The sequence below is a fragment of the Anomalospiza imberbis genome, chromosome 4 (genome assembly GCF_031753505.1).
Source record: "Anomalospiza imberbis isolate Cuckoo-Finch-1a 21T00152 chromosome 4, ASM3175350v1, whole genome shotgun sequence".
NCBI classification, from domain to species: Eukaryota; Metazoa; Chordata; class Aves; order Passeriformes; family Viduidae; genus Anomalospiza; species Anomalospiza imberbis.
In genome coordinates, this window is record NC_089684.1 from 57,522,400 (window position 1) to 57,647,375 (window position 124,976).

General features: G+C 39.5%; 2 protein-coding genes across 7 annotated transcripts; both read left to right on the forward strand.

Annotated features, from left to right (window-relative positions):
* Positions 1–9,709: 9,709 nt before the first annotated feature.
* C1QTNF7 (C1q and TNF related 7) lies at positions 9,710–59,846 on the forward strand. 3 transcript variants are annotated; one of them, XM_068188742.1, is made up of 4 exons: positions 9,710–10,164; positions 56,838–57,037; positions 57,891–58,136; positions 58,842–59,846. In XM_068188742.1, the coding sequence occupies exons 3-4, from the start codon at positions 57,899–57,901 to the stop codon at positions 59,471–59,473; spliced, it is 870 nt and encodes a 289-aa protein (XP_068044843.1). In that variant the 5' UTR covers positions 9,710–10,164; positions 56,838–57,037; positions 57,891–57,898; the 3' UTR covers positions 59,474–59,846. The 3 variants fall into 3 exon arrangements, with proteins under 3 accessions (XP_068044843.1, XP_068044842.1, XP_068044844.1); XM_068188741.1 differs by lacking the exon at positions 9,710–10,164 and adding an exon at positions 24,402–24,809; XM_068188743.1 differs by lacking the exon at positions 9,710–10,164 and adding an exon at positions 26,415–26,488.
* Positions 59,847–70,601: 10,755 nt separating this feature from the next.
* CC2D2A (coiled-coil and C2 domain containing 2A) lies at positions 70,602–123,709 on the forward strand. 4 transcript variants are annotated; one of them, XM_068188718.1, is made up of 35 exons: positions 70,602–70,719; positions 76,256–76,344; positions 76,842–76,943; positions 78,194–78,295; positions 79,118–79,285; positions 79,456–79,606; positions 80,785–80,921; positions 82,191–82,322; positions 84,060–84,269; positions 86,347–86,447; positions 89,205–89,345; positions 89,775–89,931; positions 92,018–92,247; positions 93,149–93,326; positions 94,525–94,681; positions 95,799–95,946; positions 97,940–98,078; positions 98,915–99,118; positions 102,463–102,555; positions 104,373–104,464; positions 106,213–106,380; positions 107,808–107,913; positions 109,278–109,387; positions 109,489–109,585; positions 110,839–110,937; positions 113,473–113,649; positions 114,431–114,451; positions 115,530–115,733; positions 116,200–116,289; positions 117,064–117,177; positions 118,615–118,749; positions 120,546–120,668; positions 121,308–121,366; positions 121,820–121,997; positions 122,943–123,709. In XM_068188718.1, exons 1-35 carry the CDS (start codon positions 70,677–70,679, stop codon positions 123,129–123,131), a joined length of 4,644 nt encoding a protein of 1,547 aa, XP_068044819.1. In that variant the 5' UTR covers positions 70,602–70,676; the 3' UTR covers positions 123,132–123,709. The 4 variants fall into 4 exon arrangements, with proteins under 4 accessions (XP_068044819.1, XP_068044823.1, XP_068044821.1 ...); XM_068188721.1 differs by lacking the exon at positions 70,602–70,719 and adding an exon at positions 72,337–72,486; XM_068188720.1 differs by lacking the exon at positions 114,431–114,451 and having other exon boundaries at positions 70,604–70,719.
* The last annotated feature ends 1,267 nt before the right edge of the window (positions 123,710–124,976 follow it).

Here is a 124,976-nt window from a genome sequence, read left to right on the forward strand (position 1 = left end):
GGATGCTGAGCCACAGAACCATGGGAGGTGGCTGTAAGATTGATGTATCTTCTGCTTGAGGAACTCCAATAAAAACCTAGAATGGAGCCTAGTAGATTCTAGTCTCTGTTTCTTTAATTCAATGAAATATATCCTTCAAACCTAAATCAAACCCCACTACCCAGGGAAGTTTGTGCACTCCCTGTCTCAGCAAGTGGTTGCAGTATCACTGCCTGCAGCCACATTCCTGAAAACTGGACCTGAACTGGACTTAAACATGAACTGCAGTACCTTGTACAACCCAGCATAGGCCACTATCACTTGGTCTGGGCTAGGCAGCCTGCAGAGAAGAGGGTGGTGATGCCAGGGGGTGGCAACATATTCAGCCACCCAGGTCTAACATGCTGCCTGACATGGGTTGCTTGTCCCTACAGCATCCTGCTGCAGGGAGTCACTCCATTCCTGCTCTGTCACAGCCCTTTTCATCACCTTTGATGCACTCTGAGTCCTCCAGTGACACTTTCAGCTTGTTAATTAGGCAGGTGAAAAATTTAACTTCATTCTAGGAGTGCCAGGTTAATGGACTCCCACCAGTGAGGTGTCCAGAAAGTGGGAGGACCAGCAGCAGGAGCACACAGCTGAGCAGGACAGGGTGCTGAGGGGCAGACACCCTGCTTTTGGCAGCAGGGAACTGCCAGATAAGGTCAGTCTGTCTTTTGGATTGTACCCAGTGATAGCTGGTTCCCCAATGCCTGTGTATTTGAAAACCATACGTGCGTGGCCCATCATAAGCTGATCCTCAGTCTCCTGTTGGTAAGAACACTCAGTTGCATAGAGGTAGCAATTAATCTCCACCATGGCAGCACACCCTGAGGATTTAAGATAGGCATTAAAACCTTCAGCTGTGCCTGTTGAAGTTGCTAACTTAAATTTCTGGTCTTTCTGGTACATCTCTGAATGCATGATAGACAGATTTTTCTGCTAACCAAAAAATAAATGTTCTAGCTTTTTAAGATAAATTGCTCATTCTGGTCACTGCTGCTATGCTACCTCAACAGCTTTAAGTAGTCAAGCTAATTGTGACAGCAGTGATTTGTTTGTTCTGAATCGGAAGTTTCATTACGGAAACTTGCTGGCTATATTTTGTTACCATTAGTGTCAGAGAACTTGATAGGTCAGGAAATGCATAGAGCCAGCAGTCTACTCACTTGGAAAGGTATCCGTAGACAATAAAGTTTTATGAACAGAAGTTTAATGGCATGGATCTTTCCAGTCTTTCCAAAGAGGCTAAACAGAAATTATTTTTAATGCTGAATCCTTTTAGTTAAGTATCTGCTGTTAGCACAGGCTGCATCCTTATCCACCGCTGTACAATGGGGCCATCTGTAATTAATGAACCTTCAACTTTCCTGCATTAGTTTTGTCTAAGCTTTGGAGGAAGATGTCAATTAAAAATTAAAAGAATCTTCTTTCCATTAAATTAAAGAGCATTAAAAAAAAAAAAATGCCACCCTCTGACAGCAGTTTAGCAGCCAGGAGGATCATCTATCAGCCAGAGAAGGAACAGCAGAAATTAATAGATATGCACATCCATATGTAGTGCTTGGTTTTCTTGAGCAATTGCCATTTTATCCTGGAGTAACCCTTGAATCATTTGCAGGAGGGTGTCAGATAATGTTTTCTTCAAACCCAAGCCAGCTGTATGTGCAGTCAGGGAGAGACATATGGTGCCTCGTGTGCAAGGCTGATATTTACTGGGTTCTGAAGATAGTTCTAAAGTCTGTCTCATGGTGTGAGCCCTGAGCTGCACTTGGCAGCTGCCATTTCTGCCTGGGAGACTCATGGATCAAGGGACCCATTGGATGGGTTGGAAGGCAGGACATTTTCTAAATTATGTAGAAAAGCTGTCCATTTTCAGGTAGGAGACTTTCAGTTTTGCCATTTGTAAAACCACTCTCAGCAGATAAAGTAAATGTAGATTTTTTTTTTTTAATGCTTTTGTCTTCCTGGTTACATACTTCACTAATTCAGTACAATTCCTGTCCTTCTTGGAGTTATGTACCCTTTTCTTATCCAATTTTTTTTTTCTGTAGTGACTAAGTGCTAGAATTTAATGAGTTTTGAGACTGGGTAACTGTGCTGGGACTCATCTAAATGCTGTATTTCTGTCTGGACAGGTCTGCCAACATTTCAGCATAAATTGTTTTGCATGTACACTTAAAAATTCACTTTTTTTGTGATTGAATTTCTGTTACAGTGAGTTTTCTCACATATGCTCAAGGCCAATAGAGTTTGAAACACTTTCATAAACCCCATTTTTGAGAGGTTTGAGAGGTTGGTGTTCTCTGCACTTCCTTTACTTTTGAAAGACTCTCTAGTTGTAAAATATTATTAGAATAGATGCATCCTTTCACATTAATGGACTTGGATCCTTTTTAAAATAGTATTTGTCATGGGGAGTTTTATATGCAGATGAGCATGAGAGAGTTCAAGTCTACATCTTTTACTGCTCAGGAGGGTGCCTGACCATCAGGCTATGCCCAAAGGACATTCTCTACCCATCCGTGTCATGCTGCAGTGGAGAAGTTGTGGGTCCAAGGGTCACTGAGTGAATGGAAGCTTTATTTTCTCTTTAGCCCTGTGTTCAGTGTCCTTGTTTGGAAAGGCATATCTTCATTCCCACATATGCTTTGGTACCCATTCCTAGCACTAGCAATGCTAGTGTTAAAATAAACATAGCACTGACCCCTGCATTTGTTTAGGAGTTTGGAGCTGGAAAGGTGGGAGATCTGAACAGGTACATGGCACAGGGGAGTGGACATACTCTGGAGAACCTTGCCTGACAGCTGTGATTAAATTCCTAACTCTGCATCAGCTTGTTTATATCTGTCTTTTTTCCCCTATTCATATTTCTGGGGAAAAAAATGATAGGTTAGAGACAAGGAAAATATGGAGTTTGGTTTTAGCTGTGTTAAATTAAATGAATTGGCAAGATAGTTAAAAAGAAAGTGTAGAGAACAACAGTAGAAGTTAGATCACTGTGAGAAACAGGAATATTAACTGCTTTGCACAGGGGTGATGGGATCACATAAGATTATTATTTTGCACAGGGGTGATGGGATCACATAAGATTATTATTTTCCCAAAAAAGATTTATCCAAATATTGTAATATCATCATAATTTGTCAGCAATTGTGAAGCCTAGGCACCTCAGCCAACTTTTCAAATTTTACATAATCGTCAATATCTATGGGAAATACAATGAAATATGCCCTGTTGTTAATTGATTCCTTTTGCACCACATTTTTCATACAGACTTGGCTGTTGGCCTTTCTTTGCTAAGTGAGGGTTTCAACAAGTGAAGAAGATGGATGGCCAAACCAATCAACTCCAGAATATGAAAAGGTCAAAGCACTCAGCGAGCACACTGCAGACTGCTTCCAGATAGCCCAAGCATAATGAGTTAGATAAGTTTCTCTCAGAACAAACACAATAAGGAAACTAGAAGTAGATCAAGGCAGTAATGTTTTCTTTATGACCACCATGCATAGCACTGTGGAGTACAAAATAGGATAAAATTCCTTTCCTGATCTATCCTATTGAAATAGAAGAGAACAAAAGTAAATAGTTTGCATTTGCAATAATGAATAGATTTGTGTCAACAGTCAAAATAAATTAAGACTGATGTGTGCAAGCAGAGAGATGTTGTTAACTTTTGTGTATGGTTACAAAGTTCCTTCTTTGTAAGGTTTTAAATGAGAGGCTTGTAGAAACATGACCTCTGTGTGTACCCTTAGCTCCTGGGCAATGGACACAGCTAATCAAAAGGAGCACGGGAGGGTTGCCAGGGTCTCTCTTTGTGGTCTCCAATGCCAACAGCTCTACATTGCAGTAACTGAATTGAAGCCTAAGACTTAGTGTTTTGGTGGGTAGTGCAGGGGGATTCCTGCCCACAGCATGCCAGTAGCAGCAGGGCTGTGGGAACTCCACTGGTGTCAGCAGAGCATTGATGAGAACCCCCATAATGGCAGAGGTGCCTGGCTGCTGGCAACCCAGGGCCAGCAGAACCTGCCCTCTCACCTGGACAAACTCAGTGCACCTGGGAAGGAAAAACTGTTCAGAATGATCAGAGGAAGTATTTGGTTGCCAAATCCTCCCAAATCAGTATGTGTGCTAATTTTTAATGGGTTTCTGTAACTTTCAGGCTTATCTTTAGCTGCTTCTCTGCTGCACTTGGCAGGAGAGAAATAAATACAAGCCATTACTGCTGCACTATCTTGAATACCAAGCATGTTTTCATTCCATCTAGCTAACATGAATAGAAGATAAACTGGCAGCTTATTCCCTCTTTATGTACCAAAATAAAGGAGAGTGATAAGTGGAGACCTCATGCAGAGGAAGCTGCAGTGCCTCTGGAGGGTACATCTGTACAATCACATATGAGATAAAGACAATAATACTATTCTGAAAGGGACATGAGTGACAGATGTGTATTTTATTTCTATTTTCATCATGAACAGCTTGTGGCAATTCAGGAGAAATTAAACCCTGGGTATTTAATGAAATATCTCTAATCTTGTGAAGGATCTTCACCTCAGCCCATGTGAGATCCTAACTCCCACTCAAGTAAGGTGGAGGTAGACCTTGTAACTTTCAGGAAGAACCTGTGCCCAGTGATATTATCCTGGCACTTTCTGAGAAGCACAGATGTCCAGCTTTGGGAGAAGAAATACTTTGATCTGCATTTAATACAAAAGTCATTCTCTCTGCTTTGGGAAAACAGACTAACAAACAGAAAATTAACTAGAAGATCTATACAAAGCATTACTCTTTGCAGATATTGTCAGCTTACAATAGCCCGCACTAATTTCAGGAACTTTTTAAATGTCACTGGCTTTCACTGATGGACTGAGTTGTCAAAACACCTTTGCAAGTCTGGGCTCTGGTATTTAAGACTCTTGCTGGAAAAGTTCGGTTGAAGGCAAAAGGAAGGGGAGGCAGGGTGGAAAAGCCCTCATCATGTGGAGGTGTAGGCATGTGAAGTGAAACTGCAACTACAATTTTAATTGCAAATGTGTAGTGGAGGAAATGGAGCTGTAATGTTCTGCCCCATTAAGACTCCAAGTCCTAACATTGGGGTGATCTGACTCACTGGAGGGTGAGAAATTTAATGTGCTGTACTGCTTGCCACAAACAACATTTGATTTCAAAACAGTAAGTATACCAGAGTTGTTCCAAGCTGTTCTAAGCAGATAAGATTTAAACCCAGCATGCTAGCTTTACATTGGTGACTAATGATTGAACAGAGGTGCAGAACAGAGGTATCTTTAGGTAGGTTATCTCACTGGGTAAATGAGATTTGGACTGTGTTTTCTAGCAAATTTAGTCTTAGAATAAGTTATATTTTTTTAAAAAATTACAATTCCTGTTGGAATTGCACTTTGCATCTCACATAGGTAAAAAATGCAGGTGTAGTTAGTCCATTAGTTCTTAGCTGCTCCCTGAGTTGCACAGCCCCAGCACCCACAGTCATCTGGACATCAGCTGGTCCCACGGATCTGTCCCCATCCTTCAGCCATTCACTGGATAGACATCTCCAGATGGATGCACCAGCTGGAAGTCATAGAATCATAGAATGCTCTGGCTTGGGAGGGACTTTAAAGGTCTTCTAATTCAAATCTCCCGCCATAGGCAGGGATGCCACCCACTAGATCAAGTTTCTCAGAGCCCCCTCCAGCCTGGTTTTGAACACCTCCAGGGATGGAGCATCCACAACTTCTCTGGGCAACCTGTGCCAGTGCCTCAACACCCTTCCAGTAAAGGATTTCTCCCTAATATCATATCTAAACCTCCTCTCTGTCAGTTTAAAGCCATTCTATCTTGTCTTATCATAACATATCTTGTAGAAAGTCCCTCCCCAGCTCTCTGGTAGGCCTCTTTAGGTACTGGAAGGTGCTATATGGCTTTCCTGGACTCTTCTCTTCTACAGGCTGAACAACCTCAACTTTCTCAGCCTGCCTTCAAAGTAGAGATGCTCCATCCCTCTGATCAGCTTTGTAGCCTCCTCTGGACTCACTTCAGCAGGTCCATCTCCTTTGTATGTCGTGGGCCCCAGAGCTGGATGCAGAGTTCCAGGTGGGGTTTCACAAGAGCAGAGCAGAGAGAAGGACAGAATCAGCTCCCTTGACCTGCCGGTCATGCTGATTTCTGGGCTGCAAAGGCACATTGCCAGGCCATACTGAGCTTCTCATCAATCCAAAAGCAGCGTCCCTTAAAATGGGTCAGGACTCATCATGAAAGGAGTACCTCTTAAAAGCAGCTCTCCCATCCCTTCCTCTTCCATGGAGGCCAGGAGCTAGTGACACAAAAAACTCAAACCAAACTGAAACAAACAACAACAACCAAAAATCCACCAATGCTCACCCATCAAATGAAGCAAAAACTTCCATGTTCTTTGACACCTTATTTCTATGTGATAATCAATTCTTTTTCTCGTTTGGTGTCACTGGACAATGACACATTTTTTGTTTACCTGGATGAAGCCAGTCTTCTTTATGAGGGGACAGCTAGGCTTCTGGGTTTTAGCAGCTTTGTGACCTCTTAGACTGCACTGTGCCATTTATACCAGCTCATTGTCTCAGCACTGGGGCAAGATGAATCCTAAGCCTTTACACCCACATCTTGGCAGTTGAGCTGAGCACTAAATGGATGTGAATGCATTCAGCCATAGCACAGGAAAATCCCAAATCCCAGCATCAAAGGGAGTTTGACTTCTCTTTTTAATGCCACAACATCATAATTCCTTTCTGCCAACAAAACAACTTCTTAGTGGTTCACAGATGAAGGATTTTGTTTGATTGTTGGTTCAGATACTTGTGTTGGAAACATCCTTTATACTTATTAAAGCCTGCTGCATCTTAAAATGTTTTGTTCAGAGAAGGGACTTAAAGATGTAACCAGGAAAAATTATCAGCTGCTTGCCACATGAGAGGATTAAGGACCACAATTTGTCAAGGGTGTGACAACTCTATTTCTTAGAGTACATGTAATCTCATGCAACTCTTATAAACATTCATGTGGTTTGTCTTCAATATGCAACAAAACTCCACACACACAGGACCATATGAAGACTTGCACCCACAGGTGAGCCAAGAGGCATGTTCTTTCCGATTGAAACTTCCCCAAGATGACTGATGCCTTTTTTCCTAACCCCTCTGTTGGCTGTTCCTTTGTACCTGTGAGGACATGAATGCCAAGTTACCATTCCTGGTTCAGCTGCTGCAGCAGGAAGCTCGATCCTACCTCAGCTGTGTCTTTAGACAAAGCCAAAAGCCAGAAAATCAGTGTTGTGGTGAAGTGATAAATGGGAAATAGTTGCCAAGAATTGTAACTTCAGAGGGATTAAAAATGAGCCTATCACAACCACCAGTGAACAACCCTATAAAATAAAATCTTTCTTCCAAAAAAACTGAACCTGTGTTTTCTGTTGAACATTTAATCCTCCAGGGCTTGCAGAGCACTTTGCAATTTCTCCTTCACTCTGGTCTGGAAAGTCAAATGAAATGGATTCAACTTCTCCCTTTCAAAACTTTTGCTATGTTGGAGCTCACGTTCCTCACAAAGCTTTAACTGCATTTTCCCTCTTAAGCCTTCTTCCCTGTAACCTAAGAGTGGAACTTCCAGCTGGTTCTTTAACTTGTTGTGGACCACAGAAAACTATTCAGGTAGTCTTGGTGGGCATAAAATGTTAACATCTTAAAAAAAAGATTTGATTTTTAATTTTTGCTGCTATAAAATTAGTGTGATTAATCTTATTTACTACTTCACCAATGGCTATTTAGCCTTAGTCACATTCCTATGAGGCAAGTAAATAAATGGCATTGAGGAAGATTCCCAGCCCAGATTTATGTATGAATCAGTGGCAAAGCCTAAGTTCATAATTCCCACCAGAATCCTCCACAGACTGTTACAAAACATTTTTTTTTCCAATGTGATGGGCAACATACCTTGCTTCCCCCAGAAAGACTCATCAGGAAGAGGAAGCACCATCTCATGCTTTCCTAAACAGAATCAGAAAGAGATCAACTGAGGGAATGAGGACAATAATCTGTGGGTAATTTTTACAACTTCTGGGTAATCTTTAAAACTCCTGTTTGATTCCCACAAGGATGCAGGGCCAAGTTTCCAGAGGTGCCAGTACCTAAAAAGACATACTTAATGCATGATCACTAAGTGAAAATTAAGATACAAAACAGAAATTTTGAAGTGACATGATAGGATGTTATTTCTACTTTCACAATTGCTCACCAGTAACTAAGTTCACCAGCAGATCCATAGAGCAAAATAAAAATATTCTGATAGAAATATTTTGGGGAAAAAGAGAGACTTGTAAAATCATATATTGAAGTTTTCACAGTACCATAAGATTTTGTAATAGAGTTTTCTATATCCTCGTTATTGCAATCTAGCACTGGAATGAAAATCCATTAGAAGAAAGGGGAAAAAAGGCTTGGTTTTCCTTAAACCCTTTATCCCAGAACTGTGTGGTATTCTATCTACATTTTTGAATGCACAGGACTCTTTTTTAATTGTCTATTCAAAATATCAAATACTTAATATTTCAGTTCCACGGAGATTAGCGCATTCAAACAAACAAGGTCTTTCTTAGATATGTCACATGTGGCATTCCAATGTTGACATGATTTTTCACAGAAGATTAATTTCCTCTTTTAGTGGCATAAAACACCTTTGAAATTTCAATCTAATGTTTCCATCTTCACTTTCATTAGTTTCACAGGAAAATATGGCTCACAAAACTAAAGTCACTAACTAAAAATCACATAAGCCTCAGGCCACCTTAGCATCAGCAGGTCAGTTGGATGCATCTCCAAAGGTCCTGGAAAATTTGGAACCCAGCTTAAGGCAGGCTTTTCAGGACCCTCATTTCCTAAGCAAAAGTTTGTTATAGTACCCATGGAGAAGCTCAGAGACTAAAATTTTCCAAATCACAATATTTTATCATGTGTTTATTTGTTTGCTTGCTTTTAGCTACTCTGCAGAGAAAACTCACATTTGCAAAAGGGGACCTTTCCCGTAAGTTCATAAATGCACACCATGTGTGTCAACCATAACTGGCTGAAACAAATTCCTTGCAAAGAGAAGGAATTTGACATGGGCATAGGCAACTTTCCTATATGAACAACACTTTACATGCTTCACTATCTTAATTTGAGCAAAGCAGAACAGAGCCATGCCCAGGAAATGGATGCCTTTGAAAACCATGCCTCTATTTTTCAAGTCTGTATTACTCAAGTGTCTGCCTCTGTTATTGACAGTGTCTCAGAAGGGAGGATCATTGCCAGGAGTGTATTTTGAAACTACCCAAAGCACCAAGTCTGAAACTCTTCAAACCCAAGTCATTTGTGGTTTTGCTCGGCTATGACCCTCAGCTTGGGTGTCCCAGCCACCCTGTGCTAGGGACAGCCTGCATTACACTGTAGAGGAGCCCCGGGAGAACCCCCTGGACCTCTGCCCAGAGCCTCAAAACCAAGGACTGGTGACTTGTGGCCAGTGTGGGGTCCAGGGTCCTTTGGGAGCTCTGAGCACTTTATGTATCTGAGGCTGTCACTTCCTGCATTTTGAGGCAGATGCTGCTCCTCCCAAATCCCATGCTGAGGGGACTATATGCCAAAAGCAGTTTGTTTTTTTCCTCTTTCTTGTGCTTTTACCAAGAAGGAGACAGCTTAGCCTATGATGCTTTCCAAAGATGATATAACATTACCTCAGGGAGGCTATGCCCCCAGTCCTGTTAGGACTCTGTCACATCACATCAGTCTGGAGCACAAGCTTGCTCCTTGCTCCATGGTATAAAAGAAGTTCCTTCCAGCAAGAGTTTTACAGCAAGCTCACAGTTGCTTTAAATTAGAAAAGTTGGCAGGTGGCCCAGGAAAGGAGCAGGAGCTTGTTCAGCTGAGACAAACAGTTAGAAAACTCTGTAAGAGCATCAAGCCTCCGATAGGATTTCACAAAGTACCTTTTTTTGTCATCCCAGCATTTAAATTTCTTTTTAAAGGATTTTGAATCACCAAAAATTACCTGCTGGCTTGAATCTACAACTCTTACACTACCCAAAGAGAGCACGTTGCTTTCCCTGAAAAATCAGATGTCATCTACTCAGCTGTGAAGGTAAGTTGTAATTGATTCTACTTTCCTGAACTGACTTCTCTGAAATGCATTTGGAGAAAGGAATGCAATAGAAAGATCTTTCAGAAAAATGCATATTTTATCTGAGATACATGTGATTCTGTTAGAAATAGGCTGTTGTGGTGTCTCAGTGAAATCTGCTGATGTATCTTCTCTTGTAAGAGATGAGTAATAAACTTGGACATTTATGTAAAAAACATCCTCATCAGAAAGTTAGCAGACAGATTGTTTAAAATATCAAGGATGTAATATTCTAGCCAAAAAAATTTTGTTTTAAATGTCTACCTTTCACAGCGTTTAGGGTGATTAAATTACCTAAAACATTTTAAAATTATGTCTCTCTATCTAGCATTAATCTTACATTCCACCAACCCAGACCAGAGATTATTTGGGGTTTTTTGCTCATGAATGATTCCATCATCATTCCAAATCTTCACTCTAACTGCAGTTACTATGGTTTCACAGAAATTTGTTTTGCAAAAAAAAAAAAAAAAAAAATCTAGAAATACCAAATAAACAGTTTTGCTTCAGACTTGCACTATTGCAAAGTTAAGCTCCTGCATTTACCTTATTAAACTCTTGAAAATATATCCATTTGTTATTTTGCTACTGTGTTTCTTCTGCTTGGTTGGGTTTTTTTTCAGGTCATTTTACTTTTTGTGTTTCCACTGCTACCAGCAGTGTGCTTTGTGCCTAAGACTAGGCTGGCAAGAGACTGTGTGTGGTTAAACACAAATGAAATGCTGAGTGTTAGTGATTAATCACAGCCTTGATCTGGGCAGGTGAGAGTATGAGTGGATTAGCAGTTTCAAGCTCCCTTTCTGGGTCTCTGGATATCATTACCCAAGCGAGGCTGAGGCAAGTGCTGCCTGCTACCCAAAACCTGATAGTCACAGTGGGGGCTAATTCCTCTATCCCACTCATTTTCAAGGAAATGATGAAGATTTTCAGGCTGAAGTTTTAGGAAAATATGGGTGTGAGCACAGCATTACCCACAGCCCTTGGAGCTGCACAAGCTATGGAAATTTAATAACAGGAACCTGCTTCAGAAATCACACAACTATTGTGTTCTATAGCACGTTGCATTTAAGAAGCAGAAAATCCCTTCCTGTAGTGCCTGTCCCCTGTTTTGCCTGACTTGGAACAACTTCAGCTGTGCTACTGGAGCAGATTCACCCTGATGAGAATGGAGAGCTGTCAGTGCCCCTAATGCTGTGTTTCCATGGATCGCACTGTAAGAAATGTATTTAAGAGCAGGGAAAACAGCAGAAAATCAAAACTGTAGTGGAGGAGCTGATATGCCTGCCCACTGTCATGGAAGAAATGCTAAAATCCTGTTGACTTTGAAGCCCCTGTGTTAAATTTGTGCCAAATGGGAAGCCCACCATCAGCATCTTTGCTGAACTCTGGAAAGGTGGAGCTAGGAACACCTCCATCAGGTGTCTCCTGGGAGAGAGTTACACGGATTGGAAAGTGTATTGACCCTCTCAGCGCTTGCCTATTCCTTGTCTTTCCTCCACAATACCCCACCAATCTGATGAGTAGGTGGGAGTAAAGGTGGTAAAAACTGCTCTGTGTTGCCTATTGATACTGGAGACAAGAGGGTTTCTGAAACTGAATATCTCAGCCAAAGGGACAGGGAAGGATGCAAAGAAGGTAGTACTTTGTTATTTCATCCCCTTCACCATCTCCACACTTCACTGTCACACTTATCCATGGTTCAGTCCCTGTGACAAGGTGAGGAGGTAAAAGGAAATCCACATTTCTTAGGGCTGGGTTTGAGTGCCTGCAGGAGAAGTTCTTCTGTCTCTTTCACTTAGCTAACTTATATCCTTAATTCTCTGTGATATGCCCATTCACAAGTCTATCCCATGCACTGGTAAGCCTGATTTTCAGAGTCCTCAAACAGATGCTGTATGAACATTACATATACTGTCATTGCATGATCAAATAACATCCCTGTTACCAAAGGATCACCTTGCAAATGATGAAACTAAAATTGAGATTCACCAGAAAAACTTAACTTCAAAGGAAAGCAAAAAAAGTGTTTCTGATTCAGAGACTTTGCTTGTCACAAATACTAGACAGGTCAAACTCCATTTTCACAGATGAAGTGGATTCTCTGTAGCGAAAAGGAGAGCAAAGTGATTATGTGATTGTCTTGGCAGAGAAATCTAGAGTCTTTTCAGGTTCATCTTCATGGTCCTACCTGGAAAACAAAGGCTGCAAATTAAATAACCACTGGGCAGATCTATATTTTAGTTACAGATATCAGGCTGCAACTGTCAGCAAAGGGTATTTATTTCTGCTCCCAGTCTCTCTAAAGTAAAAGGTGAACATCACCTCTCTGCATTTCTCTGTTGAGCTGAAGAAGGAATCTAGATTACTTTGATTTCCTAAAACTGAAATAAACAGTTTGTGTTCTTCATAAATAAGGATTCAGGTTTCATTTTTTGAAAAGCAGTGTGGAACTGTTCTTGGTTGTCTGCCCTCAAGACTCACCTGATGTTGGATAGAGATGGGAAAGCCCAAAGAAATGAAAGCAGAACAGCAAAGCACAAGATTCAAGTCTTCAAAGATAATTTACAGTTTCATTAAACCTTAGAGTGGGGATAGGGCCATATGACCAAAGAGTCTACACATTTCTGTCAGGTTTACGTGTTGGGAAGAACAGAACTGTTTAGTATAAAATTAATTCTTATCACAGAGGATAATGAGGACCACTTTTAAAGGGGAAGAATAGGCTATGAACAATGGGAAAAAACATCCTGGCAGTAAGAGGTATACAGTCATAAAATAATCCAGAGGGAAAGAAGGGAAAAGTCTCACTGGCTGGGATGTTTGACTTACTCTGGGCAAACCTAGTAGAAATCAGTGGGGAGTAATCATTCCTAGGCTGAGAGATGTGATAGTCCATATGTTGTGCTGGCTTAAATGTATTGGCTCATCTTCAGTCTATCTACTGTATTTGTCTTCCTCATCCATGTGAGTATCACGTCTCTCAGACCCAAATGGGACCAAATCTCAAAAATTTAATGGAGATAGTTGATTATGTTTGGACACCATCAGGCCACCCATCCTATTTTCAAATCACATTCTCCCCTTTTCTTTTGGAGAGACCCCAAACCCAAAATCAGACATCCTGCAAGAGACAGGAACATCTCCTTGGCAGGAGTCCAAGGTTAATGTTAAGGGTAGGGATAAGGAAGGTTTAAGGACAGGAACTGTTTGGTTAAGGGAATGGAGTTTTTGGATATATTATAGTTCATGCACTTTGTTTTATTTCTCTCTCTCTTTTTTTTTTTTTTTTTTTTGCTACATTCTTCAATAAAAATATTTCTCTTTCAGGAAAAGATGAGAGTGGAGAGAACATTAATAGCTGAGGTGGGACCTGAAATGTAGTTTAAAAAATGTGCAATAAAAACAGGGAGTGACTTGCTGTAAAACCAAGGAGAGTTGGACGGGCAGAGCTGAAGAGATGAGTGTCCAGCCTGCTCACCCCACCTCTTCCCATTGCTGTGATGGGCCTCGTGACTGGATTCAGGCCAGCGTAGGAGTCCCATCACTGCAGCACAGGGGAAAGTGATTTGTGAGCTGCTGAGAGAGAGACCTCCCTTAGGTTTTTTACCCCTTGGAAAAAAACAGAAAAATTTGGTTTTTTTCTGGATTTGTCCAGGAAAACTCTCCCTTTTCTTGGGACTCTCTTGGTACTGGAACATACATCTGCTATTCTCACTAGCAGTTACGACTCAAGACCAAAAGTCTTTTTCCTTTGGAGGAGTTTATAAAAACTTGATGTTATGCCAGCCTTGCTAGGCCTGCACTGATGCTCCTGCACAGCGCCAGTCTGCTGCCTTTCAATGCACCTGGGGATTCAACCTACTTCCCCAACACATCCCAGTCTGCTACTTCCAATCCTTTTTCACTATCTCTAAACAGTGGAAATGTAGAGAAGCATGTAGATTACTCCTTGCATCCATTCCCTATTCTGGTGGTATTTGTTTTACAGAGCAATTGGCTCCTTTGAGTCTCTGTAAGTTCCAGCTCTGCACAGACGTGCTCTGAAAGTTATCTTCCAGACACTGTCCAGTTTTGGCCCCTAAACCTGAGATCATAGCCCTGCCTTAGCAACCCACGCAGTCCCACACTTCTTTGCTTGTCTCCTCCTGTGAACTACCAACCTGGTAGCCTCCTTCTCACAGACCTTCCATTTTCCTGGTGTGTCTGTGTGTTTACCCAGGGTAAACCCCTTTACTGCTTCCTCCCAGGAGGTTCCTGAGGAGGACAGCCCTTCCTCCCAAAATTACCCTGGTTGATGGCCCCTCCTTGTAGCCTGCTCAAATGATCTGGGAAAGCACTCTCCAGCTTTAGGACAGCTGATTTCCTAGTGGAAAGACCAAGGCTGCTTTGACCTTTCCTGAGTTATTGTTTGTGCCAATCAGTGCAGATATTCCTGCTAGAAAGTGGTGATATGTATCTGCAGATGACCTCTGAGCACCAGCTTTGATATGGGGCAGCAAGAAACTATTCCAGGGAGAGGCAGCAATTTTGGGAGTGGGAAGAGGATGGCCTATGCTCCAGCAAAACAGCTTGCATAAAGCTGTGTGTCCTGGTGTCTGGATCACAGCTCCTGCTCCTCTCCTGGAAGAAGACAATTTTCATTTCTTTCCCTATCTTGGGTGAAGGGAAAGGAAAATAAAGAAAAAATGTTCCCTTTACTGACTCAACTTCATCATCATCATTAATTTCTCCATGTGTCTGAAAGTCCCAAATGGGAATGCAAAGATGAAGTAACATCAATAGTCAGACAGATGGAAACAGTTTAGGCAGGATGAGCAGGACCAGTAGTCCTGGCTAACTGTGAAATAGGTTATTGCCTCTCCCCTCCTTCCTGCACCCCCAGAGAGAGCGGGTACTCCCCATCCCGGGTTGGGCCCTGGGGTCTCAGAGGGGCTGTGCTGCATAGCCTCCACGGACCTTCATGGCTGTGCAGTGAATATTATTTGAGTCTCTAGAGAAGGGGCTGTATTTCCCTGTATTTTAAACTTTACAGATGGGTTACACAGCCTCATATTGGAGCAGGGGTTTGGAAGCTTCAGCTTTTTAAGGAGAATTGAGAATTTCCCCTGCAGAACTGCCTGGGATGGCTATCTCTATGCTGACAGGCCACACACCTCAGTCCTGATTCAAAATTTCTGTTCATGGAATTTCTCAGACAGAAATACATCCCTTTGCATTGTGTCACACCTGAACAGTGCCTCCTGCACTACCAGGAGGTGCCTAGATTGTAGGACCTGTTCTGTACAGCCGGTACAGAAGAGGTCTGCTCTGAACCTGCCTGGAATGCCTGCTTCTGACAGATATACAAAATTTTTTATCAAATGCAGATAATCCTTAAACTCACCAGGAGAAAATATCCAGGAAAAAATAAAAGGGCACCTTGAGAACAGGAGCTGTTAGAAACCACCGATTATCTTGTATTCTCCCTTTCTGCAGACATGCTCTGTCCTTGAGAGTCAGGGCTTCTGTTTGAGACTTTTGATTGCCAAAGGCTGGGAAAAAAACATCTGAATGGTGTGTGTAAAACATCTGTTTCTGCAGCCCAACAGGGCATGTATTAAATCCCTGTAGTGAGAGTCAGGTCACAACTGAGGTCAGATCAGTCCTCACAGCTCCTTTCGTGTGTGTTACTTAAGGATATGCACAGACTGGGCCTGCTGTAGGTGCAGCTCCAGGGATGCCCCAGGGCATATTTGGATTGCTGTATCTGGCAGGATTTAGCCCTAGATTTCCCCTCCTGCAGATAAGGGCATGCAGCCAGGAGGATTGTTTTCATACCTCCTGAACAAGTTAAACACCCATGTGAAGTACTTTGATGAGGTGTGTCTCTTGGCCATTTCCAGCCTGACTCAGCAATCAGGAAGTTGTATCACCTATGCAAGGATAGACCAGGGTTGTAAAACCTCTCTGTTCCCTTAGTTAGGACCATTTTCTTCATCAGAAGGGATGGCTGGGACACTCGCTGCCATCAATGCTTATGCTTGAGCAGCCTCTGCATTGACTCTGGCACGAGCTTTGGATTCCTTGTCATTAAGACTTGATGATACCATAGCAGAAACAATTTTGTTTGCATGGAAGAACTGCCAAGACACCCTTAAAAGGAAGGCTCTGCCAAGAGCACTCTCCTGGAGATGCTCACCACTTCTCCAGCCTTCCCAGGAACCATCCTGAGCAAGCCCAGGAGCAGGCATGTTCCTCCCCTGCTGCTGAGTCCCAGTGCAGAGGGGAGACAGCCTGATCCTTTCAGACCCATGGCCAGAGGTGGGCAGGACCGTGGCCTGGCACAGAATCCCCCCATCCATCAGAGCAGCCCAGCCAGCCATGTTCCTGTGCACGCCTCCATTCCAGGCTGTCAGCGGAAGCAGATGTTTCTAATTTATCACTAAAACCAAACAACTTAATCCACCAAATATGCAGCAGTGGGGGGTGAGGGGGGGAGCCTTTCACTTAAAGCTGATTTATAAATTGGATGATTAAGGTTAATTTGTCTATGAATGAGGCAAATCTGTGTCAAATATTGTTACTAATGCTTCCTCCCTCTAATTTTTTCAAGTCCTAAACATCCAAAACCTTTTCAACCTGAGGCAATGGGACACACTCCTGTTCTGCTGGCCAAAAGTGTCTGGCATTGTTTCCTTTCATCAACAACTCCAATATGTATCTATTTAGCCCTTCAGAACATTATTTGGGTGTAACAGATGCTGGAGCCCTCTGTGGTATGGGTGCCAGAGGCAGGCCTCAGCAGCACCCCTGGCATACACCTTCTTGCTTTTGGGAGTGTTATTTCCCCTTGGCTGCCTGGTAGTGATGGCTGGAGGGCAGCCTGGCACCAGGGAAGCCTGTGCTGTGAGCCCCTGGCAGTGGGGACTGTGCTCAGGGCTTGCACAGAAACTGCATCTTCACGATGGCTGATGGTAAAGGTCCTGAGTCCAAACCCATTTCAGATTAGACTGAGAAAATGATTGGGTTTGCCTATGTTTATCAACCCTGGAAGTCACGGCCAGCCTCAGATCATCCGTATTTCAGCACATGCACAGCTATTGATCCATCCAGCTACAAACAACACACACACCCTGCTCCTACAACCAATACACAAGTCCTGCTTCTGCTGACACCCACTTCAGACCACCAGCTCCTACTGCTCATAGCTTGTGTTGCTGTTCATGGAAAAGGGCTCTTCTCCAAGCAGCTGGCACTCAAGAACAGCATGTCTGCCATGCACAGCAGCAGTGAAGTAATTGCAATGCAGTAGCTTTAAAAAGACCTTAACAGCATAAGCCTTGTGTGCCTGTGAAAGGTGAGGGGGAAAGGCAACCCCAGCCAGCAGCAGGATTGTCAAAGCAGCTGGGCATCTACAAAACAGAAAATACCAGGTGCAGGAATGGGAGGGGGGCCTTGTGTGGGGCCTTGGCAGCCTACAGACCCCCACCCTGTGTTGCCAGGCTGGAAACACCAGGAGCACAAATTGGCGCACTAAACCTGGTTACATGGCAAAGGAACAGCTGTACTGATTTGTTCATCTCTAAAAATAAGGATTTAGTTCTGCCTGGTAGGCATTACAGTGCTCCTTATTCCTCATAAGCCAGTGCCCCTGCTGCAGAGAGAGACCCAATGGCACAGGCTGACCCCTGGATGTCACACACAAGAATAAGTCCCTTCAACCCAGGGGTGTGGGCACCTGTACTGCAGCCATGGCATAGCACACTGCTTTTGGACATTTGGACTTACAGGCTAGATTGCAGTAGCTGAGTGGGTTGTAAGAAAATACAAAATAGCCTCGTATGCAGCTCTCTGCTGGGGTCGTTGCAATGGTGATAGGGCTGTGGGATGCTGTTGCAATGACCAATGCCACTCTCCTTAGCAGTCTCTTCAGCTGTAAGCAGGATCTCCTGGGGCTGGAGCAGTCAGGAAATCCTTATCCGTTATTTCTATTAAGTGGTAGCATTAGACAATGTACCAGGATGTCACTGAATTCTCTTCAAGTCCAATTATCAGGTAGGCTAAAGGGAAGAGTGAAAAGGAGAATAGAAGAAAACCAGGAGGAAAGCAGCAGTAGCAGCAGCAGTGAGAGCAGGAGTCAGAGTCCTTAGTGCCCTGCTACAGCTACTGCATTCCCATCCCTCCTATACACAAAATGTTTAAAGCAAGCTGGAAAACAATGGGTTTGAGAAGAAAACTGAAGACACCTGGAACAACACTGATCTTGAAAAGAGCTGAAGCAATTCTAGTTTTTGTCTAACAAAAGAAATAACTCTCTTTTGTAATTCAATCCAGAACAGCCTGTAGCACTTTAAGAGTTTTAAGCTACATGCAATGGGAGCACCATAAACAATTTATTCTGGAATGGTGCAGTCTGCTTTTCAGTCATGAAGCCTTTTCCCAAATGAAGAGATGCCATTCAATTCAGTTTTACCAGTGATACAGCTCTTTACTTCTTGAGAACTGAGCTGTGCTTCGAATGGTGATATACACTGTAAGTGGCTTCTCCTTTACCTAGTTAAAGAGGTGCCTTCCCTCATTCTGTACCCATAAGGGATGGTCAGAGATACCCTCATGCTTGCAGGAAGGAAATTAATTGCAGCTCATTGCAAGAAAAGAACATTTTACTTTGATGTTTTTGATAGCTTGGTCTGAAATAGTCTCAACCTCACTCCAAACCTGATGAAATTGATGCATTTAAATGAGCAAAGTTGTTTCAAATTTCCAGGTATATGTTGTACATGATATTCTGGGGCCCTAATTTTTATTTCTGCTTGTTTTTTCCAAGGTTATAGAGAAGAAAGGGATATAGATTTAACTTATGGGAGACTTGATCTGTGCATAAAGGACCATTTTCTTAAACTGTCAGAAGATTAAGCATAATGTTTTGCAATCATGTTCAAGGTACATGAGCAGCAGATTTTTGATGGGAAAGTGACACAAGCTACTGATAGAAAGCCTGCTCTCTAATTCCTGGGGAGTTTATTTTGTCTTCCTACCTCTGATGAAGTAGCAGTACTTGAAATAGGTTTTACTTTTGGCTGAAGTAACATCCCACAATGAAAGAGAGTGAATGTCCTTGCCTTAAAACTTCTCCAGGATTCATCCATGTTGTCTGACCTCTGAGAGGAAAGGCAATTTAATAAAAAATCCTTTCTGACTCTCAGATGGAAGATCACATGAGTGCAGGCTCAGGACATTTATATCTGAGCATGAGAGTTTCTTTTGATGGGTTTTAATGTTATATGTTGTTGATGTTCCTAAATTATACAGCTCAGTGAAGCATTCAAAAACAAATGTTCAGCCCCCCTGGGGTATGTTCAAGGCCTAAGGATAAGCTTTGATGTGGATATAAAGCCCTGATGGCTGTCAGATCCTCAGTCATTTTCCAGTGGCACCAATGTCACCAGAAAGGGAATATATATGCTTTCACACAGTTTTGAGCCAGAGCTTCAACTTCTGCTGCTGCAAACTGAATATGCTGCCTTTGCAATCAGTGCAGCAGTATGGGTGTATATCAGCTCAAGAACTGGCTGTTCAGACAGAAGTTATATGGGCAAGATATTACACATTACAGGTTTAAAAAGGAGATTTGCCTTTTACATTTTAATGACATATTAAAATAAATTACAAACTAAACAGTCAGAATTCTTCCTTTTTTAATGTGCATATTGAAGCATCAACAGGAAATGGCAGATCCTGAGTCCTTGCCCATTTTTCCTTAGTCCCCACACTAGCTGAGACCACATGAATTAGTGTCATTAGCATCTTGCCTCAAGTGAGAAATTGCTGCAATCCTAGTTTGGCTGGCTTGGAAGGCCCGAGCAGGAATGCAGCAGAGTGTCTAGAATGAAGGCTGGCAATATGGGACATCCACATAAGGGTTGCAAAGGAGCTTAACTGGATCCCTCCAGGAAGCAGAACTAGTCTAGCATACATCTGTGGCCCATACTACATTTTTTTGGTTTTTCACAGAAGTGATACATCATTTCCCAGCTACATGCCATATTTATTTATTTATTTATCTATTTATTTAACCATCGTGGGACCATGTATAAAATTGCATTACTCACCAAAATCTAGATGTGAGATCAAAATATGTGTGCCATGCTTATGAGCCACACATTTAAATATAAGCATTCTTGTCTTTCAAGAAAATACTATCTTGCCTTTCAATTCTTCCCAAGCCCTCCTATGTATGAACTTAATTTCAAAATTAAAACTGATTGCAGGTGTCTTAAGTATATTTTTCTAGGCCTTCATTTTAAACAAGTTACAGCAATACTCACCTTCATACAGTTTTTGATCATTATGATATGAATTCTCACTGACAGCAATAAAGACCATGGGGATCTTTCCTCATTTCCAGAACCAGATTTTTTTAATTTTGATCCCATTTTAGACTGTCAGAAGGGCTGTTTTCTAAGGAGAATCATTCATTTGATGATCCCTAGTACAGCTGCCTACCACATGTACAGCAGCAGTGTTGGCATTTTTCATTTTCCCCCACTTTCAGCCTCAGCACTGGAACCCATTACATAGCTGGCATCTCATAAGTGCTGTGTTACTTTGCCCCTTGCTTCAAAAAATTGTCTGTAATAGCAAGGTGACTATTGATAACTAATAGCAGGAATGCACAGAGAGCTGACAGCATGTAGGATGGCAGCCCTGAGAAATGACCACTCAGTTTCTTACTCTGCACAGATTGTAATCTCTGGCAAATATCATCCTTGTGCCCTAGGTCCACATCTGTAAAATGGGGTACAGTGTTTTGGCTTCCATGCCAAATAAGTATAACCAAATAACTGGGTGATGAGCTTTGGCAAGAACCACAAGTTTGTGATTACCTAGGATAAAAGATGCAAAATCTCTCTGGATCATAATCACTGTGTCATCTTGCTCTTGGAAGTAATGGGGTCAGGTGTGCTGTATGGAATGGAAACCTCTGAATAATAGTGATCACTGAAGACATAGCTGCCAGCTGATTAGACCTGCTTTAAGCAGATGTTGGATGAGATGAACTCAAAACCTCCCTTCCACCCCAAATTACCCCTGTGACTCTGTTCTAATGCTGCTCCTCTGCAAATACATCCCCTTGGACCACTGGGACCAGAGTGCACACGGACATAGTAGCGCTGCAGGACACAGCCTGCCTCCATCAGGGACTGATCAAGCCATGGACTGAACCCATTCAGGGCAGCTTGATGCCTCCACCAAAAGCACTTTGGTACTTGTGGCCCCAGGCTCATCCTAGAAAGAGTGTAGGTGGCCTTAGGTAGAACTGAGCCTCCATGGAGCCAAGCAATGGCAGGTTCATCTCCAGATTAGCTACCTAAAGGTACTGAAAGTTCACCACATTGGGGAATATGTTCTCTAGTTCACATTCATCTGCCATTTCATCTTACAGCCCCACTGCATCAGTGTTTCAGTCCTTATTGCTCAGCCTTTACATGAAATAGCAAAATTAAGCCTTGTGGTTCCTATGGTCTCTCTATGTGGCATCTCTCATGAAGTAATAAAGCGTGGGCTTTGCAAAACCCCTGTACACTGACATTGGAAATAATAGCTACTGGGATATATATATATAAACATATATATATAAAGAGAGAGTTGTTTTTTTTTTTTTTTTTAAGCAGTGAGTAAAATTAGACAATTTCCAAGGTCTGATCAAAGCAGTTTAATAGATTGTGTTACATCACAGCTGGGGACCTACTTTCTCAGGGTCTCAGAAATAACCACAGTGTCATGCCAGCAGAGCAGCACTCCCAGCCTGCAGGCAGCACAGCCCAACCCATCTCTTGGGTGGAAAGATAAATGAGAAACATAGGACACTAATTTATATGTAAGGATCTACACTTCTCTGGGAAAAAAAGAAAAAAAAAAAAAAGAAAAAATATTCTTATGTTTTTGATGTGGTTGATCATGATACAGACTTCACCCTACAAGTCTTGTACTTTTCTATCTGCATTCCAGCTCATGGGATCCTGGGAAGGCTTCCGTGTTCACATTCACAATTTCAGCTGTAACTGCGACTCTTATGTTGGGAACTGTTTTCTTAACTCTGCATGGCCATCTGTGAATGCACGTACAATAATATCCAGTAAGGCAAATGACATTTGCAGTGACCAGCTGCCTCCAGTTGTGAGGCAACATTGCACAGGGCAACAGCAGAATGAAGCACCCAGAGGCTTGCAGTGCTTACACAGTTGTGGTGTGGCTGAATTGGGCTGGGGATAAATGACATCATCCATTCCTGGGGGCTGCAAGTGCACTGCCCAATGGCTTGTTGCTTCCTTAGTCAAAAGCCAAATCCCTGCGGCAGAAACCAGGTCATGCCTGGGAGCAATTATTAAATGGCGCTCAAATTAGTACTGTGGTTTTAGGTGTCCCTACTGAATTGAACTCAGTTCAGCCCTCAGAAGTTAGGTATATAATTTGCTTTTCTCAAAACACTTCACAGAGCAGCAGGTCATAGGTCCCAGGCAGTTTTTGAAGTTAAGCCTCTTGTAGTTATGGACAGAAAGCTGGACAGGATCCCGATACGCCCCACTCGCGGGACTGCTGCCTGCAACCTGGGCGTGTGCGAGCAGTATCTGTGCCAAGCCTTGCTCCTACACACCAGGTCACAGGGTCTCCAACATCATAAAACAAGAGTGAAAGTCAAAAATGCCAGCTATTTTCTAAAAATAGAAAAGATGAGCTGGGACAGAGGGAGAAGACGCGTCCTCGCCGATGGTTTAGCAGCGGGGGAAGAGGACCAGCATGGCGGCTGACAACAGGCTCACCCCAGCATGGCTGAGCAATAAAGCAATAAATTTCAAACATGTATTTAAATTAAAAAAAAAAAAACAGTAAATATTTTGAAATTCAAGATATATGGTTTGATAGCGCCTCATATTTTGAAACTGTTAGCGGAGAAAGGAAAAGTGAAAACAACAAGAAGAGCTGAAAGGAGCCAAAATTAATTTACTGTGAACTTATTGTTTCAGTTTTCAACAAAGGAAATGGATATAAATGAAAACTAAATTGAAACTGAGGTCTCTCTCATTCAACAAAATATATCACTGCTACTAGTCAGCTACAATGCAGAAAGACAATTTAATTAGTAATAAACAACTTCAAAGTTATACTTGTGTTTTAGTGTCATAATAAAACTGTAAAAAAGAAAAAGCAACAATTAAAGCTGAACCCAAATCTTCAGGTTCAAGAAAAACATTGATAAAACATATAAAATGTTCAGGGAATTTTTTCAAATCCATTGTTCACAAAAGAGAATAAAAAAGAGATCATTTGTTCCTTCTTCATTAAAAACTATTATTTCCTTAAGCTCAAAATGCTTGTTAGATAGAAGTTTTGAGGACTTTTTTGTTTGTTTCTTTTATCTTTACTTTTCATAAAGCCAGAAAAATTGAATTTACAATATTTTAAAGTTTGATTCTGGACTGTAAGCTTATTTCTCTTTTTTCCTCTTTTGCAACTGAATACAATGGAATGAATGAGGACTTTGATTTCCTTTCTTATCTTTGCTGCTCCTTTAATATGGCTTTTTTTCATCTTCTCCATAAAACCCCTGTCCTTAGCGCCTGAGAATTGTATGACTATGTTTAAACTATTGTCTTTCGTCTTGAAGATGTAATTTTAAAATGGAGCAGGGATTTTTTTTTCCTTAAACCTTACATTTACCTTTTTTTCAGCAATAATATCTTTGTACCTTTCTTCTTTGTCTTACTAGTTGTTCTACCAAGGACTTGTTGCAAAAGCAATGCTTGTTTTTATGAAATTTAATAAGTTTAAGTAGAGAAAAGGGAAGAAAGAGAGGAAAAATGTAGTAAACAGATCTTTCTTTTGAAGGAGAAAAAAAGTCTGAAAAACACTCATTTTGCTTTCAGGTAATTCATTGCATTTATGATATCCAAAATGCTAAACTTCAGTATGGGTTACATTTCCTGGCTGGGATACAGAGAGATTCTCAGAAAATCGAGGTTTGAAATAGAAATCCAGCAGCAACCTCATCTGGAACACAAGGAACCTCAGCCGAGGGGACAGAGCTTGAGAGTGCTGGCGCTTGGGACCCACGAACTCAAATAGAGAAGCCTGTCATCTTTGTTTTATTTTTAAAATATGTGAACAAATTAAAAGCCAGAAGCAAGCACTGTGTTTTGGTTTTGCTGTGCCTGTGCTAGCAGCACTGCTCCCGTGCCCTCCCGGCACAGAGCACACATGCCACAGCTCCTGCGCTCCCGCCGCTCGCTCTTATGTTACTGCTCAAGTATGCATTCAGAAAAGAGCCAGCAGATACAGGAGATTTATTCTAGTTGTTGAGGTCAAGGACTCCTTTTCTTTGGATTCAGCAGAGAGGGAACTCTTTCGTCGTAGCACCAGACAGGCTTTCTGCTTTGCAGTCTACTGTCAGTGTGCACCACAGATAAAGAAACATCTGAGAGCATTTTTAAAGGATTTATCAATCCAAAGCACTCGTGAGCTATGTGCTGTCTCCAGTGTCAGAGTTAGGAGGCTTTCAGCAAGGGACAATATTTGCACAAAGTGCAAGCCAGAGGCTCCAGCTGCTGCAAACTTTTGCAAGCCATGTAAGTAAAGGGCTTTATTTTGCTGAAACAAATTTTGTATATTCTCCTGCCTCATAAAAACACTGAGATAATATAAATTTTAGATGAATTTCCTAATACTAGTAATGTTGCTATCCTGCTGTATCTTTGAATAATGCATGTATGTCAGCACAATAATTAAATATCTTACCTTGTTTTGCTTCTGAGTCTTGTAAAGATCAGAATCTGTAGTGCCTCAGGCAGGCTCTGTTTGCTTTTCTGATAGCTTTTTCATTCTGTTTCTGAATAATTTCTGTTCTCTGTTTGTGATCAGCACAGAGACTTTTCTGATTTCTCTGATTTCTTTTATTTCAAGGACAATGAGAATCTGGCAGGGAAACGAAAAGGCTGTGAAAACAAAGAGCATAAAAGTAGTTTATAAAGTGTTGTCGGTGAACCCAAAAGTGGTGTGTAACCCTCATGTTGAACTTGTGGTCTTGTGAAATTTTATGTTCTTTATAATGAGGTTCAAGGAGTCACAGATTATGTGACTAAGAGGAATATTAAATAACAGAAGAAATATTTTGATTGCCTTATAAAATGTAACATTATGTTAATGCTTGTATTTAAATGTGCCACTTTCTCTGTGGTTATCTGAAGCTTATGGCAGGGGATGGATCACCTTTCTCTGAGCTTCACAATGTAACTTAAAGTCATTAAATATTTCCTTGGTTTCTATGTAGTTCATGTACTTTTGGCACCAATAGGCCTAGCAGAGAGCTGTTAAAACGCCAAATTTCTCTTCTTGTCTGTGAAGTCCTCCCTGCCATTTTGATTGCTGCCAAAATGTAGACATGGGGATAAATAAATGGAAGCTATGTGAGATTCACTGACTATGTACAGGTGGTAGTACCCTGAGACAGAAATTTCATGCACTCAGAATTCTTAGTGTCTTCCTGTTCAGAGAATCTCTAGCTCCCTTGCATTCCTTATCCAAAAAGCATCTGATCCCCATGACTTTGCATGTTCTATTTGGCTCACACTTTTCCCCAGTTCCCAATAACTTTTAACAGGCCCTTTTTCTCCAGGCCCACATGTCTGAGAGGAGCAAACCCTGCCCTCCAAACCTCACAGTGCAAACCCTTCCCTCCAACCCTTTAACCCTGTCACATACCCACAGGTACCCAACCCAACTTGATTTATTGCAGATATGCCACTGCAATCACCTCTTACATCAGGTGCTCAGAGGAACACGGATGCTGCCCTAAATAAATACCTCTACCACATCTCCCAGCCCTCCTCTTGCCCTTCATTTCCATGGCAGTGCAGGATCTGCATGGGGAGAGGGGTAATGTCCATTAAGGGAGATGCCCACAATTCTTTGAAGGCCATGGGAAGGCCCTCCTTTGCTGTCAGCCAGGCAGTCAGACCTGGGTGCCAAAACAGCAAGGAAATGAATAGACCTGCTGGGCTGGGAGATGCAGTTTGCTGCTTCCAGGAACCCTGGGAAGTCACCTCCCTGAGCAAGGACAGGGAAAGGCTCTGCAGAAAGAAGTTTTCAGGGTTATTAGGATCACAGCCTGAAGGTGCACTGGCAGGAGCAAGTCAGAGGTGAATGGGGCTGGCGTGAAAGTCAAACCTCCGATGATGGAAGAAGAAGATGTTGCTTTTCAAGAGTGTTTGGAGAATGAGGAAAAGTTTAATTTTCAGCACAGAGATGGGTAGAGCTGTTTTCTTTGCAATACAAACTCTCTTATACCTAGCTGGTGCAACCACACTCCAGGGAGAAAACAGCAGTTTATATTATAGTTTTTGAATTTATGTATATTCATGTGTTCTCTTAGCAAATGCATCTTTTGAGTTCTAAAGCTTTCTGAATCTTTCATATAGTCCTTTGCTTTGAAGCAACAGATGTCAGTGATAAGCAGATGGTTCTGACTTTGAATTTGAACATCTTTAAATACTTTGTGTATATTTTATGGCGAGGAATGCACTCTGTGTTACTACGCAGAACTGATGCACTAAATGAAAAGTATCCATGTCTGGATGCTTGATGTCGCTTCCTAGCTCACAAAACAATAAATGACATATTTTTCAGGATTATTTGTTATGAGATATTTTCATCTAATTATTCAGCTTGTGTTTTCAAACTTGAAACAAACTGAAATGCTCTGCTGATGTGAGCTCAAAGAGAACAAGCAACAAAAAGAGCCAAAGGAGCTGCCTCGGTTGTGAATTGCATTTTCAGTCTGATGTATCCTGTGAGCAGGCTGAAAGCTTCCTCTTGCTCAGCTTCCCAGAGGAAATAATGCAGTGCCTATGGAAACAACTGAACAAAATCTTTTGACCTTTCTTACTCTAAACTTTCATTTTCAGGAGATATAGCTATGAAATTTGATAAGTGGAGAATCTAAGAACATAAGATCTTAAATCAGGAATAAATTTGGGAACACAAATAGAAGGAAGAGATCTGAAATAAGAAAATAATTCATTTTCTTTCAAAGAAAAGAAATCATACAAACAGATTTCATCCAAATGGTTTGCTATTGGATTTTAATTTACTGTTCTAAAATGTTCTTTTATCTCTCTGCTTGATTTTCAGTCCTGAAGAGTTTGTTTTTTAAAGAAATCACCTAAAAAAATGTGTGACATGCAAACTGTTTAAACTTTACTTAATTGATCTTAAGAATGGATTATTGCACATATTGTCAAAGGCTTTATTAATTATATTGACATAAGAGATGTTATCAGTGCTTATACCTACTGCACCAGCCTGACTTGGATAAAGAGAAATGCCTCATTTCAGCCAAGCTTTGGAGCTTTTGCCTCCCTCTTTGAGAAGGAATGGGATTGTAGAAGGCTCCTGGTGCTGAGGGGGTGCTGGAAGATCTCAGTGGTGATGCAGGACATGCTCTTTCCCTCTCTTTTTTCCATCTTTCTCCAATTCTTCTTGAAACCTTTTCCTTTCTCCCTTCTTCAGGATACAGAATGTCCTAATGCCAGGCTCTTCCAGAATACAGGTTTTCCTCAAATCAGCCTCTCTACAGCTCCATGGCTGCTGTTCAGCCTTTGTGGTAGAGAAGGATGGGATGGAGAAGGGGCCTGATGGGGACAGAATGCCCCAGCACAGCTGGTGAACCCAAGTGTCCACATGTTTGAATTTCAGTGGCAGTACCCATCTCTGCAGGTACAAATGAAGTCACCCACATGTAATCAAAGCACGAAGGCTTTTTACCTTTGAAATCTGATGCCCAAAGCTAAGGGATGCTTTAATTACTGCCTTGTACTTAATTACTGCCTAATGCTATGCATTTCCTGGTGGTTTTTACACACAGACATTTTCTGGGACAGGTCATTACCCAAAACAACAGTAGACTGACAAATCCAGTAGCTTGACAAAAGAGAACATTTCCTCCAGTTCCACTTTGAAAGTTTTAAAATCTCTTTTCTATCCAATATTATAGAGGAAAAAGAAAAAGAAAAAGAAAAAGAAAAAGAAAAAGAAAAAGAAAAAGAAAAAGAAAAAGAAGAAAAAGAAAAAGAAAAAGAAAAAGAAAAAGAAAAAGAAAAAGAAAGAAAAGAAAAAGAAAAAGAAAAAGAAAAAGAAAAAGAAAAAGAAAAAGAAAAAGAAAAAGAAAAAGAAAAAGAAAAAGAAAAAGAAAAAGAAAAAGAAAAAGAAAAAGAAAAAGAAAAAGAAAATTACTGAGGTGTTCTATTTTAGTATATTATTTGAAAATATCAGGTTTTCAGGTTTAGGAATCTACATACAAATGAGAAGGAGTTGTGAAAGCTTCTGATTGATGGACTGTCTTTCTTTGTGACAATTCTAATTAATTTAGGATTGGAAATGTTCAAATACTTCAAAAACCAGAGGCAGTATTTTGCTACTTGACAGCAGCCTAACTCAGAGAGTGGCTCTCCCAAATAAACCCTTGCAATATGAAGAGGTTGCAATCTGATGTGTGATAGACTTAGACCTCTCTGGTGTCTATCTCAAGCCCTTTTTCTCTCTGTGAAGCCCTACCACCCCTTACTGTCTGGTACAACACTTCAGCACATATATATTTATTTTGCCAGCCACCTCTCAGACTTATAGACCTGAGGACTGAGGCATGACTCAATGCCTGTAGAACTGAGATCCTACTAAAAGTCTGTGAAAATGCAGTAAACTGAAGGTAGTTTTCCTGAATTCTGGAAATATGTGTCCATCCATGGCCACCCATAGATACACAGGTTTTTTGTAAAGGAAAGAAACAGCTTTTAATCCTTTCCATGGTGCTGTGTGCCTGCAGCTTTCCCATAGGTTCAGAGGTGAAAAAAAACAAACCTGCTAGAAAAGCTCTCAGTCTAGGTGTTGTAGCAGATAATCAGCAAAACTGACCATGGAAGACCATAAGTAGCAAAATTTCCCCAGATGATCAGCGTGGAGAGCTGAGAGGAGTTACCAGAACTGTGCTGCCTTGCAGTGGAAAAGCTCTTGGAAGGGAAGGAAGCAGTGCAGTGACATTCCAGTCTGCAGATGGAAAGCTGGAAGCTGCTTCCAAGTCTGGAAGCTGCTCTAAGCAAGCTGCTGCAATGGAGGGTTGCAATGGGAACATGGACTTTTTGCTGTGAATCTGCAGGAACAAATACCATCATCCTTTGTTGTCAACTAATGTTTGTTCATGCAATTTTTTTTGAGTGACTGCCCATTTCTGAACTTCAGGGAAGCAACTTATAAACTTGATATCTTAAATGTAGCTGGGGAAAAATAGTGAAGGAGAAAGGGGGAAGGGGTGGGAAATCTGCCAGAATTCATATTCCAGGGAGAATTGATACAGTTGTATTTATAAGGTTCCCTCTGTGGCTTTCGGGTTATTTCCTGAAATCTGCAATTACATTCTGTTTGGGTTTTTTTTGGTGACAATCAGGAGCCAGGTTCAGTTTCACATGGCTGCAGCAAGGGCACTGCCAGCATGCCCAGATCACTGCCTCAGTGCATGATGGAGTGCACGGTCATCAGCATGTCCTCTGAATCTCAGCTTGTCCTCTGAATCGCCTCCCTCAGAGGAAAAAGGGAATCCTGGAGGATTACAAAAATTCTTCAGGGTTCAAGAGAGCAACAAAATGAATTTCTGAGCATCCCAGGTGGGCAGAATAATCCTCGAATTTTTAAATCTACATATGTGGAGTCATCCTTCTTTTATTTATACCCACTTTTGAACATTAGTTAAATTCCTGTAACTTAAGTGGAAATGAGAAAAAAAAAAAAACAACTACAACTTTTGGGAATTTCTGCTTAAATGATAGTAGCTAGAAGATGAGAGACATAAATTAACTGAACACTTGTGGGGTTTGACAGGTGACTCAAATGCAGTATTTTTTAAGAATAGACATGAACTCAGCACCTGAGGAGAAAAGTCATCCTCACAATTATCTTCCTAGTTGAAAAAAATTACAGTTTCAGGTCAACAGCATGCAGAAATGCCTGGAAGGTGTTGCCAAAGGCCTTCCCAAGAGTGCATTTATGCTGTAAATATAATATTTTAAATTAGTCAGCAACAGCTATGTCATCTTGATTTGCATGCTAATAAGATGATGAAATGATGCTGTGGAGAGATGGATGTACATCTAGCTGGCAATATTTTTTTTTACTTTTCTGAAGTACTGAAATTTTAGAATTCTCAGGGGTATATTTCTCTGACTTTGCACTTAAATAAAGAAACACCCCGCTGTGGAAATATCTAAGATACCACCTCTTCAAATGTCAACATTTCTTTCTGAAAACAGCACATGCAGAAACTAAAACATGGATTTTTTTTCATAGACATGAGCTATGGCAAAAGTTTGCACATTATCAGCCTTCTTATTCAGAATACAGCTACCTTATGGTTGAGAACAAGCTATGTTTCAGGGCCTGCTGGACCCTGAAACAGAGCACTAGACCCTGTTCCAGAAAAATATCAGTTCAGGGAGAAATATGAAATGCCTTCTCATTGATAAATGCTGTTTCCAAGACAATCTCTCTTTGAGCTACAGGGCCATTTCCAAAATGTGGAAGGATTCTGGCTCCTTGCAGGCAAGGGAAGGATGTGAAAGTCCAGAGAGGCACCTCTGCACATGCGATGGTGATGACTGTGGTCTTCCTCCTTGTGGCAGATAAAGCAGCATATGGGCCTTTTGACATCTTTTCTCCTCAGTGAAGCCCGTCCTCACTTTCTTTTTTTTCTCACAAAAAGACTGAAATTAAACTTCTTCAGCATCTCATCAATGACAGAATTGTTCCGAGCAGGATTTTATAAATCATATCTTGCTACATTTATGGAAGTTATGACCCACACTTCTGGAGTCAAGGCTGTGGGCATATTTACTCATACTGATTTCACTGTAATGCTAGATGGTTGCCCCTTGCTGTAATGAGGTCTTAAATGTTTTCCTTGTTGCTCTCAGCTGGTATTTTCCAGGTCATGGGAGCACTTTCCGTGGACTAACAGTGTGTTACATATTATAGCAGTGTTATGTCTTTGAGGGCTCAGTTGTCATGCAGGTGCCTAATGTTGTTCTTGAAGATGATGCTCCAGTGCAGACAGGTTGTTTGGCTGATTTCTGTTTCAGATGGCTTTTACCATCTTTTCTTTATTGCTGCCAGGGTTTTCTCTTGCTTCCCTGGGGACTCCAGATGCATCTAATGAGTCAGTTCCAGCTTCGGAGCTGAAACAGGTCATGGAGAGCAGCCATATGTTGTTCAGATTCTTGCATGGAAGGGAATTTCCTTTTTCTCTTGCTGGACCAATTCATTCAATAAGAACTTGTTTTAGATCAAATTGTCATTGCTTTTAGTTAACTCAAACCTTTTCTAACTTTATCCTGATTCCAATTTTTTATTATATGCTAAAAGTTTTTATTATATGTTAAAAGAAAACTGGTGCCTCGAACAGTGTGACTTGCTCCCAGCTTAAGTGATAGGAAAAGAACTGTTTAAACACAAAAATCACAGGCTGTAGCTGGTGAAAAATGACAACATGTAGCTGGTACCTCTGACAACAGTCAGAGGCATGCTTCTCCCCAGTGTTGCATAAGTAGATATATAATGTATAATGTACTGCAACATCACAGCAGGTTTCCCAAATTGAAAACAAAGAGGAATAAAAGACTGCTGTACCTTGGCTCTTAAATCCCTGAATGTGTTGCCTGTGTTGATTAGTTACTTTGATTTGTGCTTCCCTGCACAGCTCATTTTTCCCTTTAATAAGAGTTTGGCTTCTAAATTGTCACTTGCACTTGCACCAAACAGTGCAATTAGGCTGGAGTGACGGAATATATTACATTGTTTGTTTTCCATTATGTTTATTCCAGATGGTTTTTGTCACTGACTCTTCTTCTGAGCCGGGCTGTTAATAAACATAGGATAAATCTAATGAACAAATTTGCCTGCTTGCTACAGATCTGTGGTGGTGGCTGAGATGGGGTTATACTGCTGAGTAATGGGTTCTCAGAAAAACTATAGAATTGTTAATTCTTGCTTACTTATGAGAGGCAAACTGTGTCCATGGTTAGTGAGGGGTTAAAGAAGATGCTTGTGTGGTTTATTCCTTTAAAAAATATACATTTAAAATTTAAACTGAGGTTATGATGAGTTCACGGTTGTGACGCTTTAATGCTTCTCTGAACAAAGGAAGTGTTTTATGGCACAGCTGCAGAATGAGTACCCATTTTTAAGCTTTTCATTGTCAGGAAGCTCCTCTGTGCCCTTGAGTCAGCTGTTTCAGTTTTTGTCTTGGTTCCTGAACAAATACTTCTTTCCTTCTTCAACCATCTTGCCTCATCAAATAGAAGTTGTTAAAAGTCCCTGACTAGGCTGGAGTTGTAAAATCGATTTTAGAAAAAGAACTGGAACATTTTGAAGAAAACATATGGGATAAAGAAGAAATGTGGATGTCTACAGGGCAGCAGGACTTGTCTTAATCTGTTCACTTGCCAAAATGGTGTTGACTGGAAAAAAATGAACGCTGTGACAGCAGGTCTTGGAAAAGTCATAAAACGTAAGGAGTTTTCCAGTAGTAGCCTCTTAGTTTTTTCATCAGAAAGGAGCATAAGAAAACCTATCATAAAATACAACATGGTCTGTCCTACCATCTTGCAAAAGTTTCAAAAGCTGCATGAGAAAAGGTGACTGTGGTTGCTCAGCAGTGGGATCTTGGTTAGAGTGAGTCTTGGTTAAAGAACAAATATTTTAGAAGATAAGTAAAAGCAGATTATAGTAAATAAGTTTTGTTTTTACAAACATTTTCCACTTTCTCTGAACTCTTCCAGGGAGCTTCTAAGCAGGAAGCTGCCAGTAGTGCTGCCTTTTGTCAGTACAATGGCTTCTCATGTGTCTGTCAGCTGCTTAGCTCTGCTCTGAGCAGCAAAAACAGTGTCTCTGTCTCTGAAGGTAGTGCAAGGCAATGCTTCCCCAAGTGAACAACCAAGTGATGAAGACTGGAAGAAGAAATTGTTCATCTGGGCTCACATGGACCCACTTGCAGCAGGCTAGGGGCCCAGTCAGTGCCATAAGCTGGGTGGCAGTGGGTCTCAGCCACAGTGGAGAAGGGAAAGTTTCTAGGAACAAGAATAGAGAAGGAAGGGGAAGGAGAAGTAAGAGGTATGGGAACAATAATTGAAGAAGGCTCCAAAGGAATGCTGAGTTAGAAAGGTTAGAAAGACATGTCTGTTTTGGTAACTGAAATATAAGGAAAATGAGGATACAGCCTGTACCCACAGCACTGGGTTCCTGGCCAGGCTGCAAGGTGTGAGAGTGTTAACTCTTCTGGAATTAATTCAGGACATTCCAGTGCTTTAATTCACACAGTAAAAATAAACCTTGTGCCAGGCTTGTTGTCTATGGGGCTTATGCTCTGCTTTTTGATTCAATCATTTAGGAATGCAAAGCTCTTCTACCAGGTCTGGGCTTTAACAGCATCTTTGCTTTGCCATTACCAGTTGCTGACAGTGGAGCAGATCCATGGTAATGAAATCCATGGCAAAAAGGTCCATGTCTGCCTGCAGCTTCTCAGTCATGCTGTTCCTGTAGGGTCTGACTCACATCTGGACTGTGCTTTCCCTCCTGTGTGGCTTACCCACCACACTCTTCCTGGGCACCACTGCGTGTCCCCTCGCACAGCGGGGCAATGGTGAGGCTACTCCATAGAAGGCTTAGTGTTTACTGTGACATAAGATAAATTAACCACTTGTATATCAGATTCCTGAGTGTTTCACTGGTGGGGAGAAGGAGAGTTTAGCTATCCCCAGGCTGCTGTCTTCGTATGCATTGTCACACTAAAACGCATCAAGGTGCAAGTTGGACAGCAGAACTTGGAGGCAGACATCTGGGGCTTGGCCAGAATAGGACTTGTTTTTTGTAATTCTGAACAATAGTTCCCGCTTCTGCCACTTCATTTACCCCAGTTCCTGGCCCTTGGAGGCCTCCAATGAGAGTTTCTTCTCATTTTACATCTTTTTCTTTCACTCCTTACTTTAGGGCTGACCATGATCAAATACTTTCATGTCACTTCCCACATCCCCAGGCATTCCTTTGGGAAGCAGATGTCTTCAGATTTCAGAGTTATGCTTCCTCTGCTCCCCAGACCCACCAGTTTAATTTTTCCTAGGATCCTTGAGGCTGGTAGTACTCTGTAATGCTCACACTGACAGGTGGTCTACTAAGAAGGTACACTTGGAAAAACACTGTGGTGTTATTTTTTGTCCTATTAAAAAGTGGAGAAGATGCAGTGGGCATGATGATTTTGTTGACTTATTTATGAGTGTAGAGGAGAATCAATGTAAAGGAGCATAAGAGAGAATCAAGGAACATGAACCAATTTCTATTTGGTTACTCCTTGAAAAACTGGAAATGACCATGATATAGTCTGATGATTTCCTCTGGATTTACACCAGTGCCAATGAGAATATAGTTGAGGCAACTGATTGTACATCACATCCCAGTGGACATGGACAATATACGCAGTGTGTTAAAACCTATCTGAATGCTGATTAAGAGTTCAATAACAATGGCATTTACTGAAAATTATTTTAAAATGCATTTTCTTGCTTCCCTACTTCTATACACTCTCTTTTGGTCTTCTGTGATTACTGCTGTATTCGTTTTATACCTTGGCCATAAAAATGGGAAGCAATTGCAAAGTCTTTAGTGAACTTTGTGAAGTATTCTACACTTCTCATTTTATTTGTCATAGTATTTTGCTGTCAGCTTAGACTTTCTAGTCTTGCCTTTTTAACTCCAGAATGCATTATTGTATTTGAAAACATTTCATGTAGAGTTTTGTAGGAAAAAAAAATTATAACACCCAAAAATTATGCCATGAACCAAATTCATTTTATCCATCTCCTTTATGAAAAGAATATTTTAGCCTGTTATAAGAAATGTTGATAATAATTATTGAATCTTTGCATTGACCTTGTTAACACCATCCAGGATGGTATTTAAAAACTGTTAAGGAAAACTGTTTCACTTAAAAATCAGTTGCATAGCAATTTTTGTAGCAAACTCAAATAGAAAAATGTTCTAGGTCTATTATTAGGCTCTATCCAATTCTACTCATGCCATTAAAGATGATTCATAAAATACTGCACATCTGATCCAAGTTGGGTTCTGTCCTTGTAGCTTACATAATCCTATAAACCACAGCAGTGCCCGTATCACTTGATTCCCATCACTACCCCCACTTAGTGATGCATTGCAAAATGTACACTGTACTTGAAGTTGATGACCCCTTCACCTTAAAAAAAAAAAAAACCAAAATGAAAAAGTGCCTGTGTTCTCATAGGACTAGAAAGCAGAATAGCATTACAGCATGAATCATCCATGAAGCTGGACATAACAGGAACTGCACCTTGCATTGAAGATTTCATGAGTCTTCTCCAATTTATTTTCATCTCTGTAATATGCTAACGTGTTAGCTTTACAGTGTAGCATGCTGCCAGATCATTGCAACAACTACACTCAATGCCAGATGCTAAAAAAGCTTCTTGAAATATTACTAAATAAGGTATTGTGAATGTTCTTCGTGGGAAAAATAAGTCAATTCCCTGAGCAGCAAGAATAAGGGCATCTCTCAAGTCTAATAGCCGTTTGTCAAGTGCTTGTGCTTCTTTATGGTGTTGTTCTTTCCTTTCATTTAATTTCTCTAACTTTCAATCCCATCTTGATAATTTTTTTAAACTAAAATAATCTATAATTTACTATTGCTTTATTACTGTTTGAGATGCATCTTGATCCATTTAGAGGAGTAGCAACATACCAAGATTTCAGTATATAAAAAAACCCCAGTATCTGAAGGCTAGTTATTTGGAAGAAAATGGGGCTAAGAGCTAGAAGTCAGTACTGTTGCCAGGTTTGTTACTGTATTTCCTATATTAAGGGGTTTTTTTAGGATAATAAAACACTTTCTGCAGGTTCCCATGATGGCTAACTGCCTCACACAGTCTCTGGCCAGAAGGAGAGCACTGTACTCACTTGGTGAACGGGAGCAAGACCTGGCTATGAGGGAGGGCAAGCCATGCATCCCAAAGGATTATGATTATAATGCTAACATTCAAGGTTAGAACTCAAAATACTTTTTTTCCACAGCAGGGCATTCAGCTCTGGGGATAATTAAATGGCAGCATAATTAAATGCCTGCATCAGCCTGACTCAGTCCACTCCCGAAGGGACTGTGCAATGGTCCTCGAGGCAGCACCAGCCTTTTCTTGCTCCTTGTCTCCCTCCTGCCACATCTCCTCTACCACAGCGGGCTCCTACAGAAGACCCAAGGGCCTTCTCAGCAGTCACCTGGTGTATGAACACTGCAGATGTGTCCGACCTTGGGCTGGCAGGTTTTACAGCACATGCTGGGTCTGCTGACCCCGCACATACGCAGTAAGCTCATCACTATAGGGGACAGGGGCTGCCATATGACCCCTGCTTTACAAAGGGGAATGAATCTCAGCCAGGGAGACCCAGGCACAGGAGCCCCACAGCAGGAGCAGAGCCAGGAAACAAGCTAATGAGATATCTCCTGATCTGCTGGTCCATGTGAAGGACTCCTGGATACTCCTGAGGCTGTGCAGTTCTTGCATCACCTGGGCACAGTATGGCTTCAGAGAGAAAACAGATAAACCCCTTCTATCTAAAACATCTTCTATCAACTGCATTAGCTCTCCCACTGAGATCTTGGTTGCCAAGATCCCTTTATTTACTCTTTAAAATCTTTAATGGAAATTGAAAAATCTCCAAGATCATCATCACTAAAATGTGCAGTTGGGACAAGAGGAAAAACTAAATTTATCAGTGGAAAAACAAAGACAATACTCTTGTGAGTGATTAGAAATCAGTTTGGCACTGCAGTTACAGCACTTCAGTGTCTTCTTTTTTATATATAAAAATAGTTTTTCTCAGCTTTCTTCAAGTCCAATCAGTAATCATTTGTTTTGTTGGGTTTGTACTGGTCTGACAGTTTTCATGTCTCTCTCATTCACAGCCTGATTTCTCAGTTTGCTAAAGGACAGCTGATAAAACTCAATTTCAGATAAACCAAAAATTACATTTATGCCATAAATACCCTCTGTGATTATGGGAAGACACGGTCAGTCTCTTTTCATTGGCAGTGAAATCAGTGCATGAAGTATGCTTGAATATAATTGTTCTTTGTTTTCTCAGGGACATCATGCCAAATTCTCTTTTTTCAGTACTGTCCTTATCTGAACCTTTAAACCCTTTCTTTGTAAATGATGAAAAGTAGTTCCCTGTATACCCTGTAAAATCCTTTGTCTCTCCTAGATCCATATCCACTACACTCAATAAAGAGAAAAGGAAATATGTTACCTCACGAGCACAACAGTCATACAACTGCTGTGGTGAGATTTTCCCAGTTGCTAATGATTTACAATGGAATCCTTATACTTTTCACTTAGCTCCTAATAGTGTTCAGAAATGTCTTAGTTTATGGTCTGGGCTATCAGAAGCCATTATGATCAGATTGCATATTTCAGTGGTAAAATCATCAAAGGTCTTGATCCTGAGGATGTACAAGAGATGTTACAGAATCACAGAATGGGTAAGGTCGGAAGGGAGGTCCTCCAGTCCAACCCCTCTGCTTAACCAGGACTCCCTAGAGCACATTATTCAGGATTGTGTGCAGACTACTTTGACCACAACCTCTCTGGGCAATCTGTTCTGACACTCGGTCACTTGCACAGTACAGAAATTCTTCCTCATATTCAGGTGGAACTTCCTGGCCATCAATTTCTGCTTGTTGCATCTTGCCCTATCGCTTGGCAGCACTGAGCAGAGCCTGGCTCCATCCTCCTGCCACCCTCCCTTCAGACATTGACAGACATTGATGAGGTCCCCTCCCAGTCATCTCTTCTCAAGGCTGAACAGGCCTGTCCTCAAAAGAGAGATGCTCCAATCCCTTAATCATCTTTGTTTCCTTCCTCTGGACCTGCTTCAGGAGCTGCATGTGTCTCTTGTACTGAGAAGTCTAGCACCAACTCCTTTCACAGAGCTGGTTACCTTTCACAGTGGCTGCAAAGCACTTTGAGTAACTAGCTTTAATTACAAATTAACAACTGCACCAAAGCTTCCTTCCCTCGGCTGGAGGCAAGCTGGACTGTGGGTGGGGGCCAGGTCGTGCGAGTCACCATCTCTCAGCATCAGGCTCTTTCTTTGACTCAAAGGGCTTTGGAGAGCAGCAGCGAGGCTGTTTTCACGCAATGTGAAATTTCTATTATGAGTTACACAAAACAAACACAACAACAACAAAAACAAAGTATTTCTCTCATTATTTTTTATATTTATCCATACTCTATCATCATATTATAACCATCACAGTCTCAACAATTGCAGGATGGACCAGGACATTTCTCCCTTGCAAGTAGCTTACAATAGTTGTGTTTTTCTTCTCTCTGTTTGTGCTTTATGAGTATTAATTAACTCCTCTGGTATCCCTGCAGGGCAGGAAATCATTGCCCTCCATATGGAAGTAGAGAAATTGAGAGGATTATGTGATTTGCCCAAAGCTAAAAAGAGAATTGTTATCAGCACCAGGACAAGAACTGATGATTTTTCTTAGTGCCTGGTCCTGTAATGCAATTAGCAGAGCAACCTCTCTTCCCCTCATCTTCTGCTGTGTTACTCTCCACCTGTGAATGGCACTGACTCCAGCAGTGCTTGATATTTGAAGTTGGATTTTGCTGTTAAGATTAATTTCCACTCGACAGGATGACTCCAACCAATACATTCTGGCATCTAAGAGAAACATTAAAATGTGGCTTTGAATTAAAGGGACATAAGAATCCCCTTTAACCGCAGCATGAGCCTGACGCTTAAGTAATTTTCCAGGAACAAGCTGATGTTACAGCAGCATTTTTTGTGCCATCTAGTGGCTGCAGAAAATCAGATGCCCGCCTCTGCCCCAGTGTGCCACCCAGCACCAGTGCCACAGCAAATCCTTCTCTGACAGCCCCTGCCCTGCTTAGGGCTGCTTGTGCCTCTTTTTCTTTTGCTACTCCTGTTGCTGCTGTTTCACTTGGATGGCTGTGAGCTGCTAAAACTCTGGAAAGCTGCAGTAAGAAGTGGTCTGAAAACAGAGATAAGTAAATGGATATTCTTAGGACTGCCCTCAGCTTAGATATATGCTGTGTTTCTGCGGAATAAGGAACACTTTCTTCACTGCTTGGAGAGTGGGAAGGAAACTGTGGGGACTGAGGAAGCAACCAATGTACACAGAATATTACTAATTTGTTTCCTGAGGAGAAGGACACAACAAGGTGCCTTGGAGAAGGGAGCTGGCTGCTCCACTGGGATGGACACCTTCAGGCAGGACAATCAACTCTCAGAGAGGACCTCAGGTATGGGACTTAGACCTGGGATTATTTTCAGCCATCTTTTTGATTAATTTCTCAAAAAACACAGATAGGGACTGATTTCTGCATGTAGCCATGATCTTTAAAAGCACAATCAAAAGAAATAATTCTCTAGCAAGGGCAGTGAAGAAGGACATTTATGCTTAACTCAAAAGTGCCTCTCAGCATTAAGGAAAGCCAGACAGCACCATAAGCAATATTAATATTTTTCCTACATTTTAATGGAAGATGCATTTTGTTAGGGATTTAAGTTGCTTTTAACCTAACACATTCTAAGTGAGAGTAGTCATGAGAAGAAATATGATAGTTCTTAATGCAGATAGAGTCTAAGATACAAAAAGCAATAAACAAAATGTGTTTATTTCTCACAGTTGACCTTTGTGTTACATAGAAGTCCAATACTATCTGCTGAGATAATTTTGGCCCAGTGAAGCTAAGCAGCTCACCAGACTTGGTCAACATTGTTTCATTCTTTGTCTGTACACACATTAACACATTTGGTAAAAATATAACAGCTTGATGAGAAAAGCTTCCGTGTTTGGATTGGACTGCCTTTGACAATCCTTCAGCATCCCCACAGCCCTAGCTCAAGCCAATGCCAAGACCTTGGTAAATGAGCAGTCCAAAGACATTGAGTCCCTGCCATTCTCCAAAACTCCTCACCCAGAGGCCAGTGGGACAGGTTCCTGCTCCCACCCCAGCATAGGAAAGCTGCAAATAGATGGCCTCCTCCAGATCCAGCTGTGCCAACCGCAGCCTGTCCCCTGTGTTCCCACATGTCCCCGGCTAGTTAGGGCTCCCCACTCCCTGACAGACACAACAAACCAGAGCAACAAGAGGTCTGTTATTCCCACTGGACTAATTTTGACTGAAAGAGGCCAGGAGATGCATTTGGAGCACTCAGCAGAGCTGACTGTGTGCCCAGGAGGCCAGCGTGGGCAGGCAGGTAGTGACCCTCTCCTGTCACCACCCCTAAGTGCATTTCTGCACCCTGTTGAAGCTGAAGAGGATCTGGGACGGCTGTGCCAGCAGAGCTGCGAGGGCAATAACCTCCAGCAGTGTGGCTTGTAATATTCATCTGGCACAGCTCTCTACAAACAGAACATCTGTCCACAGCCTAAAGAGATGTTTCAAAACTGATTTAATTAGACCAGCACAAGCACCCATCTGGATACTTTTAGTTCTTTGGCTCCCATTCACCTAGCAGGCATCAGCAATGGATAAAAATCGTTTTCACCTGCCCCAGTTGCAAAGTGGTCAAAAGGAAAGGATGATGTATCAGCCATGCCAGAATCCTAAACTTTTGACAAATACATCTGGTGAATCCTGATGAGGTGCCTTATGAAGTTGGCACCTGAGATCTCCTGCTCAATGTGGCCACATGTGCAGAAGGGGCAGTGGGGGAATGGGTGCCTGCAGCCACACCAAGCCCAGAGCTCAAACAGCTGATTCTGGTGTCTCCAAGGAGCTCAGGAATGGGTTACATTGCACTGTGCCTTGGTCAGTCATTTACCACAGGGAAGCCTTCCCTTACCCTGCTGGCTCTTACTTTCCCCTACACAACAGTACTGGATAGCAAAGAATGCTAATGATTTAATGCAGTGCCAGATGGGTTAAACAGCTTATGGAAGTGGCAAATCTATAAACTAAGGGAGCCCCAGCAGACAGACAGAATGGCAGCAACAAACAGAAGAGGGATAGTTACATTTTAAATTGTTACACAGGTTTTTGCAGAGAGAGACTGACCATATCCTTAGTTTATATAATTCCTTATTCCAGCTTGGGCCAAACAAAAATAAACTGACTGATTCTAGATTAATTAAAATGTCAACTAAGGATCTGGCATTCATCTAACAAATTATATGAAGATAAACAAATGCAAGTTTGAGCATAAATGTTAGAAAAATATATCATAGAGTTTAAATGAAGAAAAAAATCACCTATGAGAACTGAAAGCACCATTGCTTTTTCAGCACTATTTCAAGGCTGTAGATAACCCAGGTCTCTATTAGATTATTTTCTAAACTCCTAATAAAAGGCTACAGTTTATATTAGTTCTAATGAACCTCATGCTTGCTATCCAATTCCTTTTTAAGAAAAAACAATTGGAATTTTAACTAGCTACAGATGGTAGAGATAAAATTGGTCTTTACAAAATCTGTGTTTAAATTAGGATTTTCATGGAGAGGACTGATTATATTTGCTAATATTATCCAGTCTGTCTATTTGTAAACGGGAGTCAAAGGTTTACAAGCTTTAGCCTGTGATAAAAGTAAATCAGAATGAGGGAAGACCATGAGCAATGAAATCCCCTGTTACACTGAAGTTGTGTTATCCAACTGGATAAAGACCAGACAGGCCATAGCAAGAGGCAAGCAATGAGCTGAAGGGAACAGATGCCCTTCAAAAAATTCCTGTTGTTTTCATGGAGAGAATAGCATTGGTAACTCATCAAATGATCTTATCAGACTTCATGTGCCCTTGGCCTTCTCCTGGTATTTAGCCTAGACCAGGATGGTAAACAGGCATGTACACAGTCAGACAGAGAGACCTCAAGATTCCTGAGCTGTCTAGTGTTTCTGGGACATGGTGCCAGTTCATGGGCAAGAGGGATGCTGCACAAAGCCTCCATCTGACCTCTGCTTACTGTGATTTTAGCTGCCATTGCAGGTGAGAAGGCTGAGGAGCCTCAGCCATGATCTGCTGCTCCTTGGATGAGTCTGTCTACTTCCCACTCTTGGAACACAGATATTCCTGCAGGCAAGAGCACAAATTCCCCATTTGCTTACCCCAGGGAGACTTGCACAACCTCTTTCTACATTCACTTTTCCCTCTCAGATTCCAAAAGCAAGCTGAGCTACTGACCATTTGTGCTCAGGAAACAGCAGCAGCATTGTGTCTGTGCCACCCACTGCACACAGATCTTGGCTGCCCCAGCAGCTTCCAGCTCTTTGTGCTTTGGGGCCTGCAGCACACATCAACAAGGCAGAAACACGGAAGGTTTAAAAAATTGTAGAAAAAAGAAAGCCCACAGCTTAAAGATCAAACTCCAAACCAGAGCAACCTCTTTGGGTAATGGAACCCTTTTTTTTGCCAAATCCACTATATTTGCTAACAGTCAAGGGTGAGTCATTGCTGCCCCTCTCCACAGCCAAGGGTCTCTGGAGAGGAGGCTATTTTGGCTGTGATTTCTTCTGTACACGTGGTACCACCTGCACAGAAGCTCAGTTTCCAGGGCTTAAAAGAGAGAACTCATCTTCAGAAGCCCACAGCTGAAGGGAAGGCAGTGACAGTGCATGAGGCTTGGGGCCATGCCCTACATCCTGTGGCCTTCCAACAGGTTCTTCCTCGGTAACTGCTGGCCTACTGCATCCCTGCCAAGGTCTGAAGACAGACTCCAAACAGGGAGAAGTGACTATGACATCTGGGCTCACCACAACTTCAACATTCTCCACAACAAACACTCTACTTCAGCCAGATTTCTGGCAGGAAAAGCAAGTTCCATGTCTGAGATTTCCATTTAAGGACTTTTCCCAACCATCTTTTAACTCAGCCAGCTACAGCATCACTCAGAGGAAAGAAGCCTTCTGATTGCCACCTTCCTGCTACCACACCACTTTTTGGACAGGTGCCTTTTTGGGCACCAGGTCCCATATGGGCATGGAGGAACAGAAGTTCTGGAGGAACAGAAGTGCACCAAGGTGGCCCTGGCTGCTTCTGGGCTTCCTTCACATGCCGCTGTATCTGTCCTTTCCCTTCACCCTCAGCCTCGTGTCTGGCAATTAAAGCAAAAACCACAGGGGATCCACATCCCAATAGACAGGGAGCAAAGTGGGAAAGGGTCTTTTCCCCATATGCCTGTTGGGAGCAGGACAGATTTTGACCTCTGGGCTCCTGATAAGAGACCTCAGTAGTGTCAGGGGCCCAGCACAGAGAGGGGAGCTCTGTGCTGGTAGGCACAGGAGGAAGAGGGGAAGAAGGAGAGGAAAAGCCACCCTGACAGGCAATGGCAGTGTCACCACACCGTAACCCAGCCAGCACTGTGGCTGCGACCTGTAGCCACCAGTCACACTGCTGTGTACAGCTGGCTACTCACGAGGAGCAAAACAAGGGCCTGAACAATCTGACAGTCTGAGGTTAAAACAGATAAATAAACAAACGAGGTTTTGAACAATAATGAGACACATCTGTATTAAGAAATCTTGATTGTTTTGTTAAAAGGGTGCCAATTAAAGCAGTATTTTATAGAGTATTTTGAAGAGTCCTTTAAGCTGTTTGTAGCCAGCACATAGTTTATGCAGCTTTGATGAACTCAATGGGGTTTTTTTCTTCCTATAAGAGCCACTGATGTCACCTAGAAAAACATTATATATACGACTTTCCTTGGCTTTTAAGTCTAGCAGAATGACAATCACTACAGCAGAGGTCAGATAACACAATTCAGGCAGCTGCATTTCTTGCAGCCTTTTTGTTAGAGATTATAGGTTTATGCTGACTTAAGGACATAACATGGAAACTGTTCTTGTATGTCATTCAGAATCTTGCTTACTAATGTTAATACACCACAGGAAAACAGCTCTTAAAATTTGGTGGACCATATAACAACTAAAATTTTTAATTGTAAATTTATAGTACTCAAAAAAGAAACAGCTGTGGCCATCATAATGTTACTACATTTCTGAGAACGATAACATACTAATGAGCAGATTAATCACTGTCTCTTAAAGCAAGAAATAGAAGGAACTGAATGAAATTATTAGTTAAAACAATTTAATGGGGACAAAAAGGTTTAAGGGAAACAAATGCATTCTGTGCATAATTAATTTAACAAATTTACCCTTTATGAGAAATGTTGTGAAAAGACAGAGTTTAAGGTCCTTAGAAGGTTATCAATAAAGAGTCCAACAAGGCTGACAAGAAAGCTAGAACTCAGAAAGCATCTCAGTTTGGAAGCCCTCAGCTGGAGGGGAAGCAGGCAGATAACCTCGTGGCAAGCATCTCTGTGCTGCCCACATCCCTGGGAATGGTGCAAGAGCCTGCAGCAGGACACTGCCCGAGACAGAGGGTACAGGGCTAGAAGAGCTTCTGATCATATTTACCAGAGTCCTTCATAGGTAACATTCACCCCAAACCAGAGACATAATGAAATGACTGTTATGGTTGATTTCATAATTGCCCCAAGAGAACAAGTTGGGACACCAATTAATTTTATTGCAAAGGAACAGCAGTGGCTTATGAACTTCTGCAGAGACCCAGTTTCCTGCATTAACAAAATAAGCAGAATAGATAAAAAAAACATAAAAGAGCAGCTACGCCAAGAAAATTGTCTCCAAATGAAGTGTTTTGTTATTCTTTCCCATGAGCTGATAAATTTGAGACCTATATTTTTTAACTTTACAGTGTGTGTACAAATATATATATATATTTGAACAGACATACATTCAAACTTTTCCAAAGACAGAGGAAAAAGAGAAGACCCATAACAAACCACAGCATCTCACAGGTAGAAAAGGAGAATTCTAAGCAGGAAAGACATGACTTTTAAGCATAGGAGAGTTTTCAAATGCAATTACCTGTCCAAGACAGGGTAATTTAAGCAATAAACCAAATCACAAATATCAAACTAGAACTTTTTGTGGTGCCCATGAAGATAATTAAAACAAAGATAAAACCAACAAAACACTTATTGCATATCAGCTTACTGTATATCAGCTAGAAACAAATCTAAGTACATTGTAATTTAGGCCATCAGAGAATAGATCTGAATTAAAGAAATTAATTCCATCAGCCAAAGTCAAATAGAAAAAAAAATCTTTAATAATATATTTTACATAAAATGGATCCACCACGCTCCAGGGCATTGAAGAAAAGCTAAGTGAAAACAGGAGTCCTTTGGCTGGTAAATGTAAGGATATGTGTGTGCATACACACACATACACATACACTTGTTTTTCTGTGATGAAAATATGCCCCAGCTGAGGGAAAAGTGACTGCCTGATCTGAAAGACTTTAAATCGTAATAATTTTTTTCAGTTTTACATCTTGATTCAATGCCATAAAACTTAAAAAGAAAGAAAGGTCATTTTAACCAAGGCAAGTGAAAGCTTCTCCATGTTTTATGTATTTCAACTTTATTTGCAAGTCAATATGTTCTGAATCTCTGTAGGTTTCCATTAAAGTGTAAATTGCAAAACCCTTTACCCTGATGGAAATTTAAAGCTGATATGCTCTAAGCCCTACATGACTCCTCTTTTTAATATATATTTTATTTGTATTAACAATTATGTAAGGACATTTCTGGGGGACAGATCATTAGAAGTGATTCTGGCATACTGTTTGTCTCAAACATGCCAGAATTTCTTAAGAAATAAATTTAAATCAAGGTCACTGTTTAAAATGGAAAAAGGCTCATGGCAATCTGCTGCCGTGGAGTTGCAACTGCAAAATAACACTGAATTTATTGTCATCGTTGTAAACTATATCTGGAGATACTTGAGAGAAACTCGAGCAAAACTCCGGACACTACAATAACAGAGAATTTTATTCACTGATTATGGAATTGTGAAAAGGGTTCTCTACAATCACTTCTCTTTGTAAGAAATATATGTATTTTGGCATAACCCAGCACATACCACTGCCTGGGGCTGTGTTTGCACTGCAGCTGCACCCAAAGACTGTGTCACCCGTGGATATGACTGTGTTACCTGTATGTCCTGTCTGCTCCTTCCCCAGGGGAAGCCCTGGGATGCTGTCTCTGGACCAGCCAGCTCATATCCCCCGGGCACAGGGCATCACTCAGCCTGGGGTCACCCAAATGGAGCCTTCCTGTGCACACTAATGCTGCTGTGTGGGTCAGATGGCTCCAGCTGGGCTATTGCTAGTGGTATCTCAATGAAGGAAGGGAAGACCAGCTGGACTGGGGACATCCTAAGGTGACTCTAACATTCTGTGATTCAAGGTTAGGTTGAACTTGTTGACAGACTGAGATCAGGGGAAATTAAAGTGAAAATGAGATTTAACTGGTTGCTAAACACTCTGTGACCTTCAGACCATCTGGGAATGCCCACTTAATGTCCCGTGGAGACTGTGCTGAAATCACATCCCACCACATGCAAAGTAAAGCCTGCTCCTTACCAGACAAAGGCCAGACTTTCCTACTGAAGAGTGGCATGTTGACTGACAGCTGCAGCTTTTTGTGCTATTCCCTGGAGGAACCCAAGGAAACAAACACTTCCCAGACAGGATGGATTTCAAAAGAAACCAGACCAATTATTGTTGCAAGAACTTAAATGAGAAAACACCTTCTGTCAGAAATGACCGGTTATCAGATGCTAGACCTCATCTGCACTGTAATGAAAAAAAAACTGAAAGAATTATGCTGACTTCATCCATTTTAATCTCCCATGAGAGGCTTGATTTGAAATATAAAATGGCACTTCACAATTACTTAAGAAAAGCAAAATCTGAAAAGTTCTCTTGAAATTACATGCTTTTACATCAACAGAACAATATTACCCCTGATGCTTTTGATATTGTTGTTTTACTGGTGAAAAAATAGAGTCATGTAAGATTAAATAATTGCCATGGAATAGACATTTCTGATGAAGGAACAGAAATTAGATCTCCTGAAAGAAAACTCTGTGCTCTGTTTTCTTTCTTTCTCTCTGTGAATTTGATCAAATGCCACTAATAAAAGAGAGATTTGCATTTGATTTCAGTACATACAGAAGCAGGCTGACAAATGATTTTGTGTATCAAACTGAAGTTATTATATCACAAGAAAAATTGTCATTCATCTAAGAGAATGTGTGTCAGACAAATTTGTGTCAAACAAAAGAAGACAAATGTCTCCCCTCTCCTCTCCTCTCCTCTCCTCTCCTCTCCTCTCCTCTCCTCTCCTCTCCTCTCCTCTCCTCTCCTCTCCTCTCCTCTCCTCTCCTCTCCTCTCCTCCCCTCTCCTCTCCTCTCCTCTCCTCTCCTCTCCTCTCCTCTCCTCTCCTCTCCTCTCCGATGCTTATTAAACTCTTTAAAAGATGTGTCAGAACAGACTGTGATTAGGATTTATAGTAGTCTATAGTAGTTAACCAAACGGGTGGATAGACCCTCCAGAGCTCTATGTAACAGCATGAGTTTTTCACTTTCAAGGTTTGTACAAATTAGAAAAGAAATAAATGAGATAATAGTTCCATTTTCTTCATAAACTTTTTACTTGAATATTTAAAACTTCCTTCCTGAATAGTCCAAATCAGAAATACAGAGAAAAAAAATTGTCAGTGTTATTTCAACATGAAAGAGCTGTTAAAACAGATTTTAGATTTTTACAATGTGTTGTAAGAACAATCCAAATTTTTTTTTCAAATAAGCAAGTTTGACACTTCTCAGTACATGGCCATTCATGTACTAAACACAATCTAAACAAGCTGGACTGAGACTCTACAAATCCAAACAGTCAACACAGAAATGGTTCTCATTAGGAGACAGATGAAAGCAAGACAAGATTCTGAAGGACACAGGTTGTCTACGTGGCTCAGTGAATGCTTCAGTGGGGAGAGGCATAAAGATCCATATGGAATGAAACAAACCTTTGAAAGCCTTGTGCTGATAACTGTTAATTCCATATGTGTAGACTGAACTTATGCTGCCAGACCAGGATCACAATGCTTTCTTCCTCTTTGAATAAGTACAGCCTGCAACCTCCCAGAGCCCTGCGGGCACTGACATCCCTGAAATCCCTACCAGCCTCTCCTGGGGTGTCCCATTACCCTGCCCATGGTGCCGGACCCAATTTCAGCCCAGCTGACCCCCCATCCACGAGCTGATATTCTGGTCTGGCCTCAGACGCCTCAGGTTGTCTCTGGCCATCTCCAGGCTGCCCTGGTTCCTGCTGGGGATGGGCTCTGGCTGGTGAGATCCTGCCTTGCTACCCTGTTCCCTGTGAGTTCTAATACTCCCAGTCCCAGGGAACAGCCAGCCCTTGTCCAACACAATAACCTGCACAAGATATGAAGTTGTAGAACATCAGCCTCATCAAGTACAAGTGCAGGTCCCAAGTGCTGGGTACCAGTTGGGTACCAGAGATACAAAGGGTAGGCTTGGGTGCAGACAGCTCTCCTAGAAAGCCTGCTGGGAGCAAGGATGCATTGTCCCTTCTGCTTTTCTATGGAAACAGAAATCTTTGTTTCAGTAAGAAAATATCAAACCATACAGAATTTAAATAGAATTTTAGTTCACAGCTCCGAACTCTTTAGAGCTGTCTTTCTAATGTGCATGCCTTTCTGTCTTACAACGACGTCAACCTCTCTGAAAATAAAAGGTTTGATTTAATCAGGAAGAAGCATACTTTAAAAACCTGTTATTACCCAAAAGCAGACATTACATAGATTTTATTCTATTTTTATATCTTCCTGGCTCCAATCTCCTGAATCTGACATTAACCATAACAATTGCACATGTGACTAAACCAGGCCAAATTCTCATTTTTCTGTTCCAATATAAATATGGAAGTAATACTGTTGAAGTAATAGCTTTGAGGTAGACTCCCTCCACAAGAACAGGACTTTTCTCAGAACAGCCAGAGTCAGGAAAGTATGCTGATTTTGAAGCCAGGTTTTTACCGACAAGTTGGAGCAGTAAAATGGAGACCACCAGAGTTGATGTGAAAGCCTGTCAGTCCCAGAGGCTGGGGACACAAGCCAGTGTTGGTGGCATTTTGAAAGCACAGGAGGCTTCAAAGCTCTCATGCCATTTCAAAATGCCTCAGGCTCTCAGAAGTTCAAGCACCACTAATTTACAGTAAAACCTCAGTTTTTAAAACGCATTTATCATTTGTGCTGAGACACAGCCACTCACACCTCTGTGAGATTCAGATTCACCGTCACCTCTCTCATGTTTGACTTCAGTTTCTTGAAGCTCTATCTTTGCTGCTCTTGACCAAGCCAACATTACACCAAGGGTCAGAAGATGGAGACCTTGCAGCTAAGTCTGGGCAGTGAATACTGCAAGGCCTTGTGGATGCAGTCCTGCAAGAAAGCTGCCAGCATTGATACATCCACAGGTTGCTAACACATTGAGCACTGTGAGGTGTGCAGAGCCTGGATTTCACATTGCTGTCCTGAGCATCTGTGTTGCCCAGGTAGGAAAAACTTCCAGTTTTCCTCCTGGAAAAGCTACCAGCTTGGTTTGTTGCAAGTGTACACCTAAAAGCTATGATGGTTTTTGAAAAAAATGTATTCATGTCAAGCCACAGACAGATATCCTCTTCCATTTACAGCAGAACAGGGACAAGAGACTGCCACTCAGCTGAACAGGGCTGCTCCCTGCCCCAGTCACAGCCTCCACTGCTCCCCTGTCAGAGAAGTTTATGGACACCTTCCCCAGCTTTCTTCAGAAAAATCAACCAGCTCAGTGCAGTCTAAGCCTTTAACATGTTCCTTTGGTCTCTGCCTAGTTCAATGCAGAATGTAGTCCCTGGCTGGATGCCTACTTTTCCACACAGTTCCCAGAAAGGCACAGTGCCAGGGTGATATCATTTGATGAACTTCCAGAAGAAAACAACGTGCTGGGGGAGGAGTGTACTTTTGAGGGTCTGGAAGTTTTATTCTCTTCACATTTTTCTTCTCACATGGTGAACACTGTTCTTTGGTGCCATATGCTATACCAAGGGAGCAACTGGGTGAAGGAGAATCCATCTTCAGAGGTGTCCAAGATCTAATAAACAACATATACCTTGAGGGCATGAGAATTAAGCCATGCCCAGGGACTACAGCATATTCAGCTATACATCAGGTGAAGTTCCCAATGTAGTTCTTGCTTGGCTGTTTGTCTCCCATCAGTCCCTCTTGTGCAAAGTGAATGCTGTCACGAGGGGAGCTCTCTATGGACTTCTGCCCAAAAGTCCAGGTGGGAACACAAGCAAGCACAAGGCACGAGGCAGGGGAAGTCTGTCCCCATGACTTGTGTCAAGAATCTGTGACTTTTGTTCTTATTTGTCCCCATGTGCCTTGCAGTTTGACATTTTATTTTTGTGCCCTGTTTTTCCTCTTTCCAGACCACCCAAAATGGTTTACCCAGCCTGTTTATTATTTCTCTTCTATCATCACAAGGTTGGCAAGGCAGAATGATCTAAGACAGGAAATGGAAATTTTCCTGGTAAGGGCTGGAGAGGAACCAAGAGGAGGAAGCCTGCTTGAATTGAAAGACTTTTCACAGGAGATGGGCACATTGCTCTAGGCATCTATCCACATCTTTAAATGCCTACATGCTTCCATATGCTGTATTCCAGCCCAGATTTGTGACCAACCCTTCAAATTCCAGGTCATCCCTGAAGACAGCTTCTAATTTATGACTCCTGTCTCTTTTTCCTATTTCATTTTAAGGAAATAGAGAACACACTTCAAATAATCCCATACCTGGGTTGTGTAGACACAGTCATATCCTGAGTCTTCCAGTGTTAAATCCTGGCCATTTTTCTCTACACTGCAAGCAAACATGTTATTGTCTCCATGTCACTTGCCACCTGTAAGCAACTGGCCTCACTTCTTGGCTTTCTGTCAAAACAAATTCTGTCAGGTTATATTTATTTGTGTGTTCTGGTACAGCTCGCAGTGAAACTGCTTCACCTGCCAGCATTCTTGTTAAAATTCCCACCAACTGAGTCAAGCTATCTCACCAATACACACCTTGACCAGGCTCTCTGGCATTTTTCAGAAAAACAACCTTCCAAATAATGAGAATACCTGGAGAGACTATGTTTAAAGACAGACACTGAGAAATAAAATTGCTCCCACTCTTCTGATATTTTGAAAATCAAACATACTAAACTTCTGGCCTTGATTACAAGCACTTGATTTTTAATGGAGGCTTGAGACATGGTTGAAGAATCTGATTGCGTTCAACATAGTTATGAAGATTGTTCAAACATGACTGACTACAAACTTAAGTGCGTGAGACTGTTAAATGTCAGCACTGCTAATGAGGCCTTTAAGGATTTTTTTCTCAGAAATATTTAGCTAATGGTCCTTCCCACTGGCTGATTGATTCCTTTGGGCACCATCAGTTGTTCCGGTACTGGGAATCAGAAATTCAGACTGCTCAAAAACTGTTGGGTCACTTTTCCCTTTTACACAAGGGAAACAAAACAGTGTAAAGCCATGTGAAGATTGCTGGATTGTGTAGGTAACCCAAGCAGTGTGGTAATGGCCAGCTGTGGTTTTGATTCATTAGAGTAAGGCGTGGTGTTACAGGTGAAGCTCTGGAAGTTCAGCATAGCCCAAATAACGCAAACAAGCTGGGAGATATATAAGGCTGTGGCCAGCTGAAGGTGGATGATCACTGTAAAATCCATAGGGGAAAAAAAAATCTATCATTAAGACTCATATTTTAACGGCATAAAAATCATACAGAGCAAAGTAACTGCTGACTGTGGCATGCCAAACCATAAGCACCTGTTTCTAAGGCCTTGTAGAAAGGTAAATGGTGTTGGCAGATTGAATGGCAGATTTGAACCCTTCAGGCAGTGGACACAGCTGACTTTTGTGGATCATGTTTTGAGAGGGAAAAGATTGGTATAGCCAGTGAGATTTCAAATGAATTGCTAAAGATGTCTCTCTCTCTCTGCTTCTCATCCTGACTTAGTATCTCCTTATTCACTTTGTTTTTCCTACCCTGCATTTCCTGGATGGGAGAGCTGGGGAAGGTCTGTGCATCTCACAGTGAGGATTCCTGGTAGCTATGTGGGGTATCTGGGGCCTTTGCATTTGGAAAGCCAAAGGACATATAGACTATCTTGCTCTTTACCACTAATCCATTGCCACGGCTGCAGACAGAAAGGGCCCATAAGTATCACAATTTCTCATCTACATCTTTGTGCACAAGGAAGTTAAACACATCTTCTACTGCCTAAACAGCTGTGTGTATTGGAAGTGAATTCAAAGCTAGCAAGGCAAGACAAAAGTAAGAACTTAGTCAGGGTAGCTTGTGACTAATAGCTACTGGCACTTGACCCAATTTTTATTTACAACAGATTCATGGGAAATCTTCTAGTCTTGTTTCAAAACAATGCCAATTAATAAATTTTAGAACTAGCCCTACATAGTTGAACAAGTGAGAAAGATTAGATCATACACCAGAAAGTCTCAAAACTGGGAATTTCTTACAATCCCTTAATTTCTACGTTTAAAAAAATGTTAGTGACATAGTCTGAGTATACCAGTAATGAAATGAGATTTCCTAATGGTTTGATGATAAAGCCTCTGCTGAGCCCTGGCTTCAATGGGGATCTAAATTACAAAGTATGTTCTCAAGGGAGATCATAGAATTATAGAACAGTTTGTCTTGGAAGAGACCTTTAAAAGTCATCTAGTCCAACTCCCCTGCAATCATCAGGCACATCTTCAACTAGATCACTTTGCTTAGAGTCCTGTTCAACCTGGCCTTGAATGTTTTCAGGCATGAGGCATTGACCACCTCTCTGGACAACCTGTTCCAGAGTTTTGCCATCATCATTATAAAAAATGTCTTCCTTCTGTCTATTTTAAATCTACCCTATTTTAATTTAAAGCCATATCCTCTTGTCCTATTGCAACAGGCCCTACTAAACAGTCTGTCTCCATCTTTCTTCCACGTACCACCTTTAAGTACTGAGCATGTGTCTCAGCATGTGTTCATAGAAGAGGTGCTCCAGATCTTTCACTGCCTTTGTGGTCTCCTCTGAACCTGCTCCAGCATGTCCATGTCTGTCTTCGCTGAAGACCCCAGATTTGGACACAGCATTCCAGGTGGGATCTCACAAGAGTGGAGTAGAGAGGCAAAAGCACCTCCCTTGACCTGCTGGCCACACTGCTTTTGATTCTTTAGATCTGCCACCTTAACAGACTGCAACAAGGTCCAGAAAAGCTTTTTGAATGTTTTTCCAGTATTAAATGAATGAGATAGCTTTAAGAACTCACTTGGAAAATCTGCTTCAGAAACGATTCTGAGCAAACTGGTCTAGTGAAAAGTGTCCCTGCCCACAGCAGGGAGGCTGGAACTAGATGATCTTAAAGGTCCCTTCCAACACAGACCATCCTATGATTCTATTACTATAACTGATCAGCATGTCCATCATCTTCCAGTGAATGACTTGATGTGCATTCTTCCTCTACCTAGCAGGTTTGAAACTTATTGAAATGCCATTTCCTAAATGTGGAATAACATTATTCTAACTCTGAGTTCATATCATTTTCATGATTATTTTTGGTGATGGCTATGATGAAGATGTCTGTTATTGTTCTGAAGAAGAATACCATGTGCTTATTCTGGCTTTCAGTTTTTGGAAAAACACATTGAACTCCTCAAATGTTGTTTTTCTCTGGAGACAAATCACTTGGCATATATAAATGACTTTTTTTCCTACCCCAGTTTATAGACAAAAGTTTTTTATCTTTGAAAAGGACAACCAGAAGCCAAGAACAAAGTGTTATTTATGGTTCACATTCTGCCTCCCAGTTAACTCTCTGTGAACAAATATTTAACTACAACAATAAAACTATAATAGGTGACTCCTGACAAAGTGATCTGGGAAGTCTATTATACCCTCTAACTTCTTAACACCCTGTGAACTGAAATCTCTGATTTTGGCCTCCTAAGTCAACCTGAAATTTCAAAAACCATGGTCATATGTTCTTTTTCACCTTTAACATTTCAGCAATGCTTTTAACAGCCCTCACTGGGAAATAGGGGGTATGGGTTCAACACTGTCCTTCTTTCCTTGGTCTGAGGAGATTTCTTGTTGAGTTTTTTTCCAAGAGACTGCAATAACAGACAGGCACCTCCCTCCTTTTAAAATGATTACTGTTATGTACAAAGAAATGCAAGAGTCTGAATTCAGAGGACAAGAGAATTCCTGATTCTCTGGCTTAATACATGGTTTCCTGAAAGTCATTTTCTGGCTACCACTGTTGGAAGCAGCTTTCTGTGTGCCCCCCAAGAATAAATTCAAGTCTGTAAACATCATCACCTGAACCATTATCATAATTTTCTCCCAAGCCCAGCTCTGTTTGCCTAACTGCAGTCCCACCATTCAGCTACACAGCCTCGTCACTGCTTAAGACCCCCAACAGATAGATGAAATCTCCGTATATTGTCCTCTATACCTTCTCCATCCCAAACTGGTTCTCCAAACACAATGCCCCAGCCATCTAAGGCACATCCCTCCATCCCTATCTCAACAACCCTATTCCCCTCACCTTCCCCAAATGACATTTTTCCCATGGTCTTTTCAGAAATACATGTCCCAGACTAATTAATTTCCTGTAGGCACATGAGAAGAATAGTAGGGGAGGTCTGGGAGCTGGAGACAGCTTCACAAATCAATAAGGTACTGGCCAGCCAGTGACAGGAGCAGCTGTGTGAAGGTTTTTACTCTGATTTGTAAAAATATCCTTGACACAAGCAAAACTAGAAATTGTTGAGATGGTTTTTGCCTGGCTTACATGCAACACAGTGTGGGAATATCCAGCCTACTGATTCAGACTTTCATCTGGCAAAGGGCAGGATTTTTTTCCAGTCCTTGATCCTTAGGTCATGTCTGCTTCCTATCCATCAGCTGTGTGTAAAATGTATATGCAGCTTTAAGCATGATGTCCCTCCAAGCTTCTCCCTCCTGGCTAAGTGTTTAAAGTTTTTGTTCTCTGCAGAGAGTATTTTTGTCCCTGATTTAAGTCCTATGAAAATCCATAAGCTTTATTTGAGTTTGCTCAGTAGTACATCAGAGCAAACATCGCTGTGAAGTTTGTCTTGTAGCTAACAACTGCCTTGGAGTTATCATTCACTGCTCTGCTGTATTGTTCAGCATTCATATACTAATCCATTTGTGGAGACTGCTATGCCTGACTGTATGGTAAGGTTTTATCAAATAACAGCAAAATTAATAGTTTGGTTTCTGCCAATTTGATGCAAGATGTCTAAAATGAAAAACAAAACGTGTATCACCAAAGAGGATTTTGGAGCATTGTTTATTTCTCTCCAAGAAGATTTTCATATTTTTAACTGCATTACCACTGATACTGTAACAGTTTCTAATTTTCCACTCTGTAAAATAAAAGATTCTTCATAAAGACTATGCATGTGTATATGCATATGTGCATGTATATACATATATGCTGATCTTTTCCTTGCTGAATAGATCTGACCATGCCACCCATATACCAGCTGAAATATCATGAACTGCAAATAATGTAATGGCTTGGGGGTTTAAATAAATCAGTTAGTGTCAATCATTATCACAGCAGACAGAATGAGAACAACAATTTCTAGATGAAAAGGCTCTGCAGAGGGATCTGAACAGGCTGGATCAGTGGGCTGAGGCTGGTTGTGTGAGGTTCAACAAAGTGCCAGGTCCTGCAAGCCCCAGGCAGTGCCACAGGCTGGGAGCACAGTGGCTGGAAAGCTGCCCACTGGAAAAGGACCTGGGGGTGCTGGTGACAGTGACTGAACTTGAGCCAGCTGTGCCCAGGCGGCCAAGAAGGCCAAAGGCACCTGGCCTGTACCAGCAGTAGTGTGGCCAGTGGGACCAGGACAGTGATTGTCCCCCCCATACTGGGCACTGGTGAGGCCACACCTCAAATCCTGTGTTCAGCTTTGGAACCCCACTTCAAGAAATACATTGAGGTGCTGGAGCATGTCCAGGGAAGGGCAGCAGAGCTGATGAAGGGTCTGGAGCACAGGTCCTATGAAGAGCGACTGAGGGAGCTGTGAATGTTTAGCCTGAAGGTTTGGGGGAGACCTCATCACATTCTACAACTCCCTGAAAGGAGGTGGTAGGTAGCCAGGGGGGGGCAGTCTCTTTTCCCAGGGAACAAGTGACAGGGTGAAAGGAAATAATGTCAAATTGTGGCACTGGAGGTTTAGATTGGGTAGCAGGAAATCTATCTTCACAGATTTCACAGAAAGGCTTGACTAGCATTGGAACAGGCTGCCCCGGAAAGCGGTGGAGTCACCATCTCTGGAAGAGAAACGTGGATTTTACATTGTTTAGTGATGAGCATGGTGATGTTAGGTGGATGGCTGGACTCGATAATGTTATCTTAAAGGTCTTTTCCAACCTTAATGGTTCTATCAGTCTATGATTCACTGTTAAGAAATGATAGACTGCATTTCACAGATATTTTTCTCAATTGCCCATTCTATTTTTATTTTTTCTCCCCACAGAAACCTGTGGATTCTGATTTCCTTGAATGCTGTAAATTAGCTCTGACGGAATGGGCAGCTCCAACAAAAAAACCCACACAAATTTTCTGAGAAGACATCAAAGGAACTAGAAAAAACAGCTTGACTTGTAGGTTCTCACCTGACCCATGACTGACTCTCTGCTAATGCAACACTAAATTTCAGAAACCTTTGTATATCAGGTACTGCAATTATTCTGCATGTCACTGTTTGTACAGTTACTTTTCTTTAGTATCCCAGTACACAGTGGGACAGAGAAATCTAATTTTCATCCAATTGCTTATGAAAACACCCAAATACCATATATAAGGATTTAACCAATTTTCTTGCAAGATACTGCAACACAGTTCATTGTATATGACAGCCCAAGCCAGGCTTAAAAAACTCAACCTGTTAGCAGCCCATTCACACTCCACCATCCCCTGCAGGGCAGGGCAGCTGCCTGGTTCCACCTGACATTAGGGTGAAGTGTTTATTTGTACTGTTTCCAAGGGGACCTGAAGCTGTAGCTCTCTAACTGCCATCCTTTCTGCAGCTTCAGCAAGTTTCTGCTGCAGTTATTTAAGCTGGAGATTCATTTTGCCACCATAAGGGCAAATTTCAAAATGAAACGAAGGTGTAAGCTTTATCCTCACTATAGGAACAGACTAACTCCCTGCAGCAAGAAGGCTTTTATCTGTAAAGCTTATATAGGGACCAAAGACAAACTATGCAATCAAAGGTCTTTGCATTGAAAAAATCCAGATTATTTTTTCACGCGTCAACATTTGGCCCCAAAAAGCTGATATTCACCAATTACACTATGTCAGTCTACAGCTACTTACTTGAAAGACATACAGCAACATGTACAGCGCCCAGAAAAAGCTCCAACCTGACAACTTTCCTCTTTGCCTCCTACAGGGCTTTTGGTAATGCAGAAATTTCAGGTTGAGGTCTGCACCTTTACTTGTGCATAATGCATCACAGTGTCACATTATTTGCATATTCAGAGCCATTTGCGTATGACCAGAGTGTCTTACTAATTTTTTTTTCCAGATCTGAGGATGTTTGTGTTGCTGTACATTACAAGTTTTGCCATCTACACAAGCGAACAACCTCTTCAAAGCCAGGCCAAAGGAGAAAATTACTACACCAGATATATCTGCAGCATCCCGGGTTTGCCAGGCCCTGCCGGCCCCCCGGGAGCCAGCGGATCCCCGGGGCCACACGGACGCATTGGTCTTCCAGGAAGAGATGGTAGAGATGGCAGGAAGGGAGAAAAAGGTGAAAAAGGGAGTGCAGGTACTGAATGTTTGTGTAACCTAACACAGTAGTACAAGAAAACAAGACCTTTCATCATCACTGTTATCATCATCACTATACATATGTATCTATCTATGTATCATCTATCTATATGTATGTATATATAGGTATATATATCTCTCTATATATTTATATATGAGGAGTGTGTGTATGCGTCTGTGTGGGTTTAAGTGTGATGTGTACATAAATATAGTGAGAGCATGCACATATATCAGTGTAAAGAAATGTAAATGCACAACCTTTCTTCGCACAGATGCTAAGAAAAAATTTGGAAAGAATGAAGCATGCATGGTGTCCCACCTGTGCCATTAGCCAGGTGTAAATGATTAGCAGGTGCTTAGGTATGCACTAAAAATGCTCCATTTTTAGGAAATATTTAGTGGAAAAGTATGACTACAGAGGTGGTCATGCTGCTGTCCCTGCCATGAGTAGTGCCTGTCAGTTCAGGCAGCAATAGATTGATTACATATAATATTCTTTAATGTGTAATCAAGACACATGAAGATAAGCAGGAGTTACTGGCATTCCTTTTGCAAACTTACTAGAAAATTTTGAAAGTATTTCTAGAGTATTTTGAAATTCTGACCATGTTTTTCTTGTTTGTTCAGGCACACACAGTAGCCCACACAATCATTTACTGAGGTGATATGTGCAACGATTAACTAACTTAAAATGTTTTTGAAGGTTTAAGAGGAAAGACTGGGCCATTAGGACCTGCTGGAGAGAAAGGAGACCAAGGTGAGTCTGGTAAGAAAGGACCTGGAGGATTGACTGGTGCCAAAGGTGAAGTAGGTCCAGCTGGACCACCTGGACCTAAGGGAGATAAAGGAGACCGAGGAGAGCCAGGTGCACCAGGGGTCTGCAAGTGTGGAAAGATAGTGCTGAAATCTGCCTTTTCTGTTGGCATCACCACGAGCTACCCAGAGGAAAGACTACCAATTGTATTCAATAAAGTCCTCTTCAATGAGGGGGAGCATTACAACCCGTCCACAGGAAAGTTCATTTGTGCCATCCCAGGGATTTATTATTTTTCTTATGATATCACCTTAGCAAACAAGCACCTTGCGATTGGGCTGGTTCACAATGGCAAGTACCGGATCAAGACTTTTGATGCGAACACCGGCAACCACGACGTAGCTTCTGGATCCACAGTGATCTACCTTCAGCCAGAAGATGAAGTATGGCTTGAAATCTTCTATACTGACCAAAATGGTCTCTTTTCTGATCCAACGTGGGCAGACAGTTTGTTTTCTGGATTTCTCTTATATGTTGATACAGACTACCTTGATGCTTTATCAGATGAAGATGAGCTCTGAAGCAGATGTCAAATGACATTCAAACTGGAGGCCCCAACATAAGATTTTATTCATCTGTGTGGGGAAAACAAAGCTGAAATGAAAAAATAAAAATCTGTGTGTTCATTCTTGTTTTGATTGGAACCAAACCTGAGCTCGTAAGGATGTTCTAGAACCTAGGATGGATTTTTTAGAGAACAGCAGGGATATCAAAATGAACTATAATTAACAAAAGACTGCATCACTCCAGGATTGACTCTTCCCGAAAATTACATTTATAATACTATTTAAACAAATTTAAGATACTGTACATTGTTTTTTATATAAAATGTATTAATTTGCAATTTAGAGTGGCTATTTTGTATATTACATTAAAGTAAAATTGAACAATTCACTGCAATATAATCTTTGGTCATTTTAGGACAGGCAATGCATTAAAAACAGATAGGAGAGGAATAAAATAGGAATGACTGCTTCAGGATGCCACTGCACAGGTCACAAGAACAGTCTCATCTGATATTTATACCAACAAATAGCATTCATAGGAAACCAACCTCACAGTAAGTACATGAAGATTTGTACTAGCTGAGGACTACTCAATAGCAGCCATAAAAGACTAGAACAAAGCTATGAAACATATAAAGAAATTAAAAACTGGAAGATCTGGAAACTTGGAGATAGTCAGTATTTAGTGGGTATTTTCAGTGTAATTCCATGTGTCTTTGCTATTCTTTAAATGCTATCTATTATCGTTATGAGAAATGTGGAAAAAAAGTATAAACTTTTTGCTGAAGATAATTGTGGGTGCCCAGAAATGACAGGACAGTAATCACTAACCAGAGTAAATTATATGAAGCAAAGTGAGTCACATCATTAAAGCAGAAGTTATATTTCAATATGACCAAATGCCATAAAATAAATGTAGGTCACAGACAAGAAGGAAAACTGCATTCAGCAAATCAATGACCTTGGAAAAGGTACATGGGACCTTAAGGATTATCAGCTAAATAGGAGTAATAAAAGTAGGCTGTTGCTACCATCCTTTGGATGTATGATAAATGGAATTAAAAGTAGAGATGAATAGTGGTTACCTAGGAAGCAACTACTTCTGTCAGTGTTTCAAAAACTTACTTGAAAGTTGCAAAAAAATGTTTATACTTCTATTCATGGGGATTATACAAGAGATGTAACAAGGTCAATTTACTTTTCTTGTCAATGACGTTAAGAGGTGATTTAATCACGACCTGCACCCATCGGGAGATAAAACTTCTGGTAGTACCTGGCACTTTCCTCTATCAGATAGGAGCACAGCAAGGTCCATTGGTGAGAAACGGTATCAATCCCCAGTGGAAATGAGGAATCCCCTTTATCAGTGGCAGCAACCAATCACTGTAAAAATATCTAGGGACATCACGAGCTCTCCAGCATTCAACACCAGTCAAGACTGGCAATTTTTCATTGGGTCCTCTTACTTCCCAAGAATTTGTAATCTTTTATTCATCCCAGATTTACAGAGACCTGCTATTTCTAACAGTTATTCAGATAACGTTAAATGTTAGTGGTCTGTGTTGCACAACTCTTGAGCCCACTTTAGTTATGACCAAGGCAGATGGAAATTTCAGGGTTTTTCTGTGTATTTGATGGATTAAGAAAGTTACAACCAGACAAAATGACACATAGATGCTGCTGAGGTTGCAGAATCAACACAATGGTTTTGTATGGAACATCAGTCTGTGCACTCTGTACCCATGGCCTCACTTCCTCCCACATCAGCATTCATGGCTGTGAGTGCATGACTGCTGCTTTGTGCAGTGAACAGGTGCAAAGCCCTGACCACAAATCAAACTGGCAATGCTTGTACAACCATTATTTTATTTGACAGTGAGAGATGTCTGATAGAAGACAACAGCAGATAATTTTTCTAACTAGACACCTAATTTATTAGTGTCACACAAGGGCTGCTTTCTGTGAAAAATATGGAAAAGAACACTTGGAGATTCGCTTTATCACCCTGCTGTACACTCATTTATGCATCTGCAAATTAAAGACAATATGAGTGCAAAATGCAGTCCAATCATAATTTACAACTGTGATTGATGCTGATGCTTCACAGACATCAGTGCCTATCTGAGGCACAAAGACCATCACCATTGCCCAGTGCTGCCTGCACTGAATTCCACAGAACAGAACAAGGATCATATCTAGCCCATGACTTCCAGGAAGCATAACCCAATAGGTGCAGGACTGGACCCAGAATATCACGCAGCAAAAGCAACTAAAATAAGTTTTTAATTAGATTGTTGTCTCATAAAATATGGAAATAGGTTTATGTTATTTGAATCAGCATAAAGCTTATGTTAGTAGTAACATATTAGTTTTATTAGAATTAGAAAATCTGATAAACCCAGCCTTAAGGAAAGAGTATGACTGATTTTCTCCAGACTCCACGGAAATATATTGTAGTTATAATACATCTGGAAATATTCAGACAAAACTAATTTTTCTCAATTAAACACAGAAAATATACAGCTTTATAGTGAAATATTGCTGGTTGCAATCCTAACTATAAGCAAAGTGCTCCCATGTAAAAATCTGTAAAAATGAAACCAATATAAAAGAGGTATAACAACCACACCCACGTTGAAAATTACACCATGGGAATAAGTAAACCAAGAGTTACTGCTTTCCTTTTCTTAGCAATTTTAGATTTATGTTTGTACAATTATAGAAAAGTAACTTTAATTTCCCAAAGTTTTCCCATTTGGATTCTATGGTTTGTGGAACAGTTTAATATTTTGGCATGAAGAATTAAAAATAAGTCATTCTGTTGGATTTTTTCTATAGATTTTGGCAAGAAGAATACTTCTACTACACATATGGACAACATATGGACAACAAGTACCATGTGTCCCTGCCCTCATTAAGGGTCTCAAGACATTATCCTAAAGTAAATCATTGCTATTGCTAGTATATTATTTGAAAATATATCAATTTTGATGACATGATATTGCATTTGGGGTATTTATTTGTCTAAATTTGAATTTATATGGAAAATATCTTGGGCTGATGTCTTCCCACAATTCACATCAGTACACAGGGAGGTCTGGTTGGTTTCAAAACATTGTAGGAGCAAAAGAGCAAGATTACTTCATGATCAAATTTGAAATTAATCAAATATTTCTACACAACATATTGGTCATTCTCCACATGCCATAATGACATATAAAATTAGGCATCCAGATCAAATTAGTCATCTAGACTCTGCCTACAGTCCACAGAGAGAAATAAGTGCCACCAGGAGAAACTGCCAGGGGGAAGCATGTCTTTACTGCAGTACCAACTCTTGGGCTTCCTGATCATGGCTTCAAGAACTCTTACAAACCTCAAACGATCAGGAAACCACCAAACAATATTAGGAACATCAGTATTCCTGAGATTCTTAACTAAAAGTATATATATTTACTTTGGATATATGTATGTAAAGATAAATAAGTAAAAATAAAGTTATTTGAAACAAAACACCTCTCCACAGTCTTCTGCTCTTTCAGACTTTCTTTATACTTTGGTGGAGTGTCATTAAGGAAGAAGTTAGTCACATGTTCTACTGCTGAATATTTTTAACCTAGATTTTTAATTAAACATTTTCAAATTTTTATGAGTATGTCGTATAGAATAAATGTTTTCACATTTTTGACTACTGGTGTTCATGTTCATATGGTTAGGCTGTTAGACAATTTCAGGTCCTTAATGTTTTACAATGCTGAGACAATATAGAGCAAATAATTACTAATGGACATCAATGCTGAGAACATTATCTACATTCTTCAAATCTTTTTAAATCTACCTAACCCCATTTAGGTACTATTACGATAAGCAAAAATATACAAAACTGGAAGCAATTTATTTCATTTCCTATCAAGTATGTTACATTAGTTGTTGCAATTCATTTAATACTCTATGTACCTTCCACAGGTCACCTACTAGGTTCTGTTCATATTCATACACCAAGATATTTACTGAATAAATTATTTTTCACTGATTGGTTTATTTATTGATTTATTTACCCATTGACAGGTAATTAATATTCAGAATAATTATACTAATGCTGTACTAAGCAGTTCGGTCAGCAGGAACTTCAGTTGTATGTGGAAATGGGGCTTGCTTTGGATATGTCATTCAGTAGCTGATGAGTCCCATCCAAGAAATAATACATGAAAGTAAACAGGAAAAAATAGAGTTGAGAAAGCAATATACCACTATCTTTACCAAAGAGTAATGCTTTCAAGAAGCAAATTAGTCCTTTCGGCACAAACTATCAAGACTTCAGCTCAGAGAGCATTTAGAGATCATATACATTCTTCTGTAATTCCTTAGGTCAACACTCCCAACTGAGATTATGTCAGCATTTCTGAATTTCAGAGGCATAATTCTTCCTCATATCCACAGGAAGAAATTTCAAAATACTGTCACGAAATCCTTGGTCACTGATACCTGGTTTTGTCCTAGCTGCATACATCAGATCAATTTATGAGAGTTACTACCTAAGGGAAAAGAAAAATTAATTAGACATATTATACACGTATCTTTTAATAGCAAATATTCACAAAGATAAAGGTGTCTTGGATTATTTGGCTTATATTCCTCAATTTTGAGTGCAATTTTGGCAGCTACCTGCTGGAAGAGGTGTAAGGAGATTTTTCCTCCATGCAGATTGTTCTTGCAGCAGCAAGTATTAGTGTAAAATTTCTCTTACCTGACTTTAATTTCTAAAAGTTCAAAGATCACTGTGTGTGTTAAAGTAGTTGTTTGCTCTCCTGTTACCAGTGCAAATAAATAGGTGGGGTAAATCTCTGTTTTGACAACCCTGTATTGGAGACTTATATTAAGAAAGAAGGAATCAGGAGGTACCCGTGTCTTCACATCACCTGCATCGAAGTTACTAACTTAGGGTAGCCTTTAACTTTGAGATGGCAACTGTTAAACAAGTGTCTGCGCTTCAAGAACAATCTGCTAAGTGGAAAAGTGGCATTTGGCAATTTCTATGTCTCAAAATTAGAAAGATGTGGATTGATGAGAACAGAGAAGTACCCTGATAATGATGGAAGTGTCCTCTTGGCAGATCTTCTATAAAATATTGCTCAGGTTCCTCCTGGGACAACTTCAACTGAAGTAACCTGGCTGGTCTCCAGAAAATTTTGCAATATATTAAGATGGGCTAGCCATCGTCTCATGCCTCCAAATTCAATACACGTAAGTATATAAATATATTGAAATTTTTAAGGATACTTAAGTGAATCCTGGAGTGATTCTACTTACACCAAAGTAAAAAATAATAAATTTGTTTCTTTTCAGCTTTAAATAACCTGTCTTAAATCCTAAATAAATAAAAAAATATAAGGCAGAATTTGTAAAATCATCTCTGTGGTAGAATAACCTTGTTTATGACATCTTAACAAAGGGACAAAAATACTGAATTCTTGAAAAATACAAATGAATCATGGTTCTCAGTGGGCTCTTAAGTGGCTTTTTTTGCAAGAAGGTGAGATTTTTAGAAATGGGTGAAATGCATGAAGGAAATGTACCAGCAGTGATTCTTCTTTCACTAATTTCAATGAAGTGTTATCTCTAGGCTCAGAAGAAAGTGAAAAGGACTTAAAACTTTTGAACTGAACAACAATCTCTTTCATCATCTGAAAACCTTCCTGCCACTGATGTTGATTTCCCTTCCATGTACCACCTGCCTTCATGCACATTTTGTCAGACATTCTGATGTATGAACACAGACATCTAAACTGCATGTGACAAATTACAAAACAATGTTGAGATTTCTGTCATGTTGGAGTAAGGTGTCATCAGTTTAAAAATAATTAAGATGAGCAGAGTTTGTTCTTTCTTTTTTGCAAACTCCCTGAAACTGGGATCACTGTAGGGTTGCACATAATACCTAAATTCCTATTCTAAGAACACAGCAACATGTACCCTTATGCTGTAAATGTTCTGTGTGGCTGGTAACATTTGCTGCTTCCCTTGTGTTGATTTTACAAATTTTGACTTTGATTCTAGGCAGGCAATAGGAGGCGTATATGGCAAAACAAACCTTACATTATCCTCAAAGCCTGAGAAATAACTCCATTGCTCGTTGTCCCCTGCTGAGTTTTAAAATGTTTTAACTCTGAACAAGGGCCCATGATGACACTACCCACTCTGGGGCATCCTGCACCATAGGCACTACAAGCTGCCATCTACTCTGCCTGTTCTAAAAGCCAGCCTTGACCATCATTGACAAAACAGCAATTAAGGGCCAAGTGTGACAGTGCCACACCCAACAAAGCAGAGCAGCTCACTCCACCTTATGTGCAGCACTAAGTCTGCTGCCCAGTGTGATCAATGGCATTAGGCTGGCCATTCTTTATAAAGCTGACCAAGATAAATGACCTGTTCTCCCCCCCAGGAAACACATGTGGTTCAGTTTGTGTATGTCTCCTGTGAACAGTCATTGTACTGACATGTGTTTTTAAGCAGCTTTCCATCCTGTTAAGCAAAGGACCGACTACTCCTTCAGGGTCTCATAGTAGTATTCCTTACATAAAAGCTGTTCATATTTGTCCATAATTTGAACTGTTTGTACAACTGTTTCTGATTGTTGGGACACAGACTTATTAGCAAAACAAGATCTTGAATCTGAATTCTTGCCAAAATGTTGTATGAAGTTTCATGCACTGGATCATTTCCACAGTCCCACATGCACTGATTCTTAGCAGATAATAGAGATGTGTGCTGTGCATGTTACTCTAAGAAACCTGTCCCCCTATTACATATCTTTCCCTTTCCTGAAAGTTTTTGTCATACCAGATATTTCTAGCTATGACAGTTCCTCTTTCCACAAGTAAAAATGCATACTCCTAATCTCTTTTAACTACTATGTTTACTTCTTCCCATGGTTTCCTTCTTAGTATAGCATTCAGAAAGGAGCAGCAATTTCTCCATCTCCTTTCATGTGATTCCAACTACTAAAACTTTGCAGTAATAGACCCTCAGATGTTATAGGGACTGTTTATATACAGACAATTATAAATAGGTCTAGTAACTCCATTTAGTATTCTCAATTTTGTTTACTCTGATCATACTAGAGATATTAATACACATGTTAACATAAAAATTATTTTGTTAATAATTCAGTACAGCAAAAATACTCCCTTCCAGACATGACAGGAAAGTTATAAATCCCTTTGTAGCTACAAAAATTAAGGATGGTATATAAGACAATCCACATTTCTACAAACCATCTCACAGTGCTGACATTTCTGCCATTCCTAGTATAAACTGGTTGCGAGCATTTAACACACAGATAAACTATCTCTCTTCTGTTTCTCTAACAAGGGCTCGAGTGTGATTCCCTTTAAGTAAGCTCTAAAACAAATATTACAGACTTCATATGGGTTTTTTTCTGCTGCAGAAATATTACAGTATATTGATATCTCTAAGAAGTTATGATTTGCCTTCTTACTCTCAGCATTTTTAAATCCTGGGGTAGCAGAAAGCCTGTTAGCCAATAACAGCTTCTGAGAGATTATATCTTTTTTAACTCTGCTATGTTTCCTGTAATTTTTCCCCCAAATGACAAGCTAAGAAGTTTGCTGAGGCTGATGCTGATTTGTAAAGGTTCCCTGTAAACAATAATGCAGTCTCATTTCCTTGATGCATTTCCAGTAGTTACTTTAATGCAGTAGTACTTTAATGCATTGGAACAGATAGCACTAGGAAAACAACTGGCTACTAACCATCACCTTCAAGGATTTATCCTTACATGAGGTTTCCAGGGATTTTTTTCAGAGTGAAATTTAAGGGTTTCTAAACTAACCTAAAAAAAAATATTTACTTGCCGGAATGTTGTTATATAGTCTGAATTAGAGGTTTAACACCTCTTTTTAGTCAACAGAGGGAACGAGTCTCTTCCATAAATGACTGGTATTTAGGAATCATTGCTCTGGTTCATACAAGTCCCAAGAAGGTCTGTGCCACTCTTGCACTTTAGACGCAGGACACAGAAATTAAGTCAGATAATTTAACAAAGTTAGATACTTAAAGTTCGGATGAGTGATGATTTTATTGTATTTCAGCCTGAAATAACCACCCTCAACTCTGTAAAAATATACTGTGGATATTTGCTTTTTTAAATCACTGCAGTAACTGGAAAGGTCTGCTGAAGCTGCATCTTCTCCATATTTTATTTATGATTTCCCTTTTACCGTAGATGAAAATGTTTACAAAAAGAAGTTTGCCAAAAGTGTTTTAGTGGTTTAAGCAGGAAATCTGACTCTTTCTCTTTAAAAGCACAGCTGGGGTGCTGCTTTTAGGGGGAGTGTGGTGTTTGGCTCTTGTGTGTGATCCAAGAGCTGCTGTACAAGAAAACCCAGGTAGGAAGCAAACATTTTCCTTAAGCTCTGTTTCAGTGTCACTGCTTTTAGTGTACTTTCATGAATGAGACAGATTTAAGTAACACAAAATCCTCAAAATTATTTTCTCGGTACTTTTGATGCAATAATTTTTTAAAAGAGCAGTGTGAGAAACTTCTCTGTGTTTCTGTTGTTAATTTTCAGCGCTTGGAAACCACCGCTGAGCTAGGAGAGAGCTTTATAATTCTTGCATCCAGTTGTTTATTACATTTTAAAGGGTCTGTTATAGTACTTAACTTCAAGAAATGCTACCAAATATTTAAAGAAAGCTGCCATAAAGCACTTCTTCAATGTTGTCAGTGTTCTACATTTACATGTGCCTTTAGGAAAGACTGTTTAAATTTGATACATAAGGCTTGATATGAAAAAGGGATGTTTTGTGCCGAGTGATAAAAAGGCTGCCGCTCCTTGCATTGCTGTACTTTTTGTGCCGTGAAGAGGATATTTAATGAACCTTGCCAGCAGCAAGGAAATGTGACCATTCTGAGGTATATACCTCAGCCTGGCGAGATACTGAGGGAAGCGGTGCTGAGGGAAATGCACAGGTGGTTTGGGAGGGAGTTACACTTGTCTAGGAAAGCCACTTGCTCAGGGTGAGTTCAGCTCCCTGTGCTAGTTGGGACACACTAAGAAATTTGATAGTACTTGAGGCCAGTAGATGCTATAGCTAAGCCTCAGGCAGGAGATAACTTCTCCTTTTTCATTTGGTACTTCCTAAGAGATAAGGAGGGATATGAAGATCACCCTGTGTCTTCTAGGCTGGGCTGGAAGCACATTTTGAAGCAAGTATGCATAAGCCTGTACGCAAGGAAACCACAGCTGACCTGTGTCAGCCTCAGTTAGCCCTCTTGCCAAAGAAGATTTGGCCAGGTACACAAAAAGGCCTCACATTTTACTCCCACAAGTTGTTTCATGGGGATTTTAAAATCCAGAATAAACTATGCTGTTGTGATTTACTTCATCTGTGAGCACAGTTCATCAGCCCTCGGGTTTTGCATGGGTGCAGCTACACCGGTACAAGCTTTGTGCCAGGAACAAGTTACAGCCATGGCTGGTTTTCCATCTGGGAAAGGCAAAGCAGGACAGGAACCTGCAGTAACAGCAGCAACAAATTGTGTAGATATAAAGGTAAAACTTCCCTCAATACTTATAAACAAATACCGAAGTAATTTGGTGGCTAGAAGTGATTTCAGCCCAACACTGAAAGCAGGGAGAAAAGGGACTGAACGCATCTCTGTGATCTGAATATTGCAGTGGGCTTTATGGATCAAAGATGGGTTGATTATGTAAAAAGAAAAAAACAGCAGGATTGTTCATACAGCAGGTACTGGCCCACATTATTCATTATTATATGGAATAATTAAATAGATACATATATTTTTTTATCATTCCTTTATGAAAAAATGAAGTTTTTTTTTAACATACTAAGTTTGTATGTTAAATAGTGTAATTTAAGTGTTTGGGGGGAAAATGTCAGATGGAACGTCTCTCATGATCCTTATGCACATATTGAAGCTTATCTGTCGTGAGTAATTCCTGTGTTGCTTGTGACAGGCAGGTATCAGCCACTGCCCAGGCGAACTGCAGTGAAGAATCCCGATGATAATCGTGGAGGTTAGTGTCCAGTTCATAGAGTCAAACGTGGTTTATGATCATTTTGCACGGAGGATCTTTTATATATATATATATATAGCTGTGAAAAGTGAAATAAGTAACCCAAGACTCTTTTAAGCTCTTCTCACCTCTCAGCACCATTCTAGTTAATTCAGATCTGCATAAATAATTTCTGTGCAAATACACTGCAACTCTAAGTACCACTGCTGGAAGTAGGCACCCTTAATGTGTTTTGGATTTGTGGGGGTTTTTTTAATTCTATTTCGTATTGATCCACACTCAGTTGATTAAATTACCTTCAAATTATTGGTTAAATATTTTTACCCTTGCGTAGGTTGCAAATCCACGAAGTTATTCTGTTTTCTCACCTGCAGAGCAGCTTTTGAGGTAATCATGTTTAAGCGGTAAAAGGAAGGGAAAAGAAAACCCAAACCCCGATGGTATGAGGAGATTAACTGTAAAGATAAGGCAGATGTCTGTAACTGTACGTATATATATAAAATATATTGGTGTGCAGCCGGCAGTCCGTCTGCCCGTCCGTCTGTCCGGCCCCGCGCACGCGCGGCCCCGCGCACGCGCGCTCGCTGTGCCCCGCTGCCGGCTGGGTCCCGCTGCCGGGCCGGGTGCCCCGCTGCCGGGCCGGGTGTCACTGCCGGGCCGGGTGCCCCGCTGCCGGGCCGGGTGTCACTGCCGGGCCGGGTGTCACTGCCGGGCCGGGTGTCGCTGCCGGGCCGGGTGTCGCTGCCGGGCCGGGTGTCCCGCTGCCGGGCCGGGTGCCGCTGCTGGGCCGGGTGCCCCGCTGCCGGGCCGGGTGCCCCGCTGCCGGGCCGGGTGTCGCTGCCGGGCCGGGTGTCGCTGCCGGGCCGGGTGCCCCGCTGCCGGGCCGGGTGTCCCGCTGCCGGGCCGGGTGTCACTGCCGGGCCGGGTGCCTCGCTGCCGGGCCGGGTGTCACTGCCGGCCCGGGTGCCGCTGCCGGGCCGGGTGCCCCGCTGCCGGGCCGGGTGCCCCGCTGCCGGGCCGGGTGTCCCGCTGCCGGGCCGGGTGCCCCGCTGCCGGGCCGGGTGTCCCGCTGCCCCCGCCATCGCCTTTCCCTGCCCGCTGCAGCCGCCGGAGGCTGCGGTCCCGCCGGGCCGCGGGCGGGGCGCAGCGGCACCATGTCGGCAGCACGGCCCAGCGACGCCTCCGAGACTGTGCGCGGTGAGTGACTCCCAGCGGCGGGGCGCGGGTCCGCCGGGCTCTGGCTGCCGGCCCCTCGGTGTCGAGTCCCGGCGCCGTTCCTTGGGCCGCGGCTCCGCCCCGAGGTTCCCCGCGGCCAGGAACGGCGGCGCAGCTGCGGGAGGAGCGCGGGGCTCTCCCGGTCTGCTCCTCGCGGGGCTCTCCCGGTCTGCTCCTCGCGGGGCTCTCCCGGTCTGCTCCTCGCGGGGCTTCCTCAGGCCCTGCTCGCATCCGAAGGGTGGGGGTGGGTCTGAGTTTGCCACCACCGAGTCAGCTCGGGCTTGGAGCGGACAGGCAGCGCTGCACGCGAACGACGTGCTCCTATCTATCGCGTTTAAGTATGTTTAGATTATGGAAAGCCCTTACGTTTTTCAGATATATTTATGTAGACGTGCGGTATTTATGTAATTGGACGTGAGCTGGCCGGTCAGCCTTGTCTCCATCCCTGGGAAGGTGATGGAGCAGCTCATTCCAGAGGTCACACCAAGCATGTAGAAGAAAAGGTCATCTGGAGTAGTCAGCATGGCTCTACCATGGGAAGATCAATCTGATAGCTGCCTGTCATGGCATGGCAGGATGGATCAATTAGGGGAGAGCAATGGTGGTGTCTGTCTTGACTTCACAAGGGTTTTGCACAATGTATTGAACCACTGAGAAGCTGGACACGCCTCTGTGAAACACATACGTTAAAGACAAAAAATTATTACCATGGTTTCTGTGCAGGTAAGCTCAGGAAATGTGGGTTGGATGAGTGGACAGTGAGGTGGATCAAGAACTGGCTGAATGGCAGAGCTCAGAGGCTTGTGGTCAGCAGAGTAGGAGGCCTCTGGTCTGTGGCATTCCCTGGGAATCAGTAGTGAGTCCAGTCTTACTCAGTTTGTTTATCAAAGACCTGGACAATGGGATAGAGTGTACCCTCAGCAAGTTTTCTGGTGGTACAAACTGGGGGAGTGGCTGCTACACCTGAGGGCTGTGCTGCCATTCAGTGGGACCTTCACAGGCTGGAGTTGGGCAGAGGCAAACTGAGTGAGGTTCAACAAGGGGAAGTGCAGGGTCCTGCACATGGGGAGGAATAACCCCAAGTACCAGCTCAGGCTGGGGACTGACCTGCTAAGGAGCAGCTCTGCTGAGCAGGACGTGGGAGTTTTGGTGGATGACAAACTGTCCATGAGCCAGCAGTGCCCTTCTGCTAGGAGGAGCTGGGGTGCATCAGGAATAGTGTGGCCAGCAGGTCCAGAGGGACGATCTTCTCCCTCTACTCGGCCCTGGTGGGGCGCCTTCTGGAGTGTCGTGTGCAGCTGTGGGCTCCTCAGTACTAAGAAAGACATGGAGCTACTGGAGACGGTCCAGTGGAGGGCCATGAAGATGCTGAGGGGTCTGGCCTTTTTCTCTTATGAAAAGAGACTATGGGAGCTGTGCCTCTTTAGTCTGGAGAGGACTGAGAAGGGATCTCATTAATGTGGGTGCTAGGAGGATGGAGCCAGGCTTTTCAGTGGTGCCTAGCAACAGGACATGGAGCCACAGTCATAAACTTAAAAGAAAAGTTTCACTTCAGCATGAGAAGGATTTTTTTTTTACATAGAGGGTGGCAGAGCACTGGAAAATGCTGCCTAGGGAGGTCATGGAGTCTCCCATTCTGGAGATATTCAAAATCCACCCAGACACATTCCTGTGTAAGCTACTCTAGGTGACTACCTTGCCATGGGGGTTGGACTGGATGATCTCCAGAGGTGCCTTCCTACCCTAATGGTCCTGTAAACCTCATAATTTGTGCTTGAAGTGTTTCTAATGGGTATGAAGATGTGTAGAGTTATTGACATGCTAGATTTATTGTCACACATTAAATACACTCTCCTACAAAGTAGGAGAGTGTAAGAGAGTGATGTGATGGTGGGAAACTGCTAGAACTGGATGTCTAATCTTTCTGTATGAGTTTATGGTTTACCTAAGTAAGTTGCATGAAAGAGCTAATTAAGAGTAGAATATTAAAAAATCAGTAGAATGAAAATCTAGTGAAGTATAAACATACTTGGTTTTTCATCAATGTCAAGTTTTACCAAAATAAAATGTATATATTGTCCTTAAACATATTTTAACAAAATATGGTACAGACACATTTTTGAAGACATTTACAATATAGGGATGTTTCCAGCTTTTCAGGGTCTGCATACTTTTCTTCTGTAAGTTTTTTGAATCTCACTGTACCAGTTTGTGCTAGGAAGTGCTATGCTGTTGACAGATGGAATCCAAACAATTTTCAGAGTTGATTGCATGGGGAAATTGAGGGACCCTCTAGTGCCGGTTATTTTATTTTACAGAAGCTTATTTTCTTAGAATAAACAGAACAGCTCAGCAGTACACTTCAGAAGTTAACTAGTCGCTAGTTTCTGTATGTGATAAATGTTTTGTTTTCCTGAGTATTTTGCTCTGTTACTTCTGCTCCAAAATACCTGTAATTTTGCAAACTTTGTATGATCAAGTGAAAAGTACAGCATGTGGTATTATGGATAGACCATAGCATTGGTTTACTTAATTGCAGTATAATTAATCTATCAATTTCGTTGGGTTTTTTGATATTGCATCTCACATTTTGAGAAAGACTACACCTTGAGCTGAAGCCTTCATGTATCTATTCAAAACTTATTTCAATTCCCCCTACATCTCCAGGATTCAGTTTGGCAGATTCATAAATAATTTAAATTTCCATGTTCTATATGTTATAGTTTTGGATATGCTGACAACTGCTGTTAGCTATTGTGTTGTCCAGTTATCAAGTAAGAGTGGATTTGAGTTTCTCACTCCTTTGTTAGAGTGATGATCTGTGTGTGAATTTCTGATTATCGTTTTCTTCTTGCCAAGTGATAGCTAACCATTAAAAAAAAAAAAAAAATTCCCCCTGCAGTTTTCCAGGTGCCATTGAAAAGTTCTGTATTGTCTGTTTGCTCCACTGTCTGGTTTTGCTTTTATTTTAATGCCTGTGATAATACATCTCCTCTATTCTGAGGCCTTTTTAGTTTGTCATAGTTGTCACCATATTATGTTAAATCTTTGGTGTTAAAAGTATACACACCCTCACACTGCTTTTTTCAGGAAAAGAGAACTGTATTTTAAAACAAGTGGGAAGTAGATAATTTTTCTGGAATCATCAATTTGTCACATCCCTCAAATAGGTGGTTTATTTTCTTCTTGCATGGAGTGATTATTGTTCTTGGCCCACTATGGCAAGCTTATCTTGAAACATGTCCATCAGCTACTTCTTCACTTAATATTCAGCATAATATCTGTACTAGTCTTTCAAACATTCAGTCAGTCGCTACTATTTTTTAATGCAATCTGTTTGCATAAATTCAGTGTTTTACTCTAATCCAATTATATGTGCGCTTAATGCCTTTATATCTTTTTTAAATGGAACAACATGGCTTTATGTCAGTCCACTAATCTGACTAGTAAATAAGAGTTTCAAAAGAAGAATTGCTTTAAATAAAAAGCCTGTGTCTGGTAGTTATTGCCTTGTGAAGCCAGCACAACTGCAATATTGCTGTAAATTTTTCTTCATTGTTGGGTTTATATACTGTGCATTTATGCAGTTGTGGTATGCATGAAAAATACAGCAGTTCTTCTAGGATCTGTACTGGAAGTTACCATTCCCTATCTTCATTCAGGTAACTGATGTTTGGTCACAGCATTAGCATCTGTCTTGTACCTGGTTTCTGCATGCTTTGAGATACTCACAGAAGTTCTGAGTCAGTGTCAGTGCAGAGAGTTTTGAAGCCACACTGAGATCCAGTGGCTTTGGTCCCCTCTGAGTGCAGATGAAATCAAGGGAAAACACTAGATGACATTTTCAGGTTCTCAGGTTTAATTTTAGTTTGACTATTCAACAAACTTGTTAGATCTGCCTGATGTAAAATACAGAGCCACTGTAGGAGCCAAAACATGGTGTGGATTTTTTTCATACAGCCTTCTAATGGTGATCCTACAAAGTAATGCGTTCATGGATATCAGTTTTACTTTCTTCACTTCAAAGACATATTTTGAAGTTGAGCACAACTTAGTTGTCTGTAGAGCCCATTCACATAAGCAGAGCAAAAGTGTAAGTCCCGAGAAATAAAGTAACAAAACCATTTTTTAATGTGGTTAAAATTTTTTATGTGGTTGCATTTTTTCAGTGACATTACCTCACAGTATTTGATGCAATGACCAAAGCCTTAAAAGGGTTTTCTTTATGTATAGAAAAGATAACGACCCTATTGTCTCAAGGAACAGATGAATTGATAAAGAATTCTGCATACAGAGCATAAGTTCTGATGTTCTATGAGGTGCTTGAAGTAGCAGCAGATTTTTTTTCTGCACTAATTTTACATGTTTACACTGTTCACCTAGCTTGTCTGGAAATGTTTACACTCAATTGTAAAGGATTTCAAATCATCTAATCTGTTGCTTTGTAGTTTTCATTTATCGGAATGTAATTGAAATAACACATTTGTGCAATGAAATAGAATATGTTTTTGCATGCTAACCGAACAGAATAAAATGGTAGAAAAAAATCACAAGAGGAAAATCTAAAGGTAACTCTAGACCAACTTCTTCCTTGAAATATTTTTTTCTAAGTCTTGATGCCTGTTTTTGGTGGGGTTATTTGGTTGATTGAGTTTCTTCGAGGGTTGAGGTTTATCTGCTTGTTTTGTTTTGTTTTTTAACTTAAAAGCTTGCACTGGTAAAGGTTCCATAACAGTTAAAGGGACTGAGTTCCTGTGCTAGAATAAAAAGTTAAATTTTTTTCCAGTGTGTACCCACCTTTCATACTGCAATTAAAGTTCATCGTTTGCATCTCCAGCATACAGAGCCTTTTTTCTTGTGTGCTGCAATCTTTTCTGAGCCTGAAGTTTTATAAATTGTTAAAGTTTTTTCTTGATTTCAAAAACTTTACAAAGGCCATCTTTGAGAAAATGTGACTTTCTGAGAATTCTTGCTTGTGTGCAGATAAATACTATTTTACCATTCAAATCATTAATAAATCTTTTGAAGGTGTTTGATTGAGGCAGATGCTGAAAATTCCTGCAAAGTAGGGGGTTAGCACTTTGCACCTTGTTCATTCTTTTGAAAGTTTCCAAATGCAATGAATGTTTCTTTTCTACAAATACAGGCAGTAAATTGTATCAGTTGGAAATACTAGAATTGTCCCAAGTCTCTTGATGATTCTGAGTAGAGTCAGTAGTGGTGAAGTTTATCATAATGTATTTTTCTTTTCTAAATGTTGGTGGTCTAAAAGTGTGCTTAAGCATTTCTTACAGTGGTTTATAGTATATAATGAAAGGTAGATCTGTTGTAGTTTAAAGGCATTTAAATTATACTTTGTAAGGACTGGATTCCAAAAAAATGTTTCATTCATTCATATTTTGTCATGCAAGTTCTTTCTGTTGGAACATGGGACTCTGGTATAAATGTTTTTATTTTCCATACATTTCTTTCAGAAAATACTCAATTTAAACACATTACCATTTTTTTTCTGTTTTAGAGTTGCCACCTGTTCCTTCTACATCAAGGACAAGCTTTGCAGAGCTTTCTGTTAGGCAGCGAATGAGAGAGAAACTAAAAGCAGCAAGGGTAAGAATCCTTCTGAAGTCCTGTTTGATTGACCTCAGTCTTATAAGGAACACCCACTTCACTTTACTTGCTTTGTGCTATGTGGATTTGAGTTGGAATATCTGCTTTTTTATTTGTGAAGCTGAGAGAGTACTCAGTTCATCAGTACAGCTACATTCTGTATTGATATTTTCTAAAGTTTATATTTAATATGTTGATAGTAACATAAAAGGTATCATTGTTTTGTAATTCAGATACAATCATTACAAGTTCCTTCTCTGTTCTTTGTCAAAAAATTTCTTACACTATTTTGAAAGTAATGGATTCCTTTGTACATTTGTACAATTTAATAAGGTGTATTAATATATGGATCTGGAAAACCACTTAAGCTGATTTTATAATTAAAAGATTCTGTCCCTAACACAAATAAAAGTGAGTGTTGAGTTCCTGGGAATTATTGCAGCTTTGATCTATTTCTGTTTCTATTACAGCTAAACATTTTTTGTTTGTTTGCTTAGACAAAAGCTGAAATTACTTTATCACAAGAAGACGCCAGTCCACAGCCAAGACGCTTAAAAGGCATCAGAGAAAGAAAACCAGGAGTCAGACTGGATAAAACGGTAAAAATGTGCATTCTGTCTTGCTATTCTTATCATAAGAAAGTGAATATGAAACATGAAAAGAATCAAAGTCTGCACACTCTTGAAGATCAATTTCATTTAACAGAATTATGCTGCTGTAACTATTACAGCTTTCAGTTAAGTAGTACTGTTTTAATATATTTGTATTAGGAAAATGCAGAAGTGATATCTTTATTAGAGTTGTTTATTAATTTTATGTCAAGTATATGTGAAACTTTCTGTCTATATGTTAGTTTTGTTTCTTCTACTTATTTATGCACAAGTTATTGTTTTGTTGTTAAATAAGTGGCCATCAGGTTGACAGTCTGAGATTTTCTTTTTGGTATTATTATTTAGTATTTGATATTATTATTATTAGGTGTAATAGAGGTAAACTTAAGAATTGTCTTCCTTTAATCTAACAATTCAGGCCACAAAGAACAAGAACAGATAGAATGGAAGAACAGATAGAATGGTAGATGTGTTTTTGTTGGTTAAGCCTGATGAAAATCACTTTGAAGCACTTAAATGAACTTGCTGAAGCAACTTCAGAACCAGTGAGCTTTACAGTGATCTTAGTGTGGGGACAGATAAGCCTTCAGAGGACTGGGAGTGGATAAACATGATACCTCTTCTCTTGAAAAGGCTGGGGTGTGTCACCCATGGAGTTAGAGAGTAGCCTAGCAATAATTGTTTGAGAGAATAAGATAAATAATCAAGTGTGTATTTCAGCAGCCAAGCAATGAACACCACCTTTTTTAAACAATACCAAAGAGGGTTTTCCTGATTGCAGCAGGGGTTGTCTGAGAAGTGCCCTGATTCCCTTACCTGGGCTGCAGTCCCTGCCAGCAGCACCCCTGGCCCTGCTGTCCTGCTGGGGCTGTCTGCCCGAGGGGAGGGCTTGCCTTTGCTGCCTCCTTGCTCTCCCTTTGGACATCAGCTTGTGATTGCTTGTGTTCAGGAGTGCAGAAACAGTGATCCCATCAGCAGTGAAGACAGCTACTGTCATTTATGCAATGAACCATTTCTTCATAATCTACAGTCTATTTCTTGACCCAAAGGAATTGAGTAATAGTTAGATGTACCCTTGTAAAAGAAATATGCAATCAGTTTGTTACCACAGTGGTGATGTTTTCTTTTGTTTTTATTTTCCTGTAAAAATGCAATATCTAGTAACTGTAGTTAGTTGTGTGTATTTTTTTATGATTCACTAAATGTATGCTAAAACTTATGTATATGTTTTTATGCAGTCTGATAATGATAAATTCAGGGAGATGCCAGAGGGTGAATCACACTTACCTTCAAAAGTAAAGTTTCGTGATTCTGTAAAAAAGCTTAAACAAAAGTCAACAGTAAGTACCAATTCCTCAATTTGAATAATGAACATTAATTTAATTTAACCTTTCTGTGGTTTCATGATTCTGTTTGAAGAAGGACAGAATTTAGCCTTAAGCAGTGGAGAAGGTTTTATTTAATTTAAAAATTCACAAGCAGTATATGCCAACAATTGGAGTATATAAAAGAAACCTTCATCAAATACAAGAATGGCTTTGGGTCATTTGGTTAAAGAACCCAAAAAGCTCTAGTAAATCCATCTGGACACTCCTGGAATTTGCAGGAAAAAAGTGTCTTCTCTTTAAATCCTTTTTATTGAATGCCACCAGTTGGCAGTTAAAGCATTTTACAGACTAGTATATTGATATTAGCCACAAAGTACTAATGTTAATTATTTTCTTAGAGGATTCATCCTAAAGCTAAAGGGTCCTGGATCCTTCAGAGGCAAAAAGCCATTAGAAATTTCTCTTCATATCATTTATCTTTGTATCTGCAGTATGTCCAGAACTTAAACTTTGGTGTTCTGATTCACAAATGGTTTATATTTAAAATAGTAAGAATGTTAGAATTAGACCAGGTAACTTTTTAAACAAAACTTTTAAAGAAATATTAAATGAAATATATAGAAATAGAGGAAGTATCATTAAATCATTTACAAATTCCAGTTAGCTTTAGCATTTGAGTGAGTTCTGTTTGAGATAAAATAATTATTATCTTGTAACAAATATTTATACATGCTGCTGTTTCATATTATTAATGGGAAGATATATTCAATTTATTTACTTGCCCTAATTTTCTTAAAAATACCATAATAAAGTATCTTTGTCTTCTTTTTTTAGTTCCAGAATGATTTTCCTTCTGAGGAAGAAGCATATAATTTCTTTACTTTCAATTTTGATGCTGTACCAGAGAAAATGAAAGCTGGAGCCAGGAAAAAGAATGGATTAAATGAAGAAGAAGAGGTAGAAGAGGAATGTGCTGAAACTCATGAACAGGAGGATGAAATGGTGAGAACTATAGGATAAATGTTAATATTTTTTATTCAGACTTTGGTTAATTTTATTAGTTTATATAAAACAGCATCTTTTGTTTCCTTAAAAGTTCTCAAAGCGTACTTTCTCAAGAAACTTTCTTAAGAAACAGACCAACTAACAGAGACGTTTGCACTTAACTATAGGATGACGACGTACGTCTAGTGAAGGATGATGATTTATTCATAGGGCAGACAGATGAAGACCTTGTAATAGTGAAACCTGTTGATTGTGAGAGCTACACTGAGCAGCTGAAAAGGGAAAAAGAATTTCTCTTCATTCCCAGCATGTTAGCAGGTATGAAGATTGTGCTTATCCATTTAGTTCCTGGATTTTTGCATAGCGTGGCAGCCTCTGATCTGCTGAGTAAATCTTGTATTGACTACCTCTGGCAGCAGAGAGAGATGTTTAATTGCAGCTCTCTTGACACTGCTCATCCAGTCGAGTCTGAAAAAGTCTGATAGATGGATTAGCTGGGAACATGCACACCTTAGCAGGTCATCACCTGCTGCACTGGCAAGTGTACTCAGGGCACCTCCTTTGCTTGGGAGTAACTTCCTCACTGCTGTCTGTGGAAGTGCCAGCTGCTAGCCCCTCTTTTGCTGTTATTTAATGTATGCAGCATTGATCATATCTCTGACCTTTTTGCTTTATTCCCATGGAACTTCAAAGTCCTAAAAAATTGCTTTATATTATCACTTGCTATTTGATATTTGAACTGGAAGAAGTAGAAACAAGTCTCCCAGTATATACAGGAATGGTACCAGTACAGCTTGCAGTGCAATGTCATAATATTTGACATTGTGTGCCTCTATTTTTCATGCCTTGGTGATCCACTGTGTTCTGATTTAGGGGAAAACTTTTATTGTAACCCTCAGACAATCCTTCCCTGTTTCAAAATTGCTTCTTGAATGATACTAAATCCATACACACAGTGAAACAGCCTTGCAGGCAGGTCTTCAAAACTAATTCCACCTGCTGTTATTTGGTTAACATAACTCTTTTATGCATGTTTCATATTTTGTATGAGACTAGCTTAAGCAAACTGTTTATTAACTGAAGGTCTGATTAGTCTGAAAGTTCATTTCCCATCAGAAAGGCTTAGAAATGCTTCTCTAGTCAGTTGCTGCTCGAGGCTTTTTACACTGTTCTGCAAGCAACCATTAACACTAAAGTCCACTAAGTAACTGAAGTATTTTTGGTAAGGAAATTTTTAGTTATTGGTGTATTAGAATTTTTAGTCATTGGTTTATTAGAACTGAAATTAGAAATGTTTAGTTATTGGTTTATTTATTATGAGAGATCTATCTTGATTAAGATAAGGGCCTGTTTTAATTCTATATTTATTTCTTTTTTTCATATGTAGTAAAATACTTCTGACAGCATACTTAATATACTGATCATTTTAGTAATTAACAAACTAAAACTACAGTTACAAGATACTTTACATGGTTTGCTTCTTGATGTCTCATTAGTGCCTGCTTCTGAGAAGATGCCTAGAAATATGCAGCCCAGGTACCTTGAGGATGAAGGTCTTTACACTGGAGAAAGGCCCTTTGTATCACAGTCTAATCAGAATATTTTAGAAAACAGAATACTCAGACAGGACCAAGTAAGTCACTGCTACCTTTTTAGTTGTAACTTTCATCAGTATTTTATTTATCTTTGTAAGTATCTTATTTTTGTTATAGTTAAGTAAGTGGATGGTCATGCTAATATGGGGCTCTCATCTTCAAAATGTTTAGCAGCATCAGATGTTGGGAAATACATATTTTTGTAGGAGCCTATTTTTAGTGTGATCCCAGTGTCAGAACATCAGACTGGGTCTTACAAAACTGATGTCTTTTCTTGGCTCTGCTTGAGCCTGCTGGGGAGCAGATCACTGATCAGACTGTAAGGCTAATTAAATATTGGTGTAGATTATCAGAGAGGTTTTAGAATCCTTTCAGATTATTAAGTATGTCTTGAAGACTTGGGAAAGACTTGGGAAAGTAGCTTGGATATATTTTGTCCTCCTATATTATCATCCTATACATGGTAAGGTGGATATTCAGTATAGACTTAAACTCCTGAGCAGTAGCTGCCCTTTATATTTTTTTGGTGAGTCTGTGTATTGTTCATGTGCTTTTGCTAATCAGATTGGGAACATTTGGATCTAAAATTTTTGAATGGGCAGTTTCAACTCAGCTAGTTTTCTGCTTGACTTCATGGTGTTGCCACATCAACATTTGTCTCAATGGTCAGGTATTGAAAGTAATAATAAATATAAATACAAGGTATATAAAACAGGTATGAAAGTAACAGGGTAGGGCAGCATCCTTGGACAGGTGCACTGGTTTAAGCTGTATTAGAATCCAGGTAATGAGAACAGAGGGATGAATTAGGACAATGTTGAACATGCAAAGCCATGGATGGCAGTTGCTGTGTAAAATACTTACCTGGTCTGCTTTCATAGATGCTGTTTAAGTAGTTCAGGTTTTGGACTAGAAGATTTGAGAGGTGCTTTGATAAATCATTGAGCTGCCATTTAGCTCTTGTGTAAAACAATACTTAAAATTCTTTCAATTTTAGTGATTTAAAAAGATAACATTTAAATAAGTGACATTGATTTTTTTTCTTTCAAATCTAGAACACTGAATGTTGAAGGAAAAATAAATCAGTATAATCAAATTTTGAACAACATCTTGGTCTTTTAATTTCAAAACTTACCTCTGGTATATTTGAAGATTTCATTTTGGTGTATTAGGAAAGTTTTGGTTATTTCAGCCATAAACAATCCATAGTTATCTTTTATTCTGTATTTTTTACAAGAATTATGATTTTGCAAATAATTCCTTTATAAAAATAAATAAACAATATATAATTTTGTTTTCCTTTGTAGGGGAAAGAATGGTTTGGTGATGATGGCAAAATCTTAGCATTGCCTAATCCAGTTAAACAGTCTTCTACTAGGCCTCCAATATTCTCACTCGAAGAAGGCATTGCACCAGAACTTGAAACAGTGTATAGAAAGGTAAGCATATTTCATATATGTGATTCCTGAGACCCTGTGTCCCAGTTCTACTGCACCAGAAACCCTGGTGACCTGAAGGGTTTTGTGCTAAGAGCCATGACTATTGACTGTTTTTTTTTTGTGATTTCATATCTGTTCTTTATATCACGTGTACTTTATTAAGTATATATCTGTTTTTTCCTTTAAAAATGCATACAAAAGGATGAAGATTTTAGGTAGTGCTGATTGAAGTAGTAAAGTGTCTGCCCATGACAAGCACCTTCAAGTGTATGAGTCACTAAGATCATTGTGAGGCTCTCTTGGATATTCTCATGCCAAAGTAGAGTAGTTCCTATATTAGTGTGTATATAGAGTTTGCTCATGTAGACAGCGACTAATTTTGAGTTATGTAGCATCAATTCAGATATTTTGGGGAGGTAGTGAAGTTTTTTTCTTTGTTTTTCATGTTTGTTTTGTTTTGTTTGCAGGGATTTTTGTGGTTGATTTTTTTTCCAGTCACAGCATACCTGCCCTGGCTAACAGCAGTTTCAATGTGCAATCAATACAAATCAAAATAAGTTTAAAGTAAAACCATTCAGCAATCTTGAAGCAAGCTTTAATTGTTCTGCTTGTTAGAACTCTGTTAGCCTTTGGAAAAGCTGACTTTTAAGACTTTTAAATGGAGTGCTCATTTGGGACACACAAGTGTTTCTGACTATTGTTGTTGATACAGATTTAAATGTGGCCCTTTAGTTGATGCTGGTGATAAATATGCAATGCACAGGCTGCATCCAGTAGCACAGATCTGTGCAGGGTGCTTCTGCAGGCAGGAAAAATCTACTGTTTAGCTCATGTAAAGATAGGCCAAGAGAGCTCATGTTTCAAGGGCACTGTATTGGCATGAACAGTGACGTAGAAATATCTAAGTCACCGTGGTAAGACACTGAGCTTAAGGGTCCTTTATGGGCAGAAAAATAGTTAAAGCATAAGGAATTCAAAGTTGTCATTTTTATGACACATTTTATCTTTTGATGAGAAACTGAATGTGGCAGGATCAGGTGGACTCAAGTGTCTTTCATGGCCATTTATATCAGTCCTATAAAAGAGCTAAATAAGTTCTATGCAACAGCTAAATTTCCTTTCAAATCCCTCTTTTTCCTGTTCTCAGAAAGGGACTACAACAAACACTACATAACAATCTTTTACAGCACCATAATACCTCTGGTGAACGTCTTCTGAAGGATCCTAATAAGGCAGCAGGAGTAGTCAGGCTGGAAGCAGTGTTAATTCTCTTCTGATTTCAGTAACTTAATGTAAGCCATGGATGTCTTTTTGTTGCAGTGGATTGAAGCAGGCTTTTTAAGCTTTGTTGCTGAAAACTTTAATTTGCCTTTGTTGGTTTGAATTCCCCTGATGTTTGAATGGGGAAGCAAGTAATATGTTACCTAATCTACACAATCTGCAAGGAGAGCTCCTTATCTTCCTAATCTACAAGGAGAGCTGTTCAGTCAGAGCTGGATTCTATCGTAGAGCTCAGTTCTAAGAGGAAACAAAGCAGTATGAAACAAATGTGTCAAAAGAGAACTAGCAGGCTCTGCTTTTTCTAATTCAGTGTCATTCTCTTCATTGCTCAGCAAAACCTTCAGTATAGGAATATGACTTCTTATTTCAGCCTCACATGGGCTGACAAAGAAAATCCTTGGAAGATACTGTTGTCAGAATCTGTAAATCCATTTTATTCTTTTTTTTTTCTTTCAGGCAAAAAAAATGACATCTACCAATCAGTATTTTGTTGGACCTGGAGATTTTCAGGGGCTGTTTCAATTGGATATTGATATTTCTGGACTGATATTCACCCATCATCCCTGTTTTAGCCGTGAGCATGTGTTAGCAGCTAAACTGGCTCAGTTATATGATCAGTATTTAGCAAGAAAACAGAAGAATCTTACCAAACTTCTCACAGACAAGGTATTTCTGTTCTGTCTTCATACTTTATTGAGACAATGACATGACAGTTTAAGGTAAAAGCTGAACTTGCCAGAAGTTAAAAACCTAAATATTTGACTGAGTTGCTGTGTGTTCAGTGCAGAATTGCATTTTTAAGATTAAGAATTTCTTTGATCTTTGAATTTGAATTAACTCTGAAGTAAAAGGAATGCAATAACATTTGCATAGTATTCCTTAGAGTATCCAAAATGTTTCCCAGTGAGTGACAGATTAGACATTACAGGATTGTGTACAACAGCTCTGACAGGGAGGCAGCAAAAGACATTATTCAGTGATGGAGGGAAGTTAGTGAAGTTTAGTTTCAGTTATCAAGTCAAAGTAAAAGAAAGCAGTTTAATTTCACCAGAATGAACAAAAGTAGAACCCATTTCCAGGTATGTATCTGTGACAGATGCTGTGTTTTAAATGCATACTGCTACCACATTTACTGTGTCACTTTTGTGACATGGCAAAACCCAAGGCTAGATGTAGTTTCCTCTGTTTCTGGCTTGCTGGGTGAGCTTGACAGGGCTGCTCATCCCCTGTGTACCACCACACTTCCTCTATCTGTGCATTGGCAGTAATGGCAGTGGTCTTCTCTGGTGTGTGTACATGAACATTAGGCATTGTCAACACAATTCTGATGTCATCAGGGCACACAAGAACACTTGTCTGTCAAAAATTACTTGGATTATTAAGTACCTATACATTCAGATTTCCATAAACTAAAGGTCATTATTTTATACATTAAAGAACTATTATAAGGGAAAAATAATAATTGTATACAAGCTCATTTTTCTATTAGTGTAATGAGGGTCAGTAGGTAGAGTACAGATATTTCTGAATTTTTATATCAAGCATTAGGTTATACTTCTAATGATGGACACATTTCATGCGGTATCGCAAAATAATGTCTTGGTATATTTTGTTTTGTTAGTGCTTTTGAAGGGTTTGCCTTAGTGCTGTCTGAAACAGAACATTTGGGTTATCCATGTCTTCATTATGGGAACCTATAAAGCCATAGAATCATTAAGGTTGAAAAAGACTTCTAATACCATCAAGTTCAGCCATTAACCCAGCACTGCCACATCTGTCACTAACCCCCAAGTGCCAGTCTGCACATCTTTTAAATATCTCCAGGGATGGGTGATGTCCCTGCACAGCCTGTTCCAGTGCTGAACAAAACTTTCAGTGAAGAAACTTTTTTCCCCAAGATTCAACCTAACCTCCCTGGGACTTGAAGCCATTTCCTCTCATCCTGTCACTTGTTACTTGACAGAAGAGACCAACGTCTGTCTACAGCCTCCTTTCAGGGATGGTTTAACCTGGAGATGCTCATGGGGGACCCTGTTACTCTCTACAACTGCCTGAAAGGAGGCTGTAGCCAGGTGGGGGTCAGTCTCTTATCCTAAGCAACCAGAGGCAAGTCAAGGTGATTGACTGGCCAGAAGCTGTGCCAGGGAAGGTTAAATTGTACATCAGGAAGAATTTCTTCACTGAAATGGTGATTAGATACTGGAATGCACTGGCCAGGGAAGAAGTGGAGTCACCATCCCTGGAAGTGTTCAGGAAATGACTGGGAGTGGCACTTAGTGCTGCGGTTTAGTTTATATCTGGGAGTGCTTTTTCAACCTTAATGATTCTGTGATTCTATTCTCTGATTCTGGGATTTTCTAATCCACTAAGTATTACCTCTAGTAGCCCTTCCTAGTCCCAAGAAAGGATTTTGTGAAAGTTGGGGGTTTTTGCTGACTTGGGGTCTTTTTCCACTTACACCTTTGATTCCTGAGCTTTCAGAATGCTTCTTAAATCAGTCTTCCCCTTGATTAGATCTGTTGCAGCAATCAAAGTTAGTAAATCTCCCTCCTGTATCCAGGGATCCTAATTAAAATGTCATGCTGAAGAATCACCTCACAGACATGACAAAACCATGTAAATGCAGAATCAGGATAGTTCAGGGGTTTCTGTCATTAGTAATTAGCTCTTTCCTTTCAAAGTGCAGTACACTGGATACCTTGTTAAGCCATCTGTTAATTACTTTTTTGTTTGTTCGTTCAAGCTGCATGCTTTGAGGAGTGCTGTGCACTATAGTATAGAAGGTGGTGGTGATGGTGTTCCTGTGGCTCAACAAAGCATACCTGAATACAAAATGGAAATCAGGTGGGTATGAATTCATGAAATTGTTGGTTTTTAAAATTGTATTCCTTTTTTCCTTTACATGTTGGTACAGAATATGATTCATGTCAGACTTTTAAATTCTACTATAAATAGCTCTAGAAGAATTTTGAGGTAAGTCTCACTGGTAAGTTGCATAAAACATTATGAAGAAAATACAGTTTAAGCTGAAATTTTCATTCAAAAGTGGTCTAATTTGATAATGTTTATTAATTACTTAGTAGCTATTTACTGGTATGTTTTGTATAATTTAATTAAAATAAAGTTTCAGTAGACTTCAGCTGGATGCACAAGGCTTTTACAATGCAATAAGGTAATTCTTTGAACAAACAAAACCCCTAGTTTTTTCCATCCTCTTCCTCATTACACAAATGTTCTTGATTTCCTTCCCATTCTAAGGTATTTTGGCCACGTTTTTGCCAATGGGTTAATACAAATAAAGTGGTAAAATTTTGTTTTACAAGATTACAGTTATTGTTCTTGGAGAAAAGCTGTGTAGTAAAAATATACCCAGAGTTTTTGGCTCGGTAGTGACAGTTTGTATTATTTTTGGCAGATGGACAGTGATGAACTGTAAGCGTTAGCAGTATGATAAACAAGAAGTTGTTTTGGATATCCATGCTGAACAGCCTTTTAACTAGTAGATAACAAACGTCTGAAAGTTTTTCACAATCTAAGAGTAGGCAGTAATGTATTCATTTAAAGAAACAGAACTATAAAGTGATGTAATGGGTCACATGATAACACAATATGAAGAAGAAAAACTTTTCAAATAAAAATTCTGCTTTCAGCCTTGAAATTTACATCTGCTAAACTTATGCATCCACTCCTCTTAACAGAACATAAGGTAGTCTATGATTTATTATTTTATACTGAAGGAGAAGAATTCCTTCAGTTGAAAATGGAATAGCTTTTATCAGTATCTTATTGACATATCTGCTAGGGGACAAGGAGCAGGAGGTGTGTAGTTACCATACTGTACCTCAGAGACAGGAGCTCTCACTAGGGAAAGCATGAGAATGGTAATGGGAAGATTCACTGTGGGAATGAGATTCTTGGGTTTTGGCAACAACCCTGAGGGTTGCTTGATGGTGAACTCCAGTTAGAAAGAATACTTATTCTCTGTTTCTGATGTGTTCTTCTATATCTCGAGTGCTTTAGTTTCGTTTCATGCTATTATGAATCTGGAGAAACTCAGCTGAAATCAGTGATATCAGTGTTGGTCAAGTAACACGAGATGAGTTTGGCTGGTACTATTCTAGAGCTTTTCGTATCTGTAACTCATTTTGGCTACAGTTCTGTTACTGGAAGCTGTTACACAATGAAGGTCAGATGGGCTCAGGAATTTTTGCTGTCATGGTATTCAGTACTAAGTTGGACCACTTATGTTGGTAAAATCATCTGACCTGCCTTGTCTCTCTTTTAATGTTGCATTTCCCTGATGGTCAATGCAGAACACTCATGAGAAATTAGAGATATATAGCGTGGAAAATAATATAATTGCTTCCTCCACCCTGCAATAACATAACAGATGTATACGCTTTGCTTTCTGAAAATCAAAGTTGTAATTTTCTATTGGCTTGAGGAAGAAATGTCATCTGAATATAGAAAACTTTTGCAGATTAGGAAATTCAGCCCTACTATCACTTCCTGAAGTAGGAAGCCAACATATGCTGTGGATTCTATGGTTCAGGTTCTTGTGGGTAATGTATTGTAGCAGAGATGATTCTCTACTGAAAGGTCCTACTTCCAAATCCCATACATTAGATAAGTGTGGTTACTGATCTATATGTTCCTCATGCCTTTGTTTCATCTTCTAGTGTCATCTGGTAGACAAAAAAGAAAAAGTTGCTACATGGATAAGTAATATGCAGATTGCTAGCTAATGAAGTGGAGAAGTTACTCATGTTGCTTTCTGAAGTCTGCATTTCTTCTTTGTTTATTGTTTTCCCTAAATTGGCTTATGCTGTTAAATGATATATGATGTCTTTCTTCTCTCAGATCTAAATCTATCTCTGTTTTCCACATTCTCTGAATATTAGAAGTAGTAATGTGTTAGTTTACATTGTTTTTTTTTAATCACAGACTTGATTTTGTACCAGGATAAAAGTGAAAACAGCCTGTGCTTGTACTTTATGGACATTTACATTGGAAGTGTGTGGTGGTCATTAAAAGTGCTAACGAATAGCTCTTTTGCAAACAGATTAGAGGGTTGAAATGTGAAATACCAATTCTGAGACACAAAAAGGCTGTGTTAATTTTGTTTGTATTAAGAATCTTGTACGTCTGTCAAAGAACTTGATACATTACTTCATCTCTTCAGGTCCTTCTTACTGGAGCTAGAGGCATATGAAGTTTAAAACATCTTTTGTAATGTACACATGTAATGAGCATTACTTCATAGCAGCAGTGTAGGTTTCCTGGGCTGTTGTTTACATGAATTTACTATAAAATGGTTTTAATTATGTACAGCTGTAATAAGCATTTCTGAAAACTGTGAGATCTCTAAAGAACAGACTTAATTGAAGTCAGATTGCTCCAAATGAAAGAGACTGGAATATAGGAGGAAATCAAATCCTGAACTCTTCAAGTCTGGGTTTTATGCTCCTTGTATTTAAACCACTGCAGCCATCAGTCAACCTGAAACCCCCATCACTTGGCTTTTGGTATCCCAAGTTTTCAGTCTGTTCCACTGAGTGAGACAATTCTGGTTGATCTTGTGCTATGTATGTATATTTCTAGACAAACCAGAAGACTTCGTGATGCTGAACAAGAAAAAGACAGAACGTTGCTTAAGACAATTATCAAAGTTTGGAAACAAATTAAATCCCTCCGGGACTTTCAGAAGTTTACTAACACACCCATGAAACTTTATTTGAGGAAGTATGTCTTGATAACATATTTTGTACTTTATTTGATAGCAGTGGAATTATAATAAGATTGGTTAATTTGAAAATGAGAATTTTGATATGTGGAAGTAAGAGTTTGAGCAGTGCTGCCACTTTGAGCCTGCCACTATTCCTTTTGAGTTTGGGGAAGAGAGAAGGTGGAAATAAGTGATTACTGTAGCAGAAAGGAATTTCTACAGACTAATGAGTAAAGAAAGTTATTATCTGGAATTAATATAATTATCTGTTGTCAACACTTAATATGCTAGTCTATGCTAGTATCTATGCTAGTCTTTTTAAATAAAACACACTTTTTATATGATGAAATTAATTCATGGAGAAGTAGATTTCTATTATATGTTACAGACTTAATTGTAACCCTTATGCAATTTTATGTAACATGCTGGTAATTGTTGTTTTGAAGGGAAGAGGTTGATCAGAAATCAGATGAAAAAGCATATGAAGCAGAAATTCAGGCTGAGATAAAGGAATTACTAGAAGAATGTATGGAAGAATATGAAAAGAAAATGGAGGAGTATAAAACTGAGCTACATGACTGGAAATCCTGGAAGAAGACACAGGTTTGTTTAAATCATTCAATTAAAAAATTATTTACTAGTAAATGTATCAAAAATTTCTCCTTCTAATACAGAAAAAAATTGAGTTATGTTTATATTTTATGTCCAGATACATTCTGTCTACTTAGAATTTTTTAGTAAGGTAGATGTTAATTAAAAAATTAGAATGTATTAGGTTTTTGTGAGGCATTGTTTTTCTGCTACTGATTTTCAGCACTTCAATTCTTTCTTTCAGTTGGGTAATTTTGCTGCATTCCTGTTAAATTCATTTCTTTCTTGTAAAGAAAAAAGATGGATGAATTTTGTGCCTGTGAGCGATGAAGCAGAATAATTAAGGGGTGTTTCTAATGAACTAGCAGTTGATATCATCTCATGTCAATACATGTTTGGGAATGTCTCACTATGTTTAGCAATGTCTGACTGAAAGATTTCATTAATATTCTAGCTTTTCACCTCTGAAAAGCTTTATTGCTAACAATCTGTGCTGTAGTTCATGTCTCAGTTGTGCTTCAAAGGGATATTGAGAAGTACAGGTGCTACAGCAACACACTGCAACCAGGTGGTCTTTGAAATCAACTGTGGCAAAATCAGGTTTGCTTTCACAGTTTGGTCGCAGTATACTGGATTCCTGGGGGTAATGGTGATTATACTTTAATATATTTTTTGTCCAGCTTGAACACTCTGGATTTTTGAACACCAAAGAAAAATAAAGCTTAAGAAAATGCTTCAAATACAGTTTTCAAGAATCTAGTATGTCTGCTGATAGTTTTACGGAGAGTTTTTTCATGTACATGCAACCTCTGTGAAAGGCATTTAAATATTTGAGAGGGAGCCAATATGCAGGAATTGGAAATTCCTGTTAATAGAACACAAGTGGGCATATGACTAATTAGCATCATGTCAGTTCACTTGCAGGATAAGATGAATAAGTGTAAACCTTGAAATGAAGGCAGGTAGTCATGAACATTGATCCTAATGCAAACTGTTCATCCACCAGTTATGCCTTCACAACTACCATTGTGGCATCTTTTTATCGTGCTAGTCACAAACTATCTTGAGACTGAGAGGATCATGGTTCTTTCCTTTTAGAACGAAATTACCTTTCTTTTGTACCCAGAAGTGCTTTATTTTATTGTACTCAAAGTACTTTTTAACTTAATCGCTCCTGTTGGTTTCTTACTAGTACAGATCACATGAATCAAACACAATAGAGCTAGGTGAGACTAAATAAATTTAAAAGCAAATACAAGAGCAAGGAGGATAACATAAAATTCAGCAAAGAAAGAATATTTTCTAAAAAAAGTATGTGAACAAGTTGTTTGGCTTACTGCTTTAGTTAATGGGCAGAATCTGTTTGCTCTCCTTTCTCTTTTTTCGCTTATGATGTGTTAAGTTGTAAAGTGGCTTGGTGCTTCCAAGCAAGCTGTACTTCCAAGTAATCTAGAAGTCTGTGGAAGGAAGAACTGTTTTGCAGCTGTTTAAAGCTGGGCATGCACGGAAACACTGGAGTTGTGCCGTTTAGGAGATGCTGAAAGGCATGTGTTGTTCTGTTTGTTTATTCTTGTTTGGCGCGAGGAAGGGATAGGATCATTCTGCTCATACTAAAGATACTGCTAAGCCAAAAACACTTGTGCTCCAGAGTTTGTAGCACATGTGCATTTGTTTTGTCAGTGTATGTGCAGACAGTGCATCTCAAACAACTATGTCTACTGGCTGAGTAACTAACCTTCCTTCAATCCTAACAGAATGTGCATGGCAGCTCAGGCAAATGAGAATGCAGCATCTAGCCAGAATGTTCAAGAAACATGATGATTTTGAAAGTTGGTAGAGAATATTAAGTAAATGTTTTGCTTGGAGTACATTATGATTTTGAAGCATATGAATGGAATGTATTGCTGAATTCTGAAACTGATGCAGTCCTTTACAATGAGAAAAATCTTTTACGTGTTTATGTGTAATACTAAAATTATACTGTCATTTTACTGTACATACACCATCTGTGTTTAGCACTTGTGATTCAAGAGAACAAGAGAAAAAATTGCAGAGATTGAAACACATTCAGAAAGAACATTATTGTTTTTATATGCAGAAGTCCAAGAAGAAAAAGAAAAAAGATACACATGTAGATGAAGAATCAGAAGATCATGATTTTGGTGAGGAACGTATAAAACCCATCCCACCTAGAATGGCCAATAGCCTGGAAATAGAGCAGCAGGTTAGAGAAAAAGCTGGCAACTGCAGAAGGAAACCTGGAGAGCCTATTCTAGTTCCTGAGCTGACCCTCTCAGGAATCATAACTCCAACTGAGCAGTGTCCTCGGTAAGATAAATGTTGGCCGGCAAATTACCTTATGTGTGATTTTCTATAATTTATTAATTGCTTGTTTATACAACTTCAGATGCATTAGCTCACCATTCTGTTTAGCCTAGTGATGAAACCTCTGCTTTTGAAGGTGATATATCTTAATTCATTTTCAAGTCACATATAACCTTGTACATAGTGCACTTAAAAATGCATGTGTGCACAATCCCTTTGAACCCTCTGATATTCCTTGAGCATCTGCATAGAACAGGGTGCAGATACAAAGAAGCTGGCTTCACTGTGGAGTCTGGGTCACTGCTGGCAGTACCACTCTCACTAGCTAGTCCTTTACATAAGGTCTATGCTGTAGTCAACAAAGGGAAAAGAAAGAAATTGTGTACTAAACCAGAGATTGCACTGTGGATAAAAGAAATAAATGTACTTTTTTCTCTTACTTTCCACATTTGCACACATAATTTAACATGCATCTGCCGTATTTCAATAATTTAAATACTGCTTTGTTTTGTATTTAGTACACAAATAGCCTCATCAGGGAATGCTGCTTGGCTGTTGTATTCCCAATGACTGAAAACTTCAAAATTTTAACTCAATATCGTTTTTGTGCTTTGGAGGAAGGGAGTGGAAGAGAATTTTTTTTCCCTAGATAATTTCTTTTATATGGAGTTAGCTTTTGTGGATCCAGAATTTGACTTGATCATTTTAAAATCAGTTTTTATTCACAAGAATATAAAACACCTGTTAAGTAAGAGTTCTAAAGTCATTCCTGTATAGTGACATTTTTGGAGGAATACTATCTATTTTAGGTTCTGTCTCCCCATGAGAAATCAGATTTTCATTAAAAATAAATAATAAAAATGTTATTAAAAATTATATGATAGCTTGTTTGATATATTTACAGGGCAGAAGTTTTGCGACGAGAAGATGTGAAGAGACGCTCAGCATTCATTAAAGTCCTTTTCAACTCCAAAGAAGTGTCAAGGACTGTTACCCGACCAATAAGTTCCGATTTTAGAGTTCACTTTGGACAGATTTTCAATTTACAAATAATCAATTGGCCAGAGAGTTTGAAACTACAGGTAGATGTTGATTTATTGCAATAACATTTACAATATTATATAAAATGTAATTACTCCTGCAATGCTTGTGTTTTGCTCTATGATAGTGTCATAAAGACTGAAAAATATATAAAAGACCTTTTGTAAATTGTCAGTCTTACACTCCTTCCTTGCTTCTCCAGTCTTTAACTTTTAACTGTGTTGCTATGTTTTTCATGCTCATGCTTTCTAGAAATATATAGAAAAAAGCTATAGTTTGGATGGGAGAAATTAAATAATTGGGACTTGTGATTAAATATGTTAGTGAATTGGCCTCTTGAGTTTGGAAAAACTGATTTGTGTTGCAGATCAAATTGCTAACATGATCTTCTTCAAACATTATTTTCCACATAGTAAAACCCTCATAATGTTTACTGGAGGGGAATAAGAAAAAAAATTATTTTTAGTAATGTCCATAATTGCACTTGACTTGATCAGCAGTGCAGTTAAATCAAGGCACTACCACCTCCCATTCCAAGTATGAATTAAGGAATGGTTCACATGAATACTTTTCAGAGTTAACATGAAATATATTTAGAGGAAAGAGGATCAGGATCCTACTTCTCCCTTTAAAAGACTCCTCTGCTTAGGTAAAACTGGTAGTTCAGGGAAAGGTGTAAAAACCCCTTGTCTGCCTATTTATTTAACACATAAATTGAAAAGGAGAAGGAATACCGTTTTCCTGGATTAAAAACATTTGAATGGAGAAACCACTCACATCACTCTGAGCCTGCAGCTGGCTAGGAAAGAGAGAAGCAACCTGCAGTGCTGCCAGAATGGGGACTGTGTGCCATACCCTGCCTTTCATGTTAAGGGAGAATTAGTCAGGCAGAATCCCTCCAGAATCTTCAGCTGATGCAAGTGAATGTCACAAGCAGTTGCATATTGTACAGTGATGCTCTTTAAAGCCTGGAGTATGTCATACTTGTCTCAGGTGCATTAGAAAAGTGAAGAAGATAGATTTGTAGGAAGAATTCACATCAAGTAAACTGCTGATAGCTGAAATGCCTGCTAATTTGTTATTTTAAAAAGTGAATTGATACAATTGCCTTAAATTATTTATTTCATGTTTAAGCCATAGTAGAACCTTTTCTCTAAATACCATGCAATATGTTTTCAGCTTCTCAAGAATGCACATGTAAATTCCTTCTTCTGTCCCTCATTGTAATTTTTTTTCTAGATTTATGAAACGACAGGTATGAGCAGTACCACCTTGTTAGCTGAAGTGTTCTTACCTGTTCCTGAGACTGCAGTTCTGACAGGCACTGCTCCTCTGGAAGAAATAGAGTTCAGCAGCGATCAGCGTGTGGTGTTGGATCATGAAGGAGTTGGGAGTGGTAAGGACTCTTGTTTTCCTTAGCTCTGTGTTTCTCATGTTGCTGGAACCATGTAGCAGTAAGAGGCTGGAGTGGGTTTCAGAGTAAATCCTGCTAAGAGCATTCACAGCTTCTGTCACCGAGTCTTCCATAATAGTCATGATCCTTACTATTGAAGTTCACTGTGGAATTTTTGTTTCTTGCTAGTTTTAAGCTCTAAATAATAAAAATATGTCTGTTTGTTATTTGTCTTGTTGTATTAGTGGAGTTTTACTAGCTATAGATGATGTTTGGGATTTTTTGAGCATTTGAGTAATCAGGCCTCTGACACTGCAGAGCAAGCATGTATCAATCATTATAGCTCCAGTGATTTTAATGTTTTAAACCACAGAAAAACTGTCTGTAGAAGTGTGTATGGAGAGTAATTTTTTGTACTCCTATTTGCTTTGTTGACAACCTGCACACACCTTTTCCCCGGGGCTTTAGGCTAAAGATAAAACAAGGGAGAGATAGGAAAAGGGGAAACAAGAAGAATACATAGTAGCATATGGAACTTGCAAGTGTGTATAATGAATTTTAACAGCATTGTGAGATGACTGACTTGCATAAATTTGCCATATATAAATACAGATAAAGCTAGAGCAGAATAGATAAAAAAAAACGAGGAGGAAAAAAATAGGGTATAAAAATCATTGCAGTAAATACGTGTGTAAATGTCACTGACTATGATGACCATATGTCCAATTGTGTGTTAAAAGCTTTAGGACTGACTGTTCAATCATACATAATTCTTTTGACTCTGAATTTCTGTTTCGTTAATAACAGTATGCTGAATCTGAAAACTATCAGAAATATTAAATGGTGTGCAACTGTGGAGGAAAAAAATGAGCCTTTGGCATAGCCTTTCCTTCCAACTCAAATGGAAAGCCTTTCTGTAGTTGTAATGGAATCTTTCACTCATTATTGTAGAACAGAGTTCTTCCCCACAGCACACAGCAGAATCATTGTTTCACATTAACCTTTTTATATAAAGGCACAGATTATTTGACTATTCATTTTCTGGAAGTATTTTTACAAATATTAAGATAACTGTGTTTGAATGCATAAATATACTACTTTGGATTTTTCCCCTTGATAGGTGTGTCCTTTTCATTTGAAGTTGATGGTAGCAACAAAATGACTTTCATGACCTCTGGGAAAGTATCCAGTAGTGTCTCTTGGGCAGTTGGAGAAAAAGGAATCCCCTTAATTCCTCCGGTATCTCAGCAAAACACAGGCATTCCAAGGTAATAAGATACAAATTTCCAGTGATTCATGGGAAACTGATTGTACTAGTATTTTTTTAAAAATTATTTCATAATCAAGACTTTGCATAATCTTTTTCCTTAAATTTAGATGTTTTACTTTGTGCTGTAACCCTCTGCAGATACCTTAGGGTACATATTTTTGGTAAATGTATTTTAGTTAGAAATTTTACATTTTAGCATATTATTTCTAGACAATTCAAGCTGATAATTCAATTTTATGATTTTCTAATAGAGAGTGAATATATTGTCAAGGAACCTTCCTGTAATTGTTTTGCTGAGAGCAGAAACTCCAGTTCTTTCTTATCTGAAGTGCGTTTGGAGAAGCTATATCTAATTTGCCCTGAGGCTACAAGTTGGTTATTGTAGATTATTTTTCCATTCTGTTGCTTTTATTTTATTCCATAAAGTCAAATAGATGATACATAAAGGCTTCTTTTGTAACATCCTTAGTTACCTTCACTCTAAACCCTTTAAAGTTTTCACATAGTTATTAATACTGAGTAACTATGAATACTTCTTCCAGCTGATTCATTTGTCAGGTTTTTATTTATTTAAAAGCTAGACATTGGCTTGCAAATCATTCTGTTACTATTATTAACCAAGCTGCAGCCATTCAAGTACTTTGCTGATCAACATATCAGTACTCTGCTGAGTTCAGTGAGAGTAGAATAGATGAGATTAAAATATAAAGATGAATTCCCAACAGCTACCTTTAACTCTGGAGACTAATCACTGAGAACCGAAGAATTTCAGAAGGAAGTTTTCTGTGAAAAACTCTTCTTTGAAACACCTTGTGGAGATGAACAGCTCTCTATGACTTTCCACTGTCTGTTGGGAAGGTCAGAGACAGGATTTTCATGACTAATGTTAGCTTTTGCTGCCCATGAGCTTTTTAGCACAATTGTGATTCAGTTGGCATTTGTTCAAGACTGATGCCTAAAGATAAACTTGATGTTCCTGCTTCATCTGCTGCTCCAGTAACTGCTGGATATTTGGCTGAGTCTAACCAAGCACAAGACCTGTAAGTTTTAAAGTCTTCTTGAAAATACTCAAGTAAGTAGAGGTCAAAGACTGAAACTAGCACCCCTAACATGAGAAGGGGCAACATCCACTCCAGTGGTATTTGGCTAATAAATAACACACGTGTCCTGGTGTATTGGCCTTATGTGTCAAGGTTTGAGTGTCAGTGGGCTTTCAGATGTGGCTTCTGTGATAAGATGCCAGATGGCAAGTGTGGTAGTGTACAAATGACCTCCAGACTACCTACCATACTCCCTTGCCTACTGTGAATACAAGAAAGTGAGTGGGAGCATCTAGAGGATAAAGACTTGGGACTTGTAGTTACAGGGAGGACCATAAGCAGTGCTGCATCACAAGAGAGAAGGCTGCAAGGGTTTCCCAAGCTCAGGCAGTGTCCTCTCCAGCCAGCATGCAGTCGGGACGTGGCAGGCAGAGCAGAGTGCTGGCAGCAGTCCCAGACATGATGAGGGGACGATTCAGGCCCCAGGGTCTATGCAGAAACAGCAAGGAGGGGGTAGAGACAAGGACTGAAATGCAGGCTGAAAGCACCATCCAGGAGGACAGGTCAAAGACAGGAGCTAAGATACAACACAAGCAAGGGCTGTATGTCTGGGAAGTTCTTTGTCAAAACTTCTATGTTACCTTTCACAGTGTGAGGCAGTTTATCTTCTTAATTTCAGCAATGTGGAATAGCATAGGTATATCAGGAAGGTATCAAAAAACACCTTATTACCTGTATAAAAGTTGTCTTCCATCAGTTCCTTCGTATTTCCCATTTCCTTTGCTTTGCAATTGATCATTCCCTCAGTTCCGTAGCTACAGCTAAGAACTGTGAACTTACTACTCAGATTGTGGGGAGCTTTTGGGGTTTTTCTAAGATTAAGTACTTTTTTTTAATATTGCTAAATCAAATGTGTTTTAGGTATAAGTTCTGTCAATTCTCTCTTTTTAGTGCTTTAAAAAATATTGATGCTATTGCATCCATTGGCACATCAGGCTTAACTGATATGAAGAAACTAGCTAAGTGGGCAGCTGAAGCAAAACTTGATCCAAATGACCCAAACAATGCAGCTCTGATGCAGCTGATCATGGTAAGTGGTGTTTTCAGAGCTGAAGGGCTACTGGAGCTGTGGAACTCCTAGTCACCAGAACCTCCCAGGCAATCTGCATGCGTGCCAGGGAGGTAGCAGCATTTGAATTTGTGATGTACATACTTGTGTGAATGTTAAGAAGCAAAATATCTACTAAAAATATGATTAATGCATTTAGTAGTAGGTTGTTTACATATTAATGAATATGATTTATTAATCCATTCCATAGTGGCAAAAAATAGGTGTAAGGGAATGCGCATACAGATCAGTTAATAAATTAAAAACAAAATACAGATTTTGAGTTTGTTATTTTGTCAAAATGCAAGGGAATTTCCAGTGTACTTGTGTGGTACTAAATAAGAAGCTGCTCATTAATGAGGATTGCACAGAGATCTCAGGTGTTGTAGAGGCTTCAGCTTTTTTTAAACAACAAATTGAGGAGTTATTTGCATAGCTGTTTCATTTACATGGCTGTTTATTTACATAGCTGTTTAATTTACATAGCTATTTACAAAGCTAAAGTTCTGTAAATGGATCTCTTTTACTGTACAGTTTCCTAGGTTACTCTGACATGTTATAGTTTCCATAGTCTGTAATCTTTTGTTTATGATACAAGGAAATAGAATTTTATTATATTCTGTAACGTATAATCTTATATGCTTTGCTCAGCAAAACACTACTATAAATTACCTGGTGTTTCAGTCTGTGTGATCCATCTTTATTGCTTTTGCTTAAAATGAACATCCTTGCAATATGCAGGTAAAACTTATAATAGCTATTTTTATAGATATTTGGCACTTTGTATGTAAAAGTTAATATTTTTGTTACTAATTTAGATTACTACAAGCGGAGAGGCACATGTTCCTGATTTCTTCAGATTGGAACAGTTGCAGCAAGAATTTAATTTTGTTTCTGATGAAGAGTTTAATAGATCAAAGAGATTCCGACTTTTGCAGCTCAGAAATGAGGAGGTGGCAGAGTTCCGAAACTATAAGCAAGTCCCTTTACATGAACGAGAAATCAGTGAGAAAATCTTCCAGGTAGAATGATATCTGAAATACTTCTTTTCTAGTTTAAATGCTTATAATATTTGATTTGCAGTTAAGTCAAGCAGTTCTTTAAAGAATGTAAAGCTATGCTGACATGAAAAAAACAAGAATTTTATTCCTTCAGTCTTTTCTATTATTATTTTCATCTAATTAAACTAGCTTCCTTCCAAGGCAACGTTTCCACAGCCATACTTGGTTAAGAGTTAAATAAAACAGAAAAACTGCTGTAGATAAAAATGTTATAAGTTAGTAGTTTTCCTTAAAGTTGAGATACTTTTTTAAAAAGTGATTTTAGATATAAAAAAGTAATTCAGAGATTATTCAGGCTTAGGCCTATTAGCTTTTGAGCCTTTTTTGGGGGGACTGTTAGAAGCAATGACTCTAAGAAGAATTAAAATCTTTTTTTGTTTTATTAGAGCCTGTGTTTCAGCTACATCTGTTTTAGTACATTTCTCCAATTAGTTTACTTTGTCTTTGCCTGTCTGTTAATTACCTTATTGAAATGCAATGTGTGCATTTTTTTTTTTATTTGGGTTATACTACAGTTATTTTTATCTCAACTCTGTTATTAGTGTTATGTCATGCATTTTTTTGTTCGTAGCAATTCGTGTAGCTAAGGAGCATTTTAGTGGGTTCATTGGCTTAGGAGGATCAGAGTCATCTCAGATTCTGGCAAATGCTGTTTCATCCCTACTTCTTCTGACATAGATTTAGATGAAATTTTTTTTTCCTTTCTATTGGATGATACATTTTTAAAAATTATTTATTAATTCAGACATATTTATCCCTTTGCAATAATTTTTTTTTTTTTAATTTTAGGTTAGTTTTGTATTTTTTATTTAAAGATGTACCACATGTTTGCTATACCTTTCTAAACCAGTTCATTTTATGGGCTATTTTCATTCATTTTATGTTAGCATTCAAAATTTGAAAGCCATAGTTTAAGAATTATTTTGATAGAATGTTGTTGGTTTTTTTTCCATTAAGGATAAATTGGATAAACCTGTGGTTGCCCATTCCAAGTTTATATTATATGCCGTGATCTTCAAAACTAAGTTTCAAGTGATATTGTTCCTAGTTGATTTACTAGCAATTTGGCAAAAAGATCTGGAAGTTTGTAGAATCATGGAAATACTATTTGGAAAATATTCTCTGGAGATCATCTGGTCCTGCTTTCTACTGAAGTGGTGGTACTGTTGCCAGCACTAGATGAGGTCAGCTGTTTATTTGTCTAGCCAAGTCTTGAAAACCTCTAAATGGGAGACTCCACTGCCTTTTTGGATAACCTGTTCCAGTGCTTTGCTATCCTTCCAGAGATTGTTCAAAAAAAGAAAAATATGTCATGTCCAACCTGAACCTTCCAGGTTGTGTTTAATGGCTGCTTTCCCTTGTACTGTCTGGAACAAGAGAGATGATTTAGGCACCCTGTCCTTTGTAACTGCCCCTCAAAGAGTTGTGGGCAGATACTGCATTGCTCATTAATCTCTTCCTCACCAGACTGATGAATTTGAACACCTTGCCCAGTGCAAGAAAGACTCTGAAATACTGGAGTAAGTCCAGTAGAGAGCTACCAGAATATGTGCAGTGCTGATCCACATGATCTACAAGGAGAGGCAGAAAGGGCTAAGGTTGTTTTTTCCTAAGCAGGCAAGGCTTGAGGGGGTTTCTTACTGCATGCTTGAGGTACCCAGTGGTGCAGAGGAAACAGAGGGAGACTCATCTTAGAGTTGAGATGATGATAGACACAAGTTTCTCCCAGAGGCATTGCAGTTAAATATAATGAAAACATTTTTCACAAAGAACACATTCAAGTTCTTGAATGTATTTTCCATCAAGTTTATAAAATTGCCATCTCTGGAGATACTGAAAATTCAACTGTCCAAGGCCCTGAGCATTCTGACTGGAGCTGTTCCGACTCTGAGAGTTCGGATCAGATGACCACCAGAAGTCTCTTCAAGTCTACATTATTCTAAGATTCTGACCTCTTCTTGTAGGTCATGTCCTCTAGGCCTCTTGCTGTCTTAGTCGCCCTTCAGTGGATGCCATCCAGTGTCTCCACATGCCTCTTGAACTTGCAGCTGCAAACTGGCTGCAGTATTTCAGGTATGCCCCCTCAAGTGTCAGGCTGGAGAGGCTGGTAGTTTCCCTTTGTCTGTAGGACATGCTGATCCTTACGTATCCTGTGGTTTGCCTTTTGCCAAAAGAACATGTCACTGGTTGTCATTAAACCCACACTTATTTCAATATAGCTGTTATTCTTCTGGTTGCTTTTCAGTCTCTGCCAGCGCATGAAATTATTCCATCCTCAATACAGAATTTTCCCTTTTTTAAATTGAGGCTTCAGTTGTCAAAGTGTTGTGTCATAAAGATCCCTCTGAACTATGGTTCAGTCACTCATATTAACCGCTCTTCCTAATCAGGTATCCTTGGCTAATCTGCTGTCAGTACATTGAGTTTCCTCATCCAGGTCACTTGTGAAGAAACTGAATATAATCAATCCCAGGGACATTTTGCTTTTTAGAGGACATTAATTGGATGTTGAGCTGGTTGTCCTTACTGTTAGAGCTCAGACCTAAAGATTAATTTTACTGAGTAGTTTTACATAAGTAGCTGTGGTTCTGAAGCCATTGTGAATCTCAGATCCTGGGAGATCCTTTTGACTTGTAAGCTCTGGTTTTTGCTTGAAAGCTGAGTGTTAGCTCTAGCCTTTTCTTAATGTATGAGTCACTTTCCTAAACTTGTGAATAGAAGTTGCATCTCTCAGTGGAACTTTCACTGTAGTCCATCTATCTCTCACAGCCCTGAGAGATACCCCGTTAACATACTTCTCTGTAAGAACCAAGTGCAGTTCTACTCGCTGAGTTTTACACCCTGTGAAAAGTAATTACTAATTGTTTGAAAAAGTACTTACTAGTATTAAAACACAGTTCAGATTTCAGACCGTCTTCCAAGAATCTTGCATAATTTCTGCTTGTAAAGGACTCTTCCTGTTAAAGCTGCAATAAGTGAAGCCATTTCCAGTTCAAATGGAATTTTAGTTTATAGCAGCAAGTCAAAGTTCAGCTTTAAAAGAGGAGAGGGAAATTGTCAAGTTATTCATTGTAATTTAAATTACATGAATCTTTTAACTGAATTGTATTCTTGTCTCTATTTATGGAAGTTTAGCATATGTTGTATACGCTGGCATTAAAAATAGCTTTAGAAACTTCTCACATCTGCTGTAGTTTACTGTGGTCCATACATTATTATTATTAATGAAATACTTAGCTTTTTTTCTTATATGTGATAAAGTACTGAATATATATTGAAGCACAAACTGTAATAATTATCTTTAGGACTATGAGAAGAGAGTGCAAGAGAGGGATGTGATTGACAGCAAAAATTACCTGGATGCACACAGAGCAGTTGTTGCCAGCTATCTGCAGAAGGTAAGATGCTAAATATGTGGTTCACCATATTCCTCTAAGCCGTATGTTGCTTCTGTACTTGGATACTTTATTTCCATGAAGACTACAATCTGATTCATCAGATTCATCTCTAAATGTGACCTACAGACATCTTTAAAATTCCAAGTTAGGCCTGAAACTGGTGTAATTGTACAAATGGAGGTCTGTGTTATTTAATGCTGTTGAGAATGATGCAATATACAAAATGACAAGCCATTCTGGATATTTCTGTCAGTTCTGAAAATTCTTCTTTGCTTCATTGCCCCAGAAATTTGTACTGTTGAGTCCCAGGTATTCAGTGATTTCCCTCCTCCCTGTTTTCCTTTTTGTGAGTTGTCATGATAAGAGCTTAATTGGCTCCATTAAAGTGGCCATAATCTCTTCTAAAAATCATTTAATGTAATACACAGCATCTTGTCCTGCAGCCTAAGGCAGAGGGCATATCTTCCATCACATTTACCTTCTTTGTGGTATTAGAGTAACTCTTCCCCTTATATTGATTTAATTAATTTTTCTAGTTTTCATTATATTAAGATGACATTCTCTTTAATCCTTAGGGAAAAAGAAGGAAAATATTCATCATCTAACCAAGAAAAGTTTACAATTTCAGACTGGCAAAAAAGCAAGCGTGAAACATGGCTACCAGTTTCTTACCAGTTGTGTAAATATCAAAAAGTGTATCAAATCCTAGCCTGCCAGCAAAACATGAAATTTGATGATAAGGATGAATTAAAGTAGGACAAAACAAATTATTGGTTAGAAAGAATGCTTCAAGAAAGAAGCACAGAGAAAAAAAAGTCTAGAAAGAAAGAGAAAATCTTCCAGACAAGTGCCAAAGTCCAGATTCAATATGATAGTATAAAAACTATTTTTGACAAAGCTGTCATGCCTGTGTCAGCCCCATATGCTTTGCATGGCATTGAACATATGGGTTTTGCAGCACACTGAATAGTAATGGGAGTAGTAGAGAGTAGCATACATTATAGTACCTTTGTTTGCCTCTTTCTTAGATTAAATACAAGTAGCCTTTTTTAAAACAGTACTTGGATACTTTACACTTCTGTAAATTGTCAGATGGGCTAGAAAATTAGATTTCTTGTATCAGAACTGAAATTCAATTCACTCTGAAATGTGATCTTTATATGTGTATTGCTTCTGATGTTGTACTAGCACAGAGTATAAAGCCACTACTAGCATTAGTGCTAAGAAAAAAATGACAAAATATTCTTTCAGTCTGCTTCCACATAGTTGTTAGGAGATGAGGGAAGATTTTCTTCTCTGTGCTTCACTCTATGACCTCAGCAAAGATATGTAAGGAACTAAGAATTTTAAACATTTATTTGAAATTTGTAATAGAGGCTTTGCCAGTTCTGTAGTACAAAGTTTTTCTTTTGATCCTCATAACTGGTACCTAAAGATTTCTCTACAGCCTTTTTTGCAACTTCATTTAGATGTGGAAATTAGATGTCTGTTGGTGTCATTTGTTTTTGTAGTTGTTTCTGATGGTGAGCTGTAAGCAGATAAAGACATAATTTTTTGATCGTATGTTTTCATATATTCTTCTATCAATCTAGCCAGGATGTTAATAGAGAAGCATTGTATTGGTAAAATGAGCTGCTCTTACATTCTACAGAAATAGCTGGTGGAAAGAAATTTTTCTTTCAACTGTGACCCTTGTAAAATTGGAAAAAATGAAGAACATGTATGTGGATGATTTGTCTGTGTTTAATAATCAGAATGCACATATTGGCAGTGGGTTTGGATTAGAAATGAATTTTTGTCTCCTTCCCCGTTCACAGGTTCGAGAATCAGTAATCAACCGTTTCCTCATAGCAAAACACCATTTCATTCACTCTGACCTTGTCAATGAGGAGGAGATTCCAGGCCTGGGGTAAGAGAGCTATCTTTATTTGTTCCAAATAAAAAAAAAATAATGTAAAATCACCTGCTTTTTTTATTTCTATTTTATAAATTGTGTTAATGTCACTAACTGATGCGACTTGGTGTTTAGTATAATAGATAAACTTCCAATCACTGTGTACACCTTTGCCAGTACAGTGTATTGATAAACAAAGTGTAATAAAAACTTCTTTAAGAAAAGGTCTGGTTTTGACAGAAATAAAGTGACAGCATGTAAATAAGATATAACATGATATGATGCATTTCTGATGAGCTGAGTATAGTCCAGCTGGTGGACTATGGTTTGAATATTTCCAATTTTCAGGCAAGTATTAGAGTTAGTAACACTATTACTGACTGGTTCTGTAGGTGATGCCTGCTTGCAGTCTGTGCCTATGCCCTGTAAATAATGTGCAGTCGATTTTTAACTGTAATTTTCTTTGTTTTATTTCCCATATATTTCTCATGCTGATGCTGAATGTTGTCATATGCTGTTTGTGTTCAGAAAAGATACTGAGTTTGGAAATTACTGCTTTTCCCATCTAAGATTATTGTTTCTTTTACTACTTGAGCACTTTCTTTGGATTTTTGTTTCAAATCCCATACCTGTTGATTTTAACATGTATCAGTCATCAGAGTTTAGATGGCTCTTAGTGTTGCTCACTTAAAATCTCTGTAAAACTTGTTTATTTTCTTTCATGTAGAAGTTGCTTCTGTTCACTCTAAACACAACACCCTTCTACAGTCAAAGTGTTTTCCAGCCAGCTGTATAAATCTAAACAGTCCCATCTGCTGGAGACACAAAGACTTGCTCTCTTACAAAAGACTTCATGCTTAGTTTTAGTTGATGTTTTCACATCAAAGTAGAAAAAAATCTGAACAAGACTAGAATTAGCTTTTTGTTTAAAATAAAATGCTTCATTTATATTTTCTCATCATGAATCCTAATTCATATTGTATTCTATTTGCAGAGATTTATGGTTACTGAATGTAAAATATACCATGGCTTGTTTAATATTCACTTAGTGAAATATTTCAGTAACTCATAATTTTGTGTTATTTTAACAGTAATTACAGTGGGGGCTTTATTACATAGAAGTAAGAAATGACATTACCTTCAAATGCCAGCAGTTTTTAAATGTGTTTTCTGAATGTCTGCAGTTAATATCAATGATGTAAACATTACATCCATCTGCATAAATGAAACACACATCTTCATTTTAATGTTTTCCTGTTTTCCTTTTATTCCTTTGGTTCTGCTTTGCCTTGGGTTATAAGTTCTGAGGGTCCAGGGTATGTTGTGGTGTATTGTTTCAGCTTCCTCTCCGTAGCCTATTGTTCAGTGTACCTTGCTGTGGAGATAGATGCTTTACCTCTTCCATACAGTGATTATCATCATCTGCTAGATCCCTTATTTATAGCACTGTAGTTTAGAAGTAGTTTAATTACACTGAAGCTGTGTAATTGTCTTTTTTGCACCTTACATAGTTTTGGGGGAAAAAAAACCCAAACAACAAAACTCTTCTGCAATTCCTGAAATATAAGACCTGAAACATAAGAACTGGATTAGTGCAGTACTAAATTATTGCAACATTTTGACATTTCACAGAGTTTTGTTTGGCACTAGCATGAGCAAATATTTCCTTTTTGTGTTAGTGCATAATTTTCATGTGGGTCATGATAACACTGGAATGCTGGATTCTATGCAAAACTGACTAATACCTGGTTTATGATTGTTAGCATTTTGGGACTCGGCCTCTTTAAACTGGCAGAGCCAAAACGACCATTAAGGCCAAGAAGAAAAGAAAGGAAGAAGGTCACAGCACAGAATTTATCAGATGGAGACATAAAACTGTTAGTGAACATCATCAGAGCCTATGATATTCCAGTGAGAAAACAAGTGATGAGGTATGTTTAAAAGCTTGTTTCCAGTGCAGATTCATTTTCTGGCTTCTGCTGTTTTGAGGACAGATGAAGCAACAGATGTTACAATTCAGCCATGTGTGTTGTTTTGATTCTCATGATAAAATCATACATATATACATTTATCTTTTTACAAATGATGATATTTTGTAAGTTTGTAGATTAATACAATAATTTTTCAGTAGCTGTGAAATTCAAGACATGTTTTACCAGGAACTGTCAGATCAGTTACAGCTTTGACAGCATTATAAGTCTGGTAATACCAGATGAATTGTCCCTTAAGGAAGCCTCTTGATAATACTCAGAGAAATTTTAATTCATAATACCTTAATTAAATACCAAAAACCAATATTTAAAAATCCAGTTCTTCACCGTGGGATACTCTGTTTGTCTCCTGAGTGCAGCATGTTGATCTTCTCCTTGATGAACTGTTTAAGTTAATAGACTGAGCCTAACGTGGCTCTGATTTTAAAGGTGACCTTTACACTCAGGCACATAAAGACAATGCCTGCGCTGTGTGATGGTGTGTCTTGTAGAGATACTGAGCAGTCTGATTCAGGTCCAGAAGCAGTGTATTAATGCAGTGTTCTCTCTCTCTCTCCCCCAAAATTAATACACCTTGCATTTAACTTAGAGGTATTTCAAGCTGGTCAGTTACAGAATTTAGCATTGTTAGCTGTTCTTTCTCTTACTGTATTAAAGGTTCTGTTGCACTCTGTAAATAAATTGATACTGAGAAAAGCAGTTCATTTACAGGAAAAAGAAGATGAAAATTCAATTCATTATCAGAATTACAAAAATAATTAAAACCCCATCCAGTCTTTTTGCATTATATGATATCTTATTTTGAGCTGTTTTATACATGAATTGTTACTCTTTTATGGTCTATAATGTGGTTTATCACCAAAAAATAGTTATGTGGAAGTGCTGTAAAAATAAATGTTTTAACATACATTGTCTTCTACTTCACTTATGGGTTGACAAGTCTGTAATCTTCATATGAATTCTTCTTTGCCATAGAGGCCTTGCCTGAATACCGTGAGATCTACACTGTTCATGAATTCTGCAGGAATTCAATTACTTGAACTTAAAAACCTTCTAGCTCAAAGAGATTGTGTGGGGTATGCAAAAAAAAAAAGTCTGCGGTTGATAAACTTTTGAGAAAAGAGAGCCTCCAGGCACAAAGTACTCTTTAGCAATGAGGCTTGTAAGAAGTATAAACTCAATACCCCTTCCTGGCATTTTATTTGTGTTATTTGATCTAATAAATATCTTCCCAAGGTTAAAATTATAACAAAAAGCATCAGGAGTATTTCCAGAATTCTGTATGACTAATAGACAATGTGAGGGATTCATATTTTGTAATGAATTCTCTGTCTTCCCTGATTGTTGTTGTCTGTTTCCTTTTGTAGCAAACTTCAACAGCCATCGAAATCTTCAAGGTCCTTTAATGAGATGTTTGCAGCCTCTCCATCAGCTCAGAGCCCACCTAACAGCCCAGATTGGGCATTCAACCAGGTATGTTACAAAATTGACATTTTCTGTGAAGCTGTGAGCATTTTCCACAGACAGTAGCATTCACCCTCAGAAAGATACCTTATTGGCAAGGTTGCCTTGCCCACTCCTTTATCTCCAGAAGGAGAGTAAGGCTGCAAAACGTTCAGAGAAGGAGATCAGATACACAGACTGGCTTCTGCCCAGTGAAAAATGGTGTGGCTTTGAGCCAGAACACCCATAACTGTGAGCAGAGGAGGAGAAATATGGTAGAAAGGCACAAAATCACAAGTCATAGACACCGGATAAGGATTGACTATTTCCTGGCACTGTAAGTACAAATGTCAGTGATGGGCAAATGAAGCTGGTAGGAGTTAGGTTCAAAACAAACCTTCAAAAGAAGGTTGTGATTCTTTATTCAGCAGTTGGTTGGTGCCCAGAGAAGTTGCTTACATTATTGTGGATGAAAGAGGTTGGTTTGTGCTGAAGTGGGTATTGGACAAGTATGTGAAGAGTGATCCATTGGGAATTACTTAATAGAAAAATCATTACAGACTTAGGAAAGTCTTTCATCTGAAAATGTTTGAAGTCTGGAAGAGTCATAGGAGAAAATACCACCTATGCCTGCTCAGTTCTTACTTTCCTGTGTGTGTTGGTTGCTGGCTGTTTTCTCAGGCTGCATTTTGGGTCCAGTACACTTTTAGTCTAAATCAGCACAGCCATTCTTGTGGCTGATACTGAAATTGTAATTGCTTGCTATTTAAAACTAAATTCAGCATCCTTCTGAATGAAAATTAAAGACCTCAGGGTTTTTACTGGTTTCCTTGTGATTTTCCTTCAAAATTACAGCTTTTTGAAATGTAGAAAAGCTTCTTCCATATGCATTTGAATGTTAAATAAGGCATTTTTAATCACATTAGGGGTTTGTTTTGTCTAGATGAAGTTGCTTATCTGTAAAGGAGCCAGTTTCAGGGACAACTGGGATTGTAGCTGTAGGCTTCTTGGATTACAGATAAGAGGATATAAGTGCACTTTTTTCCAGTGGTGTCTGGATCACATGTTCTATTTCAGTTACTTTCCTTGATTAGATAGCCTGTAGCTTTTCCACTCTCAGGAGAAATGTGGTTTTGCAACTGTATATAAATACGTCAAGTATTTTGAATACACATAAACTTTTGGACATGCTAGTGTGTAAAATATTTTTAAAAGCTTCATAAATGCTTAGAAACCCATGAAGTGCAATATTTAAGGTGTATTAAAATTATATCTGGGCTGCACCAGCCTGGTTGCCACAACGCATTTCTCTAAATGCATGAAATGTGTAGTTTAATATGCTCTGATGAGTTTCCACAGAGGTCTGCTTCCTTTGTTTTGATATCTTTTTATAGGTTTTGGTCCGTCCTTTTGTAGAAGTTTCTTTTCAGCGAACAGTCTGCCGGACAACAACAGCAGAAGGTCCAAGCCCCTGCTGGAATGAGGAGCTTGAGCTTCCATTTAGGTATGGCAAAATGAAACCAAATTATTTCTGCAAACACGAAAATTTATCCTCATTTTCCTGTACTGTTCAAATCACTTTTTTGATTTATTTAACCTCTTCAGAGCTCCTAATGGTGACTACAGCACCCACAGTTTGCAGTCAGTAAAAGATGAAGTCTTCATTAATGTTTTTGATGAAGTACTTCATGATGCTGTAGAGGTGAGTTCATAATTGAAGGACAGTGTACACTAGAGAACATGGTGAGCTTTTTGAGGTTGTCAGAACAAGACTTTTCCATGTGATGACTTCCCCCATCCTGTGCCTCTCTTTTCTCTGTTTTGTCATTCCTTATGATTCTATATCTTGTCAATACTGCAAGGTTATCAGAGGGAGCAATCTTTACAGTGTTAAGCTTTGTACAAATTCAGCTTGTACCACGTAAAATGCTGCTAGAGTTGAACACTTGTATGTAATATGTTTTACTGGTACTTAATGAAGTTGAGGATCCTAAAATTAAGAGGCATCATGAATTGTAATCTGAATTCTGTTCTTAACCTTAATCAGAGCTTTTTACTTCATTCCAGATGAGTGATCCCAGTTCTTGTATTTTTTGCTATTTTGTTACGCTTTGTCTCATCTTGTTTTACAAGCTCTTTGGTGAAATAATTTTTAAAAAAGCCCAAACCATGTATTGGTTGTTTGTAGTAATTTTTTTGAATGAGACAAGAATTGCAAGTACTAGTAACAAGAAATTTTTGTAAGCTCTCAGTGTTGGCATAACTCCTTCCCCTGTTGAATGCAGTGAAAGCTTTCCTAGTCAATTCAGGAGACACAAAAATAGCAGCACTCAACATTATTGAAAACATAATCCAGAAATAAATAATGCACGCACTTCACTGGGAACAGAATCTTGTCCTCAAAACTGAAACAGTACTTGATGAATCAGAAGGAAGAAAGCTACACACTTGAAACTTGGATGTCATGCCAGTGGTTTTTTTTAAAAATAATTATAGGCTGATCATAAAAGATTTGGAAATCTGATAGGTAGTACACATGAAAACAGTTTTTCCATTTTACAGGGTTTACTTAGATTTTCCTACAATTTTAACTTCAAAAAGCTTTTCGAAATACTAACAAAATACTTCTTTAGAAGACCAGAGCGTCATTTACTTTGTCTGAGAAGAGTGCTGTGGACTCCTTGTCAGAGTTTTAAGTTCTCCTTCACAGGTTATACAGGACTTAAACCCTAAAGTGCAAGCACGTTTTATCATGGACTGTGATGCTCTTACATGTTTTCAGCATCTGGTGTGCTTGAAAGGTGTGCAGAATAATTACTGCTGCACAAGTAATGGAGCTGATACTTACAGAAAATTAATAACAGAATTTTTATTAATGCCTTGATTCAGTTGTTGATTGAATTAAAAGAAATGAAGCTGTCTTACAAAGTGTTATGTTGGGCAACTTTTTAATAGGATGATCATGAAAGAGGAAGTGGAATCCACACTCGTATTGAGAGACACTGGCTGGGATGTGTTAAGATTCCCTTTACTACCATATATTTTCAAGCAAGAGTAAGTGTTTTTATTTGAAGTAAAATACAGAACTGAGAATGGAAAAGGGCTGGAAATGGAATGTCAGATTTAATTATGTTCTTTGTAATTGTTAGTTTTTTTTAATGGAATTGTTTGAAGATGTCTTTGAAACCACTGGGATTTTTTTGACAGATCTGGTGAGTATTTCCCAGTAAGTTAAAGGTTTTGAAGGGAGAAGAGAAAATACACTCAACAGTGACAATGCAGCCTGACTTCCTTCAGTAGCAATGTTAAAAGCACAGATTTTTTTAGGTTGTTTTCTCAGTGGCTTTTGAGGGCTGTGGTATTGCACAGCGTAGATAGATGAACTAGGAATAGAATCACCTAGATATGTGAGGAAATTTGAACTTTTTTTCACACTTTCCACGAATCACAAGATTTTGATCTTTGCCTCTCCCAACCCCTTCTTTCTTCCATTTCTAGAATTTTTTAAGAGAAGCTTTCTTCATGAAGTAGCAACAGTTAGTCATGGGAGTAGTAGTAAAACATGCACTTCTTCAGAGGAATTTTTTTTTTGTCCAGCCCGTCATCCTGGACTTAGTTTAAAGAAACTACTTCTTTCCATTCTACTGTATTCAACTACTTCTTTCCTATCCTATTGTAATACAGCTGTAGGACGACTTCTGCATGGAAGTTGCTCTTTTGTGTAGATCAAATCATCTGATCACAAAAGTCAGAATCTTCATGAAGTAATAAACTGAGACATCAGTTGTATTCCTAATGATACATTCATTTGCTATTCTGTGGCCACATGGGGCACTTTTCAGAACCTTAAGGACTTCAAGGCATACTCTGAGCCTCCCAGATTCTTTGGGTGGAGGGAAAGTTTATAGGAGTCTCATTTAATTAGAGTGCAGTGCTTCGTGATCAAAGTGGTTTTCCTGGGCTGTCTGCAAAGCGTAACAGAATGTAATTGTCATGGCATTCAGGAAAGCATGGGATACTTTTCATTGCTGGGCAACTTTGGACAGTGTATTTCTAACCAGGTTTAGTCCACTTGTTTCTGCTGTATTAATAATATGTGCTCTTCAACTTGGGAGGTTAATCAGTTCATTAACTGATGTGGTGCCCTGTAGCATGGAGCTTTCGCTGATTTTAAAGATGTAAGTAGTAAGAAGATCTGACCTTCTTTTCATGGGTCTTTGGCCATCCTGTGCAGAAAATGTCACATAATGTGATCACCATTGCTATAGCATGATAACATGATCCACTGCCCATTTTTAGGGAATTGTTCCATGTTGTATGAATGAAATCCACCTGAGAGGTGTGTCTGCTCACAGAGAGACCTAATGGGCAGACTTGACATTTTAACAGACTGCTTACCAGTATAGCCACCATCCACAATCCATCTTTAAGGATTTTCTGTACTGATGTCAACCTCTGTTGTTCAGCTTCTTGGTCTTTCTGCTGTAGAACCTAGAGTGGCTTCAGAATTCCTGTCAGATTCACTTTTGAGTCTCTTTGAGGAGGTGTTGGAATTTGTGATTGCCTAAACAGAGTGTGAGTGCTTGTATAGATCTTCCCAGCAGTAGAGCTTCTTTGCATTTGAGCAGGATTCCATATGAAATTTGAAAAAGCCTGATCAGCACAGTGGTTATATCAAGGTGCATCTAGCAACTAAATTTCAGTAGTAAATGAAGCATTTCATCATCCTGTTCTAATATACTGGAGCAGAAATTTTGAGTGATACATTTTGTTTCCTCCTCATTAAAACTTAATTTTGTTCTTAAATGTTTGATGAGCCATGCTAGTGAGTCATCTGTTCATTGAAGATACCCTTTCTGGTGGCAGTTGCCTCAATTGTGTCCAAATCAGGAGCTTATTGTTTTTGCCTTTCTTTTAAAGCTGGGTACTTCCAGTGTTGAAACCTGCCCGAGCAAGTGGGCATCTCTTGTCTCACCCAGCCCTTCAGAGAGACCTTATTCTCTGGTTTTGGTAGAAGGGGGAGCTGCCAAGGGCTGGTGGGTCTGACAGAGCACTTCCATACAGAAGCTGGATAAAATGGCCCAGTTCTAGTTCCACCCAAGAAGCATCAGTAGGTTGTGCATGGAAGAGGGTCCATCTCTGAGATGCTGGAGCATCCTTCCCACATCACTTACAGGCAAAGGCCTGTTGGTCTGCTGCTGCCTGGAGAAGCATAGTTGTGCAACCTGTATTTTGCCATTTTTTCATTTTTCCAGATAAACAGCACGTAGAGTTTCTGTTTGAAAGAAAAGTAGTGAAAGGCCAGCACTCTTTCTTTCTCTGTGAACTAGTGTGTATGATTTCCATTTCATTAAATATTAGTGTTCATAATATGCAAAAGAGGCTGAAATTGAGTTGTGATTAATATATTTAACAATGAGATACCTCGTGTTTTCCACACAGTTAATCAACATAAATGTCATACTCTCTGATTCTATTATTTTGTAACTTTAACAATCAAAAGAAGAAAATATGCAGACACAAGTAGCAAATTTATGTGAGATTGAGCTTTTGCTTTTAATGAGAAGTATTTCTCTGTATCTGTTGCAGATTGATGGTACATTTAAGGTCAATATTCCTCCAGTCCTCCTTGGCTACAGCAAAGAAAAGAACATGGGCATGGAGAGAGGTTATGATTCCGTGCGAAATCTGAGTGAGGGCTCATATATAACGCTGTTTATTACCATTGAACCACAGCTCATCCCCGGAGAGTCTGTCAGAGAGAAGGTGACTAATCACTAATTCATCATACTCTTGCTCTTTGTTTCCAGTGGTGCAGTTCTTGAGATGCATATTAATAGCTCTCCTTACTATACCAAAGGACATGAATGCAAGTACAGAAGGACATTTGTACAAATTTGGAGTGGTATATTTCAAATTTTTTTATCTTAGTTCAGTTTAATTAGATGCACCATTAAGTGAGATGTGCACGTAATGCATGAGATACCTTTGCCCAGGTATCTAATTTTAGTCCTAAGAGAAAACAAATTGGCATTCCTAGCTGTGAGCATGTAGTTTTTTGTGTAAACAAAAAAGCATTCGTTGGGAGTATTTGTGAACAGTGGACAAAAAGGAGGTGGCAGGTGCAAAGAGTATTTTCTTGCTTCTGTTCTTACACTGTTCAAATGAGCATTTATTATTTATGGCTTCATGCATGCCTTGAGATCCTGAAGATCATAATTCCTAAACAGCAGCTGCTATTTTTTTCAGTTTCATTAGTAAGCCAGAAGTGCCTTAGACTAACAACAATAGTCATTACAATTCTTTGCTGCAACTCTCCAGCTGCAACACATACACCTATTAAAGAAAGAGTTTGGCACATTATGGAAAAAAAAAACCTAAATAATTTGCCATACTTTCTTCCTATTCCTGACCTGCAGTTAATTTGAAATGCTTGTGTGGTGTTTTAGGATGCTAAGCATAATTATAGTTTAATTTTATGATACTTTTTTTGTTTCTTTACTTATTTTTCCTCTCTTTCCTGCTGTCCTTCCTGAACCTCTATTAGATGAATGAAATGCTTAAGAAGGTACAATATTAATAAGTCAGTTGAGATACTCCTGTTGTTCCCAGTTTAAGATTTAGCTTGTGTTTGTGCCCTTCAGCAACCTTTTGCAGTTTGTGTTACTTGACTGTGACATAGTAATTGTTTGTTTGCCAGTAATATTTGCAGTAAATTGCTACCTTTAAGTTTACAACATGCCAGAGGCTCTACTTTCTGCTCTTAATTATGGTTGAGAAGAATCCCCACGGTGTGCCTTCTCTTCTAACTTGGAGGTCTAGCTGCAGGGCAGTGCCCAGCTGTTCCACCTCAGGTTAGTTTAAGAAGTGTAACAAATTACAAAAGTGGCTTATTTTAAACAAAAATATTACAAAGAATGAACTTTAATTCTCAGCACCACTAGAAGTATAAAAGGAATTCTAAATAGATAATTTTGACCAATCTTAATACCTTTAGAAGATGACATCTTAGGTAACATCATTAAATAATTGTTTTTGTGATATAATTAATATGTGCTTTTGAGTCCTACATTTGCTTCTGAAAAATCCCATTTAAAAATGTGGAAATTTTAGACACCTTTGAATTACAAGGATTCATCTAAAAATCACTTGAACCTTCTCTGCAAATATGTTGGCATTAAGCAGTGTTGTTGCAGTATTATTTATATAAAAATCATTGGGATTTTATGCTTAATGTCAATTGTGGTTTTAATGGAGTGCTGTGGGAATAGCACATAGGATTAGTACCTAACCATAATTGTTTACTTCTGACTTAATATGTCGTGTTACATCCTCATGCTCCCAGGGTTACTTAGCCATAAACTTCACTACATTTTTAGGTGCTTTAATAAAGCCAGCTTATATGTATAGGTCATTATGGGCATTCATAAGTAAATGCAAATTACCTGATTTTCCATTGCCTTGACCTTCCTTTTATGTCTGTAAGCAAAACTTTATGCTACAAGGCAAGTTTAAAGTGCAATAGAAAAGAATTTAGCACTCTTTTTATTGTCCTCTAAATGGTGAAATGCAGCCAAATATAGTAAAGACTTAAGTCCAAACTATAAGTAAAACTGGTTTTGTATAAATTCTACTGTCTTTTGAAGCTTGATACCCAAGAAGATGAGAAACTGCTCCAGGCAGCAGAAAAATATGAAGCTGAATGTACATCAAAGTTTCCAAGCCGCCAGTGCCTAACAACTGTAATTGACCTTGATGGAAAAACAGTGTTTATTACCAGATACATCAAACCTCTGAATCCACCACAGGAGCTTCTTGATGCTGTCCCAAATAGATCTCAAACAGCAGCAGTAAGTACTTAGAAAAGGTAGTGAAGTCTGGGATACAGATTTCAAGATGTTTGTTTGTTTGCCTGTGCACATGCACATAAGCAAATCCCAGCTTTGTGTCTCTGCTGTACAGCTACACCTTTTGCAAAGGAAAAACTACAGATACAAATAAAAGTAGTAATGGCTATGAATGACTACGTGTAATACACAGTAAGTCCAACTATAATGATACTGTAAAATAATATTTGTTTGATCTGAGGGAAAAAAATAAGTGTATTAATGAGTATTGTCCTTTAAAAGACAAAGAATTATGCCAAACCTCAAAGACAGTAAATCATATCAGTCTTTGACTGCTAGCTGCTACTCTACTGAGGTTACTCAGTGTTTTGTCACTGAGTGGAAACAGCAATATTCTTCACATCTGGTGTAATAGCACTAGAGCATTGTGAATTAAAGGGGTGACCTGCTCTGTTTTGTTTTCTTGCAGGAACAGGTGGCTCGATATGTTGCTTTGATTCCTTTTTTGCCAGACAGTGTGTCATTTGCTGGAATTTGTGATTTATGGAGTACATCAGATGTAAGCAATGTATTAAAAAGAAGTTCTTTATCCTCTTGAATGTGATGGAACATCCTAGTGGCCATGATTTTGGAGGGAGGTTGTACTAGATTAGCTCTTGAGGTCCCTTCAGACCTAAATGATTCTGTTATTGTGAGGAATATTTTTCTTTGAGCCATTTATTTTAAAGAATAAGGACCAAAGCTTGAAAGAAGTTGCTTATTCTGATCTGAGCCAAAAATTTTATCTTTGATAGGTTGTAATAAGCTAAGAATACATTAGGGCTTCCAAGCATCTCCCATTTTTTCTGTTATAAACCAGTCCATAATGTCATAGACATGCACAAGTGAAGGGATGCTGACTGATGGAGACTGTACAACTACACTTAGAATGGAGCATTGTCATTCCAAGGAACTACAGAAAAGACATTGCATGTAGTGTAAGCAATAAATATGGGATATTTAGTCTTCTGTCACACAATCCTGTCATTTAGAGAATAACAGCAGACATTGTTTATCATAGATGAAGTTTTTTATCAACTCAGAACTTTTATGGAAAATAGTCTTTCTAAAAAAGACAAAGACCCTGGTTGTTGTGACAAGATCTCCGATCTCATGTATTGTCACACCATTCACTCTTCTTCCTGTGTGTTGAAGCAGTGACCAATAATCAGTAAAGATCAGTTGCAATGATCTGAGAGGACTCCTTGTTTCAGATCTGTTAAGAAACATTATCAAATATTCAAAGCTGATAACTGCCTAGAAAAACCTTTTTTTATTTTAATACCTCAATTAGCAATTTCTTTATCTTCTGGCGGGAGATGAGGAAGAACACGCCGTGCTCTTGTGTAATTATTTTCTTGGTATGGGGAAAAAAGCCTGGCTTATCATTGGAAATGCCATTCCTGAGGTAAGAGGATTCTTTCATTTGGCCTAAGTATTAACTTTTATTTTGTGAAGTCTTTGGCTCCCAACAGTGGATAGTTGTTTCTTGCTGGGATGTTTTTCCAGGATATTATCTAAAGATTAGTGCTGGGAACTGATTCTTTTCAGAGAAGTAAATGAAAATTGAAAGCATATCTTAGTACATGCCTGGGGTTTTTTTCCTGGACCTCTGTTTCCATGCTTAAACTGGTAGTAGTTGTCATCAAAATACAGTACCAAGTATCTGTAACCCTTGATTTGACTTTAGCTTGTATAAATGGTGTATCCAAGACAAACTGATGGAGACAGTCCCTTCACAGCATCTCAGTCATGGATACTCAGACTCTGACTGAGTTTGTGTGGGATTTGGTACAGGTTCAGAGGTAATAGGAGAGGGCTAGGAGCATGCCAGGGATTCTTAGTGGTCACACTCATCTGTTCATTCTCTGGCTGAGGGCAGAGCTGCAGCAATAGTAAAGATAGATTGGTTCAGGCTGGACAAGGCTCTCTCCCCCTGCCCACTGTAATGCAGGCAGGTGCAGCATCTGCTCTGCCTTGGGCTGCTGGGAGCCACTGTGGCAGCAGCTGGGCTCAGACTGGCCCAGAACTGAAACACTGAGCTTGTTTTGCTGCTTAGGAGATGCCTTTGTTCTCAGCTAAGCACTCAGATTTCATAACCAATATTGGTCTTTTCAAAAAGGTGGTAACTATTTATAATGTGAATTTCTGCATACATATGAAGGTCTGTTTGGTAAAAACTTCTGTCTAAGGTAGTTTCTTAAGCACATTCTGAGATACTGCAGTGACTGGAACAGGTACTCAGATACATTCCTTCCCCTCAAAATCTGATGGAGATGCTAGTCACTAATAAAGTGTTTTGTAAGGAGGGAATTTATTCCAGGTATTTCAAGATACCTGGAAAATATAAGGGATGACAAGAACATAGGAGAGCAGTTTAGGGACTCCTGATAGTATAAAGAGAGCTGGGAAATTCCTTACGTGCCTGAGAGGGAGGCTGATGGCTGAGACACAGAGTGTGCTGCCTAGATGGGAGTCCTTCAGCTCGGAGGTTGCCCATGGATGAGAGCTGTGGCAGTAGCCAAGCAGGATGTGTTGATACTGAAGTGGCATCTGGTAAACATTCCTGTATGTGGAATTTCACATCAGTTTGTAGCTGAGACATGAGCTTTCAGACTATATATGTTAAGAATGGCTTGGAGCTCTGCACGTCTGACATTTCTCTACCACATTAATATATAAGTAAAGTAACTGCAATGAACCTGTAAATTCTTCCAAGCGGTTTGCCCTAAAAAGCACTATCCACCTCAATAGTAAACATTTCGTATTACAAAGAATACAAAGCACACTGTCCTTGTAGCCAGTTTTCAAACATCTTTCTCATACTTTTTTTTTTCCTTCCTAGGGACCAACTGCATATGTATTAACTTTGGAACAAAGTCAATATGTAATTTGGAATCCCAGTACTGGATGTTTTTATGGGCAGTATGATACTTTCTGCCCTTTACAAAATGTGTACTGTCTGATCAGCTGTGATAATGTAAGTGTGCCCAGTCTTGTCACATTTCTAAACACTTAAGAGTTAATAACTTGATTCTTTTTTTTGGTATAATTTGTTCATCATTGTAAATATATTTAGGCTGTCATTTATTAGAAATATTATTAAATCTTAAGTAGGTTTTTCAGCCACTTTAAATAAGAAAGATTTTTTTAATCAGCATTTAGGTGGGTCAAGAAATCTGTTAATGTAATTCTCATTACTGAGTTTTACTTACATGTTTCCCAGAGTGGATATGGCCTAAGATTACAACTGCTTAGGTAAGGAGTAGTCATTCCTCAAAGATAATAGTTTGCAGGTGAAATGTGACTGAAAAATGAGAAAAAAAAGTAAAAAGGAGTCACTTGAGTTGCCCATGTGACACTAGGCACAGCATGGTTCGATGTGCACAATACAGAGCTGGCACCTCGGCACAAAAACAATACTGATTTTCTGTTTGGCGTCAAGTCCTCCCATTTATTTGAAAACAACAAGTAATACTAGTGCATATTCATAATGTATTATTCATTGTGTGGCTGTAAACTCTCTGAGATGGTGGGGCGAGAGAGGAGAGATTGTAGAGCTGGGCAGCTCTGGGTGGGTGAAGGAGTGGCCACAGACTGGGAGCTGAGCCTGTGCTGGGAAGCTCAGAAACCCTGCGAACTGTCCTGCCAGCAGCATTCCCTGACTTGGTTGGAAGCCAGACCTCACACATTCTGGGGACACAAACGGGCATGATAACGAGGTAGAAAGATGTGTGAAAGTCTGAAAATGAGAATATAGAAGACAAACTTAAAAAAAGAACTCTAGGGTTTATTTGAATGGAAACTGGGAAGTTGAGTTTAAAAGTTTGCTTCTCGGTTTTTTGGAATGCCATGCATCATGAGTTTTGTTTTGTTATTTAATCTTCTATGTTCTATTCTAAACACAGACTCTAACTTTAGATGAGAATTTAATATTCTAAAGCACGTTTATTTTAAAAGTGTCACTTGTTTCACTGAAAGCATTTTGGGAAGTGATAGAGTTGTTTGGTTTGGTGTTTTTGTAAGCAGTACTAAACCTACAGTTAAGAAAAATGTAACTCAGTTGTTAATTGCTGGCAGAAGCAACTAAGGACTTACTTGAGCACTGACTTGAACTGCAGAACACAACAACATCTTTCAAGGCACCTAATTCCAGTCTCAGTGAGACCGAGCAGTCTCAGCCAAGAGGGCTACACCACCTCACATCCAACTGGGGCAGAACCACTGTCCTAGAAGGCTCTGCTTAGAACCTCAGTTACAAAGGGTCACACACATTTACATAGTAAGTGGTGGTACATTTTGAAAGTGGTGGTACATTTTGCAGCCTTAGAAATAGTTATTTAAAGGTTGTTTGAACAAGAATCCTACAGTGCCTGCATGCACCAGACCAGGTGCAGAGGCCAAAAATGAATGTCTGTAAAGAAGGGAAGTGCAAGACATGGGTTCCACTTGCTGACAAAATGTGCACAGAAGCTGACTTGTGTGTCTGCGGTCTTTGCTTGTATTCTGCAAGGTACACTTAAAAAGCAGTAGTGTTGGGGTGCAGCAGCTACCAGGCATCACAGCCACAGCACTGGGGTGGGCTCTTGGAAGAATTTAATCAGAATTCAATAGGAATTGCACAGCAGGCCAGAGGGGTGGAAACACAGCTCAGAATGGCAGAGAAATTGCTACAGGAGGGTAGCATTATATAGTATTTTATTGCTATGTAAGTGGAATGTGTTCCATAGGTGTTGATTATATGCTGAAAGCTAAACCAAATTTTCTTTCCTGCAGATTTGGTTTAATATGCAAGAATATGATTCCCCAGGAAGGATATATTTTGATATCAGCAAACCAAAACATTGGAAGCCTTTCTTTTCAAGAAGCTTGCCATTCCCTGGTCTCCGCAGCATTCAGGTATTGGTGGATCTATTGCCAACTCCAAAAGAGGGGTTGAGACATCACAGACTTGCTATAAAGAAACACATACTAAGTTCTTTGGACATCTTTGGTGAAGTATATTTATATAATAGCACTGTTTTTCAAAAAGATTTCCTAGTTACTTATTTAAAAATGAAAGCATGAATACTGAAAAAAGTTGATTTTATACAGAATTAATGTTTTTGCCCTCTAAGATCTCAGAGCAACTGTGAAATAAATGGAATAAATCTTTAACACAAACATATCTAAAGTAGTAGTTCAGTATTATAAAGAAAAAGTCAACTTTTGTCTCATGGCTAAGAAGGCATTTTTTTCAAGTTTTATGAACATCACTCACTAGTAAAAAGCCAGAAATTTCTGTACACTTATGTACACTGTACACTTATGTACACTTTCTGTACACTTAAAGTTGTAAGCAGTTGAAATTTACTGGGGGGAAAAACCCTAGAATTACACACAACTATCTAGTTAAATTTGTATCATGTCTCTGTTAAATAATAGATTCTTTTTGCATGATTGTAAACTCCTGTGAGCATCATCAAGGCAGAAACTCCTGAAGTTACATTGTTTAGAAGAGATTGTTGCACATTTTAATATTTATTTATTTATCACTAGCCTGAAGAACTGACTTACGAGCATTCGGATAAGGCTGCTGCACTGGAACTGCAAAGCAGGTAATGCAACCTCCAGAACAAGTGCCATCAGTGCTAATACCAGAGCATTCCTAGGTATTCATGCCTAGGTCCATCGGCTTTCAGTGCCAGGAGAATGGCCTAAAAAACCAGAAGCTATTGTTTCAGGGCTTTTTCAAATTCTCTTTCTTCAACAGAGATTGCCAGGTGGAAAGAACTAATCAGTCATTGCTCTATCATTTCACAAAGAACAAAATGCTGTGGGGGGATGAGAGGAGAGGGTGTAAACTAAAAGGGGTTGTAAGCCCGTGGCTTTCCATGCAGACACTGACAATGCAGACATTACTGCACAACTATGTTGGCTTTTCTGCACTTTTAGTGAGCAGTAAGTTTAACTGAGGTCAGTGTGGTTCTCAGAATCTGTACTGTCTGCCAAGGGAGATCAGTTTGGAGGTCCAATACTAGAATTGTAATAATCAGTCTATCTGATTGCAGGATTGAAAAAATATTAAAGGATAAGATTATGGAATGGAGACCAACGCGCCCAACACGTTGGAACAGATACTGCACCTCCACCCTCCGTAACTTTTTGCCGTTGCTGGAACAAAATCAAGGCAAAGATGTAGAAGATGACCATCAGGCAGAGCTGCAAAAACAGCTGGGAGATTACAGGGTACACTTGTGAACATAAAATGGCTTGTGCATAGAAGCAAGAAGTTAAATCCCTAGGGTTTAGTATCACCACTCTATGGTATAGAAGAGTGTCCTAGGCTATTCTATTTCTTCTACTACCAAAATTCACAAGAGATTTTATACTAAAGAGTAACTATTATAATATTCATAGAGTGAATGAGTGATGATCTATTTCATTTGTAATGTTGAAGATAAAACAACAATGCTCCCAATTAAATTTATATTCTTATGTTCAGCAGAAACATGTACTGCTGCACAACAGCCACTACTCCAGTACATCAACACCAGTGCAGTCTCCCAGCACCAGCTGCTATGGGGCAGATTGGTGCAGCAGCTCTCAGGGTCAAGTAGGAACCTGCTGCTGGTGCTGAGCAGTGCTACACAGAGTCTACTTTCAGGTGCAGGAGCCCACACAACATGCTTTTCTTCAGTTTTCTAGTCTTTGCTTCACTCTGTAAAGACAGAAGAAAATTGACTGATGTGTTCACTGCAGCCACTGGTGTGCCTGTGCATCATTCCTCCAGGCTGTTGGAAGGGCCTTCTGCTTTCCACATGGAACACCTGTGACAGTACTGGCAGCTCTGGCCAGCTCCAAAATGAGTTGAGGTTTCAGTTCCTGTTGAGCAGGAGACATTTGCTCAAATCCCAAGCCAGGAGAACAGAGTGATTTAAATCCAGCCGCAATAAAAAGCAGTGAAGCTCTACTATATGTGTTCATTAATATAACTTCATTCTAGTGGATTCTAAAGAATGTGAAAAAGGGAGTTACTATCAAAATACAAACAAAGGTTCTTCTATTGCATCACCTCAGGCTGGCAATAGAGAAGATAATTTGTTTTACTCAGCATGTAAATTTTTTGAACTATGTATTTATTCAGGTGCCTTCATCTTTTCTTCTTAAATGTTTTCTTTTCTCTTTTTCCAGGTCTCTGGATTTCCTATTCATATGCCATATTCTGAAGTGAGACCTTTAATAGAAGCTGTACACAGCACAAGAGTTCACACCATTGATGTTTCCAATGTTGAATTTGCTCTGGCTGTGTATATTCATGCTTATCCCCAAAATGTTCTCTCTATATGGATTTATGTTGCTTCACTTGTGCGAAATAGGTAATATAGACCAGTCTGAATACTGCAAGAAATTTGCTTATATAGGTGTAAATATATTACATCTCTCACTGCTGAACTATTCCAAGTATTTTAAAAATCAAATGACAACATGATTTTTAGTAGCTTTATTTGCCCTAATACTAATTACTGCTAAGGAAGAGACTGACAGCATAAATTTCCAGTACTAATAGGTGATTTTTATATAGTCTTTTATAGCTCCCTCTGGGACCTCACACTCTTAAAGCATTACACATGTCCACATATAAGTGACAGTGCAGAGTAAAATGTTTCCTTGGTATCCCTGTAGCTAATCAGTTTTTCTACAGATGTTCTTCCTCTTCAAAAGACACTTGTAAATAAAAAAAACTTCCTGTACCTCAGTTCCTGAATTTTTAGCTATGAATAAATTTCATATACCTAAGAGCCATTAGTGAAGAGTCCATACTTCATTTTTTGAGAGGCTGCTTCATATCCTGCTCTGTATTTTATGTCTGTATAATGCCAGCACCATTTAAGGGTGGAAGACATTTTCTTAAGAAGTTAAAGATGAAGGATTTAATAAATATTTGTATTAAACCTTAAGCAGAAGCTCATTCTTTTTATACAAGAATTTGATTAAATTCCTTAGGAGTATGAAATCCTTGTCTGCAAGTTAGCAGACTTGCAAGTAGATTACCAAAAGAATAGTTAACCAAAAACCAAATTCACTTACTAGTAAGTAGTTGTGTTCAGTGTTCAGCAGGACCCTAAACTTGCCTTTGTTGAATTCCAGATGGTTCCTTTCTGCCCATCTCTCCAACCTGCCCAGGTCCTTCTGAAGGGCTGCACAGCACTCAGGGGGACCAGCCCAAAGCTCCTCCCAGCTTTGTGTTGTCACTGAACTTGCTGAGGAGGCATCTGGACCTTCATCCAAGCCACCAATGAAGAAGTTAGCCCAGTACTGAACCCTGGGGCACACCCCTAGAGACAGGCCTCCAACTAGACCCTGTGCCCCTGACTGCAGAACTCTGGGATCTGCTGCTCAGCCAGTTCTCAATTCACCTCACTGTCCACCCACCCAGTCCACCATTCCTGACCCTATCAGGAGGTTGTGGGAGGTTGAAAGTCTTGCTGAAGTCAGAATAGACAATATCCACTGCTCTCCCCTTATTCCTCCAGGTAGTTGTTTCATCGTAGAGAGAAAGTGGGTTGGTCAAACAGTGAATCCATGCTGACTATTCCTGATCGCCTTCCTGTCATCCATGTGAAGAGAGATGGCCTCCAGAATGAAACACTCCAGAATGAAACACCTTTTCAGGGACAGAGGTCATGCTGACCTTTGGTTCCTTTGGTCCTCCTTCTTGTCCTTTTTGAAGATCAGGGTGACATTTGCTTTCTTGCAGTCCTCAGCCACCTCTCCTGATCTCCATGACCTCTCAAAGATGATCATGAATGACCTCACTATAGTGTCTGCCAGCTCTCTCAGCACTCATGGACTAGCTGAGAGTCAGGGGTTGCTGCCACCCTTCTACAAACCCCACTAGAAAGTACACTGTCATCACATGATGCTTTGCTGGACACAGTTATCATCTCCCAAGTTACTCCACGGTGTATCTGCAGTTCATTCCATCCTCAGCTGTGTCTGCACTCACTAGTGTTTTTCTTACCTTACTCTCCAGTTTAGCGTGATCAAGATGGTGGCAAAACTTGCAGTTTATCGTAACCTCCAGCTCTGCCTGCACACCACCTTCCTAGACACTTAGAATCTTGAAAGCTACTATGTCACCGTGACTGATGTTCTAAATAAACACTACTCAAAAGAATTAAAATTACTAGCTTGTATAGTCATTCCTAAAAATTAGGCAGGATA

Bases quoted from the DNA above. Each gene is read 5' to 3' on its own strand.
- C1QTNF7 (XM_068188742.1), top strand. From the start codon at position 57,899: ATGTTTGTGTTGCTGTACATTACAAGTTTTGCCATCTACACAAGCGAA. The intron at 58,137-58,841 runs GTACTGAATGTT...ATGTTTTTGAAG, and splicing joins AGGTGAAAAAGGGAGTGCAG to GTTTAAGAGGAAAGACTGGG.
- CC2D2A (XM_068188718.1), top strand. From the start codon at position 70,677: ATGTCGGCAGCACGGCCCAGCGACGCCTCCGAGACTGTGCGCG. The intron at 78,296-79,117 runs GTAAGTACCAAT...TTCTTTTTTTAG, and splicing joins AGCTTAAACAAAAGTCAACA to TTCCAGAATGATTTTCCTTC. The intron at 110,938-113,472 runs GTAAGTGTTTTT...TATCTGTTGCAG, and splicing joins CCATATATTTTCAAGCAAGA to ATTGATGGTACATTTAAGGT.